At 37.5% G+C, this 144,179-nt stretch overlaps 2 protein-coding genes and 1 long non-coding RNA gene across 7 annotated transcripts in view; 2 read left to right on the forward strand and 1 right to left on the reverse strand.

Moving 5' to 3' along the window:
- Positions 1-1,238: 1,238 nt before the first annotated feature.
- On the reverse strand, positions 1,239-8,546 carry LOC123651660. Its single transcript, XR_006740533.1, has 2 exons — positions 8,189-8,546; positions 1,239-1,483 (listed from the first exon to the last, which is right to left on the reverse strand). It is a non-coding gene; the product is annotated as an uncharacterized LOC123651660 (long non-coding RNA).
- A 254-nt stretch (positions 8,547-8,800) lies between these two features.
- Positions 8,801-101,643, forward strand: SESTD1 (SEC14 and spectrin domain containing 1). 3 transcript variants are annotated; one of them, XM_036421142.2, is made up of 18 exons: positions 8,801-8,897; positions 42,699-42,778; positions 46,334-46,442; positions 51,380-51,470; positions 56,332-56,445; positions 65,497-65,610; positions 66,744-66,838; positions 69,661-69,716; positions 72,417-72,628; positions 83,040-83,162; positions 86,381-86,575; positions 87,098-87,212; positions 88,624-88,783; positions 92,591-92,672; positions 93,338-93,460; positions 94,189-94,380; positions 98,352-98,473; positions 100,923-101,643. In XM_036421142.2, the coding sequence occupies exons 2-18, from the start codon at positions 42,724-42,726 to the stop codon at positions 101,050-101,052; spliced, it is 2,088 nt and encodes a 695-aa protein (XP_036277035.1). In that variant the 5' UTR covers positions 8,801-8,897; positions 42,699-42,723; the 3' UTR covers positions 101,053-101,643. The 3 variants fall into 3 exon arrangements, with proteins under 3 accessions (XP_036277035.1, XP_045431706.1, XP_036277036.1); XM_045575750.1 differs by lacking the exon at positions 8,801-8,897 and adding an exon at positions 40,784-40,831; XM_036421143.2 differs by lacking the exons at positions 8,801-8,897; positions 42,699-42,778 and having other exon boundaries at positions 46,343-46,442; positions 51,364-51,470.
- Positions 101,644-123,005: 21,362 nt separating this feature from the next.
- Positions 123,006-144,179, forward strand: part of CCDC141 (coiled-coil domain containing 141) — a 159,906-nt gene continuing 138,732 nt past the window's right edge. The window contains exons 1-2 of one of the 3 annotated variants that reach the window (XM_036421943.2): positions 123,006-123,381; positions 126,238-126,360. In XM_036421943.2, coding sequence (XP_036277836.1) covers positions 123,280-123,381; positions 126,238-126,360 — 225 coding nt within the window. In that variant the 5' untranslated portion in view covers positions 123,006-123,279. The remainder of the gene's footprint in view (positions 123,382-126,237; positions 126,361-144,179) is intronic. The other 2 variants (XM_036421941.2, XM_036421940.2) reach the window with 2 other exon arrangements.

Here is a 144,179-nt window from a genome sequence, read left to right on the forward strand (position 1 = left end):
AAGAAGCCAGCTCTGCCATTTCGGAGGTAAGCATAATTAGCTGCAATATAGATAGAGGTTCTTACTCCTCCTCACAGCGAATGCATTTGTACTTAGTTCTGCTCAGGCTCACTGGTGCACATTATCTGCCTTCCCTCTTCAGCCTGTTGAATTTTCTGGCCCACAGGTTCTTCTCATTTGGATCCTCCCTTAAAATGCCCCCCTCTATTCTCCTGTACCCACAGCAAGAATACTCAAAATTCTCCTCCAAGTAGCATGTTTTTTAGTGCCTCTTTACCACTGTATACACTTTTTCTTGTTTTGTTTCCCCTCCCCCCCCCCTCCCTTTTTCTAACCTAGATAATCCTCTTTCTTCTGGACTCAGTTCCAGTGGCAAAGCCTCCAGGAAGCCTTCACTAGACAACTAGGCAGTGACTCTTCTCGGGTTCTCAATAGCATTTTGTGTAGAGTTTAATGACAACCCTAGCAGTGGCTTCCATGTGGTACTGGAAAGTTTGATTGGATTCCTGTCCCCCAATTAGACTGAGAGCAAACACAATACCCTTTTCACTGTCCAGGTCTCTAAAGCAGCACCAACACTACATTTTTAGTTGCACGAACAAGTAAGTCACTGAACATCTTTTCCCATGTTTGTGTTCTCTCTCATTTTTTCCAAGTAAAATGCTCAAAAGTTGGTCACATGACAAGAAAATGACACATCTTCCTGTATACACCCAGGAACACAGCATCTCCAAAAACTGTTCCATAGTAAGATATTCTTCCTTGGAAGACGCTAGGCATAATTTTTGTAAAGACAAGACTTCCAGGATTGTTTCTCGAGAAGGTAAGTTGAGCAGCTGCAGGAGTTCTTGTCCCAAATTTGCTGCCATCATTTAAATGGAGATGTCTAGGCTGTAATTTTTCTCATCAGGAATGGTGATAGAATATGTTTCTTGGTTTATTTGCATAATATTTGTACGAAAACTTTTGGAATAAAATGGTCAACTCGGGCTCACTCTGTGGTTGCCTTTCTTCAAGTCCCCAAACAGAGACACACTTTTCTCTCCCTCCCCCCACCCCAATCTAAGATAGTATCAGTGAGGCCTGGACCTAGCTTGTGTCACATGTTTTGAGTACACTGATCCACAGGGCCGGAATCAAGTAACTCCACACCCTGAGAAGTGGCTCTAGCCCAGGATGACACAATCTGTATTTGTCAAATCTCCAGTTGAAATAAGAAAGTAATTGTTTAAAGGCTCTTTGTTGCATAATAATGTTTTATTCAGAAGGAGAGGAAAAGTTAGACTAATACAAAAGGCAATTCTTGCCTTTTTCTCCTTTATCCCACAACCAAATCAATTCTTTGCTTTTGTGTTGCTGATGCCTCCTCCGAGTTCATGCAATGGGGTTTCTCCTGAGTGGCCTGCTGTTTGGCGGCTGGAGTCACAGCTGAATTTCACACACATCTCCAAGCAGCTGGAGAGAGGGACAGAGCGGAAGGAACCTGACAATGGGTGGAGATTATTTTTAAATGTGGTTTGTCTCAAGAACACAGAGCTGTTGTTTTCTTCACATGCAGATAAACAAGAGCGCCATTTCTGACCACGAGAGAAGTGAAGCTAGCAAGGAACGTTTTAGTCTCTGGCCTCAGATTTTAAGTCGAGAGCAGCACGTATCCCTTGATCTCTGAGGTAAATGTTCTTGACCTTTGTGTTCAGGCTGTGACTGGAGCATATTAGAAAAACAAAAGGCAACCTTGTGACTTGGACCAAGCTTGTTTTTCACATTCTTTTCTGTCTTACTAATAACTGGGACCTAGCCCTACACTAAAATACCATGCAACAGGGACGAAAGAACTTTCTCCATAGCTAATGCTTTCTAAGTGAGACCTGAATATTTCACTATGCAGGCTGAATTGGACAATTAAGTGCTTATGCACCTTGAACTTTGAATAACATATTTTTAGATCAAAATTTTTAAAACTATAATGCATGTAATAAGTAAAAATGCTCTGATCAAGCAAAATTGTGCTTTTCTACCATAATCATAAATAAATCGAAGGACTTTTTTGGGGGTAGGGTTTTAAAGGTGCATTAAAATTAGAAAAAAAGATACATGAGTGTAGGGTTTTGATATAAAATGAGACTATAAATAATTTACATTCTAATGTTCATATTTAAGTGGGTAAAAGATATATTTCACAAAAATTTCTTTTTTGTGTGAGGTTTGGTTTTCTAAACCTATCTTGCGATGAGTAGTGTTTTTTGTCGGCCTGATGATACTTTCCCCCCTTTTCTTGCTGTTCCCCTAACTCCTTCAAAGGAAACTTCCTTCCATGATGGAAGCTTCCAGTTATGATACAGAACTCCCCCCCCACACCCGTCTTGTTCTGAGGGCCCAGATGTTCGAACATTCATGTGACCCAATATACCAGACACTCCTGATATTTTTCTGCATGAGCTATCCATAAGCCAGAGATGTACACCCAGTGCTACCCTGAACTTGTCTTCTCTAGTAAAACAGACTGGTTTGCTGCTGTTGGACAGATTGAAGATGAGTCAGAGAGGAATAGGTTTTCAAGAAGGGACTGAGAAAGATGCTGACTTTACTTGGGTCTCTGAAGTTCCCCAAAATGCAATTCTTTCTTCAGTGCTCTTGAGCTTCTTCAGTATGATTCCAGGAAATCCAGAGCACTGTTCCAGAAAAAGCTTTCATCCCTTACTTCAATCCAGTTCAAATTGGCTTTGGTTCTTACAACCAAAGAGTTCTGACACAATACCTATTTGAACATATACTTCAGTATTGACAGATAATGGTACTTTCTGAAATAAAATTTATTGGTGAGAACTATAAAAATTGGAAATACTATACTGTATAATGTAATGTATTATACATTGCCAGAAGTATTTAAAACAATTTTCCTGGATAATTTGCTTTTAACTTGACACCTGTTAAACTCTATTACAAAGCTTATACTAATTAAAAGTGACAGTAAATTAATGCTGAAATTAGGGACCTTTCCTTAGTCTGAAATTTTGTTTCATTTTCTATTATTCAGCATACTTTAAAAAATATACATTTTTATTTAGAGAGAAAGGGAGAGGGAGAGATAGAAACATCAATGATGAGAAAGACCATTGATTGTCTGCCTCCTGCACGCACACCTGCTACTGGGGATCGAGCCCACAACCCTGGCATGTGCCCTCGACCAGAACTGAACCTGGGACCCCTCAGTCTGCAGGCCAACGCTCTATCCACTGAACCAAACCAGCTAGGGTTATTCAGAATACTTTTAAAGTACTATTGATGTTTAAGAGATAATTTTGTACTATGCCTAAATTATCTAACATCTATTTATACACATACAGTTGGTATTGCAAATATTCCAATACTTTCAGCTTATACTAATGAGTAGCCAGGAGGCCTGGATATCATCTCTGATGTTTTGTTAACTAACTCTAGAGTTGGGTGTGTTGCATGGTATCTCAGGGCCACAGGAAAATGAGGATGTTGAAATAGATAGGATATGATCCAGCTTTAAAAATCCATGATTCCACAACTAGAAGTTAGTTTTGTTAGGAAAAGGTTTTGCTGATTTTACAAAAAAAACAAATACAGCTTTTTACTCTTTCCTTTGGCCTGTGTAAAAAAAAAAAAAAAAAAAAAAAAAAAAATTATGATTGAAGGGGAAGGGGGAGAACTAAAACAAAAACACAAACCATATTTTAAAAATATATTAGGTATTTTTAACCACCTCGGTGAAAGAGAAAAAATTTGGAGCTTAGAATTAAAATGTCAAATGGAAAAACTGGCACACTGACTATTAAATGTCATTTTTAAATAAAATTATTAAGCATTCTCTTAAGAAACTGATCATGTATTAAATGTACACTATGAAATGAATCTTATACACCTTTAGATTTTAAAATACAATACTTGCACAACTTTTCAGAGATGGATTTTGAAAGGCTAGAGGAAGAACCACAAATTGCCATTTTTGTTTTGTCCCTAAAGGCAAGAAGCGCAGAGTGAACACCAGCCCAGTGTTGCAGTTCTGGCACCGGCATCTCATAGCGTAGTGCGTGTGGTATGTTAGGCAATTTTGGTTGCAGGAAACTCCAACATGTGTCCTCAGGGAATAGGGTGTCGGGGTTTGGTTCCTGTTTGTTCAGTTTCGAAGTATACATGTGCAAATTAGAAAAACCGAGATCTCAGCCATGATAATAGGCTTCCCAGGAATAACAGACAAGTTGAACAATCAGACCTCCTAGGAGGAGAGAAATGCGAATTGAGTTTGGCTTTCTGGAACCCAGGATTTGAAGGATGTTCTGAACCCAAGGTATCAGAAGGAATTGGTGGACCTTTTCTTTAGTTCAGGGGTTCTCATCCCAGTCAGTTGGGGAATGTTTTAAAAATACAGACTTTGATGCCCCATTAGCAAAGATTCTTATGTAGTGCACCTGGAGAAGTACCGGGACCATTTTGTTTTTAAAATCTCCCAGCTAGATTTTCAATACCCGGCTCTCTGTGTGGCCGATTTTGCTTTTCTCTCTTGGTGTCTGCTTCATGATTAGCCCACTACCCTTTAGCTCCCTTCAGCTTTTACTATTATGTGTCTTTTCTGGACCACAGACTCACTGCCTTACCTCCTTCAAGCCTTAGCTCAGATGCCACCTCAGGGAGGCTTCTGTGTTCCTATTATCAAAAATTGTACCCCATCCCCTTGGCAGTTCTAGTCCTCTTCCCTGCAGTATATTTATTCAACACTTGTCACCTTCTTAAGATTTTGTTTGACCTATTTATTGTTTATTGCCTTTCTCAGCCACCAGAATGCAAGATCCATGTGGCAGAAGTATTGCGTATTTTGCTCATATTGTATTCCCAGCCCCTAAACCAGAGAAGATGCTTAATAAGCATTTACTGAATGAAGGAGTGAATGGATGTGTGAAGGGATGTTTTCTGCTTGCCATTGGCTGGTGTTAACATCTGCTCACTGGTGATGTCACCCGAGGCCACCCCCCTCGGTGCCTCCTTTTGTTTTCAGCTTCCCCAGCTGATTGTCTGAATGGACCAGCTTTTTGGAACTGAGTTCCCCCAGGTCATTTCTGAATACGTATGACTTGACTGTTTATAGGTCAGGTGCCCTCCGGAAGCTGAAGAGTACTGCCTGGGGCCACCAGGGGCTGGGTGGAGGCAGTTTCTCCAAGAAGTAGGTTTTGGTGCAGAGTGAGTGTTCAGTAAATTCCCTAACCCTGCTGAGCTTCAGGAAAATGGCATTGCAATACCTGCTTGTCTCAGCTTAGGGAGTTTTTCAGAAGTTCCAGGAAGCAATGTACACTTATAAAGCAAACTGTGTGTGAGAAGTGACATCATTTTAGATGATATTTAAATGTGGTATTTAATTAAAAGCCTAAGAGAAGTTGTAGGGGAGAAATTAGGAATTGAGGAACTTGTTGCTTCAAGACACTTTGGCCTTCTTCCTCCCTCCCCTGAATATGTTTTAAATGCTATTCTCCTTTCACTGCTTTCCATTGGATAGGGGCTTCTGGCACATACACTTCCATTATATTTTCTTATATTTAAGAAAAGTAAATGCAAAGATCTGCAATCGGTCTCCAAAACTGAACTGTGCAAGTACAGAGGGGATTGAGTTTTATAGCTGTTTGCATGCTAAAGGCTGAACAAATATTTTGGGGATATCTTTGTTTTTAGTTGGCAAAAACAATGTTTATAAAAACAGCATGGGATGGTAAAAACATATTAATCAAACTGAATTTTCAAATATCATTCAAAGAATGCAGAAAATTGTACTTCTCTACTCCTCCCTTTATAGCTGGAATGTTGGAGTCAGTTCTATATGCCACATTTGGAGAGATGTTTAGATGAGAGTGTTTGGAGGAGATAAATGGGATATTTAAGTGAAGGGTAGTTTGAGAAGGCAACATGCTATGGTTGCTGACTTCAAATGTTTATTAAATATATTTTATTGATTTTATACAGAGAGGAAGGGAGAGAGATAGAGAGTTAGAAACATCGATGAGAGAGAGTCATCGATCAGCTGCCTCTTGCACACCCCTTACTGGGGATATGCCCGCAACCAAGGTACATGCCCTTGACCAGAATTGAACCCGGGACCCTTCAGTCCCCAAGCCAACGCTCTATCCATTGAGCCAAACCGGTCTCGGCTGACTTCAAATGTTTAAAGGCTATGTACAGAAGGGGAAATGGGCTGTTCCGGACTCAATACTCATTAGTACTAGCTTCAGATTCACTGGACATCTTACTACACCTTGTATTCATATTTATAACAATGATTTAAAGTCTCATTTCTTTCCCCCTTTTTAGAGTTGAGCAAACTCATACTTGGAGCTGTTTTGCAAGTGTTCAAGGTCATACAGCTAGACAATTATAAACCATACCATTTTGTGTTTAAGTTCAGTGGTGTTTCTACCAATACCATAACCACGTACTAAATGTATAGTGAGACACAGTTCAATGTAGCAACTAGCAGGACTGTTCAAAGATGAATACTATTGTAAGGAGTGGCTCCCTACACTCGGAGTTCAAGCATATGCTGGACAGCTGTTTTGCCAGGCTCTGCTAGTGCCTTTAATTTACACATATATAACGATATGCTTATATTATTAAACAAAATATTAAACATGTTTTCTAATCATAGAGCCAAAGGACCTCCAGGAGTGAGGCCCAGTGAATTTAAGTGATTGAACTATGTGCATTCTCTGTGGCTATTAGAAAATAACTACAGCATCCAAAGTTCATTTTCTGTACTTACAATCTAACGTGTTTTTTTTCTTTTCTTTTTTCTGTCACAGCAGTTATCCTCATCTAATAACTGGGCAATAAAGTGTGGAACTAGAGGGTATGGAAAGAGGAAGGGCAGGAATGTTTTGTGAATTCCTATTATGAGTTATTTGGCATGCTCTTGCTTTATTAAAACAAGCAAAGAATGTGAGTGGCAGTAGGAGAGGGTTTACAGTGATAAGCGGAGAATGCCATCTAGTAAAAGAGGACAGAATACTCTGGAAGGCTAAGGAAGGCAGGGACTATGGATTGCACTGTATCTCCCTCTTGTTGAGTAGATGCCTAACGTGTATTTGTTGAAATGAATAATGACATCAACACTTCAACAAATATTTAAAGAGAACCTTCTTAGAGCTGAGCTGTGTGTTCAGTCTGGGAGCCAAACATGAAGTAAACAGAAAAATCTCTTATCCTTTTAAGGAACTCATGATCTAGTAAGAAAAGACCACCAGACCAAAGGAGAGTGCCAATGATTACCACAAAGAATAGATTAAAAAGTTCTCTGAAAACAGAAAGAATATTTAATTCAGCGTAAGTGTATATAGGGTGAGGATGTGGGTGTGGTGAAAGGAGGGGAAGTCGGGGAAGATTCCAAAGAGGAAATGCTGCAACCCTCCTAAGGATAGTAGGAGGAGGCTCACCTGGTTAAAAGAGGGATGGATTTCAGGTGGGGAAAACTATTGAAATATGTCCGAGGCACAGAGACAGAGCCTGTGGATTTTGTGTGTGACATGTGGTGGGAGTTAGAGCTGGAGTTGGAGAGGTCTAGGGATCAGATCATAAAAGGACTTCTACATCACAGTAATTAACTTGATTCTAATTGAAAGATTTTAAAGACGCAGTCTGTTTTTGGAGCATTCTCTGGCAGGGACATGAGACAGCAGCAGAAGGGAAATTGGAAAGGCTTGACCAACTGAAGAGTGGCAAAGAGGGTAACGTAGTGGAGACAGCTTGTTAGTCACAGAACTAAGAGGAAGAGTCCCTCTGTGGTATTTTAAATGAGAGAACCTTAGTGGAGAGAAATTGAGTGGCCTGGTTGTGGGAATGGCGAGATTTTAGTCATGGAATTAGGTGATAGTGAAGTGAGTAGCAGACTGAGTAATTTGGAATGCCTGGGATTGGGAACACATGGCTGCCCTAGGTTTGTATTAGTGGATGACTCTTTTGAGCCGAATTCAGGAAATGACATAAAAACGACTTGTGCAACACAGTCAGAGGAATAGACACCATGAAGTCAGTACGTTGGAGAGAAATAACCAAAGCTGGTGGACATGGGGAAGTAGCCCGTGTCTGAGGGCCATTTGGGACTGTCCAGTGGAAAGATCCCCAAGGAAAAACAAAGGCCTCCAATCCAGCCCTTGTTGGCTACACCCCATTCTGCGCCAACCTTCCCAGCCAGCTGCCTTCACCCTTCGGCCCATCATAGGCAGGGCTAGGTGGGGGGGACCATCTCCAGGCATTTCCTGGCAGTAGGTACTTGGGAGAAAAGGAATTACTCCTCCCCCCCAAAAAAAGGAGGAGGATGTCCATGTTAGAATTTTGAAAAATTGCACACCACACACTTGAACCTCCAGCACATTTCAGGAGGAGGAGGAGGGAAAACAAATGCCGGGGGGCCAAGGAATCGGGTCCTTCCTGAAGCCCAGGTTTCCTGACTCTCGGTCCAGCGCCCCTTCCACCACCCTCGTGGCCGGCTCGGCAGCTCCCACCTGCAAGCAGGGTCCGGGGTGCAAGGAGGCCCCCTCCTCCCACCGTCCCCGGTCCCCCGCCCCCCGCCGCCGGCCCTCCCGGCCCCGCCCCCTCCCGGCGGGGCGGGGCCTCTGCGCAGCCGCTACCCCGGCGCGTGCGGGGTCGGCGCACGCGGGTGGGACCGCGGGTCTCGGGGTCGCGGGGCCGCCTGCGCCGCCGCCTGACGCACGCCGCGGCCGGACACGCTTCGCCACGAGCGCCCGGAGCCCCGCGCGCGCCGCCGCCGCCCGGGCCCGCCCCGCCCCCAGCCCGCCCCCTCCCGCCTCGCCCTCCTCCCGCGCCCCGTCCGCGTCCCCGCGTCCTCGCCCGCCGCCGGGAGAGCCGGTCCGCAGCGCCGCGCCGGCCAGGTGAGTGCGGCCGCCGTGTGGCCGGGCGGCCCGGGCGGGAGGCGGGTGCAGGCCCGGCGCGGGCGGAGGCGGAGGCGGCTGGCCGGCTTCCCCCACCCCCCCCCCCGCGGGCCGCGCGGCGCAGGGAGGGCGCCCCCGCCCGCAGCCCCCGCCGCCGCCGCCGCAGACAAAGCGCCCGCGGTGGGAAGCCGGCGGCCCCCGCCTCCGCGCCGCTGCCTGCCCGCCCGCCCGCCCGCCCGCCCGCCCGCGGGGTGCGGCTGCGGCCCGCCCAGCCCGGGCCGCCGGCGGGCGTCTTCCCCCCGGAGCGCGCGTCTTCGTGTCTGGGTGGAAAGGGACCCGAACCGTGCAACAGGTTTAGGCGTTAAATCCGGATCTTCCCGGTGTGCGGGGCCCGATGTGGCGCCCGGCTCCGGGGCCGGCTCCTTTGTGTGGCCGGAGACCGGCGCGCCCGGGGGGCGGGGGCCGCCGGCTCAGGCCCCGGGCTGCGGCGGAGGCTCCGGGCGGGACGCCTCCCGGGCGGCGGAGGCTCCGGCTTCCGCGGGCCTGCGGCGCGCTCCCTTCCCTCAGCTTCTGCGGGAGCCACAAAGGGAGGGGGCCGGGGCCCTTCTGGGTCGAGATCTCCCTGGATGTGTTTATTTTCTGTAGGTTAGGGGGGACCCCGGCTAGGACCCCAGTGGGGTCGGCTCTGGAGGATGCGGGTGGGATGTCGCCCTGGGATGCCCGGTGTGCACGGCCCCCGCGGCTCCCTGGGTGCTTTGCTTTGACATCTGGCTCCTGCACAGGCAGACCTCCCCCTGGAAGTTGCAAGTGCTGTGGAGGGAGTCACTTGATAACGGCTCTTAGACAGGTCACCTCTTCCTTCCCATCTTGTCTGTGGCCGACTGTACCCCACCACGCATTCTAGCACAGGGTGGCAAACCTTCCATTGGAACTGCCACTCAGAATGCCCCCCCCCCCCCCCCCCCCCCCATGTTGGAAACTATTAATCCATATGGTTTTCTTTGGCTTTTAACAAACCTTTATTTTCTTAGGCGTGAGAAACTTTTTTTTTTTTTTTTCAACCTCCCAAAGCAGAATACATAATACTGAAGGTTTATCTTTGTTGACATACCTTGGGTCATGCTCTCACCTATCTGGTTTCATTGGTGTGCTATTTTAGTTTTAACAATACTAAATAGAAGGAAGATATCTTCCTTTTGCTCTGAGCAGTAAAATATGTCTTTGTTCTAGAACCAGGAAGCTTTATGTGGACAGAAGTTGGGGACTTGCTTCTTACCCCGTGACCAAATACATTAAAATATTCCCAGAGGGCTTAAAAAAGCATTGCACAACTCTGCAGATTGCTTGTACATCCAAAATGCCAGGAAATAATTTTGCGGAATGTTTATTTTCAAACAATCTAGCCTTAAAAAATGGGCCTACACTGTAAATACCCACACATTAGGGAATGCATTGATTGGATTTAAAGAGTTTACCAAGCACCCCTGTGAATAATAGTTGGAAGCAATAATGGGTGGATGAGATTAGGAGCTGATGATGCATGGACCTGGAAGTCTGACAGCAAAATGCAGAACATGTGAAGTGGTAGAGGTTGCAGAATTCGCCTATTTGGGTTTCTGTTGGACAGGCATATCTGAAAACGAGATGTCTACTAATTTAATAAGCAGAAAATACTACATTTTGAACTGTGTTTTTCATGTGCTTAATAAAGACTCCTTGAAGCTCTTCTCTGCTTCCTAAAAATACACTTGATATTAATAAGGACTTCTGAAGGAATAAAATTATATCAAATTAATATGATCTGTAGAAAGTTTTTCTGGGAAATGTCTTTTGTGTGAAATGTATCATTGGGCATGTGGTGGTATTATTGATATGAGAAAATGCTAAGTAACTGATTTACTATCTGAAAAGGGATTTACTATCGGGGAAAGGGAGGGAGGAAGAGACTGAACATAAACTGCACCTATGGATGAGGACAATGGGGGATAGGGAGGGGGCGGAGGGTGGGATAGGAACCTGGTGGAGGGGGAAGAAATGAGGAACTTTTGTAACAATATGAACAATAAAGATTGATTAAAAAAAAAAAAAAGAAAGTTTTTCTGGCATAATTAATAGTTTAACTTCACTAAGGATACCACTTATCCGTGTAACATTGAACTTCAAGAACTTTCCTAGCTGTTATAAGCAACAGGAACAATCTCTTGAGAAAAGTAGGATATTTACTAATGAAAAGTAGCAGAAACTTAAATTATTTTCTTTTATGAAGATAAAACTTATATAGTTTAGACTCTACCCTTTTAAAGTGTTCAGTGGCATTAATATATACATAAAGTAGGACAAACATTTCACATTCAAGAACATTTTCATCATTCTTGAAAAGACACTCTCAGACCCATTGGCCATTATTCCTATTCTCTCTTCTGCATTTGGCAATCACTTATCTACTTTGTGTATCTATGGATTTGCCTTTTCTGGACATTTCATGTTTTCGGAAGCATAAAGTATGTGGCTTTTTTGTGTCTTTGACTTAGCAAAATATTTTCAGGATTCTTCCATATTCATGTATCAGTACGTCATTCCTTTTATTGGCCGAATAATATTCCATTATATGGATATACCACATTTCCAATTTTTTTTACTATTATGAGTAATACTACTTTGAACACTTATTTACCAGTGTTCGTGTGGACATAGGCTTTCTGTTCGGTTGGATGAATACTTATGTGTGGTATTACTGAGTCATATGGTAGCTCTGTTTTACTTCTTGAGGAACTGCCAAGCTTTTTCATAGCTGCCGCACCATTTTACATTCTCACCAATGAAGTGTGAGGGTTCCATTTTCTCCTGCACTTGTTAAATGTTGTCTAGGATAGTCCTAATGGGAAGGGGTATCTGTGGTTTTCATTTGCATTGCCCTAATGCCCTGATCGCTAATGATGTTGAATATCTGTTCCTATTCTTATTGGCCACTTGTACATCTTCTTTGGAAAAAAATGTCTATTTGATTTATAATCATTTCTGTTTTCCCATTTTCTTAGTCTTTGAAATAATACTGTAAGATAGATTTATTTCCATTTTACTGTTAGGAGAGTAAGTTTCAAAGAGGTTAAGTAATTTGCTCTTTTTTAACCTTGTAAAATTAGTAAGAATAATGGTGTGAATATAAACTTAGGTCTTCTGACTCCACTTCCTGCATTCTTTCCACTTCATGAGGCATACAGAACTCAAATTGTCTTTGCAGATTTGCCTGGCTAATCATTGCCAAAGTGGGAGCATAATAAATCATTCAGTCAAACAACAACAAAAAGCAGGTGTTAGGGCCAGAGTGCCTCAGATTCATCAGATTTTGTTACACTTTCTCAAAAAAAAATTTTTTTTTCTTATCCTAGTAAGGTGGATCTGATTTGCACATTTCCTGTGGGGAAAGAGAGCAGTTAAACTAGTCCCAGCTTCTTAGTGGCACAGCTAATCCTAGAACCCACTGTGCCCTGGGACTTGGGGCTTTCTCTTCCCCTGCAGCTTCCATGTTCTCTATTTTCTCCCTTTAATAGTAAAGTGATAGACAATTACACATTTTTCATAAACATTAACATTTTTTTCTGTATTAAACTGAAATTAACTTATTTTTTAACTAAGTGGCTTGCCAGTTTCACTTTGAAGTGCAGGATTACTAGGGTATATGCTTCAGTTTTTATGAACTAGTTTGGATCAAACATATGCAGAATTCCTAACTCCTAAGGGTAGGTAGAATCCATATGTTATTTATTCATCTTTGCATGCCCATTGTCCAGCATAGTGCCTGTCACATAGCAGGGACTCTAACCTTTGTTTATTTTATTTTTTATTTTTTTTTTAAATATATTTTATTGATTTTGTACAGAGAGGAAGGGAGAGAGAGAGAGTTAGAAACATCGATGAGAGAGAGTCATCGATCAGCTGCCTCTTGCACACCCCCTACTGGGGATATGCCCGCAACCAAGGTACATGCCCTTGACCGGAATCGAACCCGGGACCCTTCAGTCCCCAAGCCGACGCTCTATCCATTGAGCCAAACCGGTCTTGGCTCTAACCTTTGTTTAATGAGTGAATACAAATACATTATTTTTAATTGGAAAAAAATACACAAAGCAATACATATTATCTGGTACACTCTTTTAGAATAAATGTAGTCCAAATTCCAGAAAAAGAAAATATTTCTTAACCCTGGCATATGATCTAAAAACTATTAATGCTAAAAATTAGAACTTGATTTAAAAACTCAACACTGTATGTTATGGAAGGAAGTAAGTGTTCCATCCTGGATTTAAAAAAATAATTTCCTAGACAGTTTGACTCATTGGTTGGAGCGTGGGCCCATGGACTGAAGAGTCCCTGGTTTGATTCTAGTCAATGGCATGTACCTAGGTTGCAGGTTCGATTCCTGGTGCTGATTGGGGCTCATTTGAGAGGCAGCCATTGGATGTGTGTCTCTCATGTCAATCTTTTCTCTGTCTTTCCCCCTCCCTTCTACTCTAAAAATCAATGGAAAAATATCCTTGGGTGAGGATGAACAACAACAACAAAAATAGGTTCTAAGTATCTGCTGGCACAAGTCCTTACTCTAAGCTCAATATTCAAACAAGAGTTGTACTCTGAGTGTTTGTTAAATAAAGGAATGCCCAGTGAGTGAGTAAAATAGTTATTTTTTTCTATAGCAAGTAAAGTAGATAACAGCAAATTAATATTTAGGTCCTGCTATTCACTTGTATTTTAATTGTCAAACATGATATATATATCCTATGGTAATAAAAGCCTCATGCAGCTGAAACCGGTTTGGCTCAGTGGATAGAGCGTCAGCCTGCGGACTGAAAGGTTTCAGCTTTGATTCCGGTCAAGGGCATGTAGTACCTTGGTTGCGGGCACATCCCCAGGAGGGGGTGTGCAAGAGGCAGTTGATCAATGATTCTCTCTCATCCATGTTTCTAACTCTCTATCCCTCTCCCTTCCTCTCTAAAAAATCAATAAAATATTAAAAAAAAAAAAAACCTCATGCAAATTGACCTCACTCCAACACACAAGAGGGCCACACCCATGTGGTCAAAGATGGCTGCCACAAGATGGCCAGCAGGGGAGGGCAGTTAGGGGTCACTGGGCTGGCAGAGAAGGACAATGGGGTGTGACCAGGCCTGCAGGGGAGGGCACTTGGGAGGGACTAGGCCTCCAGGGGAGGGCAGTTAGGGGTGAACGGGCCATCAGAGGAGGACAGTTGTGGGGAACCAGGCCTGCAGGGGAGGGCAGTTAGGGGTGTCCAGGCCTATCGGAAGGACAGTTGGGATGACCAGGCCTGCAGGGGAGGGCAGTTAGGGGTGTCCAGGCTTATAGGAAGGACAGTTGGGATGACCAGGTCTGCAGGGGAGGGCAGTTGGGGGCAACCATGCCGGCAGGGGAGGGAAATTAGGGGCAATTGGGTTAGCAGAGGATCAGTTAGATGTCGATCAGGCTGGCAGAGGAGAGGTTAGGGGATGCCCAGGCTGGCAGGCAGAAGCAGTTAGGGGTAGGCAGGCAGGCAAGCAGTTTGGAGCCAGTAGTCCTGGTTTGGAGATGGTGCAGGCTGGGCTGAGGGACACCGCCCCTCTCTCTCCCCCCCATGCACAAATTTCGTGCACTGGGCCTCTAGTGTTATAAAAATTCAAATACTGTATGTGTATATAGACTTAAAGTTGAAAATCTACCATTTACTACTTTTTGTCCTCTATTTTTTTCACTCCAAAGTAATCATTATTAACAGTTTGAGATTTATATTACAAACCTATATCTTTGCATTTTTGTGTACATAAGTACAAATATACATTTATATATCCAACCATACTCACATATGTGTGTATACACGGTGATTTTTCTTTTACAGATGGGGCCATTCTACATATATTCTTTGTTTTTCACTCAAATATATTAAGACTTTTGCATCTATTATCAGAAAAGATAAACATAATATTTGTTTGCTATTCTTGCCTGGTTTTGGTGTTAAAATTAAGCCAGCTATTAAGAATCAATTGGTAAACTATCCCTATTTTCACTGTGCCTGGAATAGTTGAAAATATCTGCCCTGTAAACATCTTTTAGAAATCACCTGAAAACCTTGATGAAGGAAGAAATCCAAGACAACCTTTCTCATTTTTCCTGTTTTTATTGTTTTATCAAGTTTTAGATCTTATTTTCTGTTACATGTTTGGTGAAGGAATCCTTTCATACACACTTCTCTCAGCTCTGATAAATTGACAAATGCAAATGATTAAATGAATCCATGGATGCAGAAGTATATGTGCTTTTCTCTTAGAAAGATCCAGAGTAAAGTCCTACACTTACTAGTTGTATAACTTTTGGCAAATTACCTTCTTCAAACTTCTGTTTTCTGTTCTGTAAAATGGTAATGGTTCCAGCCTCTCAGGAATCTTGGAAATATTAGAGATGTGAGACAATATAGGAAGTTGCATCTAAAAAAAGTGGAGGAAAAAAACATAACACTAAACTATAAATGTGAATTTGTCACCTTAATTACTATAAATTGTTTCAGCTACCAAGAACAAATTTAAGGAGAAAGAATGGTGGAGCTATAGGGATGGTTTCCACTAATAAATTGGAAGACTATAAACATTTTCAGGCTATTTAAAATTTAATTTTGGAAAAAATGATTTCTAACTACCTGCATGCTTTTGGGGCAGGATAGTGGGGTAAAGTACTGGAGAAAACAGACCTGTTTACATTATCAATTGTAAGCCCTGTGACTTTGGACAAGTTATTTGGGGTAAATGCACTTACTTTAGAGGGTAAGCATGAGGAGAGATATTAGTATAATGCCTGGCATTTAATAGGTATTCAAATTGTTAAAAAACATTTTTGCGTGTGTTGAAGTGCCTAACATTGATGAGCATGAGGTGTTGGGTTCTGCTGTTTGAAGGCTGTGTGGTGTAGTGGAAAGGACATTAGGCCCTAAATCAGAGTTTTAGCCTTGGACAAGTCTCCTGCTCACCTTTTTCTATTTCCTTACCTGTAAAAAGAGAGTAAGAGAACTAACACTGAGATTCTATTTTATATGCATTTATGAGGCAGTTTAACAAATCTTACTTTATTTAATCTTCCCAATAATCCTACCAGGAAAAGATAATTTGTCATTTCCCATTTTAATAGTTGAAGAAACAAAGGTTTTAGATTTTCTGAAGTCCATTGGGTGTCCACCCTCCTCCCCTGCCCCCCAGTCCTGTCCATGTTCTTTTATTCATTACAGCACTCCCTCCTGCGATGATAGGATGTGTCTACATACAGAGAATACCAAATGGAGAGAATACTGCAAACTGAAACACTTAAGTGTATAAAAAAATTAAGCCAATGTATGATTAGGCTACTAATTTATTAATGATTTTCATGAATCAAATATAAAGAGGATTGTTAATGTGTCCTAATGCCTGTGCTTAAGAGTAGTAATTTAAGTTTTTTAATATGTGTGTTTCTTATAACCGCTTTACTTAAATAATTTATGAGTCTTCATTGCATTTCTACTTTGACCAGGTAAAGGAGAGAGAGTAGATAGTTGTCATAAAGGGAAATACAAGCTTGCTTGGTGGGTGTGTGTGAATTAATGTGTGTATGGAAGAGGTGAGAAGTACAGTTCTATGGCAGTTTGGCATTTACTGAAACTATAGACTCTTGGAAAGTGGTAGGAAAAATCTACATTATAATTCATTATCCACTAACAGGCTTGCAGAGTCCTTTAAAAAATGAACCTGCCTTTGTCAGCTGGTTTGTAAAGAGCTATTGATTGTATTCTTGAAAGAGGGTGATATTGTCTTTCCTTCCATAGAGTTTGCCAAAGCTTTTGCTATGGGTTTCATTTTATTTGATCAGATTCTGTGATATTGATTTTGGATAGCTGCAAGCCTTGTGTTAGGGATATGCAAAACAAAACAAAAAATGGCTTGGGGTATTGCAAGATAAATTGTGATTCAGTTGTAGCATAGAAGGTTTAGAAGGTTTAGCAGTTCTGTTGATGTTTAGTTATCATTTTTATTCTGTTGATTGGAAGTGGGAATTCCTATGTTTAGAGTAGAGAATTTTTATCAGAGTGACTGGAATTGCACTGTGGAAATTCTCACTGGTATTGAAGGCCACTTAAATTTTTTTTTTTTTTTTTTTTTTTTTTTTACAGACTACAAAGCATGTGGAGCTATATGTAGAAAACATGGTTCTTCAAAGAGTATATTTTTAGTTTGGGAGGCAATGAAGGAGGAAACCAAGTAAAAGGACACAGGATTTTTAAAACTTGCACTTGCTCTTTGTAAAATCACTTGAACTGCATTGGGCTTTGCTAAGATACCATAGGTCTCCTGTTGGATTCTACCAGAGTAACCCAACCCTTTGAAAACTGGCAGTTGTGTGTCTTGTATATCTTGTTCATTCTATAGTGTTCTCTTTGCTGTACAAAAAGAACTGTTTGGAATAAGTATCAAGATTAGTTCCTCTTTTCAGTACTGTGCTGTTTATCTCCTGGCTTGTGGACTGGGTTCTCCTTTTAGAGAACTGTTAGAACGCCAGAGCCAGGCTGTGGAACACCCCAGCGTGGGCATACAGGTTTTATGCCCTGCATTTTGTTTAGCCTTAGTTTGGCACCATTATTGGTGTCTTCTTTGTTCTTTTGCTTTTATTGTTTAACTTATTAACTTTTACGGTTCATGTAGTTTTATGTCTCATTAATCCTTTCCAGAAGATAGGGGTATACATGAAATCTATAGAGGAAGATATTAAGGCAAACAGATCAATATAGTAGAGACCATATATGGCAGTGATTTATTTCATGGGCCAGCTTTGATTGATAATGGCATCTGAATGGAACACTGTCTTATAAGTAGTTAGAGGCACCATGTGGATTTAGTGGGAAGGGCTATTGTGATCATTGAGCAATGTTTTTGTCATGGGTGTAGGAATATTGCTGGCCAGTGTTTGCCATCTCTATTATAGACAAAATATACAGGATACTGGGTAGTACAATGGGTGAGTGACTTTTTAAGTTTAGAGTTAGGTTTTGCCAGGTGATTGTGGATTTGGGAAACAAGCTGGTTATTTTGGGAGGTTGGCAGTCAGATTGGTTCAACTGCAATGAAATGTCTGCAGTGTGTTAAACAGAGATGAAATTGGTGGGAAAGTGAAGAAGGAGGTGTGGGAAGCCTTCTTCCACAGTCCCATCCAGAATACCACGTTGTGTGTATTTTTATTATTTTTTTACTTTTTATTTTTTAAATCTTTATTCAGATTATTACAATTGTTCCTCTTCCCGCCCAACCCCTCTGTAGCTCCCATCCACCTGGTTCCCACCTCATCCTCTGCCCTCCCTCCCTCCACTGTCCTCATCCATAGGTGTACGATTTTTGTCCAGTCTCTTCCTGCACCCCTCACACTTCCTTCCCCCCGAGAATTGTCAGTCCACTCTCTTTCTATGCCCCTGATTCTATTATATTCACCAATTTATTCTTTTCATCAGAGTTTTTTATTCACTTGATTTTTAGATTCACTTGTTGGTAGATATGTATTTGTTCATAATTTTTTTATCTTTTACCTTCTTCTTCTTCTTCCTCCTCCTCTTCTTATTTCAAAGGACCAGGCCATTCCTATCCAGAAACCTCTACACACAGCTTGGTTGGGGCGGGGTCTCAGAGTGGAGCAAACAGCAATGGCTGACTGTCGGCTCTGCTCTAAGAGGCATCCGGGTCTCGGTGTCCCTCAGTAATCACTGCAAGCACCTCTGAGAGAAAGCCGCCCTCAAGTTTGGCCTGCTGCTAGACCGTCCAGCTTCTCCCCATATGAGTCTGAGTCCCCAGAGTCTCGCCGGGTACTGGAGTGCAGAGCAGTCAGGAGCTTGTGTCTCCCTCTTGCTTGAAAAAGACAGCCATGTACTCAGTTGCCAGCCTTTTATACATGCCTCTGCACCTCTGCACTTTACTTCCGTACCTCCTTTGAGTCTCAGTGTGCTTTTCTCTTTTCCTTCTAGTCTTAGAATTTCCACTTAGCAGGCCTTCTTGTGGTACTGGATGATGTCCGTTTTGTCTTTTAGTTGCAGTTTTGAAGTGGTTGTCCGAGGCAGCAATTTCAGATGTTTACCTATGCCGTCATTTTGGTTTCTCCAGAATACCATGTTGTGTTTAGTTGTCCTGTCTCCTTAGTCTCCTCTGACATTTTCTCAATCTGTTCTAATTTTTTTTTTTTAAATCAGTAAACCTTGACAGTTTTGAGAAGTCCTGATCATATATTCTATAGAACATCTCTCAACTTGGGTTTGTCTGATGATTAGAATGGGGTCATGGATTTTTGGGAATGAGTTGAATTGTCCTTCTCATCATGTCATGTGAGGGAATGCCAGATATATTAATGACATTTCTGGAGATGTTCTCTTAGATTACTTGGTTAAGGTCGTCTTTGTTAGGTTTCTCCACTGTAAGGTTACTATTTTTCCTTTTCCATACTTTATTTTGGGAAATGATTCACTAAGTTCAGCCTGTCCTCACAGTAGAACTTTCTTTTTTTAGGAACTTTCTTTTTTTTTATTTAATATTTTATTGATTTTTTTACAGAGAGGAAGGGAGAGAGTTAGAAACATCAATGAGAGAAAAACATCGATCAGCTGCACCTTGCACACCCCCCACTGGGGATGTGCCCTCAACTAAGGTACATGCCCTTGACCGGAATTGAACCCGGACTTTTTAGTCTGCAGGCTGATACTCTGAGCCAAACCGGTTTCGGCTAAAGGAACTTTCTTTTTAAAAAATGTGATATGCCTTTAGATGGGTTTTCTATATATTTTATTCAATTATTCCCTTATTGATATATATATCTAGATGGTTTAGTACATGCTAACAGGTAAGAAAATAGGCTTTGGAACTACACTACCTAGATTCACATCCTGGCTCCACACTAGTTCTGTGATCTTGGGCTACACTTCCTTGACTTCTTAGTTTCTCTGCCTGTACAATGGGGCTGTTAGTAACTACCTCCTAGGATTGTTTGTTGGGAGGATTAAATGAGATAATATATGTGTAAAGTGCTTAGAACAGTATCACTATACTAAGTGCTTTATTACTATGATTTTGTCTTTACAATGATATTGCAATGAATAACTTTGTATATATTATTCCCCTATTGGTGGGGCAAGTAGATATATAATAAGATTACTAGAAATGGGTATTTGCATTTGTAATTTTGATAGATGTTGTCAATTTCCCTCCCGAAGATGATGTACCATTTTGTATATCATCCAGGGATATGTGATAACATGTGTGTCCTTATATCTGTGTTACCAGATTATTTTTATCTTTGCCATTCAGGTAGTGCATGTCTTTTATTATTAATTAACTTGAGCATCTTTTCATTTAACCATTCAAGAGTTTAGATTTTGATACTGCTTATTGTGAAGCAAGCTGTTCTTCATCAGCTGGCAGTAGTAAGAAATGTTTTGGGGAAATGACTATAGTAACTAGATGAGGAACAATTGCACCAGGAAAAGACTAAAAGTAGTACTGTGGTTGCAGGATGGACAGTCTGAGAAGTGGTGCACTAAGTTCCTGGCCTCTCTTCTGGTGTGGCAGCATGGTGTCTTAGTCATTGTTTTTTAAAAGTCTTAAGAGAGTCTTAGGATATATTCTAGAAGTGGGATCACTGGGTCAAATGGAAGTTCCATTTTTAATTTTTTGAGGAAACTCCATAGTGTTTTCCGTAGTGGTTGTATTCCCACCAACAGTGTACTAGAGTTTTCCCCCCACATCCTCTGTCCTTTGTTGATTTGTTAATGGTAGCCATTATGACAGATGTGAGGTGAAACCTCATTGTCATTTTAGTTTTCATCTCTGATGATGATTAGTAAATTTGAGCATTTTCTTTGGATTATGACCTCCCTGGAGAAGTGTCTATTTAGGTCCTTTGCCCATTTTTTAATTGGATTGTTTGCCTTTTATTAAATTGTGTGAGTTCTTTATATATTTGTATCATTGGCAAATATGTTCTCCCATACAGTGGGCTCCCTTTTTTATTTTATTGATAGTCTCTTTTGCTGTGAAGAAGCATTTTATTTTAATGAAATCCCATTTGCTTATTTTCCTTTGTTTCTTTTGACTGAGGAGATGTATTAGAAAAATATTTCTGAGAGATGTCTGATATTTTGCTGCATAAGGTTTCTTCTAGGATTTTTATGGTTTCATGACTTACATTTAAGTCTTTTACCCATTTTGAGTTTATTCTTGTGTAAAGTGTAAGTTGCTGGTCTAGTTTCAATTTTTTGCACGCACCTATCCAATTTTCACACCTTTTATTGAAGAGACTGTCTTTTCTCCATTGTGTGATCTTGCCTCTTTTGTCAAATATTAATTCGGTGTAATGGCTTGAGTTGATTTCTGGGTTCTCTGTTCTGTTCCATTGATCTACGTGCCTGTTCTTGTGCCATTACCAGGCTGTTTTGATTATAGTGGCTTTGTAATATGACCTAATATCTAGTATTGTGATCCCTCCAACTTTTTTCCTCTTTCTTCAGACTACTGCATCTATTTGGGGTCTCTTTTGGTTCCATAAACTTTGGAGTATTTGTTCTAGATCTGTGAAATGTGCTGCTGGTATTTTAATCTATAGATTGAATCTATAGACTCTATAGATTGCTTTGGATAGTATAGACATTATAATGATGTTTACTCTACCAATCCATAAACACGGTATATTCTTCCACTTATTTATGTCTAATTCTGTCTCTTTTTTCAATGTCCTGTAGCTTTTCTAGTATAGGTTTTTTACATCATAAGAATCCTAAAACATCCATCAGAGAGAATATATGCACCCCGATGTTCATAGCAATGCTATTTACAATAGCTAAGATATGGAAACAGTTCAAGTGCCCACCAATAGATGAGTGGATAAAAAAGATGTGGTACATTTGTACAATGAAATACTATGCAAAAGTAAAAAAAGAAGAATCTATTATCCTTTGAGACAGCATGGAGCAACCTAAAGGGTATTATGCTAAGCAAAATAAGACAGTGAAAGGCAAGTATCACATGATTAGCCAAGGAACTTATATGCATACTAGAGGCCCAGTGCACAAAATTTGTGCAAGGGGGAACGGGGAGAATTCTCTCAGCTTAGCCTGCACTCTCCATTCTGGGTGATTCCTCTCTCAATCCAGGATTTCTGGCTCCTAACTGCTCGCTTGCCTGATTGCCCCTAGTCACTTCTACTTGCCAGCCCGATCGCTCCCTAACTGCTCCCCTGCTGATTGATACCTAACTGCTCTCCTGCCGACCTGATTGCCCACGACTGCCCTCTCCTACCAGCCTGATCGCCCACAACTGCCCTCCCTTGCTGTGACACTCCTCTGTGCGAGGCGGTGGAGATGCCGGGACTGGCCTCTGTGCTGCGCAGAGCCGTAGGACCCTAGTCCTCGCCGTGTAGAGCAGCTGCTGGGCCCTGCCTCCCCTGTGCATGCAGCCATCTTGTGGTGGCCATCTTGTGACGATGTCGCGTGAGAGCGTGACACCACCTAGGCTTTTATATAAGATATGCATAACCCATGGACACAGACAGTAGTGTGGTGAAGGTTTTAGGTGTGTGCGGGATTGAGGGGCTCAATGGAGGGGGAAAGATGGGAACATCTGAAATACAACAATAAAAGCATTTTTTTAAAAAGTTTTAAGAGGATCAGCATCTTATGTTTGCAGACAACAGTGAATGAAATTACAGGGTTGGACTGAAAGAAAGGTTTCAATTGAATTAAAATGAAACAAAGTTAATCTGACCCATTTTTTATGACACATGTTTATTATGGTACATTATAGACAGAAATAAAAAACAGTTCACATATAATTGTAATGAACTTTAACAACCAATTTTATGAGGTTTTTTTTTTCCTATTGCTTTCTCTAGTATGTATAAAATTGCCAGGGGGTAGTATTTTTCTGTTTGCATATTGTTTAATGATTGTTACCTCCTTCCCAGCCACACTGTAAGAAACAAAAATGCTGAATCTTACTTTTACATCAGTTGGATGGGGTGTAGTGGGCATGATGGTCTTTTGTTTGAATTTAACTTTGGAGGAGGAGTCCACGAGCTCAGCCTAACCATTCATGAATTATATGCACCCTGTCCCCTCACATGTCAGAGGCTTCAAGAACTCTGGGGCATGAGAATAGACTGCTGGGGGTTGGAGGGGAGGAGGAGATACAAAATGACCTCATTCTTTTTTTTCTTCTTTTTAAAAAAAATATATTTTATTGATTTTCTTACAGAGAGGAAGGGAGAGAGATAGAGAGCTAGAAACATCGATGAGAGAGAGAAACATTGACCAGCTGCCTCCTGCACACCCCCTACTGGGGATGTGCCCACAACCAATGTACATGCCCTTGACTGGAATTGAACCTGGGACCCTTCAGTCCGCAGACCGACGCTTTACCCCTGAGCCAAACTGGTTTCGGCAATGATCCCATTCTGAAAGAAGGAAGGGGATATTAAACCAGGAGAAGGAAGTTGACACCATGAACATGGAATCTGAATCAGTAGAATATGAGATTCTTTTTTTTTTTTTTTTTTTAATATATTTTATTGATTTTTTTTACAGAGAGGAAGGGAGAGAGATAGAGAGCTAGAAACGTCAATGAGAGAGAAACATCTACCAGCTGCCTCTTGCAAACCTGCTACAGGGGATGTGCCCGCAACCAATGTACATGCCCTTGACTGGAATTGAACCTGGGACCTTTCAGTCCGCAGACCGACGCTCTACCACTGAGCCAAACCGGCTTTGGCAAAATATGAGATTCTTAGCTTCCTAATAATAAAGTTAAGAGAGGAGAAGGCAAAGGAGAGCTCAAGTTACCTCCTATTAGTCAACTCTTTTGACCCAGCTATCCTACTCTTGTCATTACTAAAACAATTTCCTAGTGGACTCAGCAAAATAAAAACATATCTCCTACACCCTCAGTTAAACCAAGTCAACCCAAAAGGTGAACGTTTTTTTCTAGCTGCCTTAAACTACAAAGCAAGTCTGTTAAAAGACTGAGTGCAGTTATGTTTAAGTTATTTTCTGTTTTGATAGGGGAAGCTGGAAGACTGGGGCGTCTGGGGACAGGAGAGTATGAAGGGTAACCTAGGGGTGGTAGAGAACTTAGGAGGCAGCAGAAAGGGAAGCTTAAAGGCAACTAAAATGACATGCAGGTTTTGATAATTTTTACCAGATCATGGATTGTCTTTACTCAAGGATAATTAAAAGCTCTATTTCGAATATTTCCTCCCTTTAGAATAGGCAGCTAACCAGACACATATCTTGAGTTGTGTGAGGTGGAAGATGCTACTACTGCCATAACAACACTTGGATTGCAGTTTAATTCTATCTTAAATATATTATTTCTGTTAAAATGACATTTTTGTTAACCTGCTTTTGTACATTGTTGAAAATATTTAAGCCTATCAATTACGCCTTAAATGTAAATCATTTAAGCAGATAATTATTGATTTTCTCACTACTTGGCTGAGATCAGATACTAAGGAAATAAGAATGTTGGTAGAGGAGAGGTAATTTTATAATTTATAGCTGTTGTGCAGGATCATACTGGACACCATGGTTAACTTGAAGTGACATTTACTAGTAAAAAATGAATCTGGTTTGCAAAGAGAAGACAACATTTTATGAAAATAATATTTCTTTAAGCAATTTAAAATTAGTAAGTCCAAGAATATTCTTACAGAGACTTATTTTAATTATCTATTGATTTTTTTTATAAGATGTTTGCAGGAACAGTGCAGATAATATAGCATTCTATTATACAGTCCGTTTAAACTAGAGTTTTTGAAAATGAATGCTATTTGTCTGGCAGAACATTTGCATTTTGTCAAGCACTGAGGTACATAGTAAGGATATAGTATATCAATTACTTGTGAAAAAAGACTTTGCTACTGTAGCAGAGAAATCAGACATTGGTAGTGATTAGTAAAAACGGTGCTCTTGAATGTTTTATGATAAAACTAGTGCCCCGGTGCTCAGATTTGTGCATATAGAAAGGAAATTAATTAGAAGGTGGCTGGCGGGGCAGGATTGGGGGGAGGGAGACAGGTTAGACATACTCTGGAGCCAACATGTCCCTGCCCGGCTGGTCGCACCTGAGATGGCAATTTGGCTTGAAGCTCATTTGCAGAGTGAGTGAGGTCCCTCTGGCAGGTGGGGTCCCTCAGCCTTGCCTACAGGGATTGGGCCAAAACAGGCTCTCTGACATACCCCAAGGGATCCTGGATAGTGAGAGAGTGATTCTTGGGTGACACACCCCGGAATTGGATTCCCTCTTCTCTGGTTCCAGGGTCCATCACCCAAGATTCGCTGCTGCCAAGTCACTGCAGCTCTCCTGCGTTAGGCATCTGCCCCCTGGTGGTCAGTGCACATCATAGCTACTGGTCTGATGGTCGCTTAGCCTTTTATATATATAGATTGATAGACATTTGGCATCAAGTAGGTAGTGTATTTAACTTAACACATTAAGCACCAAGCCAATTTTGTCTTCCTTCCGTTTAGCCCGTGATATCCGATTTCACCGATACACTGGCGGCAGCCCAGACAGAAAGTATAGTGTCAGTCACCTGGGACTGACATGCGCTTAATGTGTTAAGAGCTTGACAGGACTCTTAGTTTCAATACCAAAAGTTGTTAGGGCTAAGAAAAGAAGGGCAAGTTAGAGGAAGAGGAAAGAAAAAAGAGGTCAGTTAATAGAGAACATAGAGAAAAAAAGGGACCAAAGACAAGAATTCAATTAACTTTTGTGAGATCAAAGCTTTTCCTCTGAGGAAGAAGAAATAAGGTGTTCTAGTTTCTTCTTTATTTTAGGAACACTTCTTCAGTGTGGTTTGTTATATGTGACTTCTATAAGTAAAATACATGAATAATTATAAAATGACACTGACTTTTTTTTCCCCCCTTGCAGTTAGTCATTTGCTAAGTGACAAGTTTCCATTTTCCTATAGAAACTGTCATGTCTGAAACTGTCAAAAGAGCTGATACTTTTAAGTAAACTTTAATGAATGATGGGGAGAGTTAGTGGATTATTATCAAATTGCTTGTCAGATTTTTTCCTCCCTAAATGTAGGATATGCTGTAACTATAATGCTTTATTTAATATCTATTTTTATGGAATCTAAGAATTTTGAAGGAAAGGAATTTAATTAATGGTCATAAAAGCTTAAGGGAGGATAAAGAGAAAGCAATATTTTTCATCATGCCATAGTTTTCTAGGTACTTAGTATCATTATACTTATGGAATATTTAAAAAATATATATTTTTATTAAAAAAAAAAAAAAAGGGAGAGAGAGAGAGATTTAGAAACATCAGAGATGAGAGTCACTGATTGGCTGCCTTCTGCTCACTTCCTGCTGGGGATCCAGCCCGCAACCCAAGCATGTGCCCTTGACCGGAATCAAACCTGGGAGGGACCCTTCTGCAGGCTGAGGCTCTATCCTCTGAGCCAAACAAGCTAGGGCTGGAACAATTTTAAAATTTGTGTGCATGGTTGTCTGCCTTCTGGCAGGGGAGTAAAAGTGTCAACTCCCAGGAACTCTTGTTTCTGGGGAGCAGGGCTTAGAAAGAAGTCTCTGTACCCCCCAGACATGAAAGCAAGTGTAGGACACACACGTCTGATTATCACTGCTTATTCTGGAAAATAATTACCTTTCTTATTGCTAAAGAAAATAAATCCGTATAAAATTTGCCACTTAAAATATCTCTAAACGAACACAGCCATACTTGCACTCACAGGAAAGGGACAGTAAAATTGACTCAGTCCCTGACCTTCCAGAGCATATACTTTTTTTTTTTCTTTTAGTTATTTTTTTAAAATATATTTTATTGATTTTTTTTTTTACAGAGAGGAAGAGAGAAGGATAGAGAGTTAGAAACATCGATGAGAGAGAATCATCGATCAGCTGCCTCCTGCACACCCCCTACCGGGGATGTGCCCGCAACCAAGGTACATGCCCTTGACCTGAATCGAACCCGGGACCTTTCAGTCCCCAAGCCGATGCTCTATCCATTGAGCCAAACCGGTCTCGGCCAGAGCATATACTTTTAACAAATGCTAAAATTTATGCTTAGAAATACAGTCTATGATAATCAAAATTGAAACAGACTCAGACACAGCTAGCCCAGTGGTGGTTGCCAGAGCAGGGGAGGGAATTTGGGAGACTGGGTGAAAGAGGTAAAGGGATTAAGAAGTACAAATTGGTAGTTATAAGATAGTCATGGGAGTTTAAACACAGCATAGGGAATATAGTCAATAATATTGCAATAATTATGTGTGGTGCCAGGTGGTACTGGAAATATCAGGGGGAATACTTTGTAAAGTATATGATTGTCTAACTACTGTGCTGTACACCTGAGACCAGTACAAAATAATGTTGAAAGTAAGCTGTACTTGGGAAAAAAAAGTAATTAACAAATATGTAAAAATAACACAAGTAAATATAACTTGGTTCCTTCTATCAATGAATTCCCACTCAGCTAAGTTATATACTGAGTTATAAGTGTAATAAAGATCGTGTAAGATATAAGAAGGAAGAAAATGGTAACTTGTCCTCACAAAGAGTGTTGTGTCAGGGAAGGTTTCCCGAGAAGGTGAAGCTAATTTACAGTTCAAAGAATAAGGAATTTCTTTGACTAGATAAACAGAGATAGCAGATATGCTAGAACACAAACAATGCCAGAGCATTGTAGGTTGAGAGAACTGCACTTTTATTTTTGCTGATGAGAAGGACATGAAATAGAAAGAGGGGCAGGGGCTTTTTCAGACTTAACTCTTGCAGAACAGATGGCCGTGGAGGACCATTCAGGATTTTAAACTAGTGAGGTAGTTAATTTTGCAAGTATGTGAAAGAGGAGTGTCTGGAATAGGGAAACCTTTCAGAGTTTATACAGCAAGCATATCAAACTCAAAGGCTAACATGAGCCAAATAAACAAGAGGCAATCAGGCAGGCATGCAGGTGAGTGGTTAGGAGCCAGCTGTCCTGGATTGTGAGAGGGATGTCCAACTGCCATTTTAGGCCTGATCCTTGTCTCGGACATTCCCCTGAGGGATAGAGAGGGTGCAGTCTGGGCTGAGGGACCCCTCCCCTCCCCACACCCCAATGCATGAATTACGTGCATTGGGCCACGTAATTAGTCAAAGTATAATAATCAAAGTTAGGGTATTAACATTGATGCAATACTGTATCGCCTTTATCCAAATTTTCTGATTCCTTTTGAGTAAAAGAATCTTTTTTTCCTGGTATAGTATCTAGTCTAGGATCATGTATTACTTTTGTTTGTCTTACTTTTTTATTCTTTAATCTGGAACATGTCCTTTGTCTTTTTATGTTTCATGATATGACATTTTTTAAGAATACAGGTGAGCGGTTTTGTAGAAGTATTGCACCATTTGAGTTTGTCTGGTGTTTCCTCCTGCTTAGATTCAGATTATGCATTTTCGCCTGGAATACCACAGCAGGATATCAGTGAGTCATGTCTGGAGGTTCATGCTGTTGTTGCAATACTAGTGATGTAAATTCTTATCACTTGGTTATGATGGTGTCCTCCAGGTCTCCCTACCATAAAATTACTTATTTTTCTTTTATAATTAATAAAGTGTCTTTTCGGAAGATACATGGAGACTTTTGATATCCTATTTTTCATAAATGTTTTTTATCCACTAGTTTTAACATCTGATGATCTTATATTATTCTGTGTCCTTTTGATATGTACTCACAGATTTTTCAGCATGGACTTATATTCTGGCAAAAGATGGTCAAGAGTTATCTTCTGCTTTCCCCAACTTGGAATACCAGTATTTTAGTCAGCTCTCATTCTTTTTTAGTGGGAATAGTATTTAGAAATATAGATCAAGGCACAGGTGCTCATTGCTGCTAAGAGGTCTTTGAATTTAGGCCCTTTATTAGTCAGGGTTCTCCGGAGAAGTAGAACCAATATGCTCTATTGGGGAGATTCATTAGGAATTGGCTCTTGTGGCTGTGGAGGCTGGCAAGTCTGGTCTGTAGGGTGGACAGGGTGTAGGAGCCCAAGGGTAACCAGGGTTCTAGTTCTCAGAACATCAGCGAAGTCTGCTGGAGAACTCTCTTACCAGGGGAGGGTCAGTCTTTCTGTTCTTCAGCTGGCTGGATAAGGCTCACCCACAGAATGGAGAGTCATCTGCTTTACTCCACTGATTAAAATGTTAATCTCATTCCGAAACACCCTTACAGAAACATCAGAATAATAATCAGTCAGATACATGGCACTCTGGCCTAGTCAAGTTGATATATATAAAGTTAATCATCAGCACAGAGTTTATGCTTGTGTTATTACTTAATGTATTATTTTCCATACGAACAACTGTAACCTACATTTGTCTCATCTTGTATTTGTAACTCCCTTTGACAGAAGTGTGGCTCCCATTATATCCACTTTACTTACTTATTTGCTGAGTAGTAGAATACACAGAAAGTACTTTAATTCAGAAGTGCTAATCCCTTACCACTATTAAAAAACACAAACCCATTTACTGGAATTCTGTATTTATTTATGGTTTTGTTTTTTTTGTTTTTTTTGTTTTTTTTTGCTTACAGCCTGAGAATACGAACTAAAAATACTATGTTCAAAAGCCACTTGGCTTTGTTCTCTCTTCCTGCCTCATCCTTTAGTGTAGTTATGGTTGTCATTTGAAATTCCATTAGAGACATTTCTTTCTGTTTGATTTCTGTTTTTGGGTTTTTAACCCTTTCATTCTTGTTGTAAATCTTTGAGTATGTGAAACATTATCATGGTTACAAAAGTCAACTACACAGAAAGCTATACTCAGCGAAGTGTTAGTCATCACTTCCATCTCTTCCACTCCTTTTCCAAATCCTGATGCTTTTCACCCATTTCCCTATACTTCCTCAAGACAATTAGTCTAGTTTCTTGACTAGACTAATCTTTTGTTTCTCTGCACAGAATGAGCAGATGAATGTATGTGTGTATGTCTCTCTCCCTCCCCCCCTCTACTGCACAGAAAGTAGACCACTGCACATCTTTTGCAGTTTGCTTTTTTCACTTAACAAATCATATTATCTCATAGAGATCTTCATTTTTATAGCTTCATGGTACTCTATTGGGTGGATACACCAATTCTTTATTCATCTACTCTTATCTATGGACATGCAGGTTATTTCCAATTCCTGTTATACCACCATAAATAATCTTTTGTAACAAGTATTTATATGTTGTTGAAAGTGTATTTTCCTCCTTATTCTGTATATTTGTGCTTTCTGCTTTTGTTTTTTTCTTCATTATCCTTGTCTATTTTCTTAATTAAAAAAATCAGATGTTAGTTTATAAATTAGATATACTGTTTTGTTTTATTTTAATTCTCCACCTCAATTTTTTAGATCTATTTTTCCATCCTTCTGTTTTCCTTTGTTCTTTTTGAATTAGGAACTTACTTTTATTACTTACATAAATGTTATAGGTTTTTCCCTTTTTAGTGCATTAAAAATTATTTTAGTATCCCAAATATTTGTTTAAAAATATAAAATTAAGTTTGAATGTTACCTTAAGTTTTTTGATTTGTTGTTTTTTTAGTGGATACTTTTCATTCTTCACTGTTCTGATATCTTTTTTCATACTTTTACATAGATGAAGGTGGCTTATGCCTTTGTAATTCTGTGAGCAGGGCTGATGTATTAGGGAGCTTTGAGGAAATACTAATTTAAGAGTTCCCTCTTTTGTCCCTGTAGCAAAGTCTAGTTTATTTGGTGTCTTTTTCTCTTGTGGGGAAAGGGTTTTGTCGCCTCTCAGTTTTTTTCAGGTGTTGATAGATATCAAGATAGATTCCTGGGAGATAGAGGGATCATAACGAAGGGGTGATTATCTTAGGTCAGGTCCCTTTAACTTTAAGCATTTAGGCTTAAACTAAGAGGGGGATCTAATGAAAGAATGCTGGCATATCACCCCACACAGAATGGCACCTGGGTCCTCTTAAGGCACTGAAATTAGGGTAAGAATTAAAGCAACTTTCTCAAAGTTTCCAGGGACTTCACAAACAGTACAGAAGTCTTTAAAAACAGGAAGTGCTGTTTTGGTGCCTCCTAGCTAACTAGTATACTTTATTCTAGAGGCAGTGGCCACTTCAAGAAAGCCCTTTTAAACTTAAATTATTTTTGTGTAAACAATCACCATTTAAAAATTGACTTTGTATTTCTACAAAATTTCCCCCCCCTAATTGCTGTTGCCACAGTCTTACTTCTAGAATATAGTATTAATTGATAACAGAAATGATATTGCCTCAAGTATGCTAGCAAAAACTTACTTTCAACTGTCCAGAAGAATCCCAGTTTCCTCTCTGGTTCTTTTGTGGGTTCTACAAATCAGATAATGTGCCAAGTAAGATGTGGGTGCTAGAGAGAGGAGCCATCTAACTACTGCAGGAAAGTATTTATAGATACTAAAGTGAGAAAGTGAGATGGAGAAGATGCTGATGGTGAATATTGTGATAAAAGTGAAATTGTAATTTCAGAAAATGGAAAAATGTTCATGCTAAATAGTGACTTTTTTCAAGTGTGGAAATATAGATAATGAAAACTCATTTAGACTGTAAATGTAGTAAGGTTAAATAAACCATTGTAAAAGCCAAAAGTTAGAGTTGGCGGGGTATAAAGAAGGCTTTATAAAGTGCCTCTCCATTCATGATGCTGATGGGCCAGGTCCCAAGATGTTTCAGTAAAGGTCCTTGAACCATGTAATTTAATATTCTGTTCACAGTAATACATACTTTATTCATAGTTCTTTGTCAAGTTTAAAATTATCTAAGTTTTCTTTTTCCTTTTTCTTTTGCTTCATAATTATTCTGCCCAGTGGCACCTAAATGAGAGAGCTGGCAAAATCATAATAAGGGAATTTATTCAACAAATATATACTGTGCATTGGTCATGTGTCAGGTATTGTCCTAGTGAAACAAACAGACATTCAGAGGACTGAGCCAACACCTACATTAATTCCAGAAGTAACTTTTTAATCTATTGATTATATAGGTAAAATAGTTTCAAAATTTGGAATAGCCTCTTTTTTTTTTTTAATTTGAAAAATTTTAAAAATATTTTATTGATTTTTTTACAGAGAGGAAGGGAGAGATAAAGAGCTAGAAACGTCGATGAGAGAGAAACATCAACCAGCTGCCTCTTGCACACCCCCTACTGGGGATTTGCCCCAGGTACATGCCCTTGACCAGAATCGAACCTGGGACCTTTCAGTCTGCAGACCGACACTCTACCACTGAGCCAAACTGGTCTCGGCTGGAATAGCCTCTTAAATGTTAATATGTGTTATAGGCAAAACCTTTGGACTCTGTTCTTTGGGTCAAATAATATGATACTTAATTTATTCTTTACCTAAGAGATCTCCCTGGTTTTCTGACCAACCGCTACATCACAGCGAATGAGTATGGTGGACATAAACTTCATAAACTTTTGCTTGCCTTAGTAATTTAATCACTAAAAGAGTAGAATATTGTGATAGTGATAGTGAGAGGCTGACTGCTGAGAAAATGACTCCAGTCACAAAGTGAAAAGTGCTAAGGAGACAGGGAGTAAAAATGTCTTTTTATCATCTGACTAGTGTTCTGGTGCACAGATTTGTGCACATTGAAAGGAAATTTATTAAAATAAATAGTTTAATATCACTACTCACATCTTGCTAATGAAAATAAAATAGGATTCTGTGTCTCCTATCGACCTACTCCAGGACTTCTGTGACGATCAAATGAGATGAGGTATGGGAAAATGCATCACAGACATTTGGTTAAACTGTAAAATGTTTGCACCTGCTATAAAGCAAGTCAGGTTCCTGGGCTGAAGGAACTTCAAGGGCCTAGTCGTTAGGGAGAGGAAGCTGGGCATTGCTATGTGACGTCATTACCAGTGACTGTTTCTGGGCTGGGCTGAGCTGTGGGCCGCATTTTGTGCCATGGAGTCTTGGCAGCATTGGCTGCGATTTGGTGTGCTGTTGTTCCAGGTTGGTGGTGGGGCCCATGTACCACTTGGGTGAAGCCAAGTGTTGGTTTGTCAGCACCAAGTTCATGGTGCTGTTTAATTTCAAATGGCCACATCATTGGTAACTCCTGCATTGAGTGTCTTTCCCCTGATGGTCAGTGCATGTCATAGCTACCAGTCAGGTAGACACTTAGCCATATATATGTGTGTGTGTGTGTGTGTGTGTGTGTGTGTGTGTGTGTGTGTGTTAGTGTATTTTGTGCACCGAGCCTCTAATATATATATATATATATATATATATATATATATATATATATATATATATATATATATATTTGTGCATGGAGGGGGGTTAGAAGATGGTCCCCTCAGCCCAGCCTGCACCCTCTCCAATCCAGGACATCCCTCTCACAATCCTGGACCGCAGACTCCTAACCACTCACCTGCCTGATTTCCCCTAACTGCTCCCCCTGCCAGCCTGATCACCCCTAACTGCCTCTGTCTGCCTGCCTGATTGCTCCTTACTGCCCTCCCTGCTGGCCTGATCGCCCCCAATTGCCCCCCACCCCCGGCCTGGTCGCCTCACGCAGCCTGCTGTTCGGTCATTTGGTTGCCCTTCACTAACCCCCCAGCCAGCCTGGTCGCCCCCCGCAGCCTGTCCAGTTGTCCTTTCGGTTGTGACAGTTGCTTAGGCTTTTATATATAGATAGATTATTGCTTTTGTCAAAATTGTCCTCCCCTTCTCTGGAGTCTTACATGGGGACCAAATACTCAGATCTCTCTTCACAAAGAATTTTTGAATATGAAGGTGGATATGTGAATTTTAAAAAATGATTTGTAGTCTGTTTCCTCACCTTGATTTTGAAATAAAGAAAATATTGCTAAGTAAGAAAATAAAAGAATTATATAGCTTTCTCTTTTAGAGTATTGGTCTGTTTAAAGATCTAGTCTTAGTTTTACCATGGATGTTTTCAAACATGCAAAAGCAGAGAGAACAGTAAAATGAACCATTGTTTATCTGTCATAAACTTTCAACAATTATCAGCATGTGGCCAATTCAATTCCATGTAAAAGTATATCCCTCTATCCCTTTATTGATATAAATAAATACCAGACATGCTTCACTTGAAAATACTAAAATATATGTCACTAAAAGGTTAGATACTCTTTTTAACAAACAGCTTTAATGTTGTTATATCTAAAAAATGAACAATTCTATTTGAGAGATTTTTAAAAATATATTTTATTGTTTTTTTTTTAAATATATTTTATTGATTTTGTACAGAGAGGAAGGGAGAGAGATGGAGAGTTAGAAACATCGATGAGAGAGAGTCATCGATCAGCTGCCTCTTGCACACCCCCTACTGGGGATATGCCCGCAACCAAGGTACATGCCCTTGACCGGAATCGAACCCGGGACCCTTCAGTCCCCAAGCCGACTCTATCCATTGAGCCAAACCGGTCTCGGTGGCTGTTTTTTTGTTTTTTTTTTTTACAGAGAGGAAAAGAGAGGGAGATAGCGTTAGAAACTTTGATGAGAGAGAATCATCGATCAGCTGCCTCTTGCACACCCCCTACTGGGGATATGCCCGCAACCAAGGTACATGCCCTTGACTGGAATCAAACCTGGGACCTTTTAGTCTGCAGGCCAATGCCCTATCCACTGAGCCACACTGGTTAGGGCTATTCGAGAGATTTTAAAGACCTTTATTATTCATGTTATAATAAATAGGTTATTAAACAAGAGCATGAGGAGTAATATAATTTAAGTCTTGGACTCTGCCTTAGTTAGGACTATGCCAGTTTTGCTATTTAGGAGCTGTATGACCTTGGGCAGGTTAACCTCTCCTCATCTCAGGTACCAGTTTCCTCAGCTGGTAAGTGGTAACAACAATAATTCTAACCGCATGGGATTGTTGTGTTTTATAAATGAAACAATGTACATAAAGTGGTTTATACACAGAACATTCTCAATAATATAGTTATTGCTGTTATTTTTATTTGGAGGTCCAAGTAAATGAACAGATAACTAATTTGAGGTTCCACCTTTTATTCTAGTATAGGTATTGTTTCCAAAGTGATTTACATACAGTGATCCTCTACGCCAGAGGTGGGGAACCTTTTATATGCCAAGGACCATGTGGGTATTTATAAAATCATGCAAGGGCCATACAAAATTATCAACTTAAAAATTAGCGCAGCCGAAACCGGTTTGGCTCAGTGGATAGAACATCGGCCTGTGGACTGAAAGGTCCCAGGTTCGATTCTGGTCAAGGGCGTGTACCTTGGTTGCAGGCGCATCCCCGGTGGGGTGTGTGCAAAAGGCAGCTGATTGATGATTCTCATCGATGTTTCTGACTCTATCATTTTCTCTTCCTCTCTGTAAAAAAATCAATAAAATATATTAAAAAAAATTAGTCTACTAAATTTGGTAACACATTTAACTAACTCACCCCTAATGCCTTGGCAGAGGCAGACCAAATGATTTTGCAGGATTTATGTGGCCCACAGGCTGGACATTCCCCACCCCTGCTTATGCCTTGACTTTTAGGGAATGCAGAACAGTCTTAAGTATTCTCTTAATTCAAAGGCACACTTTCTACTTTTTTCAAAAGCAAACTTGATTTGCCTTAAACATGATACTATTGAAAATAATAAGTATTTAACCTATAATAAGATTTTGGATGTCTGTATGTGTTGGTGTGAAAACTTTGTGATACCCTAAGATACTTATTTATAGACTCTCCATGGGTTAAAAACAAAAAGCAACTCTAAGTTGCCTTTGTAGTAGCAATTTATTTAGTGATAGTATTTGGGCATTTATGATCATAAAAATATTAACATTATTGCTTATATTCTCTTTTCTTCACTCTATTAAAAAAATTATTGTTTTAACCCATCCAGAATGTACAGTGTCAAAAGAAATTTGTCTTTGCAGCTGAAGTTCTTTCATAGCAATGTGTTCTAATTATAGTGGAAGTCAGGGGGATAAATTGCTTAGCATATGCAATTCACTTAACAGACTTTATGGAACATATTGCTTACATATTTTCACTTTTTTGTTTTAAATACTTAAAGCACCCAACATTTTTATTCAGATTTTTCTGATTTATAAAATTGGCTATTCTATTTATTTTTAAAATTATATTCAATAAAATTTATATGCAATAAAAATTATATGCACTCATTTTAATTGTACAGTTCAGTGATTTTTAGATTTATTGAAAGTCACAATTTTATCTCACATTTCCATCACCCCCAAAAAGAAACCTTGTACCCATTACTGTATAATTTTACATATATGGGTGTGTAGAGTGAAGAACCTACTTAGCAACTAGTGATTAACATTGAGTACGTGTGCTCATTTGTTTGTTTTAATCTCTAAAATTGTTCTTTATCACAACAGTTGAATTAAAAGACAGTATTTATTCTGGAATACAAGGTTAAGGAGCCCACAGTCTGATTTTGTTCATTGCTATTATGTGTTCACATGATATAGACTTAGAGATGATTTAGTTAGCCATAGGCTATCGTAATGGGTTTTCACTGTTTGTTATAAATGCTCTTTGAAGAACCTAACTAAATTTTCCAAATAAACTGGCTGATTTATACTTGCTGAGAGAGGAGTTCCAGTGCACCCATTCATATCATCAATTACAGTCTCTTATGGATTGTAATTTGCTCAGTCTTATTAAAAGGCCTGCAATTCTCTTTTCCTGCTCCTCTACACATCCTCTGCTCCTCACCATGTCCTCTGCTGCCCTCTACTGGCAGCCCATTAATAGCATCCATTGATGTCCATCTTACCACCATCCATGGACCTCCCTTTTGCCAGCATCCAGCAGTTAAGTAGCTGTTGGATGTGCGGGAGGCTGTCCCAGTAGAAAGAAGCCGAGAGGAGCTGCTTTTAAGGAAAATCATGTATATGTGATCCTGTGATTACACCACAGATGTTGACATCCAGGTAGTTGTGATAATATTAGGATTTATAGGGTAAGTGTTTTGCTTTACTGTTTGTTTAATATATTTGTTCATTTATCCATTTATCAGATATTTTTTAATGCCTTACCTAACATTGCCTCAGTGTAATAGGTACTTATTATAGATTTGTTAAATGAGTGAACAGGTGATTAAATCTATATATATGAAAGCCTAAGCAACTGAACTACTGGTTGACTGGTTGCTATGACATGCACTGATCACCAGGGGGCAGATGCTTAATGCATAGGATTGGGCTCCCTCCTGTCTGGATCGGGCCTGCGGGGATCAGGCCAAAACCAGCTATCCACCATCCCCCAAGGGGTCCTGGATGGTGAGAGGGCACAGGCCAGGCCAAGGGACCCTAGCAAAGATAACTTAAGACGTGGTCTCTGCCCTTGGGGATTCAGGATGCCAATTTACTTGTTTGCCCCAATTTTCTTCTTTTTAACTCTGCAAGATCTTGGAAAGATGCTTAAAGAAAATGGATACAGGTATCAGTTGAAACTTAGTCTCCCTATATTTCTAGTCTCAGGATTCATTATCCCTAACTTTAGTAAAAGGGCTCTGTTTTGGGTAGGATTTATTTTGTACCTAGGAATGATATTAATTTGCTTCATTGTCTCTTATTTTCGGTTGAAGGTAGCATGCAGTTATGGTTGCACATTTTTCTTTATAGTCACCAGTCTCTAAAGCATCATCTACTATACTCTGACTTTCTGCCTCTCCTTATTTAATAAACGTGACTTAAAATAAGTCATTTTAAATGACCATATATGAAATCTGACATGTTTTTGGTAAACATGTTGTGAATTGTTTAATTTTTTCATTTCTTGGCCTGCTTCACCTGACAATTTTTTTTTTTAAAGAGTGTTTTTCTTGCCACTGTTTATTAATATCAAGTAAATGTCTGCCATTGGCTTCACTTCTTGTTTGTGAATATATTCAATTCAAATATATTTAAGGTTGAATAAGCTTCTTTTTGTGAAAAATAATGACCTGGTACCTTCCTGTTAACATTGTATTTTGGTGATGTTAGTGGATGGTTATATTTTGCAAGATTTTTCTCTTTGTGTGTGTTTTGTACATTATTTTAACTACTGTCAGTTATATAATATCACCAGAGATAGGCAATTTTTTAATGGCTATGTTAAACGTTTGAAAAAAAATCTGAAACAAGTAACTTTTGAAAAACGAAATTTAATTGGAGTTAGTGTTACAGATAATCATTATTTTTCATTATTATTTCTTTTATAGTAACAGTGAAAGAAATCGATGGAATGTAGACTCTGGAAGCAAGGCGATATAAAGAGTAAACATTATAGCTTTCATCTCTTGACTGTTTCACATTTTATCCATCAATTCATTTGATCTTGGCACACACACCCAAAAACCTATATATCTCATTATTTCAAATTACTTTGTCATCACTTGTAAGATGTTCCTTAAAAAACTATTGAACCACATCAATTTAGTATTTTGTCTTTGGAGGTGGTTCTGTAAAGTAATGAGTTTGGATAAAGAATCTATCTCAGGCCGGGACCGGTTTGGCTCAGTGGATAGAGCGTTGGCTTGGGGACTGAAGGGTTCCGGGTTCGATTCCGGTCAAGGGCATGTACCTTGGTTGCAGGCATATCCCCAGTGGGGGGTGTGCAAGAGGCATCTGATTGATGACTCTCTCTCATCGATGTTTCTAACTCTCTGTCTCTCTCTCCCTTCCTCTCTGTATAAAATCAATAAAATATATTTTAAAAAAAAGAATCTATCTCAGATGACATATAAAATGTAAGATATTTTCTGGATATCATAATTAACCAGAATAAGTCTGTAATGAAGACTGAAACCATCTCAATATTTGCTCTAAGTATGTAGAGAACATAATGGTGAAAAATTTGTCACTTGTTGGCATAAAATCAATAACCTGACTTGCAGAGCTTAGATAACACAGATTCCAAGGGTCAGCTGCATCTCTCAATTCTTATGCTTTGTGGCATCAGGAATTCCAGATGTTCTTTTCTCTTGGGTGCTGATTAATTGGGTTTTATGTAGCAAGGCTTAAAACCTCAATATATTGATGAACATTTTATTCAGAATAAATGGAACAGACTTTTTTTTTTTTTTTTTTTTTTTTTTAAAGAAGCATTTATCTTGGCTGATGTGGCTCAATGATTGAATATCGACCTATAAACCAGGAGGTCATAGCTCGATGCCTGGTCAGGGCACATGCCTAAGTTGTGGGCTCAATCCCCAATAGGGGGCATGCAGGAGGCAGTCGATCAAGATTCTCTCTCTTCATTGATGTTTTGATATCTCTTCCTCTTCCCTTTCTCACTGAAATCAATAAAAATATATTTTAAAAAGCATTAAATGACTGCATTCATGACCTACTGAACTCTAAATTGTATTTTTGTTCCCTATACTAATCAACTTTCTCCATTGACTAAAAAAGAACCTGATTATCGGTAACTTAAGCAGAAAAGGGATTTATTTGAAAGATGTTGTATAATTCAGGGTTGATGAGAAAGATGGAAAAGTAGGTTCAGATAATAAGAAGAAACCAAAATTTGTCTGTGTTCATATCATAGGAAAAGACTGGTTAGGAAGCCTGTTCTGTTTCTATGAGTAAGTTGTTCCTGTGTCTGCATTACTGCCTCAAAGTTGAAATTCCTTGGTGGGAGTATCCCATTGACAGCCTAGATAAGCAGTTCCCTTGTTTCTAGATTTCACGGGTCTATGAGTTCAAACTACTTTTATAATATTTTTTAAAAAATATATTTTATTGATTTTTAACAGAGAGAAAGGGAGAGAGATAGCTAGAAACATCGATGAGAGAGAAACATCGACCAGCTGCCTCTTGCACACCCCCTACCGGGGATGTGCCTGCAACCAAGGTACATGCTCTTGACCGGAATCGAACCTGGGACCGACGCTCTACCACTGAGCCAAACCGGTTTTGGCTTTATAATATTTTTTAAGTATTATTTGCCCTTTTCACTGTGTTGGCATTTGCACTTGATGATACAAAGGAAATGGTGGGTAAAAGTGTTGGTGCCTTATCATGAATCAAGGCAGTGCCACATACACACATGCATTCTAAATCACTGGGTATCTTCTGAGCTGTTTTATTGGAAGGCTGATAGCATGATGTGAGAACATTGTTACTGGAACCAGATTGTTTGGGTGTGAATCCTCACTTCCCCACCTACTAGCTGTGAGTTGTTAGGCAGCACTTAATCTCTTTAAGCTCCAGTTAACTCTTCTGTAAAATGAGGATAGTAAGAGTACTTCCTTATAGACATGTGAGGATTGAATAAGTTAATAGAAATAAGTCACTTAGGATAATGCATGCCTTTCAGTAAACAATAAGTGTTAACCTTTACAATCATTATTATCATTATAAACTTTTCATATTTGGTCTCTGACAAGCTGGTCATAGGAGAGGGGCCAATAGATGTAAATCTGAGCTGTCTGTTCTTGTAGAGCTGGATTGCAAACTAATCAGGTCAAGTTATTGATCTGTATGCATGAAATGTTTCTGGTTTTAGATTAATATAAAATATAAGCTTTTCCCTTATACTTTCTACTAATTTTATGTTAGCCTGGGCTGATGTAGAACAAAATAAATGAATAAATTGCAAACAAATATTCAAGGATAAAACTTAATTAAGAATATATTGCATTTAGTTTGATAGTGTATGTTTTTTTGTATATAAGTGCAAACAATGGTCTTTTTGTTGTGTACACAAAAGCTATAAAATAATATACTTCTATAATAGTCTTGTTTATTAGTCATTATCTGACAAATACAGATTACATTGTTTCCATTAATATTTGGGTTGTTTTTTTTCCCCCCAGGGCAGGGCTGTGATATTAGTTTTTTGCTCCAGTTGAAAGCACAGTGCCTAAAATGGCAGAGGCTCATAGCAGGTATTTGCTAGATAAGTAATATGCTTTCATATAGAAGAGTCATATTTTCTACTCTGCTAAAAAATTATTCTTAACAGAGTATGCTTTCTGGTGACTATCCTATATAATATAAGCCTAATATGCTAAGTATTCGGTTGTTTGGACAACCATCAAATCATAATATGCTAATAATATGTTAAGGCCACTCAACCATTCGCTCTAATGTGCACTGACCACTAGGGGACAGACAGTCGACCAGTCGCTGTGATCTGCACTGACCACCAGGAGGCAAATGCTCCAGCTGGTCGTTAGCTTGCTGCTGTGGTTTGGCCAATTGGGACTGAGCAAGATGGGCCGGATACGCCCTGGAGCCCTCCCACCTCCTGCATCCCTCCCTGACCCTGATTGTGCACCGGTAGGGTCCCTTGTCCAGGCCTGCATCCTCTTGCAATCCGGGACCCCTTGGGGGATGTTGGAGAGCTGGTTTCGGCTGATCCCACAGCCAGGCTGAAGTAATAAATTGCAAACAAATTCGTGCACCTGGCCTCTAGTAATTAATAATACTCTTTTGCACATTAGACAGTTGCTAAGAGAGTAAATCTTAAATGTCCTCAATACAGGAAAATAAATTTCTATAGCTCTGTATGTGACAGATGTTAAGTAGACTTATTGTAGTGATCACTTTGCACTATATACAAATATTAAATCAATATATTGTACACCTAAAACTAATATAATGTTATATGTTAATTACATCTCAGTTAAAAAAAGAGGCTGAATTATTTTAAAAAGAGAACATATATTTTTACTAAATAATAAGGCAATTTCATGATCTGTTCCAAAGAACTGTTACTATATGTTATAATGGTGGGTGGGTGTGAGGTGGAAAAGGGAAAGGAGGGATAAAATATGATGGAGAATACTCTCTCAGACATGAAATTAAATTTAGATGGATAATATAGTGGAATGTTTGATTTTCCTATTTTGTTTTAAAGGTCCCGCTCGCCTTAAAATCCTTTTTTGGTAGTAAACAGAGCTGGCCAAGCCTTCAGATGCCTGCCATGCTAAAGCTCCCTTTTAAGGGAAACTGTCTTGTTCCTTAGCTCTTGTTGGATGGATGGCGACTCTTTGTATTTAGCCATAACCCCTGGTTGTGGCCAAGTGGACACTAGAAAACCATACCAAGAACACTGACTTATGACTTGGTACAAAGAGATCTACTAGGCTAATCATATTTTACCCTGGGTTATTAAAAAATACAAAATGTGGAAACCTGGAGATACTTTAGAGTGGAGGGCAAAAATTGAAACAGTGCATTAAGGAATATCTTAAGGTAAACATGAGGGAAAGATTTGTTACTTTGTATTGTAGAGAAACAAAAGATATGAGAAATCCAAGAAAGCCATTTAATAGTGAAACTTAAAGAATTGTGTATTTGGAATTAAGTTATATAATTAATAATGAGACCAGTAGAAAGATGACTACCTATTTGATTGATTCATTTTTTTTTATTTCAACAGATTAGTTTATTGAGTTACTACAATGTACCAGATACTATTTAGTCCAAGAGGTTTGCTCTGAAAAAACAGAGAAGCCAGTGATTCTCAACTGGCTGTAACCTTGCCTGCCAGAGAATGCTCGACAGTGTTTAGAGACATTTTGGTAGTCACAACCTAAAACGGGCAGTGCTCTTGGTATGTTAGTGAATAGAGAATGCTGCTAAATATCATACAATGCACAGGACAGCTTCTTACAGAAAACAATAAATGATCTGACCAAAATACATGTCATGTTGAGATTTGGAAATCCTGGTATAAGCCATCATAAGTATATATTTCATGGAGTAATTACCATCTTGTGATTGATATTTAACTTTCTGTGTTTTTAGACGTGAAGAAGTTTACTGGAGTGCAATGGAGGCCTCAGTAATATTACCCATTCTGAAGAAAAAACTGGCCTTCCTTTCAGGTATGTCTTCCTTCTTTAAAGTTGGAAGTGTTTGATGTATAAACTTGTTTAAACTTTTTTTTTTTTTTTAAGTTTGACAGAAATGCACTTCATTTTCCTGAGATTTTTGTTTCAGAGGTCTTCCTGAGGCATCTTTTAATCAGAAGGGATAGCCATGCAAGCCAAGTCTGTCACTGTTGTTTCTTGGCAGGCCAATTTTTATCTGTTCTGTAATTTGGTAAAATGATCTCCACAGGGTAGATGTCATGATGTCTCACTTCTTACATGAAAATAAAATAATTGATACAGTCTAAGAATAATTGACTAAATACATCTAAATAATTGTTTCTAATACATAGAGTAATTAGTTTTTATGATACCCTGCATTCTAGCTTATCTTCCATCTTTCTGTGAGAAGGTTTCAGTGTGCTGAGAGGATTGTGAAATATCAGTTATACAGCTTTCAGTTTTGGCTGTGTGAACTTGGCTATACAAGCTTGGTTTACCTTCAGTTATTAGTGCAAAGTCTATGTCAGCTAAGAAGAGTCAGAGAGGAACTGCAAGATATTTTATCAGTGTGAGAGCAGTGGTGGGTACATTGGGTGTAGTGATTTTTCTGGAATTCTGGATCACTGAGTAAATTAGCACATGCTTTAGAACAGCTACTGTGGCCAACCTGTTTAGGGTTATTTTATTATGTTATCTCAATTTTTCTTCCTTACTCTTTAGATCACATGTGTCAAACACAAGGCCCGCGGGCCAAATCCGTCCCGCCAGGCCTTGCAATGTGGCCCGCACCGCGCTGTCATCACTGCACTCCGCTGCGTTTCCATCACAATGACAGTTTATGAGTGTTCAGTAAACCATTCGGCCCGCGATTTAGGCTGGATTTTAGATTTTGGCCCCTTCTCTGATTGAGTTCGACACCCCTACTTTAGATCCTATCAGAATTTTCTTGATATTTAGACTATTAATGTCTTTTTCCCCCCCAAAGAATATTGTAGCTCTCTGTATATTGACATGTCTTTCTAGGGTAGTACAATAGACAAAAAAGGTATTGTCTATTAGTGTTACTGTTTGTTTATTGACGTGCATTTCCTTTTTATGAAGAATCCTCTTCCCTTACCAGTTGACACGTTTTTCCATTCTTTTCTGATATGAATGGTGTTGTAGGAGACATTTTTATTCAACGTTTGTGCGTGTTGTACAAGTTCTGTAATATGTATTTCTATAAGTGGGCCTGTAAAAGAAAATTTACTTTTAAATTTGTGTGACGTTTTGTCAGATTGCTCTCTAACAATATTGTTTCAAAATGCCTGTTTGCCTACACCATTGCCAAGAGTAGATATTATTATTCTTTTATAGTCTTTATCTCTGATATTTTGCTTCCTTATGACACTCATCTCTGTGCAGCATTTGACTGTTGACCTTACCTATCTTGAAAGTCTTTTCCTGCCAGCTTCTGCCCTCTTTTGTGTTTGTACCAGTGATTGTTTTATTGTTTGATAGTGCAAGCTGAGGGTGTAAGGTTAACTAGAATGTGAGAGCTATCCCCTGAAGACAATTCCACAGTGGGTCAGCATGCTACAGGCCAGAGGTGATAACCATTTTTTTGATACCCTGCATCCTAACTTGTCTTCCATCTTATTAATGAAGAGATAAAGATTAAAATTTTTTGAGGAGAAAATGAAACGTCTCTTAGGCCACCACTCTTGATTTTTCTCCATTGGCCATTAATTATTTTAACCATTAAATTAACACTTAATTTTCAAACTTGTTTAAAAATAGAGAAAACTTTTTAAACCAAAATCATTCAGAGAACAGAGTTAGAAAACTATGGGTGCAATCTGTTTTTTTTTCATCTTACACTCTAGACAAAACAAACAAACAAACAAACCAAACGTGCAATTGAAAGTCTCAATTGATTATCTGTTAAGTTGAATCACTTGATTACCATTTATTGAGTTTAAATAAAATGGTTGAATATCAATAATTTTTATGATTAATCTAATAAAAGGATCTTCTATGGTTGGTACATCAAGAATTGCATTTATGTTGCCGAAATCGTTTTGGCTCAGTGGATAGAGTGTCAGCCTGCGGGTTGAAGGGCCCAGGGCTTGATTCTGGTCAAGGGCATGTACCTTGGTTGTGGGCACATTGCCAGTAGGGGACATGCAAGAGGCAGCTGATCGATGACTCTATCCCATCGATGTTTCTAACTATCTCTCTCCCTTCCTCTCTGTAAAAAATTAATAAAATATATTTTTTTAAAAAGAAAAAAAATTGCATTTATGCCACTCATAGCAGTCATCTTGTTCACACCTTTTAGATCAGGGGTGGGGAACGTCCAGCTGATGGGCCATATAAGGCCCGTGAAATCATTTGGTTTGGGCCTGCCAAGGCATTGGGGGAGTTAATTAAATGTTTACCAAATATAGCAGGCTAATTTTTAAGTTGATAATTTGGTATGACCCATAATGATGTTATAAATATACAAATTGCCTTTGGCAGAAAAAAGGTTCCCACTCCAGTTTTAGATAATACAGAATCGTTTCCTTTAGAATCTGCTGGTTTTTAGGCTGCTAAAAAGGCCACACAACTGTCACTTGCATCAAAAGATGGGCTTTAGAGTGTGAAGTCAGTCATAAGGGGGACTTTCAAAGGAGCTCTGTGTGTATAAAAGTATTAGTTACATTCTATTAATAATGGAAAATTGATAGGAGCTGAACAAACATGAAATGTAAGTTTCACTACCTGGCTTTCAGCTTCTATATCCAGTTGCCATACACTCTTCTCCGCTGGGCAGGACTTTCTCTTTATTGCCTCATGAACACAGAATGTCTAGCTGACCTTTGTGTTTTAGCTCATATCAGTCCTCATCACAGAATGCTCTTTTGGCTTTGTTTATAAATTCTATCATTTTCTCCATTTTTTTTCTCAATATATTTTTATTGATTTCAGAGGAAGGAAGAGGGAGAGAGAGATAGAAACATCCACGATGAGAGAAAATCATGGATCGGCTCCCTCCTGCAAGTCCACAACCTGGACATGTGCCCTAGACCAGAATCAAACCTGGGACCTTTCAGTTCGCAGGCTGACACTATCCACTGAGCTAAACCAGCTAGGGCTTCTCCATTTCTTTAATTCTTTTTATAACACAACCTAGCAAATAAACTGTCACATTTCATACCATTATTTCTTATGACTCAAAGCTTTTCTTAGGTTGGTTTAATTTTACTTGTAAATGCTTATTATGCTGGGCTCGCAATAGGTGTTTGATGAGTTGATTAAATTAAGAAGCAGACTAGAAAGAAGAAAATTAAACTGATAATTGCTATGTGTAAGTGAAAATTTCATGGGTGAATTTTTTCCTCTTATTTTTTTTTTCTAAATTTTATATAATTTTGCTATACTACTATGGGCATTTACAGTAAATAAAATAAATAGCCACTAGGTAGTTTTTTACCGGTATCTTAAACTTGTAATTATTTTAGTAGCATTGAACCCGAATATATATTACTTGTTCAGTGCTTTAATAGCTACTACATGTTAAATTTACCTTTTTTTCTTTAACAGGAGGAAAGGACAGACGAAGTGGCCTCATTCTGACAATTCCATTATGCTTGGAACAGACAAATATGGATGAGCTGAGTGTCACCTTAGACTATCTACTCAGCATTCCAAGGTGACTCTTAAGGTGTCTTTTCTTAAATCTCAGTATATCTTCATTCAATTACTAATGATTTTTGCTATTGTCAAAATATACTTTGCTAACATCTGCTTTTATTAGCAGTGAAGTTATAATTAAAAACACTAGAATCTGTAATTTATGATACCATAACAGATAAAATACTCTTTTTTATGCTCTTCAGGCACTGAATAATATACAGATTTCCAAAATGTATGTTCTATCAACTTTTAAGGAACATGAAGATGGAGTATTTATTTATCATGCAATTTGAGGAAACTTAGAGGAATGAGTTGAATAGAAAGTATCTTTTATTTAGTTATGTATTTCACTGTATAGATATTAGTACATTTGCATATTTTAATTTATTGAGTGAAGACTATTAGGAGTTTAAAATATTCTTGTTTTAAAAAATGCAAAAAATATTTATATTTTAATCCAAAGGTCTTTGGATTTTTAATTTTTATATTTCTTGAGTGAAGACAAAACATATACTTTTCTTTTTGCTTGGGCCCATTCTTCATTTCAACAACAAGGAAAACAAAAAAGTCCCCAACTTTTTCCCCCCATCAGTGATATTTGGGGGCTGAAGTCTCGTGATTTAGGCCTCCAAAAACAATTGGATCAGAATCTCTGAGGTTGACTCTCAGGCATTAGAATTTGAAAAACGTCTCCAGGTTATTCCTGATTCTGTAGTGCTACAACAGGTATAGAAGTTACCTTTCTATTTTTCTCAAATTTTGCATTTTTTAAAAATCCAAATTTAAGATTTTAAATTGGTTCTTCCTAGTTGTAGAAAACTCATTTATGTTATAGAAGAAACATCAGAGCACAAGGGTTTAATGACTTGCCAAAAATTACACAGACATTAAAGTCATAAGTCTTCAGTCACTCAGTAAATACATGAGGTCCTACATTGAGCTTCTCATTTTTCTAAGTACTGAGGAGATGGGTGAACAAAGCAGACCCAGGCCCCACCCTTATCAGCCTTATGCCTTAACGGTCAAACTAATATTACAAATAGATACATAGCATATTAGATGTTCATGAAGGCTATGAACACTAGAGTTAAGAGAGAGATGGCTTGGGAAGGGTAGGTGAGTCAGTATTTTACAAAATGGTAAGATTTTATCAGATGTAATTGAATTGAGGAAAAGGACCTATAAATGTTTGATGAAAGAGCATTAAGAAAGAACATTTAAGACAGAGGGAACAGTAAGTGCAAAAGCCCTGAGACAGAAGCAGGCTCAGCATGTGAGACCAGTAAGGTGGCTGGAGCAGCTTGAGAGAGGGACAGAGTTCTGGAAGAGTGATTAGAGAGAGAGAGGCTGGAGTCAGAACATAGAGGACCTTGCAGGCCATTAAGTTCTGAATTGGAAGGAAAGCCATTGCTGCATTCTGACTGAGGAGTGATTTGATTGAATCATGTTACATTTTTAAAGGGCCTCTGTATTTAAAGCACTGTGCTGGGAGCTGCCAAGATATCAGTAAGATAATATTCTTGCTTTTTGGGGAGCATGTTATCTAGTGAAGATAAATTATAAACAATAATTATAATAAAAGAATGAGTGAAATTAGTGCCGTTATGTACGTATAAGCAGAGCTCTGTGAGTGGAGAAGAAGGAGCCCTTCATTGTAATCAGAGAAATTATTAAGAGCTATCCAACACTGAGCTCAGGAAACCCTGGCACATAGAGTGAGTGAGCTTGTTGAGGAGTGTCTTCTCTTTTACTGCCTGTTTAAACGGAGTCACCTCGCCCTCGAAAGGCTCTTAACAGAGTAGGAATAAGGAGGCAGGGTTTTAATAGTTTGTTGTTATTGTTCTTAAAATATAAACATGTAAATGGTAGTGTAAGAATTTGTTGGTATAGCACCTCAGCTCCTCCAACATGCCATTTATAAAGTACATAGCATGCTTCTAAATTATGTATGTTGTTAAAAACAGCTTAAACTGTCACTTCACTTGTAGGAATAAGTTAAAAAAACAACCACCAAAAAAAAAATCTCTCCCTTAGATGAAATAGTGTCTTTGGATTATGTGTGTTTTCATTATCTATTTCATTAAAATGTGAGAAAATTATGATTAAGGGTGCTTTTAAGTACCTCAAGAGATTAATTTAGAGTATTTCATCTCCTTAAGATCACTGCAGATGGTATTTGCAAGCTTCATTACTTTCTTTGTCTTAATATACAGATTAATTTAGAATATGCTTTGAAATTTAAAAACCTGTGTAAAACTTCTTAACAAAATAGGTTGTGTAACCTGTTCCTGAGACAAGCAGATGCCAGTGAGGAGAAAATACCAAATTATGGGAGTGGCTCACTTCTCTTGGCTCTGGTACCCATCAGGAAAGGCTCTCTACTAGGCAGTCTGTGTCTTAGCTCTCCCTCCTGCAAGTTCCCATAATGCATTGGAAGTCCCTGACTTGTCATGTATGTAAAAACCACTCAATAGCCAGTTACCCTCTCCAGCTGATCTCTCTTGGGCTTTTGTCCTCTCTGAGTCATAGTGGTCTTCCTAGATGTCTTGTTGGTAGGGAACTCCAGGAATTTCCTCCTTACCTGATCCCACAACCAGCAATTAGATGTCAGATTTGCTTTCCCCAGTTAAGTCTTTATGCATTGTTGCTAATCCAGAAGTGCTTATTATATTGCCTCAACTTCTTGCTACCCAACCCAACAATACTAGTAGGTCCTCTATTTTGTAATACAAAATTCAAAACTAGAACACTTCAGCATTTGAAATATATAATTATTGAGATATAATTCAGATACCATGAAATTCACATAACGTTTAAAAGTGTACCATTCAGCAGGTATATTCACAAGGTGGGTGTGACCATCACACTGTAATTACAGAACATTTTTATCAGCCTAAAAAGAAACCTTATACCCATTAGCAGGAACTCCCCTTTCCCACCTTCCAGCCTCTGATGACCACTAATCTGCTATCTTCTGTCTCTGTGGGTTTACCCATTTTGGATATTTTATATAAATGGAACCTTATTATAACATACGGAGTTTTGTTTCTGTCTTCTTTTCTAGGTTTATCTATGCTATTTAGCATGTTTCAGTACTTTTATTTTTTTTTGGTTGAATATTATTTCATTATATGGATTATCACATTTTGTTTTTCCAATTTATCAATTGAAGGACATTTGGGTTATTTCTGCTTTTAGCTATTTTGAATTATGCTACTATAAACATTTGTGTGCAAGTTTTTTATATGATCACTAGAGGCCTGGTGCACGAATTCGTGCACAGGTGGAGGTCCCTCAGGGTGGCCTCCAAGGATTGGGCCAAAACCCGCAATCCAATGCTGCCTGCAGCTCCTACCTGCCACTCCCGCTCACCCCGGCCCCACTGTGCCTGCTTCAGGCTCATGCCCAATTAGTCCCAATTGGGAGATGCTCGTGCTGCCAGAGCAGTGCTCACCAGTCATGAGCCCTGCATCTGGTGCCCTACAAGGGGAGTGGCCTGCGGGTTTGGGCTAAAACCAGCTCTCCAATATCCCCTGAGGGGTCCTGGATTGCGAGAAGGTGCAGGCCAGGCTGAGGGACTATCTGATCAGGGAGGAACTGCTGGAAGACTCCAGGGCGTGTCCAGCTCACCTCCCTCAGTCCAAGCTAACCCACCAGTCGGAGTATTGGCCCCCTGGTGGTCAGTGCACATCATAGCGAGTGGTTGAGCAGCCTTAGCATATCATTAGTATATTACTCTTTGATTGGTTAGTTGTTCTGCCATTTTGTCTATTTGCATATTAACCTTTTATTATATAGAATATTGTATAAGATATGATTCAATTTGTTTCACCTGTTGCATACTTCTCTTTTTTGGAGGCTTAGGTTCTGTTCCTGCCTTTAACAATATCATTCTTATGATCTTACTGTTTTTCATTAGAATTGGACATCACTTCTCCAAAAACCCTCTTGAAGCTAATGTGAATTCTTAGAGGGATTAAGGGAGGATTAGCAAAATCCCCTCACTGTTGGATTTAAATCTCAAGAAAGGGTCTGTTGTTTACCTTTCCTGTAATATACACAATTGGGAGAACTTTGATTGGAGAGAGGTTTCACTATAAATCCTTGCTTTGCTAAGCAAAGCTGTAGTTTCTTCCATTGTATTGGAGGAAGGGTAATTGAGATCCCTTAATCCAATTGATTTTATAAGTAAAACACCAACAACAACAACAATAATAATAGAGCTATGTGGCTTGGTTTTAGAATGGAGTTTTTTTTTTCATATAGTTGCATTTTACTAGGGTAGGCTTTTGGAAAGTGTTAGTAAGTCCTTGAGTAATAGATAATATATAGCAATAACACATTTTCCAATACACAACATAATATTTTGCTGGTCAATGATGGAGAGTGCAAAAGTGAGAGCAGAGGTGGGTTAGAGATGCTATATTCAAGCTTTGGATTACTGTGCACACTACCTCATCTTATTACTTTTCTCCAAAAGAACACAAAGAGACCCTTTTCCAATGGTTCAGTAATAGTTTACTTTATTTCCTACCTGTTTACAGTATCCCTTTACAAACCTTATACTTCAGACAGAAAGAAGAGATGAAAATTATGTGTTCACTTGGCAGTCATTAGTTACCTACTTCAGTGTGATCCCATTTTATAGATTAAGAAATTAAGAGACCAGTGAGACTATTTGAAGATTACTTTGATTTCTTCTCTTTTTAAGAAAGTGACTTTCCATGCTTTCAAAGTAATTTTCTTGCCAAATTAGCTTGTAAATATTCATTATTTCCTGAAACGAGAAGAACAAATTGCTTGAGAAAACTCAAATGATATACTGTGTTGACAATGTAAACCAAACCACGTGACATTAATGCTGCTCCATATACAATTAAGATGTGAACTTTATTTAGAATTGTGAAGAATAAAATATAAAGTTTAATATTTTGTAGTTTTGTTTCATTTCAGTGAAAAGTGTAAGGCTAGAGGATTTACCGTGATTGTGGATGGCAGAAAATCACAGTGGAATGTGGTGAAAACGGTAGTCTTAATGCTACAGGTAATTTTATTTTTGGCTTTCAAAAAATGGTTTTGTTTTACAGCAACAGATATGGTGATAATGGCCAATGCATTTCATTTATAGGACTACGCCCAGGCTTCTTAGCAGTTACTGAGTTCTGAAATGCACAGCTAACTATTGGTTTGATACATTAAATTCAATTCTTGTAGGTTTGACTTTGAAGAGTAAAATAAATGCCAGCCCTATTCTGAAGGTTTGTAAATGGTCAAAAATAATGTCATGTTTAAGTAATTTAAGAAATAGGCCAGTCAGGGTAAAAGTGTGAGGGGAGACATTATCATATTCACCTGGGAGCCTTTGCAGACTGTAATATCTGCATCATCTCTACTCTACCCCATTCTGATACTAGAGGTAGGGAGTAGGAGTATGTAATTCTATTCTGCAAAAGCTTCTTGGGTGGTTTTGATAAGTGTCTCTTTTCTGTCTTCCCCCCATCCCCTTTTCCTCCACAATGCACCAGGAATCAAGATGGTCTATTCCTTTCTAATCCAGAAGAACTGTACTTAACAGCTGTATCCCCATCGACTCTAGAAGCTCACAAATTAGCATTTGATGAACAGCTGCAATTATACAGGCCCCAATCTGATTCTGGTCTTGTGTTTTATAGTCTTGTGCTCCTCACAGAATACATACATGGCCCCTTGCATATAAGTAGGAACTCAGTAAACATTTGTTGATGTATAAGCGTGTGGAGGATACTATGATCAGAAATGGAAAAATAAAACCTATACTAATAAAAAGCCTATGGCTGTGACACTACATGACCAAATGAGCATCCAAGTGGGCGGGGTGGGGCAGTGAGCTACTAGCGGAGGAGACCTTAGAGCGGTGGAGGGCGGACCAGTGAGCTAGGAGTGGAGGGCCAGGGCCAGGCGTAAGCTACTAGCGAGTCTCCCAGAGGCGAAGGGCGGGTGTGAGCTACAAGCAGTGATGGGTGGGGGGCCAGCTTAGGTAAGTGGAAGTGAACTATGCTGAGCCTCTAGTATTTGAATAATTGAAAGGGCCAGATTGCTCTTACCTGGGTTTCCTCAAAAGGACTTCTAGAGAAGGTAAAAATTGAGTGAAATATAAGAGATTGTATAATTTAAACAAAAGAGAGTGAAAAGAGCATTTTTGGCAGAACACTGACTTTAGAGACAGCTCAAAAATGAAGGGAGTTGAAGGCAGGCCAGTGTGGGGGAAATAAAAGTTGGCCGCTACATGGGATAGTGAACATTCAGTTAGGTAAATATCAGTGATATTTAAAGCCAGATCAAGAATTTTAAATGAACTAGGAAATAATTGGTAGCTGCTTCAGGATTTTGTAGAAAGGAGTATAATTAAAAAAATTAATTAAGGAGAATGACTCAATGTTATATCTTTTATTTGGGATAATTAGGAAAGGGATTCAAGGTATGGAAACTGGTAATTTATTTTTCAGTTTTAGTGCTTAATAGAGTTTGAGTATCGTACTATACTGAACTTGCTATATAAATTATCTCATTGAATTTTATTCTTAGAGCCTTGGGAAGCAGGTTCTATTATCCACAAAAGTGAACTGAGGTTCAAGGATTTTAAATAACTTAGTGAGATTCTTGTAGAGAAAATGGGAAGGAGCCAAGACTGAAATTATCAGGTCTTAACTTTATCCTTTACAAAGTTTATATTTTCTAGGTATAAATCTGAGATGGTCCCCAAATTATCTACCCATTTCTTTATTGTTAACTGTTCGGCCTAAATCTTCATATTAGAATCACTACTTTGGCCCTGGCCAGGTAGCTCAGTTGTATAGAGCATTGTCCTGATAGGCCAAAGTTGTAGTTTCTGTCCCCAGTCAGGGCACATTCAATTATCAAACAATGAATGCATAAGTAAGTGGACCAGTAAAAATTGCTGTTTCTTACTTTTTTCCTTCCTTTCTCTCTAAAATTAATAAATAAAAATTTGGAAAAATAAAGAAGAATCACTCAATTTGATTGAAAAAACAAACAAGCACATAGCCGAAACTGGTTTGGCTCAGTGGATAGAGCATCAAGCCTGCATACTGAGGGGTCCTAGGTTCGATTCTGGTCAAGGGCATGTACCTTAGTTGCGGACACATCCCCAGTGGAGGGTGTGCAAGAGGCAGCTGGTCTATGATTCTCCCTCATTGATGTTTCTAATTCTCTATCCCTCTCTCTTCCTCTCTGTAAAAAAATCAATAAAATATTTTTTAAAAAAGAAAAAAACATATAGCCTCTTGAGGATCAGTTTTCAACAGAGCACAGATTAGTGTTCTGTCATTACTTTTTCTGTCAAATATGTTTCCAGTACTGTTATATTCCAAACACGAAGATTAACTCTTCTCTGTCAAAGTTGTTAAAATAACTATTAAGTGAGAAATCCATTAATTACGACCTGTGTTCTTCCTTTCATCCCATTACTTAACTGTGTCACAAATGCACGGGAACTTGCTGTCTGAAGTGGACTTTGATCAGTGACAGTATTGAAGAACAATCAATGGATGATTTAATCCCTTTTTGTGATTTCTTTTCTGATACGTATTTTAACAACTTTTGGATTTATAAATACTCAACATTTTCAGAAATTGCAGTGGCCTGTTGTTTGCTCCTAGTCAAACATTTTCTACATGCAGTCTCTCATTGCTTTTATTTCAGAAGGTACTGGTATCAGTTGATTGGGAGCCCAGAGCTTAGTGCTGGCTCTGCCAACAGCTAATATTCTCTCAGATGGGTGGCTTGGTTTCTCTTGTTTCTCACAGCTTTAATATTTAATGATTTTGAAATAATACTTTCACAAGTCATATGAATAAGCCTTAATCTACCTTGAACTTCCTTGTCCCTCTGGTAAAAGTTTTGATTTGATTTTTAATAAAATGGAAATTAATAAAATCTTTTACTTAGTTTATTCATAGCCCAGTCATTACAGGGAACAGTAGGTTTGTGATGTGCCCATTGCCATGTTTTAAGTAGGAAGGTCTTCTATCCTACTTAATAATAACATTGTATTATTATGTTATCATCATTCCGTTATACCACTTATGGTATAGAATATAAATTTATGGTTGTTGGTCCCTGGAGTTTGTAAATGAAGTTTTATTGGAACTCAACCACACTCATTTGTTTACATATTTGCTTATGGCTTCTTCTATACTACAGGGACAGAATTTTAAATAATTACAACATAGGCTGTATTGCATGCAAAGCCTAAAATATTTATTATCTGGCCTTTCAGAAAGAATTTACTCTGATCCCTAGTCTAGAACATTTGAAATGGTGTGGTAGAACTTTAGAGTCAGGCAGGCCTAGTTTCCATTACAGCACCATCACTTTTTATTTTGGATAAATTACTTTAGTTCTCTAAAGCTCAATTTATTCTTCTGTAAAGTTGAAGGATGAAAGCCACTTGTTAATGCAAATTCATTTATGCAATAAATATACTGTATATATGGAGTGTCCTCTATATGCCGGGCACATAGGAGTGACATGATAGATAAGGCACCTGCCATTGGCAGCTTATGTTCTACTGGAAGGTTAGGTAATAAAGAGGAAAATTACCAAATAATGAAACATCAGATAGTGGTAAATACTAAGAAGAAAAATACAGTGGTAAAAGGAGACTGAGCCAATGGTGCTATGTTAGGTAGGGTGATTAGTGAAGAGGGAATATTTCAGTAGAACCCTAAATGAACTGAGGGAGCATTCCTGTATGAGACAAAGAACATTCCAGACAGGAAATGTCAAGGCAAAAGCCCTGAGGTGGGAACAGACTTCTTACATTCCAGGAGCAGCAAGGCCATCAATAACTGGCGAAGGAGTGAGCTGAGGAGAAAGGTATGAGATGAGGTCTGAGAGGTCACTGGCCCTGGAGGGCCTTCTAGACCTTGGTAAGGGGTTGAATGTTATTCTGAGTAGAGGAAACATGAAGCAGGGAGGTCTGTTCAGAGAATATTTCAAAAGGCTGACTAGTTTGGGATATTAGCAATGTAGGTCATAAAAACAGGCAAATTTAAGATATGTATAAGGAGCTTGCTGAGCCGAAACTGGTTTGGCTCAGTGGATGGAGCGTCGGCTTGGGGACTGGAGGGTCCCGGGTTCGATTCCAGTCAAGGGCATGTACCTTGGTTGTGGGCATATCCCCAGTGGGGGGGGGGTGCAAGAGGCAGCTGATCGATGATTCTCTCTCATCGATGTTTCTAACTCTCTATCTCTCTCCCTTCCTCTCTGTACAAAATCAATAAAATATATTAAAAAAAAAATAAGGAGCTTGCTGATAAAGTATACATGGGATATTTATACATGGATAAATGTTAATTTCCATTTTTAGGTCATATGAATAACCATATCTATTAAATGTGAAATTGTATTAATCAAAGATTAGCTTTGTCCTCATTAAGTTAATAATCATGCAGAATTTTGGCTTTTTTGTATAGTGACCTATAAGAAACTTATTTTGTGAGAAAATTGATTTTACATTATTTGAAGAATTTCTCCAAGAAAATTGGGTTAGAAAACAGAAATTTTATAATTTTTCAACTAAAATTGTCTTGCAGTTTATATCTATACATATCCCTGTTTGAGAGCTTCAGTAAAACAAAAACAATCAACTTGTACTGTGTGTATTGCTGTTTACCTTCACTATGGAATACTGTAATCTCTTCTGAGTCAGCTTGTCTTTCAAGTATTTCTTTATTGCCATATATGTTTTGAAGTTTGGAGTATTTCTTCTACTTTATTATTTTAATTATTTTCCAAAGGTCTCTTAACTACTCAGCCTAATCATGAATATCTAGTAATTTATAGCTTTAATAAACTATTCATTTTACATATATAATTTATAATTATTTTTTAATATTTTACAGAATGTTGTTCCAGCTGAGGTGTCCCTTGTTTGTGTGGTAAAGCCAGATGAATTCTGGGATAAGAAAGTAACACATTTTTGCTTTTGGAAAGAAAAGGATAGACTTGGCTTTGAGGTAAATATAGAAGTGTGTTTTATCTTTAAAAATAGTGCTTTGCTGGTATTGTTTTGTTTGTGCAGCTTTGGATACTATGCAGTGCTTAAGTAATGCTTCCTCAGTGCCTAAGCAATGATCAGTAAGTATAAAGTCATATTCAGATACTTGTTGAATGAATTATGATGCTTTGTCAAAGACAACAAATGCTTTCTTATTTCCATTTATATCACTCTTTGTTAACTCATTTGAATAAGTAGAAACTTTTTAGTCAAAAACTTTTTAGTCAAAAATAATTACCACAGGACATGTAAATCATACTAGGAAATCATAGACATTTTGTAATTGAGGGCAGCGCATATTTTATGATATGCCAATTTTTTATTTTTTTTTAGTATCTGGATTGGTTTTGATACAATTGGTTTTGATACAATGAACACAATTATCCATCCTTCCCTATTGACATTTCTCTCTCCCTCTCACTTTCCTTGCATGAAAATAAATCTTATTTTAGATCAGGAATAAGTCCAAAGATGAAATATAAATTTAAACAATTCTGTTATATTTTTCCTTTCACAACCTGTTAATCCCAGCTTCCTAGTAGGAGAGTTGATAGATACTAAACTTTACACCAGTTAAATAAAATATGGGAGCTTTGCAAGATGTATAAAGTCCAATCTTTACCTATAGAATATAGAGCCTTCAATGCTTTTGCAAGCCAGAGAATTAAGACTCATTATGGACGTTGCTACACATGTTTATTTTCAATAAAGTCAGTGTCGATGTATTTTTGGTCTGGAGGACAGATTGCTAAAGTGTCTGAGAAAGATTTCAGAAAGCCTGGTTAGTTCTTAAATGAGGTAGCTTTGAAATGTTTTAAAATGAGTGATTTTTTTCTTCACTAAAAGAAAATATTAGGTTATAATTTATTTGCAATAAAATCTATCCATTTTAGTGTACAATTTTGAGAGTTTTGACAAACACAAAGACAAACAGGTATGTAACCACATCACAATCAGGAAAACAGGAAATAGCTCATCATGCTATTTCCATCACACTTCTTTGTAGTCAACTACTTCTTCCATCTCTAGTCCCAGACAACTAGGGAACTGTTTTCTGTCCCTATAGTTTTGCCTTTTCTAGAATGTCATGGAAATGGAATGATACATTATGTAACATTTTTTCACATGCGCATTTGCACTTGAGATTCATCCATGTTATATGTATTGATAGTTCTTATTACTGAGCTACAGTAATCCATCGTGAAGGTATACCACAGTCTGTGTATCCATTCCACAAGTTGTGTTCAGTTATTAGTGATTACAATAAAGTACTATAAACATTCATTATAGGCTTTTATATGAAGTTTTTATCTTGAGGGGTAAAATACTAAGGAATTAGATTGGTGGGTCATATGGTAAGTATATATTTAACTTTATAAAACACTTCCAAAGTAGAATTTGAAAGCAGCCATATAATTTTGCATTCTCACCAGCAAAGTATGCAATTTCCATTCTTGCTAGCACTTGGTATTGTCAGTTTTTGTTTATTGAAATTATAGTTATTCTAGTGGGTGTGTAGAGGTGTATCATTTTGGTTTTAACTTGTATCTCTCAAATGATAATGTTACAAGTTCATTTTCAAATGTTTATATGCCATTATTTATCTTTTTTGGTGGTAAACATTTTTTACCCATTTAAAAAAAAATAAACAAGGCCTTTGTTTTCTTGCTATTAAAATATGAAAGTTCTATACGAATTTGGTTAGAGGTCTTTTAAGAGCTGTGTAATTTGCAAATGTTACGTCTCTGTCATTTGCCTTGCAAGATCTTAACAGCATGTTTCAAGAAGTTTTTAACTTTAATGAAGTGCAGCTTTAAAAAAAATTTTTTTTTATGAACAAGGCTTTTTGTGCTATAGCTGAGAAATTTTTGCCTAACCTAAGGTCACAAAGATTTCTCCTAGCCCTAGCTGGTGTGGCTCACTGGATTGAGTATTGGCCTGCTGACTAAAGGGTCCCCAGGTTTGATTGCTGTCAAGGGTACATGCTTGGATTGGGGGCTTGACCCCCAGTAGGGGGCGTGTAGGAAGCAGCCAATCAATGATTCTCTGTCTTCCCTTTTTTCTCTGAAGTTAATAAAAATACATTAAAAAAAATTTCTTATGTATTTTAGGTTTTATATTTAGATCTATGATCCATTTGAGTTAATAGCTGTGTCTTTTTTTATATATATATATATTTTATTGCTTTTACAAGAGAGGAATTGAGAGGGACAGATAGTTAGAAACATCGATGAGAGAGAATCATTGATCAGCTGCCTCTTGCACACCCCCTACTGGGGATGTGCCCGCAACCAAGGTACATGCCCTTGACCGGAATCGAACCTGGGACTTTTCAGTCCGCAGGCCGACGCTCTATCCACTGAGCCAAACCGGTCTTGGCATAGCTGTGTCTTTTTATTACTGCATCTGATCCTGTTCTTTTTTTGAGGCCATACTAATGTTGGACCCAGGATCAAAGATTGTCTTCATGTTCCTCTGTTTACTTTTCTTTCCAGTTTTTGTAGAAAGTTATTTTCCCTTAGAAAAATATTCTACAGCAAACAAATGCAAGCAAACATGCACCTTGAGATAGTAGTAAGTAGTATATGTATAAACACACATACACATGAGTATGTACTAAGCACGCAAAGACTTAGCAAGACACATTTTAATTCCAAATCTTACACATATATTCTTAACATAAGTAAACTAAAAAGTAAAACATCTGAGTGCTTGGAGAGTAACAAGTTCAATGTTATGTTCTTTAAGAATATTTTATTAGGAAAGGATATGTGTTCTAGTTACAGACAGAAGAGTGGGATTAAGGGAGAGACAAGGTTTAAGTCTTTTCTATAAATTTGATTTCAGATTAAAGAAAACCTTCACAAAAGTTTTGGTTAAAGATAACATGTTAAATATTTTTCAAACTTTTGAACAATGGCATGTGCTATTTAATAAAATATTATGCTTATATTCATTTAATTTGTCTTAACCTCTCAACATAAAATAAAGGAAAAAGTAATGTTTTATGTAGGACTTCACTATAAAACAATTTCATAGTGTTTACTTTCTTTAAAAGGATTTGGCAAAGTGATCTTTTTTTTTTCTTCCTGTAGTATATCCTTAAATATATTTTATGTCATAAAAGAAAGTGAATCTATACTATTTACATTTAAGTTAATTTTAGGAAAATGAGTTTTAAAGGAAATATTCAGATGCAAATAAACCTTTGCCACAAATAACTGAGTAACTGCAGATTTTTCCTTTGGCTTATTAAACTTGAAATCTGTTGCCAATAGTTTTATGGATTTAGGTACTGCAAAATATAAAAACGTGTGTGTGTGTGTGTGTGTGTGTGTGTGTGTGTTTAGTGAGATTAATCAGTGGATGGAAAGTGACAAGTGCTCTTCATTGGGCAAGAACAGGTCATATATTAGAAACAGGGGTCCAAATTAAGTGTATGGGATGACAGCTGATCAGAATTATGTCCTCTGAGAGCTTAAAGAGACCTCATTAATAACAATATAACTTTTTTGGCAGATTGGGGAAATAAGCTAGGAGTGAATTCCTTTAGGTTGACTTTTACAGGGTGAGTTTGTGTCAGAGCTATGGTATAAACCGGGAATGATTGGCTCCTAGCTTAGGATCCTTCTAGTTATTATTTAATGGTGTTTAACTTAAAAAAGAAATTTGGAAATTGGGAGTATTCTAGTAAAGCCTTTGTCTCTCTGCACTATTATGACCAGAGGAGCAACAACATGTAGATTTATTTAGAGTATTGTCAGCAAGGCTTTAGAAACAAACCAGAAATCTTTAATCCACTTTATGAAAGTGTTGTACAGCTGTCTCCGGGTTATTGGAGAAACAGCAATAAAAAAAAGCTATTTCCTTTATAGAACCTTATTTATTTTTATATTTCCAACATTAAAATATATAACATCAAATAAATAATACTTTTAATAAATAAATTTAATTTCCATTAGATAATGATTATTTAGCAAATAAACAGCACATCAATAAAAGCTGTTATGAGGGACATGATAGACAGGTTTTTTAAAAAAGATAGTTCAGTGTTTTAAATAGAATATTGGGCCAAATAAGGTACAGTTGTAGAGCAGAAAGACCATTTTTTATATTTCCCATTCATTGTATTTTCTGTTCAGTCTTTTTTTTTTTTTTTTTTTTTTAGGAGTGTTTTGGAAATATCATCTTTTCAGATATGAATTGATGGTCATTTTAGCAGGTAGTTCATTTCCTTATCAAATAAATAAATTGTTAGTATATACTTAGTTAATAAATAGACATTTTTAGAGAAAAGAGAAGCTCCCCTGGGATCTGATTGTGTTTAATCTTTCTAGAGTGGAAGTGTCTGCCTGAATCCCAAAAGGAGTTCGAGGCAGCATATTTGGCTTAACTCCACTGATTGTTGAATGTTTAACTTCATGTTTGCCTCTAAGAACTAGTCTAAAGAAGCTGCATTGGAGCTAGATGATAAAATAAAGCCCTCTGTGACAGTACTTCTCTGTGTTTCTTTTATTCCATTGTTTATCTTAAATTAGCTCCATTGGTGCCTAAATAGTAAAATATGCTAAACTCCTTATCCTAGAGATAACAGTAAGTTGCTATTTAAAGTTGACAGATATTATACAGTTTGCTGTCATTAAACTAACAAAAAATGTAATCTAATGTTCTGTATCTTATTATTATTTTTTTAATGGAAAAAAGAATCACATGAACTCTCAACTTCCCTGTCATCACACCTCCCTATTTTCCTTGTTCTACCTCTAACCCCCTTGTTTGCTGCCTCTGAAGAGGTACTGTTTCCCCAGTCTGAGGTTGAGATCTCATCTTGTTTCTTCTATAAGTTATTTCCTTCTTTTCTGTTTTTAGTTTTTTAATATGGCATTTGGTACATATATTTAAAAATGTATATAAGAATCTTAATAATAAAACAAACACTTGAGTACCTACCACATAACCTAAGAACTCAAATATCTAAAATTTAAAATAAATCTGAGTGCCCCTCTCTGATCCCATTCACCTATCCCCATCCCTGAACACCTAAATTATTTGTGTTTTTTCATCTTCTGTTTAGCTTTTCTTTCTGTATGTGTGTATTAAAAACATAAATGTGAAAGAAAATCTTTATAAGAAAGTAGAGAATGTTTATTTTTTATATTTATATCTAGAGTTATTTATGGATATTTATTCTAAAAATAATATGTTTAGTATTATTTGTTTTTTTGAGTTTTATAAATAGGGTATCATGATTTTAGTCTTGACTGACTTGCTTTTTCTCACTCTTCATTGCCTGTCTAAGAGTTATGCATATTCTTGCAGTAGATGCAGTTGATGCATGCTCACTGCTGAATGTGTTTCCATTGTGTGAATAAAAACAATATACTTGTTCTGTAGATGGATATTTGGGTTGTTTCCATTCTTTCACCATTATAAATGATGCTCTATAAACATACGCAGGTATATGTCTCCTGATAAACATGTATAAAGTTTTTGTTTGCAGAATATCCAGGCATAGGTTATAGAAATGTTTACAATTTCAAGATAATGCCAAATTATTTTTCCAAAGAGGCATTTTTGTCTATCCACTTGTGGTGTCTAAAAGTTTCTGCTGCTCTATGCCTTGTTACCACTTGATATTGGCTAACGAAAATATTTAAATCATATGGTCTTTTCTCAAGTTATCCTTGGGTATCTGTTAGTTTAGTCTCAAAATAAGTTAAGGGTTTTCCTTTATTTTTATTATCTGAAAGCATTTAATTAAGAAATGGCCTGTTCTTTGAGGTTTTTTTTTTTTAATTTAAATGAAGCTTCTTAGACTGTGAAGCTAAGCAAGTAGCTTATAGGTCATCAGGACAAATGTGCTGATTTTATAGAAGGAGACCACTGAGGGAGGCTTCCAGACTTCACAGGACTTAACTAGAAATCTCAGGGCTAGTACAGAGCAGAGCCAGAATTGAAGCTGGTTCAAGATCTGGTATACTTGCAGCATCACACATAAACTTTCACAACATAGTTAGTTAATAAAATACTTCTTAGCTACTGAAAATTTATTTGATTTTTAAAACTCACTTGTAAACTGGGTAGGCCTGGTATTTTCTTTCTGGGAAGATTGTTTTAAAAGAAAGATTAACACAATTATTTTCGTTTTTAAATAAATAATGAACTCTCTGTATTCCTATGTCTAGTTTCAACAACGATCAATCCATGGTTCTTCCTGCCTCATCCTTACCCTCAGCCACTTTGCTCAGGGAAAACTGAGGGTATTATAATGAATGAAATTGAAGATATTTCAATTAATTTATAAATAAATCCTTTATTATGTGTCTCTAAAACATAAAGACTATAAAAACTATAACCCAATACCCATTATCATGCCTTAAAAAAAAAATCCTTTAATATCTAAGAGCCAATTGGTTTCAAATTTTTCATCATTTGGTAAATGTTATAAAAAGATTTGGTTCTATACAGAATATTATTTATAATTAAAAAAATACATTTTATTGACTTTTTACAGAGAGGAAGAGAGAGGGATAGAGAGTTAGAAACATCGATGAGAGAGAATCATCGATCAGCTGCCTCCTGCACACCCCCCACTAGGGATGCACCCGTAACCAACTTACATGCCCTTGACCAGTATCGAACTCGGGACCCTTCAGTCCGCAGGCTGACGCTCTATCCACTGAGCCAAACCGGTTTCGGCGAATATTATTTATAATTACTATATTTTGAAATTTATATATAAATTAAGGTATATATTGGTTTATTTGTAACAGGAATTAAACAGTGTCCATAAGTTGTGATTGGTTGAGATGCCTTTCCAAGTGGATAAGGTTTTTTAATTTTGTTAATTTCTGATTTGATTGAGTCCTACCTTAATTTCATTGCAGTTTTTTTTTTTTTAATGTACCTAGGCTTTCTTTATGGTGTGATATAGTCATTTTTAAAAACTATTTTATGATTGTTTTAAAGGAATACATAATTCTCTTTATTTGTTGTGGGATTCTGTATTTCTCTTTCTATTTTTTTTTATCATTTTTTTTTTCTCCCTTGAAGTGAACAGGTTGTTTGTCCTATGGAGTTTTTCACTGCCAGGAGTATCTCTGTGGTGTGGATAACATATTCTTTTGCCTTCTCAAATCTTTGTATTTCCATAAATTGATAGTTGGATTTAGACAATTGATTAGATTCAGAATTCATTTCCTTTTCCAAGGCTGTTCATTGATCATGAGTCTCATAATAGTTATCTTCTTTTTTTTTTTCTTTTTTTTTTATGTTCGCAACCATTGATGTTCAGTGCCTAGATCCCTTAATTTATTAAAGATTTAAAAAGACGATGTTCTAGTTCTATTATTATTTCTTTATTTACTAGCTAGAATACTTCTATAATGAGAAACTGAACCTCATTTATTATTTACGCAGTGGTATTGTTGCTATATAAAAGGTTAGATACTTTTTTCCCCTTTATATCCTGATTTTATAAGTATGATCTCATTGAGTTCAACATACTGACATTTTAAAATACCACGTTTATTATTCTTATTGATATGCAAATTATTGTATCTTGACCAGTGGAAACCTTTTCAGGACTTTTTGGCACAACCTGAGTAGTCTTTAATAACCTCAATATCTGGATGAGACATCCCAAGCTCAGCATATGTATTTCCAGATCTGGCATTTCTCCAAGCAAGGAGAGTTGATTCTTTAAAATGGGGAATGGTATTTGGAGACAACATTTGGATGCTAGGAGTGTGTATGTTTACAGAATTGGTCGTGATTTCTAACCTGTCAGTGGACAGAATTAGAAAATTTGTGTATGTAAGTGTATGTTTTTATTTAAGATCAAGTATGTCATGAGTTTAAACTGATGCTTCCAATTCACATTGAAGACCGTAAGGGCAACTTTCCTCTCTCACATCTTCCTTCCCAAGAATTCCATTTTGTTAAGGACAACAGGGATCTGTGACCCCTGTCCTCCCCCCCCCCCCTTTTTTTTTAAGACTAGTTGGTTTCTCTGTGCCCTCTGCCCTCTGAGGAGTTACAGAAAAGCCATAATTTTATATATTATCTGGCTGAGAATGGTATTCCCTCTAGCTTGACACATTGTTTTTATTTTCTTCTTATCAAGTCTTTTTTGTGTGTGTAAATTTAAATTCATGTCTTAATGTCTTATTTTTGCTTTAGTACTACCATTTGAATACCTTTCTCCCATGTATTTTTTTTTTTTTATTCATGTGTATATTCACTGAAAGTTTATTTAGCTCTACAGTGGTCTCTTAGATGATTCCATAATTTGTATTTGAAATCATTTAAAGTTTAGCATGAAAAGATTACCTTTTTAACATGATTTTCAAGTTTATGAACTCTCTGATTGCTCTACATTTTAGTTCTGATTTTCAAACTAAATATTAGTATATCCCAAGTTTTACTCTACCATTATAGGGACATGTATTGTTAATATATAATCAAAAGAATGTTAGAGAAACTTTGTATAATTTTTATATTCATCAAGTTTGATTTTTCTTATTAGCTTTTCACAAATTATAATGAAATGATAGACTTGTTAATTCTTTATTACAGAGTATAAGCCAAGAGTACAATAAAGTGTGCAATTTTTGATTGCCAGGTTTATTATTCATTTGTGCTTATCATTTTAGTGTGCTTAGCTAAGTTTAAGGCCACATGAAAATTCTTTGCTGAAAATATTGTAGTAAAGGAGCTGATTTTTATCACAAAGAAATTATTAATATTGATAAAATTTGAAAATATTTAAACCAAGCTGCTCTAGTGTCCCTTGCTCTTTTAAAATATGATACTATAAACAGTTAATGATCGCATATTTCTTAGTAATGTCCACAATTTATTGAATTGATTTTAAATGTTGTTGTATTAAATAACTGATATATCATGTTGGAAACAATATTGCATAGTTTATCCTAATTTTACTTCCTCATAACTTTCATGGCCATAAAAAGTGGCTTACTAAATGTTTCTTTTCTTTTTACCTTTATAGGTTATTTTAGTGTCTGCTAATAAATTGACGCGTTATATAGAACCATGTCAGTTAACGGAAGATTTTGGTGGAAGTCTCTCTTACGATCACATGGACTGGTTAAATAAGAGGCTGGTTGGTATATTACAATGAGATAAAATGTTAATACATGTAAATAAGATATATTTTGATAACTTCACTGTTTTCATCAACTAAAGTATAATTAATTAAAATGTAGCTTGTTTTCCCTTTTATAAAAATGAAGAAATATAATGTATATCACATGATAGTATAGTATTTGAAGGCTAATACTTTGGAGTCAGATTCACAAACGTTAGCTATTGTTGTTGTCATTGGTAGCAGTATTGCTAGTTAAAGTTGTAAATCTTCTAGGTAGAACAGAAGTAGCATAATTTCTTGGGAAGTAATCTAGTTATATACCTTTCTCAGAGAAAATATTTAAACATCAATTTGAATTGGAGAGCAATTTGACTCTGATTCTGAAAATGTATCTTCTTTGCCAGATTTCTGAAATCTGGTACTCTGTGTAATATAGCATTATTTAACCAAACTGTGGGGGACTAAAATAATAAATATATTAACTCTGTTTAGATTATATGCTGATTTTATTAAAAATAATGAACTTGTGGATATTTCGGAATGGAAAACCAATTCTATTTCTATCATATTTAAACAATGTTTTCAGACAAGTCTACTTTATGTTAACTGGACTTGCCCAAATCCCTTTTAAGAAATATTTTAAGAACTCATGTTAAAATTGTAACTAATTTATTTTTATGCTGTATGCTTGTATGTAAAAATTCTTTAACCATTACATGCAACCAGTATGGATTGATAATAGAATAACAAAGAAATGTTCCATAACTGGAAATAGAGAATTAAAACTTTTCTAAATAACATTCATGCAGTTAAAGCTATTATGGATGTAGATGTTTCTCAAGGAAATATAGGAATACAGATAAACTTGCTGATTGAAGAATGAAAATAATTTCTTAATGTATTTAAGTTTTAAGAATTTCTTATCCATTAAAACTATTCATTTTTTAGGGAGTGGTTGAGTCTTCTCTCCTGTACACTGTTGTGCTCTGATGGTTGAATTGTACTACATGACATCCAGAGGGGGAAGGAGAAACCTTTCTGGCTAATTCTCTTGCTCTTAACTGAAAATCCTTTAGTACATACTAACTTTTAATTAGAATAATACTAACATATTATTCTTAATATGTTAATAACATTTCATATTGTAGGTTTTTGAGAAGTTTACAAAGGAATCTACATCATTATTAGATGAACTTGCTTTGATTAACAATGGAAGTGATAAAGGAAATCAAGAGAAAGAAAGGTAGGTGGCCAGAGTCATGAAATTATACCCTTGCAAAGCTATGATTAACCTGATAAAAGAAACTGTATTGTCAATGCAAGCTAAAAGAACTAAGGTAAGCAAGTCTCCATTCAATAAAAGTTGCATTCAAAAGTTGAATTAAGTTTATTTTTTAAAAATTTTTGAGAAATTGCTTTATATGCAAATTTTACTGATTTGAATAAAAATTTATTTACAAAAGATTTTATTTGATGAATAGTAACAGTTTTATTTTTTTCTGACACAGTGTAAAATATTCATTGGCAAGGAAATGTTTTCCAAATGAAACAATTTTTTACCTTTTTAGAATTCTACTTTGCTTATAAAGAATATGGAAAAGGTTGCAGCTTGAAATAAATGTAATGTGACCTTATTTAAATACATTAGCACTTACATGCCTGGCTAATAGAGCTCCCGTAACCTTATAAAGTATGTGATACTCATGAGTTCAACTTGGAGAATTTACTATTTTATGACACTAGATAAAGTAATTGTTCAGTTGTATTATCTAAATGTATTACTTAGATAAATCATTTTAATGGGTTCCCATTGAGCTTGGGAACCTTTGCAGTTTTCATTTTTCTGTTGGTAGACCAAGTCACTCTCCCAAGGTAGAAAGCATTTCAGGATGCAAATAACTCTTTCTGATCTCTCAATAACAAAGTGGTCACTAGAACAGTAATTTTTCATTAAGACATTTGAAAGAATCAGTACTCTGTCTCTTTTGAATCTAGTCTTACAAATACAATAGAACCTATAAAAAAATCATCTTGATATTCTGTGAATTCAAATATAGTTACATACCAATCAACTGAAATGATAAGAGGGATATGAGAGGGTCATTGTATAACACCAATTCTTAATTAAAACAAAGTAAAAATGTGAAAACAAATGGTTTGAATGTAAATGTCATTAAGGTTAAACATTTAGGAACATTACTATCCTATTGGTGCATTGTAGAAATGTAAAATGTAAATATGTGTCTGTATATATATATGCTATGGCTCAGGTATTGAAAACCTCACACAAGTTATTTGATAAAAATTAGCCAAACTTCTATCTCTCAATAGTATAGCAGAGTAAGTTTGATGTTTCTTAAAGTCCTGTGTCTCAGCATGCTAAAAGAGTGCCTATAGAAATGAGTTTATAGTCAGAAGGTTTAATGCTGAGAAAGCATTGCAGTAAAAACAAAAACAAAGTGTTTGTTTCTCTTGAACTTCTTGTGTTTATGTTCAAGTGTCACCCTTTTTTTCCCCATCTAATAATATCTTGTTCAATTTGGAAATTATTTGGGAAATGTTGATTCGCATGAATATATAAATGTGTTATATAAATCTAGAGGGCCAGTGCATGGCATTCGGGCACTGAGGGAGGAGGCAGTCCCTTACCCAGCCTGCGCCCTCTCACAGTCCGGGAGTCCTCGGGGGATGTCCACTTTCCGGCTTAGCCAGGCACCCCCAAGGGCTCCTTAGCACTGCTGCTGAAGCGGGAGAGGCTCCTGCCACCGCCGTTAAACTCACCAGCCATGAGCCTGGCTTCTGGCTGAGCAGCACTCCCCCTGGGGGGATTGAGCATCTGCCCCCTGGTGGTCAGTGCGCATCATAGAGACTGGTCATTTGGCTATTCGGTCTATTTGCATATTAGGGTTTTATTATATAGGATGTTATATTTGTCAGTCTCTCCTAAAGGAACTCAAAGTGTATTGCTTAGTCACTAAAATCCCAGATAGTAAAGTCATCCCCTTGCAAATTTTTATCACCTTTATGTCAGCCCTCAGAAAGTATTGAGGCCAAATAAAGTCCAAATGCCTAGATCAGTTGACAAAAGTGAGAGATTTAGAGCAAGACTTCCTGGTTACAGCGGCAGGGTCTGAGGCTTTGCTTTGTCATTACACAATCTTTCACTTATCTTCTACTTCCCAAATGTGTTTAATAAAGTCCATAGTCCAACTCATGAAGCATAATTAGTACAGGGAAGAGAATACAATTGCAAGGGACACACACACACCCACAAATATGAGAATATTTGCAGTTCTCCGAGGTTGCTGTGGGTAAGTAAACTTTTGATTGTTGGCAGATGACTACATTGGGTTTTTTAATGTTAACATTTCTGGGTTATTACATAATTAGCAATTTCATTTTGAAACAAATATCCAGTGAAAACTACTAAAATGGATTTCTTTGATATATTTGAAATAACATCATAATCCTATATAATAAAAGGCTAATATGCAAATCAACCAAATGGTGGAATGACCAGTTGCTATGACACACACTGACCACCAGGGGCAGATGCTCAATCCAGGAGCTGCCCCTTGGTGGTAAGTGCGCTCCCACAGGGGGAGCACCACTCAGCCAGAAGCTGGGCTCATGGCTGCGGCAGTGGCAGGAGTCTCTCCCACCTCCGCTGCAGTGCTAAGGATGTCCGACTGACAGCTTAGGCTTGCTCCCCTAAGCCAGAAGTTGGACATCTCCAAAGGGCTCTGGGCTGCAAGAGGGCACAGGCTGGGCTGAGGGACCCCCCTCAAGTCCACGAATTTTGTGCACCAGGCCTCTAGTTAATAATAATAAACTATTTTTCTCAGTAGTATATTTTGTGATTTATCACATAGATATTTTTGTGGGGATGAGTATTTAGTTAACTCTAATGGGTTTCCTAATGCTTTAGAGAAATAATGTAGAACAGTATTCCTTAGATTTTCATACTTTAGCTGTTCTGTTTTAATATGTATATATGAAGGATTTTCTTTAATTATATGGGTAGAAATACAGGTTAAAAAAAAAATTACTCTTGGTGCTTGCCAGGTCTGTGGATTTAAATTTCCTTCCATCAGTTGATCCTGAAACAGTTCTTCAGACAGGTAAGATGAAAAAACATACTGATCAATAATCATAATCCAATAAACTAATCATATATTGATTGAGTCATGAAATAAACATTGGTTGAACATGTGTAGCTGGTCCTTGAATAACATAATTTTGTTATAATGTTAGGAGATGCTGTAGGAACCTAGCTCTTAGTCGATTAACCTATGGTAAAATTGGTTTGTTATATAGTGTTTTGATTAAGTTGGAGAACTATTGATGATTTAAGTGATGAATTACTCTGTATTATGTGGTAGAAACTTACGGGGAAATTTTTCAAACTGATAATTTGACTTAACCGAGCTGTTAATGTTCTCCATAATATTGAAAGTATTAATAAAGATAAATTGTTAAATTAACTCTCCCTTGAAATACTTGGGTTTATTTTCTTATCTGTAAAGTGGAGATAAAATTTCTATTATATGGGGTTGCTATGAGGATTATTAAAAACTTACTCTAACACTGTAATTATTTGTGTGTGTTTTTTTTTTTTTTTTTTTTTTTTTTTTTTTTTTCTTTTTTTTTTTTTTTTTTTTTTTTTTTTTTTTTTTTTTTTTTTTTTTTTTTTGTATTTCATCCTTCTAACAATCGCTTGAGATAATTAGGATTATTTTCTCTATTTTGTACTTAAGGAAGACAAGGCTTAGGGATATTAAAAAACTTGCTCAAGGTCAAGTAACTATTAAGCTTTATTACCATAGCACTAAAAATAGGACTAAATCCAGTGCCACTGCTATACTGTTTTAAAGTCATCTACGTAAAAACACTTGGCACCTTGTAATGGTCTTGAACAGAGTGTGTGTTCATTGTTGCATGGTATGTTCTGTATATGTAAATTCATAAAAGCTATTATGATCAGAATATATTTATCTTTTTACTTTGACAATTCCCTTAATGTTTTCCATTTCTGTTAGAGAAGCAGCACCACATAATGATTTCAAAGGCAATACTTGGAAACCAAACTGCTCAAGTCTCAACTCTAATCTTACTATTCCAATAGCTGTATAACCTACATAATAAGTTACTTAACTTTTTCATGCCTCAGTTTCCCATCTTAACATTGGGATGATAACAGTACCTACACTTGACTGGGTGTGTGTGGTAAAGGATAAATAAGATAACATGTAAAGTGCTATGAGAACAGTGCCTTTAAAAATAAAAAAAAATAAAAAAAAAAAAAATATATATATATATATATATATATATATATATATATATATATATTATTGATATTTCACAGAGAGGAAGGGAGAGAAATAGAGAGCTAGAACGTCAAAGTGAGAGAAACATCGACCAGCTGCCTCTTGCACACCCCCCATCGGGGATGCGCCTGCAACCAATGTACATGCCCTTGACCGGAATCGAACCTGGGACCCTTCAGTCTACAGACTGACGCTCTACCACTGAGCCAAACCGGTTTCGGTGAGAACAGTGCCTTTTTACAAGGCAGAATTAGAATTATGATCTATTATTAGAAAATACATTAGAAATAAAATCAAGGTATTATTTAAAAGAACTTCAGTATGTTCTAGAATCTGAGAAACAACTAGAATAAATTTAGGCTGAAATACAGTATTGCTCTAGATTTGAAACAATTCCTTGTTTATGTGCCATTAAGTCCTTTATTATATGCTGTTTACTTTTAAAACAGGGAGAGTATAAAATAGAGAAGTTTGGAACAATCTTGGATATTTTTTTAGAAATTGTGAATACCTCCAAATTAAATTAGAAGTTTTGTTTCTATATATTAAAAGCCATTTAAATTTAGGACATGTTCCTGAATAAAGGTGAAAACAAAAGAATTTAAATATCCGCATTTTTTTTTTGACCACTAAATAATAGTTGAAATACTGTGTTTCCCCGAAAATAAGACATCCTCCGAAAATAAGACCTAGCGCAACTTTGGGAGAAAAAGTTAATACGGGGAAACAGGGTGGTAGTACCCTGGAAAAACAATTTGTTAATTTATTTACCTGTGAAATTGTTAGGATACTTACAGCTTTACACGTTGCATATTCTGCATTTCTACAATAATTTCTCAGGAATGAGCAGATTTTCTTTATTAGATTGCAGTAATTGAATAACGTTGGATATTCTTTGGCTTCTCATGATTCCCACTAATATATTGTGGGGAATCCCATAAATAAAAGTTGTTTATATATTATTTTCTACCAATAATAAGGACTAGCTATCTTTATTGCAATCGTACATTTGTTACAACATCAACTTTTCTTTTAGGAGCTATAATGAAGGGTATGGATTAATACTAAAATCATACAACATAGTGCTTAGTATTGATTAGTACCATCAGACAGAAATTCCAGAGTGTAATTGTACTCACAGGAAAAGAGGATTGGTTAGTACAGTATTCTGAGCAATGAATCCACCAATAAGATTAATATGATAAATATAGATTAAATATGTAAATATACCATAAAATTACTATACAGTATTGCATATTTAGAATATATATTCATGATATATGAAATAGCATATAAATATACTATGTTGTATATATGTATCGATACATATATGCAGTTTTCTATTTCTATATAAATTTTAAAATTCCATGTGAGAACTTAAGACCTGGTAGGTAGATAGACATAAGGTAGATAGGCTCTAAAAATATGGGACTAGAATTGAGAGAATTGTATTTCTTTATGGATATTAATTATAAGTATCTTTTATCCATAAAGGGCATGAATTGTTATCCGAATTGCAGCAGCGTCGGTTTAATGGCTCAGATGGAGGAGTGTCATGGTCTCCTATGGATGATGAACTGCTCGCACAGCCACAGGTTATGAAGTTATTAGATTCCCTGCGAGAGCAATATACCCGCTACCAGGAAGTTTGTAGACAACGTAGTAAGCGTACACAATTGGAAGAGATTCAACAGAAGGTGATGCAGGTAGGTGTCTGATTTGAATATATTTAACTCTTTTTATTTATCAGTGTTGTGTTTTTTAAACATAATTTCTACTCTGACTGATTTTATGCCAGGCATTATTATACTGTATGGAGAACCTTAGACATCAAATCAAACTTAGTTTTCAAATTATGTATATTTTGCTGAAACTGGTTTGGCTCAGTGGATAGTGCATCAGCCTGCAGATTGAAGGATCCCAGGTTCGATTCCAGTCAAGGGCATGTACCCTGGTTGCAGGTACATCCCCAGTAGGGGTGTGCAGGAGGCAGCTGATCAATGTTTCTCTCTCATCAATGTTTCTAACTGTTTATCCTTCTCCCTTACTCACTGTAAAAAGTCAATAAAATATATTTTAAAAAAAAATAATGTAGCCAAAGTCGGTTTGGCTCAGTGGATAGAGTGTCGGCCTGTGGACTCAGGGGCCCTGGGTTCGATTCCGGTCAAGGGCATGCATGTACCTTAGTTGCGGACACATCCCCAGTGAGGGGTGTGCTGGAGGCAGCTGATTGATGTCTCTCATTGATGTTTCTAACTCTCTATCCCTCTCTCTTCCTCTCTGTAAAAAATCAATAAAATATATATATTTAAAAATGTATATTTTTACAAATAGTATTTATATTAAGAATATATTTTTTCTACAGTGATGGCATTGAGCATTCAGTTCATGCTATCAAAATGAACTTCAAAAATAACTAGGTGGAAACATCTGTGGTCTCTGCATTCTTATAATGATCTAGAGGCCCGGTGCATGAAATTTGTGTGCGCACATGTGTGCACATGAACATGTGTGTCCCTCAGCCCAGCCTGCAACCTCTCCAATCTGGGACCCCTCAAGGGATGTCCAACTGCCTGTTTAGGCCCAATCCTACTTGGCAGTCGGACATCTCTCTCACAATCCAGGATTGCTGGTTCTAAACTGCTCGCCTGCCTGCCTGCCTGCCTGATTGCCCCTCACCACCTCTGCCTGCCAGCCTGATCATCCCCTAACTGCTCCCCTACTAGCCCGATTGCCCTAACTACCCTTCCCTGCAGGCCTGGTCGTCCCTAACTGTCCTCCCCTGCCAGCCTGGTCACCCCTAACTGTCCTCCCCTGCAGTCTTGGTCGCCCCCAACTGCTCTCCCCTGCAGGCCTGTCTGCCCCTAACTGCCCTCCCCTACAGGTCATCGCCCCCAACTGCCCTCCCCTGCTGGCTCAGTCCACCTAACTTCCCTCCCTTGGCAGCCTGGTTGCCCTAACTGCCCTCTCCTGTCGGCATAATTGCCCCTAACAGCCCTCCCCTGCCGGCCTGGTCACCCCCATCTGCCCTCTCCTGCCAGTCTGGTCAACCCTAACTGCCCTTTCCTACTGGCTTGATTGCCCCTAATTCCTCTCCCCTGCAGGCCTGGTCCCCCTCAACTGCCTTCCCCTGCAGGCTTGGTCCCTCCCAACTATCCTTCCCTGCTGGCCTGATTGCCCACAACTGCCCTCCCCTGCAAGCCATCTTGTGGTGGCCATCTTGTGTCCACATGGGGCGGTGATCTTTGACCACATTGGGGTGGCCATCTTGTCTTGGAGTGACAGTCAATTTACATATTACATCTTCATTAGATAGGATAACATATTATTGATATTTGATTTCTTTTTAATAATTTGTTAGTGTTTTGTTAATTTGAGTATTTAGTTTCTCTAACCAAGTGAAGTGATAAAATGTAATATAAACAATTATAATATTAAATTTTATTATATGAAACTGATAGAAATTTTTGTGTATTTAATATTTATAACTTTTTAGTTCCTCTTATAATTAAAAAATCAATGCCAAGGAAGACATTTCTGTTATTTAAACTACATTCTGAATTTTCATGTTGAATTATTAAGAGATAAATCTTAAAATATTTTACTTAAACATTCAGATTAGAAATGTTTTTTATTACATTTACTAGGTAATTATTTATGAAGTGCTTATTATATAGGATATAAAGGTACACTTGCCTTTTGCTGTCATTAAACTTAAGGGGATAGAATGTTAAGTGTCACAGGGGCATGACTGATGTGCTATGGGCATTTATAGGAGGGATGATTCCTCTGGTTGCAAGTAATCTAGGAACATTTAGTGGAGTAGGTGGAATTTGGGCTTGTCCTCCAAGCATGTGTGGACATCTTTTAAACCAGGCATCTCCTTTTGTTTTAAAAGAATTTGGCATTTTGTGAAGGATAAAGAACAGCATGAATAAATAATAGCGGCATGAAAGCCCAAGCTTTATTGAAGAAAAAGGAAGCAGTAAAGCACTGTGGGAAATTTTTGGCTTTTGAATCATAGAGCAAAATAGTTCAGAGAGCATATTCTGAATCCCAATTCTTCTATTTTTTTTTTTTGGTGTGTGATCATGGCTATATTATTTAGCCACCTGCAATTTCATTTAACTTCTTTTTTTTCTTTTTTTCCTTTCTCTATTTTTCTCCCATAGTTTTTTCATTACTGAAACAGGAATAATAAGTCCACTTTTGAAGTGTTTGCTGAAAGAACCCAGTACTCAATTAGTGTCAGCTTTTGTATATATTTCCATTGAATTAGACTCTAGTCTAGAAGTACACTTTAGTTGTTGGCATACTTTTTCTGTAAAAGGCCAAATAGTGAATGTTTTGGCTTTGTTATGGCTATTTAACCTGCCCTTGTAATCCGTAAGCATTATGTAAATGAATGTGTATGTCTATGCTCCAATGAAGTTTTATTTACAGAAACAGTGGTAGGCCACAATTGGAAGGTAGTTGTTGACCTCTGACCAGATTATCAGGATGTCATGGGTACAAAGCTTGAAATGAAGGAAGGAGCTGGGTCATGGAAGATCTTGAATTCTAGGCGAAAAGATTTAGGTTTCATCTCATGATAACCAAACCAAAGATTGCTGAACATAAGTTAATTATACTATTATATAACTTTTTCTGTGTAATATATTTGTAAGTTAAAGATAGCTTGTATTAAATCCAGTTAAAATTAGCCAAGTAGCTTGAGAGTAACATTGTCCCCTATGTCTGTGAGGGGTATAATATTAAGACCCCCATTGGATCCCTGAAATCATGAAGAATACCTAAATGTGCATATGCTATGTTTTTTCTCTATATGTACATATATTTTCACTTAAAGGAACACTTTATGGCTTGGCCTATCCAAATAGCCAGCACTACTACTCTTGCAATTTGTGGCCACAGTTAAGTAAAATAAGGGTTACTTGGACACAGCCCTGTGATACTGTGATAGCCTGATAACTGAGAAGAAGGCTAAGTGATTAATGATAGATAGCATATCTAGTATGGAATTTGTTGAATAGAGGAGTGATTCACTTCCTGACTGGAACAGTGCAGATTTTATCACGCTACTCAGAACAGCATGCAATTTAAGCTTATGAATTGTTTATTTCTGAAATGATTTCATTTAAATGATGGGACTACATTAAGGGGTTATCTTGGAATACTGTAATGATGGAATAACAGTGACATACAAGTCACCCAGGTAATCTGGGTTCACCCTTTCCTACTACTTTCAAGTTGGGAATGAACTGTTACCACTCAATGCTGTAGCTTCCTTCTTAGTAAACTGAGCATAACAATAATAGTAATAATATGACCCACTTAGTACAGTGTCACAAGGATTAAAGAAGTTAATTATAATAATAAAATGTGTAGTGTTTGGCACATGAGTTTTCTATTAATATCAATTATTTGCTCACTCATTCAAATGTGGATGTTTCTATTAGTGTGACATTGTGGTGGTGGAATACAATGGTGAGTAAAATAGACAAAAATCCCCCCTTTACAGAGCCTAATCCTATATCATAAGAGCATAATATGCAAATCAACAGTTACCATGACACACACTGACCACTAGGAAGCAGACGCTCAATGCAGGAGCTGCTCCCTGGTAGTCAGTGCAGACCCCCCTTCCTCTAGTACATGAATCTCTTGCACCAGTTGTAAAATTGCAACTATAAAGGAGAGTGGTGGGAGTATGGCTTGCAAAACTTAATGGATGGTAGTGGTGTCCAATTATGTTTGGATTTAAGTGTAGGTGGAAAAGGGTCTAGAGAATCACTATATTGGGTTTAGATATGTTAAATTTGAGGTGACTTTGAGACATCTAAGCAAAATGTAGAAGGGTATTCCTAAACAGGTCCAGAAATCAGAGAAGTTTGGGCTGGTGACATATTTGTTTGTTATTTGTATATGAATGATAATCAAAGGCAAGGATATGGATGAGAATTGCCCAAGTAAAGAGCTGAGAGAACATGAGAAGTGGGCTTGTTAACTAAGCTAAGAGAAACTCTAGCATGCAATGAGAAGGCAATAAATGATTGGCCAGAAATAAAGAAGAGAAGGGTGAAGAGGAAGCCAAGAAAAAGCACTTCAGGAAAGGATTTGGGAACCCTGACAAATGCTGCTGAAAGACTGAAAAAGAGTAAGACTTCACATGTTGGTTAGAATGTACAAGATGGAGATAATTGGTGAACACAGGGCATGAATGGCACGGCCAGAAGCACATTGACATGAACTCTGGAATGAGCAAGGTGTGATGACAGACACTTGAGTACAGATGACTCTGAGAATTTTGTGTTTGAAGAAAAGATGAGCAATAGCAGTTCCTTAAGTGGTAGAAAAGAGGTTGCATTAGCTTACGAGGGCTGCTGCAATGAAGTGCTGCGTACTGGGCACTTACGAAACAAAAACATGTTCTCACAGTTCTGGAGGCTAACAGTCCAAATCCAGGTGTTAGCAGGGTTGATTCCTTCTGAGGACAGTGAGAGAAGGATCTGTTCTAGGTCTCCCTTGGCTTGTCGATGACCATCTTCTCCCCATAACTTCAAATCATTTTTCTCTTTTATCTGTATCCACATTTCCTCTCCTTTTAAGGACACCTGTCATTAGATTACAACCCATCCTAATAACCTCATTTTAACTTAATTGTTTCTTTAAAGGCCCTATCTTTAAATAAATATGGATACATTCTGAATGATTGAGGGTTAGAACCATACAGATTTTTTTTTTTTTTTGTGGGGGAGGGAGGAGGGCACAATTCAGCTAAATAGAGGTCAAGTGTAGTGTTTTTTTGTTTGTTTGTTTTGTTTTTAAATTAATACTATAGAAACTGTAAGACGTTTAAAGCCTAGTGGGATTTATCAATTTGGAGAGAGGAGTTGAATATACAAAAGAGAAAAAATAATTAATAATATCAAGTTCCTGACAAGATGGAAGTGAATGAACTTGAAAACAGTTGAAGAGATTAGCTTTAGAATAAAGAGGCAGAACTCACCCTTGTAATAGGAGGGATGATGAGTGGGATGAATCTGGAGGTGCTTTCATGTATAAGAAGCATCAGGAAGATGGAGTTCTTGTGTGACGTGTTCTCTTTTTTTTGTAAAGTAAGAGACAAAGATCATCTGCCTAGTGGTGTAGATTGCGGGCAGGGTAGTGGGGGTGTTGAAGAGGAATAGAGGTTTAAATGAAGTGAAGATGATTCAGAAATCTTTTTGTGGGGATTGGAAGAGTAAAATTACTCCAGAAGTGTGGTTCTATTTTCAGATAGTGCTAATATTGAATTTATGGGGGACTGTTTCTAGCCTGCTGTATGACCCTACCTTTGTGTAGCTGGCTACTGAGATAGAGCACAGTGATAGGATTCATCCAGCATTTGTGCTTTGCGACGTGGCAGATCAGTGGGTAGGATAAAAATACAGAGGAGCAGAGGAGTTAATGTATGGCCAAATGCATTTTGAAATATTGGACCAGCTCAAGGGTATAAAAAATAAACTAAAGAAGGGTGATGATAATATTCATAAATGATGGTGATGATGGTAACAAGATTATTGTTAATAATAATCTTCATTATAATTCAGTTTTATGAACATTACATGTAAATTGGTTAGGACATTAATATTCATCCTCTAATGGTCCTGCAGTTTTCCACAGGTCACATTATTGGTCATGTCAGTACACATAGAGCATAAACATAAACATAATGTCTTCTTGCAAATTTGAGGAAATTTGAGGAAATTTTTGTTATATGAAGATAATCATAAAATTGACTATCGGCTTTTAAGTTAAATTAGTGAAAATTGAATTTTTCCAAATTTCTTTGTTGACGTATCCCTGCAAACATAATGAAATAGTAATCAATAGCTCTAATAAAGAGACTACCTAATAGTGTTAACTGTTAAAGTTACCAGTCACTTAATCCCTACCATTCATACGGTAGCATCAGTCTTCATGTGTTATGCGGAGGCTCTCCATTCTGCTACTACATATAAAAATTAGACTGCCCCTACTTCTAGGTAGGAGACTGTACCACGTCACAGAAATATTTATTGCAGCAGTAATTATTGCCAACATTGCGAATGTTATTTCTAGAGTCATCCATGTGCTTTTTCCTGTTTGTAGAAAGGAACCATAGAGGCAAAATATGATATATTCTGAGTTGCATAAGGATATAGCTGGAGCCCATGTACCCAGTTCCTCATATTCTTTCTCCGGGTCAGTTGCTTGACATTTGCTTGATATGCCCTTTGTATGATGTGTCCTCACATACTTCCAGATACTCTCTCATACATTCTTTAGAAATTAGCCTGGTCATGAAAGAATGTGGACACACACATTCATTTTTGACCTTTGCATATATTTGTCATGGAAGATTTTAAGAACACATCTCCAGTCCAAAGTTATTATTTTGCATATACACATAACCATTTGACAAGTCACACTGATATATAGATTGGGCATGGAACTGCTTTTTAGTAAGTTAATATTCAGATTGACTGAGCAAGATGCCCTAATTGAACTTATTTTATAACCTAGTTTGGTAAAGAATGATTGTTAATGCATTTAAATAAATTTGTTTACTGGGTCATCAACCTGAGTTTGCATCATTTTTATTAGAAATAGTCATACAGTTACTGATGTTGCATCCTAAGGGAAATTTTAGTATACATTAAAACTAGTAACTGGCTTGTGGCTTTTTTTTTTTTTCCTAAGATGCCTTTGTGCTTTGAAAGTTCCATGTCAGTGAATTGTTTTCCCTTATTTATCATGATTTATGTATAATAACCTTCTGTTTCTTTTTTTTTTTTATAATATATTTTATTGATTTTGTACAGAGAGGAAGAGAGAGAGATAGAGAGTTAGAAACATGGATGAGAGAGAGTCATCGATCAGCTGCCTCTTGCACACCCCCTACTGGGGATGTGCCCGCAACCAAGGTACATGCCCTTGACCGGAATCAAACCCGACGCTCTATCCATTGAGCCAAACCAGTTTTGGCACCTTCTTTTGTTTCTAGCATATTCTAAAAGCTAAGTTTAAATGTTGAAATAATATCTTCAATTTTTAAAAGTAATGTATAATAATACTTTATTTGTTAAATATTTTTGAGATGCTTTTATCCCATCTTTATTTTTATTTTACTTATTTTTTATTTTTATTTTTTATATATTTTTTATTGATTTTTTACAGAGAGGAAGGGAGAGTTAGAGAAATAGAGAGTTAGAAACTTCGATGAGAGATCAGCTGCCTCTTGCACATCCTCCATCAAGGATGTGCCCGCAACCAAGGTACATGCCCTTGACCAGAATTGAACCTGGGATCTTTCAGTCTGCAGGCCGACGCTCTATCCACTGAGCCAAACCAGTTTTGGCTCCATTTTTATTTTTAGTATTTAGATATTTCTAGTGAAATAATTGATTATATTAATTGCTGAAAGCTATATTATGTCTGTTGCAATATCCCATATTTGTATTAAATAGTAATAAATGAGAACAATACAGATTTAGAAAAAATGTTATATATAACTAGAAAGTGCTGCATATATCCTATATAATAAAAGCCTCATATGCTAAGTGTCTTATCATCTGTTCAACCAATCAAAGTATACTATGCTAATGATATGCTAAGGTCACTCAACTGCTCGCTATGATGTGCACTGATTACCACGGGACAGACAGTTGACCAGTCAACCAGTTGCTATGACATTCACTGACCACCAGGGAGCAGACACTCTGACCAGTAGGTTAGCTTGCTGCTGGGGTCCCGCTGATCAGGAATGAGTGAGATCCCTCCTGCGGTCCCTCCCCAGCTGGCCAACCTCCCGTGTTCCTCCCTGGCCCGATTATGCAAAGCTGGGATCCCTTGGCCTGGCCTGTGACCTCTTGCAACCCCGGACCTGAGGCTGCATGGCACTGGGGTGAGAAACTGAGGCTGTGCCCTCTCTCCCCTCCCGCCCACCCAGTGGGGCTTGAAGGGGGTGAGGCTGGCTGGGTCTGGATCTCACCCAATGAATGTGGGGCTGTCCGGGTCTGGGGCTCATGTGATTTCGAGGTGCACATGGGTGGGCAGGGACTTGACTCTGGATCCTGCTGCGGCATGCCCCAAACTCTGATTAGAGGAAGATTCTCATATATATTTTATTAATTTTCTTTCATCTCTGACACTTCTATAGAGAAAGGGCAAATAGCAATATTAAAATATTTCCTTGAATAAATTTCCTTTTAATGAGCACATATTTTGTGCACCAGGCCACTAGTTATAGTATAATTTAATGTTAAGTGAAAAGCAGGATAGAAATTACTTTGAGAATTAGCTGTGGCTCTTAAATCTGGAGCATCATATGAAAACACTATACATATAAAAATTAATGGAAGGAAATATACTAGTACATGATTTTTTTCTTATAATGTGGCACATTTTTAAAAATCAGAAGGATGAAAGTTTATTTAAAAAATACATGAACTGTTAGATTTTAAAATGAATGTGTTTTAACCTAGTAGTAACAGAAATGCACTATGAGTCTGTGATACTTTGTTATAAAGTTCTAAGGTAAACCTATCTATCAATTGCATCAATAATATCATGCTTCAGAGACACCCTTATTCACTTTTTGGGAGCTGTCCTAAATTTAGATTTAGGGCATAACCGTACATCTATTGTTGAATTCCTTATTCTTATTTAATAACAGATGAATCTTGATAATATCATTTTTTTCTTTAAAATTACTTCACTGTGTCTCTGTGGATTCAGAGTATTTATGTTTGTGGGTAAAGAGTTAACAGAACCCATTTTTCTTTTGCATGAAAATTTTATCTTTGCTTAATTATCTAGCTCTGGTACCCTGAAAACCTGATAAAGACTTGGAATGTCAAGTATGTTACTAGACAACATTGCTTATAATAAAATATTCTGGATGGCCCTGGCCTGGTAGCTCAGTTGATTAGAGTATTGTCCTGATACTTCAAGGTTGTGGGTTCAATCCCCTGTCAGGGTACATATAAGAATCAATCAATGAATTAATGAATAAATGGAACAACAAATTGATGTTTCTTTCTCTCCCTCCTTTTCTGTCTCCCTCTCTCTTAAATCAGTAATTAAAATTTTTTAAAATTTCTGAATCTGGATTGGGAAAGCTACCAGTACTTTATGGAACATTTAATTTTGGGCATCCTTGAGTTCATTGACTTTTATAACAGGCATTACCCTGTGGGGTATGAAGTTTTTCTTCTATATCTGCCCCAGATGTATCTCATCTTCTTACACTTGAACTATTTGACTGCTTCAGGGACTCAGCCGAAGAGAATTGCCCAGTCCTGCTGTTTTGGCAAACTAGTCCTCACCCTATGTATGCCCTTCTGAGTAGATCGGTGTCATTGGAACTTAGGATGACTTTGTATGTCTGAATGATTTGTTAATCCTAAGAAGATCTCTAGAGTGTTTTGTAATGGTATAATTCTACAGCTTGTTTTTTTTATAAGCATATATATATTTTTTTATAGATTTCAGAGAGAGAGAAACATCAATGATGAGAATCAATGATAGGCTGCCTCTTGCATGCCCCACACTGGGGATGGAGCCTACAATCCAGACATATGCCCTGACCGGTATGGCTAGGCTCTACAGTTAGTTTTTAATTTTCTTTTCAAAGTAAGAAAAATAGTATTTTAACTTTATATTAGTTAGTTTCTCCAGTTTTATCAATGTCTTGGGAAGAATATAGCCAAAACACATAGCTTTTAGTCCCAGTTTTTCAATAATGGATTATGTTACCTTGGACAAGTCACTTAGTCTCTCTGAAACACAGTTTTCTTAAAGTGTTAGATAATGTGACCAATATCCTATCTTATTTCCCTTCCAACCCTAAATCTCGTAGTTCTCTGAAGTTCTTATTTTAAGTTAATTTTGAATCCTCTTATTTTTCAGAACCTTCTAGATTTTTTTTGTTCCTGGCAGATGATCAGAATGAATATGAACTGCCTATGCATTAGAATTTAAGGAATTCAGATGAAAAATACTGGAGGAGCTTTGGGAAGGGAAAACCAATTAGAATGAAAGCTTGAAGAGCTTTTAATTACTTTAAAATTTCATCTCAACTCCCTTTTACAGGTGGTGAACTGGCTTGAAGGACCAGGATCAGAACAACTTAGGGCCCAGTGGGGTATTGGAGATTCCATTCGGGCTTCGCAGGCCCTACAGCAGAAGCACGAAGAGATCGAGAGCCAGCACAGCGTGAGTGACTTTCTTCCTCTGCGCATTACAGTGCTATTCTTAGTGTGTTAGTGAGTAGCATGTGTGCTGCTAGGTGATAAGTTGCTATAAACTTTGGTATAGGAGCATAAACATACAGTATGTTTACTGTTTAGAGGCCATAAAGGACATTTTGACCACTTCGTTCATATTCTTTTGAAGTTTGGCTGTGGTTTTTATCTCCAGTACAGTTTAATATATTTTTATAGAGACACAATTCATGTGACAGAAACTATAGTGACAGAAGAAAGAATGATAGTTCAAAAATAGGGCTTTCATCTATAGTCCCTGAGACAGAAACTGATTTTTAAGGTCATGAAGCTGCATGGTGCATGGGTTTCATTGTAGAGTTTATTCTTGAACAGTGAGGGGCTTAGGGGCATGGACCCCCTCCTTTCCCTCCCTTATTATTGCAAATCCGCATGTAACTTTAACCCCACCAAAATTCACTAAAATTTCTGTTGACTGGAAACCTTACCAATTTATATATGTATTAGTATTGTATTACAATAAAGTAAGCTAGAGAAAAAATATTTATTAAGAAAGTCATAAGAGAAAATACACTTACAGTATTTATTGAAAAAAAAAAATCCACGTATAAGTGGACCCATGCAATTCAAACCCTGTGTCGTTGAAGGGCCAACTACTTTCTACTTTTGAATAGATTGGAAGTTTTTCATTCTATAAGGTTTGCAAAAGAGAATTGCACCATTTTCACCAATAGATGGCACTGCATTTCACCTTGAGAATAGGTTGATGTTGGATGAATATATTAGCTTCTGATGAGATAGTCTAATATTTTATTAAAATAAAATTAAAAGCTTTCTTTTCTTTTTGTAAATAAAAGTGAACACTTCAAAATATGTATTGGAATTGTTCAGGTCTTATGAAAGTCAAATTTCTAATATATTGATTGGTTAATAGGAGTAGAATGTGGAGAAACTTTTAACATACCATTTTTGTATTAAAAACACTTTGTCAAGTATTAAGTTTTAGATTCTTCATAAAAGCACAATTCACAAATAAAGCTAAAATAAATTTAGCTGAGAATTGATTTATATTTTTTAAAAGATTATTGGCTATTGTATGGAGAACAGGGAGTAGAGACAAAAAATGAAATAGGAAGGCAGGAGGCTAACAGAATGGAGGCCGTATTAGTAATGAGAAATTGTCAGATTCATGGATTAAGCCAGCAAGACTTGCTCTTGGAAGAAGAATCATGTTTGGGTTTAGCAACTATTAAGTGGGGAAGACTGGGAGAGAAGCAGGTTGGGAGGCTGGAAACCAATATCTTTGGGGACAAGTTAAGTTTTGGATATCCAAAAGTCGCCTGAATGAAGATCATTAGTAGATGGTTGTGTATCAGTGTGTACAGTTCAGGAGTGGGGTCAGGCTTTGGGAGTTGTAAGCCTATTGGAGTTATTTAAAGGCATGTGACTATATATAATCAAACTCGATGAGTATTGATTTAGAAGCAAAAAGCCTTTGGACATTCATGTCACTCCTAAATTTAAAGGGCAAGAGAGGAAGGAGAGCCTGTGGAGGAGGCCAAAAGGAGCTGTGTATCTCAGGAAATGAGAAAAAGGCATTTCAAAGAGGAGGAATTGGTGTCTGTCAAATACAGCTTCTGTCCAGTAAGATAGACTGATAATTTGACAAGAGTGGGAAGTACAAAATTCTGATCAGAATAGATTAAAAGGTGACCAGGAAATGATAAAATAAGTACAGAGAACTTCTTTCAGGTGGATTTGTAAATTTTTTAAATGGAGCTTTCTATATAACAAAATGCACATATTTTGAATGTATGTTTTGTTTTTTAATGTAGGATGTTATTTGTATGTTAATGGAAATAATGTAATTGAAAAAGAAGATGATGATGGGAAAGAGAAAGGATAATTAATTCCAAGAGCAAAACCTTGTAAAGGCAACAGAGGCTAGCACATAGCACACAGTGAAGTGGCTGGTCTTAGGAGCAGAGACAGTTCATTCGGTATTACAGTTGGAAGGGAAAGCATCAGGTTACAGGGAAGGTCATAGATTTGTTGATGAGATGAGAGAGTTCTCATCTGATTGCTGCCTCATGAATTAAGAAGTTAGATTTTTGGTTTAGAGTAAAGAGATGCAAAGGAAGTTGGAGATTTAAGGAATTAAAAAAGTCATGAGAATGTGAAAGTGAATTGACAAGAGAAATGTAATAGAATTGCCACAGGCCCATTTAGTAATAACTTTTAAAAGCTACCTATCCATGTAATTTTTATTTAGCCATATTCAGCTGCTCTCCTGGAGGTATAGTAGTCAAGGACAGTAGGTCTCAGGTTTGACAGGTGAATCTGAGGGAAGAAAGGAGAGCTCTCTGGTCAGAGAGAGAAGTGAGGACACAAGGCTCTTGAGTGCTGGACAGTGAAACATACTGAGGTGAACAGATTCTTAGACCCTGTAGGTTTGTAGGCGTGAGCATTCTAAAGGATGTGAATTGGAGAGTCATTCTCTGGTAGTCAGAGAATGGGATTGATAAATTGAGATTCAGGGAGCTGTTATATAATGATAGGATTTTCTATCCATTTGAGTGGGTAGCTGAGGCCAGATGAGGACAGAATATTGGAAATGAAGGAGGGAGTCAAGAAACGGGGAGTTCAGTGTTGGGTAAATCCCTAAGTGGTGGAAGTCAGTGAGAAAGCTGAGACTGAGAGGAAGGCATTGACCTTTACTAAACTCCCTGGATGAGGGCATGCAACAGAAAGATGTAATCTGACAGCATGCACTTCAAAGGAGATGTGGTTTTTGGGAGAAGAGGGAGAAGAAATGGTCTGGAAATAGTAATGGGGCCTGAGGCAGCCATCCCTCCACTCCACCTTTAGGATTGTGGTAAGTCAACTGTGAAAACAAAAACGGCAATTAGTTAGGAGGGCTGCAGGGCTAACTGCTTTTTCTGAGGGTGGACAGGTGTCATGTAAAGCAAGAAAGGGAAGGAAACAGGCCAGGATGAGGCTATAGGAGATTTTGTTCTTGTCAGGAGTGAGTTCCAGGGATTGCAGTGGAAAGATTTGGGGGCTGGAGGCTTTTCTTCTTAATTTAAATAATTTTGCCTAAGGAAATTCTTTTGTTTATTACTTAGTATATTTGGAGAAATTATAAAATGTCATGTAGGTCTCCATGAACTAATTTTATCCTTAATTTACTTTACAATGTCTCTGTTATAGGAATGGTTCGCAGTGTATGTGGAGCTTAATCAGCAAATTGCAGCACTCTTAAATGCTGGGGATGAGGAAGATCTTGTGGAGCTGAAGTCTCTGCAGCAACAACTTAGTGATGTTTGCTATCGACAGGCCAGTCAACTGGAATTTAGGCAAAATCTCTTACAAGCAGCCCTTGAATTTCATGGGGTTGCCCAAGATGTAAGTATCTACTCTTACCGCTTTTCTTCTCTTCAAATGATCTGAATACTTATCTGCACATAATTTTTGCAGGTTTGCATGTCTCCTAATTATTTTCTTGGAACAGTAAAATAATGTACTGGTGGGGGAAATGAGATAAAATCTTTGATTTTTTTTTTTTTAAAGTCAATCTGCATGTTCCTAAATCTTTTTTGTCTACATAGAGTGTCCCAACTAGTAGATATATTTTGTTTTTATTGTTTCTCAATGTTTATGCTTTATAACATAGAATGAAATGGAAGTTTCAGTACTTCTGTACATTCTGCCGACCTGGGTATATTTCTTTGTCTTCCTAGTGCATGCATCTATGTGTTCTGTCTTCCAGATAACATGTATTCTAATTATTCGTTCTTGTCTTTTAACAGCATAGTCTTTTTTCAAGTATAATTGTGATAACCTCATTAGATATAAACCTCATTAACCATTAAACACTTTAGATGCTGATTACATCAGGGTTATCTCTTTGGTGTCCCTCTGCTTTAGTTGTCTCAGCAGTTGGATGGCTTATTAGGGATGTTGTGCGTAGATGTAGCACCAGCTGATGGAGCATCGATTCAGCAAACTTTAAAACTGCTTGAAGAGAAGCTGAAAAGTGTTGGTAAGCAGATTTTAAAAATGCTGAAACATAAGGGTTCTTTTAAAAAAATATTACCATGTTTACACAAGTCAGCATATATTGAATTAATAATTATTTACAGGAAAAATGGCTATAAAAAAGACTTTCTCTTGAAAGATGTAATTTATGCTAAAAAAATATTTTTTTTTATTGTTGGTCAATCTCTTCCTTCATTGGACCTTTAGCCTTTCTTATTTACCCAGCTATATCTACAGGTGCTATGTCTTGCATTCCTAAGAACAGTTATTTGTAGTGCATGCATAAACTGTAATTAGCTGTGAAGTGTTCTGTGGTAAACCCTGTATGCCCCAAACTGTTGTTTTATGCAATGATTTTTGTTGTTGCTATATCCTAACCTGTAAAAACATACTTGGTTTGGTTCTGTGAATTTGTTTCTCCAAACTGGAAATATTGCCAAGATTACATACTCTCTAAGGGGAGGTTAATCCAACCTCATTAAGCTAGTTTTCTCACTTGTCATTAAGACCTTTAAAAATCTAGTAGAGTGGTACAGTGACTTTCCCCAGAGGTAGACAGTAGATGCAAAAAATGGAAAGTGGGGATGGGTTGAGGGAGACAGGAGGACAAAGATGATATAGGAGAAGCAGCAGAAACTGAGGACAGAGATTTAATAGAAAATGGTAACACGTGATTGGACCAAATTAATTTTTGAAAAGGACTTGAAGGAATGGGTTTGAAAAATCATGTTTGTATTGGCATTTTACTGCCTGAGCCTTTGTTATTTTAGCAAATGATATGCATAATACACATGTAGTATTTAACATGCCAAATGAAATTTATTTGAAAATGTCAGAAAATTTCTTGAGTCACACTTTTTAAAAAAAAATTAAAGAAAAGAAATTCCTGTGTACTTGGAGTATTGCAAACATCCTAAGTGTTGCTTCTTGTTGGGTATAAACTAGGTAATACCTGTACTCAGAACGTTTAGCATTTTTTAAACATTGCTTCAGTGATTTGAAGTCTTGCAACTCATACCTTTTTTTGAACAAAACATTTGCCATGCTCTAAAAAAAACAAATAAATAAAAATAAAAATTGGACTATGTAAGAATAGAAAGGAAAAAATTGAAAACTCTTACTCATCAAAACAGTAATTCTTACATTTACTGCTTTCAGTTTTAAAAATTAATTATTATCTATGAAAATTAGCCCTTTGGAAATTATCTTTGAGGACAATTTGGCATTGGGAGGGTGAGGATTCACATTTAAAAGGATTTTATTGCTCAAAATGTTCAAAGAACTCCATCCAAGGATAGTTTAATATACAAACTTTTACTTGGAATTCATGAGCACTATCTGCTGCAAGGGTTTACTTGAGGGAGGGAAAGCACCTCCTTTGTTTAAGAAATTAAATCTAGCAACTTTTGTTTTAGATGTAGGATTGCAAGGTTTGCGTGAAAAAGGTCAAGGTCTTCTGGATCAAATCTCCAATCAGGCATCCTGGGCATATGGAAAGGACGTAACCATTGAAAATAAAGAAAATGTGGACCACATACAAGGAGTGATGGAAGATATGCAACTTAGGAAACAAAGGCAAAGTTTGACTAATGTTAATTTTTGCTAAGACAACATATTAATTAAAATGAAAAGTGATATAATTTATATTTTTTATTGAAACTCAAGTTTTTACCTGTTTATTTAGTAGACATGTAGTAAGTGTTTTTGTGACTGTAATAATTATTGTATATAATTATACCAACACATAATGGCAATTTGTTCAGTTAACAAATAGGTACTTTTCCCTTTTTACTCAGTAGTAAAAATTTCGATTACACTCTCAATAGTTTTTATTCCTATCCCCAGTGTAGCTTCTGACTCTTTTGTCTTTTAAGAAAACCCTTTCTGGAGAATTTTGCTTTTCAATTTTCATTTGGTTTATTTGGTGTTAAATGTCATCTGAAGTGATATGTTTCTTCATCTAAATTTCTTACTAACAAATTATCATACATCAATTGTTCTCATATTTGCTGTGAAGGGATTAGACTATAGATTAATGTTTGTTGAAGTAAGATGCTAGGTAAGATGGGTAAGGGTAAGATGATGTTTAGTTCCATTTGATACATAATTAGGAATTTAAAGGCTTCTTTGAAAACTCAATTTGCAATAGCAGCTGCAAATTGTAGTTATCCCTGTGCATCCAGGGGGCATTTGTTCCAGGACCCCCACAGATAGGAACATTCACAGATGCTCAAATCCTTTCCTATAAAGTGGTGCGGTATTTGCATATAACCTAAGCACATCCTCCTGTATACTATAAAGCATCTCTGTATTACTTATAATACCTAATGCAATTAAATGGTAGGTAAATAGTTGTTATCCTCTATTTTTTAGGGAATAATAACCAGGAAAAAAATCTGTACATGTACAGTATGGATGCAACTGTCGTAGATCTTACTACATAGTATATATTAGCATCATTGTAAGTTTTTTTTTTTGTTTGAATATTTTCATGTTAAACTCTGCACCTTACACTTCTTTATTTTTTCTGAACCTGTCAAAAAATGACAAATGCTTTTCCATTTACAGAGCACTTCATGAAAACCAATGATTGAGGGCATTAAAATAGGTTCTCCATCCCTAATAAATCACCATAATTTTCACTACATAGTCACATAAGCAACTATATAACTTTTTTTGAATATTTTCAATCCATGATTGGTGAATACATGGATGCAGAACTCCCAGATAATGGAGTGCCAATGTATTTTGAACTATACAAAGATTAATCCATCTAGAAATTTTTGTACACCTAGAAATTTTAAAATCAAGAAAACCTACAGAAACTCTTCCCTTACATCTTAGAGAAAACATTCACCAGGCAGAAATTCCCTCTCCCCTCATATCTGCACATTTATCCGTTTCACTATTCATTCTTCTCCCAAAGGATGACAGCCCTGCTCTTACCAAAGCCGATCCTTCCATGTACCCTCATGTCTCCTCATTCCTTCAACTCCCATTCTTTACTCTGATCCCTGTCCCTCATTTACTTGCTTAAATTTCTCCTATTTAAAAAAATATAAATAATTACACACCCTCCTCTTCAACTTTCTTTGTCTTCTAGCTCTAGAGCACTCCTTTCTGAAAGTGGTCATTTGAGGGTCTAATCTACACTCATTTAATTTCTCACTTTCTCCAATTTACTTTTCAACCCTCCACAGTTAGACTTCTCTCACCATTTCACTAAATCTGCTCTTACTGATGTCTCCAGTGACTTCTTAATTACCATCTGTAATAAAAGTGTAACATGCTCATTAGACCAGACGACCTTCCGGACAAGGCCGTGCTGCAGCAGCAGGATTGAAGCAGCCGCTGCGGCTGCAAAGGCCTATTCCTGCGCAAATTTCGTGCATGGGGCCTCTACTATGTATTAAATGATTGATCTTGCTCAAAATGCAGGAATACTTTTCTAGTCCTGACCTTGCTTACCCACTCTGAATAGCCTTAGACACAGCTGGATTTTTCTTTCTTCTTGAAACTCCCGGACGACCTTGTCTTCTTTGAAAACACCCTCATGGCACTCCTCCTGGCACGTTTCTTTGTCCTCCTGCTAATGTCACTGCTTCCAGGGTTTGTTCTGAGACCAGATTTTCCTCTCCGTTTGTGTTCTCCCTGGACAGTTTCACTGTTTGAATGACCTTTAATATCTTGATCGAGTGGTTATGGCTCTGACACAAACCACTCTCCTGTGCTTTAGACCCATACTTCCACTTGCCTGCTGAGGATCTCCACCTGGATGCCCCATACACGCTTCAAACCTTCAAACCAACGTGTCCAGATTGGAATCATTCTCCCCTCCCAATTGATCCTCTCCTTTAATTTCCTGTCTGGGTTAGAGTTACCAGTGGCCACTTCAGGTGGATTCTAAAATCCTTACTCTTCCTCATCCCTCCAGCCTCATCAAATGTCAACGTTTTGCTGTTTTGGTATCCTAAACATTTCTTTGTTCAGATTTATCTGTTTTCTACCTATAGTTGTACACAGAGTAATGTTTGTTAAGTGCACTTCTAATTACACAATTTCCTTATATAAAATCTCTTAAGTGACTTCCTGTTTTCTCAGATGAAATGCTATCTCCTTGGAATAGTGTAGGAGGTCATAATCCAGTCCTGCATAGTCTCATCTCCTGTAACTTTCCCCAAAATCACATGGTTGTTTTCATTTCCTGAATACCTCATGCTGTTTCATGCGTCTGTGACTCATTTTCTGCCTACTGGGTTTCCTCCTCCTTTTAAGGTGCTTATTTTTGCAATCCTTTCAGATTTCTTGGACAAGTTAATCACTTGTTCCTCCATACTCCCATAAATCCTTTACATGGCTCTACACTAATATTTATCACCTTGCTTATGTAAACATCCAACTCCTCAAATGGGACCATCTTAATACAAGAGACCACGTCTTAATTTTTTCAAGCACATTACTCAATTCCTGACAATGTGTTGAATACTTGTATGACATCATCTTCATCATTAAAGTGTCTTACATTGTATTGTAGCTTCAGATTTTAGAAATAATTCGTATCACTTTCCGTCAGTCCTTTGTAGAATTTTACTTTAACAGCATGCTGTGTGATTTTATTGAAGGCATATTTATAAAAATTGCCTTTTGACAATGACGTCTGCATTGTTATTAAGCCTTCTTTAAGAACATCAACTGTAGTGGCGCCCAGGGCCTCCTGGTTAACTAGTTATTGGTATTTGGGATTTCAGTGAGATTTTTCCTTCCCACCTAAAGGACATAGGATTGCATGAGAATGAAGGGAATGGGTCAGAGCTGAGTTAGGTCAAGTCACCTTAAAAGTTTAGGCTGTATATTATCCAGACCTTAGTAAATTTAAAAATAATCTGTGTTGTGTTTCTCTAACTAGAAAGCTATAGAGGTTTTTCTTCTTCTTAAGAATATAGGTAGAGTTTTTGTGTTTCTTTTATTCAAAATTAGGCATTACTCTGAGTAATATAACACAATAAAAAGTGTTATTGTTTCCTTGAATATCATCTTCTAAATTAATATTTGTGAAACTGCATTTTATATTTGAAGCTAGTTTAATGCTAATTGGCAGTGGAGATTTCTTTGGGTTTTAGTGTGCTTCTGCATTTATGATTTGCTTCAGTACTCTGCAGAATCCGTGCTATTCTCGAGAGTTTGTGATTCAGTATCATTCAGGTATTTTGAGGTTTTGATATGATATACATATAGTTATCTTTAAAATTCTTATAAATCAATACAAAATAGTTATAGTCTCCATAGTGTTGGATTAGGTATTTTAGTATACTATAATACATGTGTGTTATAATAGTTACCAACAAAACCAAAATGTTCTAAATTTATGTTTGGGTTTATTAGATGTGAAGACATGGTAGATGTGCGAAGGTTAAAGATGCTTCAAATGGTGCAGTTGTTTAAATGTGAAGAAGATGCTGCCCAGGTGAGGATCAATTAGCACATTATTTAGTTATTGTTTTTTCTTAGAAGATTGATTTCATCCAACATACACAACTTTTTTATGGTCCTAAGAAGGTAACATGAAGTCAGATTCTAGTTAAAACTGTTGAAATAATAAAGTTTTGTATTCCCAGTTATCTCACTTGATCTCATTTGATTTACCTTCTTAATGAAATCCTTCGTTGAGCTAGAAATTGGGACTAGGTATTATTTATTATTGTTCATCTGTTACCCAGGATATAGGCTAGATAACACAAGAAGGTTTTTCAACTAGATAAACAATTTGCTATCTTTTTGTATTTAGCACCAGAGTACATCATTTCAGGCTTAGAGGACATTTGTGATTTTAAATGGTAACATAAAATCATAATATAATGAGATTTCAACAAGATCTCTATGTATATAATCTATTACAAATCATGTGATAATAATATTAAAAGAGTGCTTCTCTTTAATAGGTATTGTCTTTAGATTTTTAAAAATATTGAGTAGGAGGCAAGGTCATTAATGAACTAAGCTATTAGGAACTTAGATTATAACTAATAGATTAATCAATAACATTATAAGACTTTTCTTATGGATATGATATTTTGATATAATAAGTAAAGACTTATGAATGCAGCTTCACTGATCTTTCTTTTCATTTAGGCAGTAGAATGGCTAAGTGAACTTCTGGATGCTCTGCTTAAGACCCACATCAGATTGGGCGATGATGCCCAGGAAACGAAAGTTTTACTGGAAAAGCATAGAAAATTTGTTGATGTCGCACAGGTACAGAACTGGTTATCTTCCTTTTCTACAAGCTCAGTGTTTGAATAGCTTTCTGCATGATTCTAATGTAATTTAACCCTCCAAGTCCCAGAAGGTTAGTTATGTTATTCCAGAAATATCACCGAACTAAGAAAAGGTCAGCTGGTGCATCCAAACTAGCCTGCACAAACTTGTGAGGGTTTGCATTTCCCTGAATACAGGTTCTGTATGCCTTCTGTGACTTATTGTTCTATATTATAACATTTTTTAGGCAATCCAACTTCATTCATGAAAGTTAATACAAAATACATGTTAATGCTGTATCTCACCAGCATTAACATTACAAACACAGGGTTTTTTGTTGCTATTGACAAATGTGTTTTAATTAATTTCCTTAATGATTGAGTTTACCGTGTAACAGTTGTGGTTTCCTCTGTGGAATACAAAGTGCCTGTTTTTACCCACTTGTTTCAATTAAAGACTGAACAGACATTCTTTTTGGCCTGTGGAATTGAGCCGGTGAGATTGGGGAAACAGAATAAGAAAGAAACTTAATGAAAATGAACTGAAAGTATTGCTTCCCCTGCATTATTTATGCATACTGATAATTTGTAGCAAGTGCCAGTGGAGTCGTTCAGTATTGATTTCCAGGAGTGTCATTCAATGGCAACCACAGTCCTCCTGCATGCTTTCCTATCCCTCTTTTCAAAATTCTTTTATTTTATTTCCATGTTTTCTTTTTTTTTTAGAGCACTTATGACTATGGAAGACAGTTGCTGCAGGCCACCGTTGTGTTGTGCCAGTCTTTGCGCTGCACTTCTCGGTCATCCGGGGATACACTTCCTCGGCTGAACAGAGTGTGGAAACAATTTACGATAGCATCTGAGGAGAGAGTACATAGGCTGGAAATGGCTATTGCATTTCACTCAAATGCTGAAAAGGTTTGCTTTTTTAAAAATGTGGTCACAATAGTATTTATTGTGTATGTTTAAAATGTGTTAATCTTAATATGTGCTTAGTCTGATTTTAAAAATTTGGTGTTAGTCCTATTATTTAAAGTTTGTTTAGATATATTATCTCACAGAGTTGAAATCAAATTCTCTTGGTAATTGGTACCAGTTGTGGAGTAGTGTGGTTGGAGAAATTCAAAACCATTCAGTGGTCTTCTGTCTACAGTGGGCAGTAGATACACTTTTCTCAGAGTACCTACTGCCCATAAGATGCTGTCCATTCTTTAGGAGGTCATGACTCCCATCTCATTCATATGCCAAGAAAGGAAATCTTGCTTTGGTACCTGCTATAAATTATCATAAATTATTTAAAAGGGTACTTTTTAATTTTTTAATGTTTAGAATCTGTCCCAACTAAAATGAGAATAAGGATAAAAATAAAACTTTTATAGAAAAAACATTTTTATTGATTTCAGAGAGGAAGAGAAAAGGGAGAGAAAGAAATATCAGTGATGAGAGAGAATCATTGATCAACTGCCTCCTACACACCCCTCCACTGTGGACCAAACCTGCAACCCAAGAATATGCCCTGACTGATAATGGAACCGTGACCTCCTGATTCATAGGTTAAAGTTCAACCACTTAGCCACACTGGCCAGAAAGAACATATTTTTATGTGTTACCTTTTAAAAAGTAGTTCTAGAATTTATTGTTTACTAAATTATTTAGCCTCTGAAACCATAAATGAATATGCAATGTTATTGGGTAGGGTTTCATAGAACTTTTTTCTTAACTCAGCACAGTGAAAATGTGTGTCACCTGAGCTTTGCATTTTCATTCTGAAGAGGAGCTTTATTATGTAGTTAGCTTAATTATGTAGTTTTCTCTTAAAATGAAAGTTTATATATAGAGGATGCTTAGTACAATTTAAAATAGGAGAAATCAAAGTTTTAAATGTGATAGCCTTGTCTGTTGAACAAAAGAAATGTTTCCAGGAACCTCTGGAACTATGCAGTTTCTTTCTGTGATATGGAGTATATTTGTTGAAAGATGTTTGAGGTAAACTCTTTCTGACCTAGTCACTGAGCTCCACACACACGGCAGTGTTTCAGGGGCCTAATGGTAATGAATGAAAATATGCAAAATGGCTTAACTTGCTTATCTACTGATGATTTTAATGAAAACTTTTTATGAGTATAATCTATATATATAAAGAGCCAGAAAAGCCAGGGTCCTTAAAATCCGAAACAATCGAAGGCTCGACTGAACACCGGAGAAGTCAGTCCTGCAGTCACCTCAGCAACCCAGCACTGACTGCTAAGGGGGGCTGCAGTCAGGTCCGGAGAGAAAAGCAGGGTCTGATCACAGCCTCGTGGCAGTCAGTGCTGGGTCAGCGTGGCGGAAGTCAGTGCTACAGTCAGTGAACACAGGGTCAATTAATATCTCTTTGAGAGGAGTTGAGAATATAAAGTACAGTGTAGAGCAATTACTTATATTATTTCACATAAAACTCTTCAACTAATATATTTTCCTTTATTTAAGTTGTATCTTTATTGTTGAAAGTATAGTTTTACTTTTAGTGTTTTTTCCCCCATTGATGATCTCCTGCACCCGCCCCTTCCAGGCCTTAGCCAGACAATTATTTTTAGTTTTTTTTGTTTGGCTTGTTCTAGTTTTTTTTGTTGTTGTTGAAAGTATAGTTTTGTTTAGTTTTTCCCCCACATGGTTCTAGTTTTTTTTTATTGTTGATGGTCTCCTGCACCTGCCCCTTCTAGGCCTTAGCCAGACTGTCTGTGTCCATGAGCTATTCCTATCTAATACATACAAATCTAGAAAGATTTAGAGAAAAGAAAATAAAGATATGCCAGAAGAGCTGAAGTTGCTTCATGAATACTGGATACAAGCTTAAAGCCAAAAAACAGCTCATGAGAGAGTCATTATAACTTAACAAAAGTTTCCTTTCACTACAGAGATAAGATGATTCCCAATACTTATTCACATAATAGAACAGTTGTGGGGGTTCAGAATGAGTCTCACCAAGATATGTCTCAGTGGTATGCAGATTTTTGAACTAAGGGCAATTTTAGCTTCAGGCTCAAGTGAGAATTCTGCCCCTCCCTTTAATTACCTAAAATAAATTGAATTAGAGGCCTTACCCATAATAAGACGTTATCCTATATAATAAAAGGCTTATATGCTAAGTGACTGAACAGCGGAAGGACTGGTCGCTATGACACACACTGACCACCAGGGGAACAGATGCTCAGTGCTGTCCCCCTGGTGGTCAGTGTGCTCCCACAGGGGAGCACTGCTCAGCCAGAAGCCAAGCTTATGGCTGGCTAGCACAGCAGCAGTGGTGAAGCCCCTCCCGCCCCTGCAGCAGTGCTAAGGATGTCTTACTGATGACTTAGGCCCGCTCCCTATTGGACTGAGGGCCCACCCCCCCTCCAAGTACACACATTTCATGTACCAGGCCTCTAGTATTAACATAATATACAGAACATAAATCGTTAATTTTAACAAGGTGAACACACCTGTCCAAATCTGTGTACTGTTCAAATAGCAGAATGCTACCAGCTCCTCAGAGGCTCCCCACTCCCTTTTAGCCATGCTGCTTTTGCTGCCCTTACCCCTCTCCAAGGTGACCACTGGCTTATTCTAACACTACTGAAAACTTTAGGATACTATTTTTAAAGGTATCAGGCAAAGACATTTTAAAATCTAGACCACTTTAAGAAATCATGTAAGTATATATATATATACACACACACACACACACTGTACACACACACACTAGAGGCCCAGTGCACAAAATTAGTGCACTTGGGCGGAGGGGGGGTGGGTTTGTCCCTCAGCCCAGCCTGCACCCTCTCCAATCTGGGACCCCTTGGGGGATGTCCAACTGCCAGTTTAGGCCCGATCACACAGGGCCTAAACCAACTGCCCTCCCCTGTAGGCCTGGTCGCCCTCAACTGCCCTCCCCTGCTAGCAATCTTGTGACAATGTGGGGGTGGCCATCTTGTGATGTGAGGGTCAGTTTGCAAATTACCTCTATTTTATACGATGGATGGATTGGATTATTTATTTATTTATTCACATTAAATAACCAACTTTATTTTTCATTGACTATAATAGAAAATTAACATTTCTACTTTTTCTACTTCATGGCCTTTATCATACTTATAATAAACTTGACTTAAGGTTATTTTGCTATGCAAACCTATGATGAAATCTTCTGTTATATTTTATTTTCCTTTTGACTGTGTTCTGTTTTATACCAGTAAGCATAAATATAGTAACTATAAGCAAGTTGTATAGTATGATTGGGAAAATATTTAAATTAAATCTAGAATTTTAGAATATAAATATGTTCTTATGAGCTATAATGAAATAAACGTGATTGGATCAAGTGAAGTCTGTTGGAAAAATAAATACCTTTTTCCTTCCTCAAATTTTTCGTTTTTTTGTTGTTGTTTTTTAGTTAAATTTAAATGGTAATAGTTAAGAGGAAACAAGTAATATCTTTACAAAGGCTGTAGAACTTCCCTATATTTGAAGTAAAACCATAGCAGTTTACATCAGTTAAGTCAGCAGATCAGTTTTTAAAATAACTATAAATTGTGTAATTAGGCCATCAAATCAGTTATGTGCTTATACTTGGAGTATATGTTGTTTTGTACTTATATCTTTCTTTTTTTGCACTTACTTTCCAAATAGTTTTCTAGTATTTTCCCCCCCAAGAATCACTATAGACTTTTTTCATATTCTAGTTATGTTAGTAGGGATTATGTATCTTATTTTGTTTGCATTTCTTGAGCCAGTTTTGTAAAAAATGGATCAATTTTTTACAGTTGTGTACATAAAGATGCTAAAATAAAACAAAATATAAACATCTCCAATCTGCTAAATTTGTTTGAGATTTATTTTTCTGTCTCTTGATGTTGCTCTTTTATTTGTTGCAGATTTTGCAAGACTGTCCAGAAGAGCCTGAAGCTATTAATGATGAGGAGCAATTTGATGAAATTGAAGCAGTTGGGAAATCACTTTTGGATAGATTAACTGTTCCTGTAGTTTATCCTGATGGGTATGGTGCATGTTCTTATAATTTTACTAGAGGCCTGGAGCACAAAGTTCATACACCAGGGGTGGGGAGGCCCTCAGCTGGGATTGTAAGGGGCACAGGCCAGGCTGAGGGACCCCACAGGTGCACAATCGGGGCTAGGGAGGGATGTGGGAGGTTGGCCAGTTGAGGAGGGACTGTAGGAGGGTTCCAGGACATGTCCAGCCCATCTTGCTCAGACCTGATTGGCGGGACCCCAGCAGCAAGCTAACCTACTGGTTGAAGGGTCTGACCCCTGGTGGTCAGTGCACGTCATAGTGAGTGGTTCAGCTACCTTAGCATATCATTAGCATATTATACTTTGATTGGTTGAACAGACGACCAGACACTTAGCATATTAGGCTTAGGATCTTTTAATCTGTGAGGCTTTTTATCAGTGAATTCATTAAGAGGAAACCTGTTTGTTTTAAAAGCCAGGTCAATTAGCTTTGGTCCACATTTTCAATTCCTACAATAAACTGGTTTAAAATGAAAAGAAATCCAAACTCGGTTCTTAGCAGCAGTCGCATTTGATACTTGCTGCCATCAAATGTATTGCTTCTTCACAGCTTGTTGTATAAGAAGGATGATTGACTAGGTTGACATCCTGGATTCTAGCCTTGACTATGATGATATGGACTAGGGTGACCTTGGGCATCCTTCAGGGAAAGGGTAGGGACTAATGTTTAGTGAGCTCAGTATATGCCCGGCACGAAGTTAAAACCTTCACCTTCATTACTTTAGACCAAACAGTGCCAAGCTAGTGTGGTTATTTCTGATTTACAGATAGAGAAATGGAGGCTTGGAAAAATGGAATAAGGTGCTCAGCATTTCACTGCTTCTAAGTGGAATTAGGATACAAAGTCAGATCTTCTGACTCCAAACCCATTCTCTTTTCACTGTGCTGTGTGCAGTACCTGATTCCATGATTCTTTTCATTTCAAGCAATCTGTGCATAAAGATATGAAATAACCTCATGCAAATAAATAGGCCAGTAAATGAATCAGAAAGAGTTTTTATCCCTGCGTATTTAGACATTCTCAGTGAAGATGATTTAGAGGAAATCAAGAGGATATTTAATTCAAACAATAAACCAGACGATTGAATACATCTATCCTTACATTATAGAATAGTCTAATGGTTAGAATTGTGGTTTCTAACCAGTTGTCTTGTATTTAAATCTCAGCACACCATTTAGCTGCTGTGATACTTTGGGCTAGCCTTTTAACCTTTCCTGTGCCTCAGTTTTCTCATCTAAAAATAGGATTCATACCTCCTCAAATTATAGGTGCAAGGGAATCATATGAGGTAAATGTATATAAACTACTTAAAACGAACCTGACACATACTGCAACTTCTGCTGTGTCATGCATTTCAAATGCTTGTTTGCAATTGATAGTGAAAATATATTTTATTCTCTTGAACAAATATTATTCATAGTCTAATATATAGATAATTACTAGTTGTACCTAAAGTCATGTGATACATCTGCAATGTATGCAAGAGAGTAAATCTTAAAATTGTAAGTTGAGCTAGTAACAGTATTAGTGTGCTGCTTGGTTGTTTCAGTCCGGGACACCCAGCCCTCCCCAACACCTATGGTTGCATTTCACAGCCAGTTGTCTGCCAGTCTCCCTCCTGTTCTACAAATAGTTGGTGTGTCATTTTCTTATCCTTTTAAGATAAATAAGTTGATATGTATTATTCAAATTTGACAACCACGCCTTTATATTTGGAATTCTTATTCTATTTTATACGATAATTTGTGTCATATAAAATCTGATGATACAATTATTCAGATTTTTCTTTTGTAACATTCTCTTGGGAAAATAAAATATTTTTTAAATGTTTTTTCTGGAGTCATTGCTTAAAGACCCAGTTGCAGATCTTAGTTTTTCCACTGTGTGATCATAGAACTCTTTTACCTCTAAAAGATTCTGGGACTCTGAGAACAGAATCTTTGCAGGTAGGATAAAATTAAATGATTTTTCTATTAATGTCCCAAATGATGCCTTAACATTAAATAGATATTTCATTTGCCAATGAGTGTCAATTAGACAATGAGTGTAAATAGTCCTTAGCACTGAAGTACACAAACTTTGTATTTGTGTGTGCTATGGAACCTAAATTGAAAAATAAAAATATCAGTGTTTCATTGATATTTGCATAGCTTGGTTGTATTATTGAGATTATCCTAAGTGCACTTAATACGACATTTATACCACTAATATATTTGTCTTGACATTTTAAAATATATTTTATGCCATCTAAAAAATGTTTCTCCTACTGAATTACTACTCAAAGATAAACAGTATGATCTACAAATGAACTAAGGCCTTATCACAGAGGTAATTTTTTGCTTCCTTTTGTATTTGCTGTGGACAGTGGATCTGTATTAATGAGAATGGGGTTTTCTCTTTGTTTTGATTTTTAGAACTGAACAATATTTTGGGAGTCCAAGTGACATGGCTTCTACTGCAGAACACATCAGAGACAGGATGAAACTAGTTAGTCTCAAAAGACAGCAGCTGAGACATCCTGAAATGATGACTACAGAGAGCTAATGGCAGCCAGCTTCCCACAGATCTGCGTTCACAATAATCCTGCATGTCATCGGCATACTTCAGCATATTAGCCACAATACATTAAGATACATTTCACAGCCAAGATAAGCCTCATTTCTTTTCATTTCACATTTCTCTCTACATGTTAACACCTTGCAACTACCAAGGCATAATTATTTAACATGCTTTGAGACCATAGACTGCAAGTATCTTAAAAGAAGGAACTGTAAACATTGCACTGAAAACCTGCTTTAAAGCTTTACCTGACCTGTCAGTTTGTAGACGAACAACTGATACTAAGCTTTGAGTGGTGCTAATAAGAGTTTAGGAATTCTCTATATAAAAACAATTGCCCTTCCTCCCCAGGTGATGTAGTAAATTTAGACTATAGTAAAATGGTTATTAGTAAACAGTGGTGTCCTCAAAATTTAATTTTTGACTTTTCTTCAAAATTGATTATTTTTATTGTGTCAGTAAGAAAACATTCAGATCTTTGATATATCATAGTCATTACAAGACATTTTCCTATTTGTATTGATAATGTATTAAAAGTTGTTTGTGCTTAATAAAAGGCTTCTTTTAAACATTGTATTTAATTTGGTGGTTATATCCTATTTCCAAACATGAGTGCCTTATTAAAAAGGGCATTCTTAGGATTGTGAGGATGGTTTAATACTTGTTTTTCAAGTTGGTTGCATGTGTTTTAGCCAGGAGATTCATATGTAAGCATGTATATATAATAAATAAGCATGTTTTATCATGAAAAAATAAATGTGAAGAACAATTTAGATCTTTAAGAACTTACAAATAATGGAATACTGTTTCTAATTTTTCTCTATTTTAACTTGAAAAAATGTTATTCAAACTATTAACTCCCCTGCAGATACTTTGTCTTTGGAGAAGGAGGCTGGGGAAGAAGGCATACACAATTACTTAAGTGTCATCTTTTATATCAGAGTTATCTCTGGAACTAAAGTAGCATTTGTTAAGTATAATTTCTTATGCTAGGCTAGAAGCAAAATTCTAAAGTAGTCTAATAAAAAACTATTAGACCACTTGCAGCTCTTTTAGAAATAAGATTTATAAAATGCTAGTGCTTTTATGTTTATATGGTAAATGCATATAATTTAATTTTTGTTTAAGAAAATGTTTTTTGAAAAATATTAAAAATAATTTTTTAGTGCATAATGTAAAATTATGCAAACAATTGTATGCTGGTTCCTTTTTGTCTTCAAAATGCTCATGTATACTCCAGTGTAAAAAGTTCTCTCTGAACCTGCTGGTTTCCCTCGCCTTTTTCACAATGCCAGACTTCTTGGAGGGATCCTTATCCATTACCCCTACTTCCTCATTACTCAGTGCTCAGCACCTCAGTGTGGTTTACACAGCGCTGCACTGAAACTGTTCTCAGTGGGCCCCAATTAGTGAATTAAATTAGTGCATTCTTATCCTCCTCTGTCTGCAGCCTTTACACCCCTGAGCTTCCTTTCCTGGACAGTGCCCCCACACACACACCTTGAAGATAGTATCCTCTGCCATAACTGAATACAGCCACATCACTCTTATTTAAAATGTTATGTACAAATGTGTTCACTCAGGTTCTATCTTAAGAATGCTTCATAATCTCATCCCTAGGGTTTCTACTTTATCTCAGTGTCCTATTATACATCTGCCCAAAATTCTACATCCTTCAACTACCTACTTGACATTTCACCCTACATCAAGTTATTTATAATAATTTTTACCTTTCTCGGAGCAATTTTGGTTAAAGGTGCCACATTTTTTTCTAGTTGTACATTCCAGAAAATCCGTGGGCAACATTCGAATGCCCCTCTTGTCTTGTGCTATCACTGCTTCTGAGAATATCCAGGAGGTTCTTCCTATATTTGATGATCCTCTCAGTCTTTTAGGGCTTGACTTCTATGAGCATAAACTTTTGTGATTCTTCATTGTAGTCTTCATGATGGTGCTAACCACAGGCTCCAATTGTTACATCTACCTGCGACATTATAAGCTCTTTGGAGAGGGAATCTTGCTCATGCATAATAGTTGCTCAATTTCCCTGTATGTAAGTGTTTTTTTTAGGCATTGGTAATAATCTTTCATGTTGTAGTTTGAGGTGTGTTTCAAACATATTTTCTAACATTAGGACTGAGCTGTGAGTGGATCTGTTCATAAGAAAGTCATTTGGTATTTTAGATACTTCAATATTAACTAATTTAGATATTCGGTTACACCTAATATCCATTCTGAATTTTGGAGTAGTTTGAATGTTTTTATTAAAACTGCTAGATACGGACTGGATTATAAATAATGAGACTCCCAGTTCTCTCAACTCACCTGCTTATCAATGAGTTAATTTTTATATGCCTTAAGCTATCCTGATTACAGCAAAAGTAAAGGAAGGCAGCATATAGAAATGTTATTTGTAATTTGAATATTTCAGATGAAGCTGAATATGCTTATAACATAATAAATATTGTTGCTCTTCATTTGTAAATTTGCTGCTACTTTCTATATATCAATCTGTATATATATATATATATATATATATATATATATATATATATACACACACACACACACACACACATACCGTTATGAGTGAAAACCCAGCAATGCCCTAATGTGATTTTTTTTCATAGTTCATTTAGGGTACATGTGAAGGAAGTAACTGCAGTCTTTGAATTCACAAACTTTTTGTATGTAATAAATTAGCCTTGGCTGGCAAATGGCAAAAGAACCATCGTTTCTAATTGGTGTATGCCCTAACTTCTCATTACTTTAGCCCATCTCAGGGACTTATTGAAGTGTTAATTGGGCTAGTTTTGGTTTGGTTTGATTTGGGGGATTTGCTTTTCCTTCTTACCATGTATTTATTTGCTCCTGTGTAAATTCAGTATTGGTAGTTTGGGCACTTATTTATACATGTCTAACCTAGCAGTGCTATAATGCAAAGATGATTAATTTCATCTCGGATAAAATTGGTTTTGTTCCCAGTCCTCATCGCTGATGACCTTATTCTGCTAGGGTGACATTGGTGACAAATGAAACTGTTCAGCCTGCCAACTAGGATGTTGATTTTAGGTCTAGGATTCATTGCTATGGAGAAGAATGGATACTTCTCTCACTTTATAGGCATTTAAATTGGCCAATGTTGCCAAATATTACCTAGGATTAATGTGTTTGTTGTTTGTTTCATCACCTGATCAGTTGACATATGGTGTGCTATTTAGTTTATTATTTAGTTTGTGGCATACTGCTTAATATGAACGTGACAATTTTCTGGTAGTGCTGAGCAAACCATACTTTCTGATGTAAACTTATTGTAACTAATGGCATGATTATGAGATTAGCCGAACCAATCTCACTATACAGTCTACTTTTGGAGAAAATTCAGAGTTCTTGACTACATTTTAGTAAGTTCCTTGCCAGAGAGATTGGATAGATATTACTATGTACTGTGGTTGTTAAACTCCTCCATATCTTGGACCTATTAAAAATGGTACAGCCCTAGCCAGTTTTCTCAGTGGGTAGTTCTGGCCATTGGACAAAGGGTCTCGGGTCCAATTCCCAGACAAGGGCATATACAGTTGCAGGCTCGATCCCTGGCCCTGGAGGCAAACAATCAATGTGTTTCTCTCACATCAATGTTTTTCTCTCCCCCTCATCCCTCCATTCCACCCTCTCTAGACATTAGTGGAAAAATATCCTCAGATGAGGATTAAGAACAAAAAACAGTACAGGAAATGAACCTCAGTATATTTCATCAGTGACAGTATTAACATGATTGGGGTATCTCTGTTCCTCAAAGGGAAATTTCTCTACGATTAAAAAGGTGGGCTAAACACAGTTAACCTAATTAGCAAGCTCACCAGTGTTAACTTTCAGTTCTAAAAATAAAAAGCTTCAGCTGGGAGTGGAGGTACTCTTCTGTAGGTTTAACGAATACCTTGATAAGCACAAATTTAACAAGACATTTGACTTCAGTATGTGCTACTGGCAAGTAGTTTTTGCTAAGAAGTATAAATGATGGCAAGATCATAAACGCTAAGTAATAATTAGAGTGAATATAATGTAAAGAGTTGAGTTTGACTCCTTAAAAATCTAGCTTTGCCATTTACCAACCTTGGTAAAAACCACTAAATTTCTTCTCTGGATCTGTAAATTACAGTCATCATATCAAATAATAAGAGTGAAATACAGTCATGTTTTAAAAAGTATTTTGAAATTAAAATGTTATCCAAAATGGAAATTATTATTAGTATAATTATCTTTTCAGGATAGAAAGTAGGGCATTCTTTAATTCTGCTCTTGCCTCAAATGACAAGCATGGGGTCATGTGGAAATAGCACATTGTTTATGCTCACTTCCCAAGCTATTTCCCTGACATTCAGAATTGCTTACTGAAAATACTAAGGGTGGATGAGCTCATCGTTAAATAACAAGACTTTTAAATCTGACAGATTAACTCTTTTTATGGCAGGTGGTAGAGCAGCAGATGCAAGACAGGTGAAGGGTATCACCGGCTTTGCAGTTGACAGGACATGTCACAATTCCATTAATAAGTAAAAGAAAATCATACTTGGAGTGGGTCCTACTGAGCCAGCAGCAATCTGTAGAGACAACCCGAGCACAGACCTGTAAATATATTTATCATGTATCCCAAAAATGAGGTAAAAGACATGACGAGACTACCCTTCTGTTACGGTTAGAGAAGAGAAAGCTTGATAAACTTTTGCAGCAGTAACAATAGAAAAAGGCTGTGACAGAGATTGATAGAATGAAGGGGGTCCTCCGTGAGATAGCACAATAGGGAATGTTTAAGAATGAAGAAAGTTCACAGATAGGGTGCTGTAACATAACTAATATTGCATAGTCAAGGTTAGTTTTGTTAGTGGACACTTAGGGAGCAGTACATTTAATACCTGTATATGATGATACAGGAATTCTTAGCAGATAACTAAAAGTAGTTATCAACTTCGAAGTAAGAGTAGTGCTGTTAATGGATTTTTAGTCAGGCCTTTGAAAAACTATTTCTGAAAAAAGACTATTGAAGTCTAAATTCATTTTTAGTGAATTTGAAAGAGGCACCTTAGAAGTATTTACAAGTAAAATGCAACCTCTCTAGGGTGTCCCCCAGTTGTCCCTCAGAGAGGTAGGAGGATGATTCAGATGTCCTTTCACTCAGACCAAGTCTCACATCATGTTTTGGGTCTACATGTCTTTTTTAACAGTTACCCTGGTTTTTTAGTTCAGAAATCATCGTGAAAACAATTTCTAAGCTAGACTTTTCTCTTGAGAAAGATTCTTCTTAGCTTTTATGTTAGTCTACACAGTGAACAAATTTGCTAAGAATGTAAATTATATATATAGTTTTTGACCCAGCATATATTTGAGAACTCATTACTCACACCTCTGGAATGTACTTTCACATGCTGTTAAGTTTCTAAGTTGACACTGATTGGAAGAATTTAATGGTTATATTAACATGGGGTCAATAATGGAATTCTCAGCAGCATTATTTGGTAAGCTTGTACCCTGGATTTTTTTACCAACAATTTTTTTAAAACATATTTTATTGATTTTTTTACAGAGAGGAAGGAAGAGGGATAGAGAGAAACATTGATCAGCTGCCTCCTGCACACCTCCTACTGGGGATGTGCCTGCAACCAAGATATATGCCCTTGACCGGAATCGAATCTGGGACCCTTCAGTCCACAGGCTGACGCTCTATCCACAGCCAAACTGGTTTTGGCTTCACCAACAATTTATTTAAAAAAAATTTCAAACATAAAAGTTAAAATTTTGTAGTGTACTCACCATTTAGATGCTATTGTAGTTCACACTAATTATGTTTGTATTGTCACATCTATCTAATTCATCAGATCACCTTTTGATGCATTATAAATTGCAAACGTGAGTTCAACATTTGCTTATACTTTCTTATGTAAAATTAGGACACAATGAAATGCATAAATCTTAAGTGTGCATCCAGTGTGTTTTAGCAAATGCAATACAGTGCTAATAAAATTAAAATGTTATCAGAAAATTCACACATCGCCCTTTCTACCCCACTCCACAAAGGCACCACTGTTCTTTTTCTCTCACACACCAAATTTGTTTGTTCTAGACTTTGTGTAAATAGAATCACACAGCATGTACTCCTTCTAAAAGTACCATATTTGAGAGGTTTATCCATGTGGTTTGGTGTATTGGTAGTCCTTTTCAGTTTTATTGCTGAGTAGTATTCCATTGAATGACTATAGTGCAGTTTTTCTACTTTCCTATTTATGAATACCAGAGCTGTCTCCAGTAGTGGCAGTTATAAATAAAGCTGCTAAGACATTGTTAACATAAGTCTAATGTGAACCCAAGCTTTCATTTCTCCTGGGTGCATACCCAGGATTAGAATTTCGGTGTCATTGAGTAGCTTAAGAAAGGGCCATACCTTTCCCCAATGTGGTTGTACCGTGTGTTGGATTTCCACTATGTTTTTGGATATGTAGGGAGGTATAAACTTGTGATCCATATTTGAAATACTAGAAGCTGTTTTCAGATAGAACTGACATTGTTCACAGTTTTGCAGTTGGTGTTTTTGAGGGAAGCAAAGACCTGTCTGCCCAAAACAGTCCCCAAGGGTTTCCTGTACCTGAAATGTTAGCATCAGTTTCACTCTTGGAGAGATTAAAGCATTTCCCCAAGTATGGTGCTATGTTAGCAAGAAGAAACAATACTGATTTGTTTGTGCTACTTACTTTTGCCACCCATCTTCAGTAGGTAAAATAAAATTGGTAATTGAACAGAAAATATTATTTCTGTTTAATGGGAGCAGAATAGGTAATAAAAAAACATGTATATTAGTCCCAGGTACAGCAATGTGAGAGAACCAACCATCTGGACCCCAAATGACAGTCAAGAAACACGAAAACTGGCTGGGAAGAATTCTACCTCACGGTTGTGCATATGGGATAGCTATGTTTTTGCAGGGTGTTTTAGCATTTACAAATCCTATTTTCAGTGTTGCCTTTTTATTCAGTACCACCCAGCTACAGTTATTTCACATCCTACTGACTTATCCATTGTGTTTTACCCTCTTTCCTGTTCTATTACATAAAGTAGTTATTTGTATATGCCAATAAAATCATCATCATAATTATGTTTCCAATGCTCATGTTCAAAGATATTTATGTATAGTTCATCCAGTTTTTCCTATTCAGCTTTTAAGGGCTGGGATATTTTGCCTCTACTGTAAATCCTTATAATGTTCTATACATTGTAAATGCAATAAAATGTTAAAATTATAGTAAATGGCAGCAGATTTTTATATGTATTTATTTGATAGTGTTATCACTTTGGATAATAAGTTTGTTTTCTGTTAATAAAGATTGTTCATAAAGTCTAGGGAGAATTAAGTCATACTGGTTTCTTTAACATAACCTAATGAATTCTGCATTTATCCATATTTTTTGTAAAACTAAACTTTTACCAACATTTTCTAAAATCTTTAATTAAACTAAAATGTAACTTTTTTGTTTCCAACAACCTCCATCAGGCTTGGCACAGAAATCCAGGGCTTTCACTAAGTTCTACATTGTCAGAAATTATTAGTTTCTCAATTAATGGGTAGTGGGTAAATTTTGTTTGTTCTTATTAAGAAGTTCATTTTTAAGACCTAGAAAGTCAATGTGTATTTGGGGCTGGGAAAGCATATTATTGTAGAACAAAATTAGCTATGTTTAAAATAACAATTAATTATATTGTGCTATAAATAATAGCAGCTCCAGAATGGCTACAATGAATTTAGAATTTCCAGAATTCGGAAATTAGCAAGCCTTACACCTTTTAGAGTTGGATTTTTTTTTTTTTTTTTTTTTTTTTTTGGGCTATAAGCATAATGATAAGAGGATAGAGAGTAGACAAGACTATAAGTTTGCTTTTTGAGGGCCCACATTCCAAATGTGAAAACCAATCTTGTAAAGACACCCCATCTAGAAGGGGTCATATCTCAACTCCCTGTCAGCTAGCACAGATTATAACACAGCCCCCTAGTGGGGACTGCTTAACAACCACGTAAAGCCACATGTGTCAAACACAAGGCCCGCGGGCCAAATCCGTCCCGCCAGGCCTTGCAATGTGGCCCGCACCGCGCTGTCATCACTGCACTTCGCTGCGTTTCCATCACAATGACAGTTTATGACTGTTCAGTAAACCATTCAGCCCGCGATTTAGGCTGGATTTTAGATTTTGGCCCCTTCTCTGATTGAGTTTGACACCCCTAAGTCGTAAACCATGGAGTGGGTGGTAGTAAGGCAAGGGGCCCATGGCAGGTGGTGTACATCCTGGCAGAGGAGAGCAGGAGGGAACAGAGAGAGGGCACAGAAAGAGACTGATTCTTCATGAGTTGGTCTAACTATAATATTTGCATCTACAAAATTTGCAAATCCAAAAGTAGTTAGGAGATGTGATTCTGAGGACTAGTTTTAAATACTATATATCCTGAATGCACATTCTGAACCAAAAAGCTCCCTTCCAGTTCCTTGATCTCAAGGTTTTGTGTGTGTGTGTGTGTGTGTGTTTTTTTTTGTTTTGTTTTGTTTTTAAGAAGTGAGTTTGATTCTACCATTGGGTTTGATTGAAATGTCCCTTTGCTTCAGCCATGTTACCCAAGCCTAATCAATCTGTAAGGTTGGGAGTATCACACTGCAGTAGTAACTCAAATTTGTTTTACCATATTATTTGTTTATATGTTCTACAACCTGTTTGACCTGGCCTGTTTGGCCCCACTTAGCCAAATCTATCTGTGATCTATGGTGATTGATGATATAGCCAAATTAACCTCCCGTTTTGTCCATGTACCTACCAACTGAGGTGGGTAAATATGATTCCAAAAGTAGGAAGAAGAATCTCCTGAACAACCAATGAGTCAAAGAAGAAATCAAAGGGAAATTAAAAAAAAAAATACCCTAAACTAATGACAATGGAAACACAACATACCAAAATCTATAGTATGCTGCAAGAGCAGTTTTAAAAAAATGTTTTTATTGATTTCAGAGAGGGGAGAGGGATAGAGATAATGATGTGAGAAAATCATTGATTGGCTGCCTCCTGCAAGCCCCATACTTGGGATTGAGCCCACAACCTGGCCATGTGCCCTGACCAGGAATCAAACTGTGATCTAGGTTGACACTCAACCCCTGAACCCCACTGGCTAGTCTGCAAAAGCAGTTTTAAGAGAAATTTATAGAGATAAATGCCTTAAGAAAAATAATCTCAAACAACCTAATTTTATACCTCAAAGAACTAGAAAAAGGAAAAACTAGCAATATTAAAAAAAGGAAATAGCAAAGATCAGAGCAGAAATAAGTGAAATAGAGACCAGAAAAAAAAAAAATAGAAAAGGTTAATAAAATGGGTTTTCTGAAAAAGATAAACCTTTAACTTGACTAAGAAAAGACAGGCTTAAAATCAGAAATGAAAGAGGATACAATGGATACCACAGAAGTAGAATGGATTATAAAGACAATTATGAATACATGCCAACAAACTGGATAATCTAGAATAAACAGATAAATGCCTAGAGACAACCTACCAAGACTGAATGATGAAAAAATAGAAAATTCAAACAGTTCAGTATCAAGGAGGCTAAAACCTCCCAACAAGGAAAAATACAGATGTTTTCACTGGTAAATACTGCTAAACATTTCAAAAGAATTAATACCAATCCTCAAACTCTTCCAAAAAAATTAGAGGAGAGAGCATTTCCAAATTCATTTTACAAGGCTAGCATTACTTTGATAGCACAGTCAGATAAGAACACTATAGGAAAAGAAACCTATAGACCAATATCCTTGATGAGTAACAAAACGTTAGCAAACCAAATTTAATACCACAGTAAAAGGTACATACATCCTAATCAAGCAGGATTTATCTCTTGGATGCAAGGATGGTTCAACACATGCAAATCAATAAATGGGATACACCATATATACCATATTAATAGAGTTATAGGTAAAATCATGATAATCTTAACAGGTACAGAAAAGTTAATTGACAAAATACAACATCCTTTCATGATAAAAACAAATTTAGAAGAAACACACCTCAACATAATAAAGGCCATATATGATAAGCCCACAGCCAACATCATACTCAATGGTGAGAGATTGAAAGCTTTTCCTCTAAGATCAGGAACATGACAAGGATGTCTATCTTACTCAATATCATGCTGGAATCCTAACCAGAGCAATCAATTTCTTCATCCTTTCAAGATAAAAAAATAAAAGGTATCCAAGTCAGAAAGAAGTAAAATTGCCTGTCTTTGTAGATTATATGATCTTCTATAGAGAAAATACAACAAAAAAAAACCTGTTAAACTAATCAACAAATTTAGTAAAGTTATAGGATATTAAATCAGCCTGCAGAAGTGTGTTTTTATACACCAACAAAATAACTAAAAAGTAAAACAATTTTACAATATCAACAATAATAAAACATGGGAATAAATTTAACCAAGGAGGTGAAAGATCAGTACACTGAAGACTATAAGACTTCGTTGAAAGAAACTGGAGAAGACACAAACAAATGGAAAGATATCCTGAGTTCATAGATCAGAAGAAATAATATTGTTAAAATGTTCATACAACCCTAAATCATCTATAGATTCAATGTAATCCCTATCTTAAGTCCCAATGGCATTTTTCACAAAAATACTTTAAAAATTCTAAAATTTGTATAACCCTCAAAGACCCCAAATAGTCAAAGCATTCTTGAGAAAGGACAAAGACAAAGACACATATTTCCTGATATAAAACTAATACAAAGCTGTAGTAAGCAGAACAGTATGGCACTGTCATAAAAATAGACACATAAACCAATGGAATGTCATTGAGATCCCAGAAATAAACAACAAATACATGGCTAAGAAGACTCATTGGGAAGATAAGATGGTAGTCTTTTTAATAAATGGTGCTGGGAAAACAATAATCATAGGCAGAAAAATCAAACCGGATCCTTATCTTACACCACTCATAAAAAGAACTCATCATGGACTAAAAACTTAACCAGATCTGAAACTGCAAAACTAGAAGATATTTAGAGGAAAAGCTCTTTGATGTTGGTTTTGGCAACTTTTTTTTTTTTTTTTTTTTTTTTTTTAATATGTCACCAAAAGCACAAGTAGTGAAAGCAAAAATAAAAAAATAGGACTACATCAAACAAAAGGCTTCAGTCTAGCAAAGGAAATAACAAATGAAAAGGCAATGAGAAAATATTTGCAAAACATATCTGGTAAGCAGTTAATATCTAAATATATAAAAACTCATACAACTCATTAAAAAAAAAAAAAGGCAGAAGAACAGATAGACATTTTTTTCCAAAGAAGACGTTCATATGGTTAACAGGTACATGAAAAGATGCTCGACATCGCTAATCATCAGGACGATGCAAATGAAAACCACAGTGAGATATCACCTCACACCTGCCAGATTTGGCTATCATCAGAAAGACAAAAGATGTAGAGAGAAGGGAATCCTTGTGCACCGTGGCTGGGAATGTAAATTGATGTAGCCACTATGGAAAATGATATGGGAATGTAAATTGATGTAGCCACTATGGAAAGTGATAAGGGAATGTAAATTGATGTAGCCACTATGGAAAGTGATATGGGAATGTAAATTGATGTAGACACTATGGAAAATAATATGGTGGATCCTCAAAAAATTAAAACTAGAACTACCAAATGATCCAGCCTTCACATTTTAGGTATATATCCAAAGGAAAAGAAAGCAGGGTCTGCAAGACATATCTGCACTCCCATATTTATTGCTAAGTGAAATAAATCAGATAGAGAAAGACAAATATGGTATCTCTTATATGTGGAATCTGCAAAAAGCCAAACTTATAGAAACAGTGAATAGAAAGGTGGTTACCAGGGGCTGGGAGATTGGGACAATGGGGAGAGGCTGGCTGCTCAAAGCACACAAATTTCCTGTTAGAATATACATTCTGGGATCTAATACACAACATAGTAACTGAAAGGTTTGGAGGGGGTGGGGTTATACACCTATGACATGAGGCCATAATGTGTCAAAAGAACTTTTATTTCAGGCACCTGGGTGCACCAAAAAAAGAACCAGCAGTGACTGAAGGGAGAGGCAGGTTTTTATCAGCTTCTGCTGGTGCTAAGCAGTTCTGCTGATGTACAGAGCTTGACTGACAGGTCCTGTCTGTTCTTGGTTCCTCCTGGTGCCAGATGTCTAGTGGTTATCTAGGATATAGATAACCACTGAGCTCAGGCTGCAAGCTTTGTGAAGCACAATAAGCTTCCTCTGCCCCCGTTTTATTCTCTTTAACCCTTTCAGTAATAATAAACAATACTGTATTATATACTTGAAAGTTTCTAAAAGTAGATCTTAAATATTCTCACTGCAAAAAAATAAGTGGCCATTGTGTGATGTGATAGAGGTGCCAGCAAATGCTACAGTGATCATCATTTTACAATATTTGCATGTATCAAATCAACACACACATCTTAAATTTACATAGTGGTATATGTCAATTATATCTCAAATAGTGGTGCAGTGCACAGATTCGTGCACATTGAAAGAAAATTAATTAGAAGAAAGATTTCTGTGGTAATTACTGCAAAAAATCACATGTCAAAATAGTATATATAATACAGTATTATAAAATTAAAACGTGTGTGATTGGTGCCAGTGAGAATTTCATATGTATCATGCATGCAGAAGTCAATGTTTATTTTTAAATTGCAAGTGAACATCATATGTACCAGTTGGTCAGTTGGTTGGACATATGGTGAGTCACTTAGCCTATAATTTATATAGATAAGGCTGATAAAAATTAGGAATACTAATATTTTAAGTCTAAAATTTTGCTACCTCAAAGTATTCTCAAACATCTCCATAGAAATTTATTTAAAATATATATATATATATAATTGATTTTTCTTACAGAGAGGAAAGGAGAGAGATAGAGAGCTAGAAACGTCGATGAGAGAGAAACATCTTGCACACCCCCTACTGGGGATGTGCCCGCAACCAATGTACATGCCCTTGACTGGAATCGAACCTGGAACCTTTCAGTTCACAGACTGACGCTCTATCGCTGAGCCAAACCGGTTTTGGCTCCATAGAAATTTAAACATTTTCCAAAAATACCTTAAAAAACCTATTTAATAGTACAACACAATTCAGTCCATGATATACTATTGGCAATTTAATGAAATGGAAAATATAGACTAAAATTCAATATACTCTGAGATTTCAATATGAATGTTAAATATAGCTATTTCCTTTCCCTGTAGAATTTTTTTTTCTTAAATTTACCAGTGAGATATATGGAAATTAAAAATTAAAAAAAAATCACATCTTATTTTAATTATTTATATCTAAACTTACCTCTGCAAAAAATGGGGAAATTATGAAAATAGAATTAGAAATCTGAGAAGTTAAAATTACATAAAATAGGTTTTAAACAGTTATTTGAATGGCAGATGCTTTCATTACATGTTTGAAGTATAGGAAAAACAAATATCAAGGTATAAATCATACACATGGCTATACAAATCACTAAACAATTCTATAGGGAATGTTATTGGAAGGACTGATTTCCATCCTTTTATATGATAAATCCTTAATAATGAGATTTTATTTTAAGCAAAACAAGAAACAGGAGGAAGAGCAATGACAACCCAAAGCAGTTTTATTGTAATATTGATTTATATCCATGCACAAAACTTCTCTATTATGATAGCTGAGATAAGAGATCAACCGAAGGACTTGTATACATGCATATAAGTACAACCAATGGACACAAAACTCTGGGGAGGGAAGGTATGTATGGGGGGGGGCAATGTTAAAATATGTAGACAGATAATAATTTAATAAAAAAAATAAAAAAAGGAAATTCTTTAGTAGGGTTCTTCCCATTTCCATGACAGTTTAGCTCGGTATATTTCCTATGTTATACATTTTCTTGTCAGAGTGTTTCGCGTGTATTTTTTCCTTAGTTTTCTAGTGGGGAAAACTGAGAACAACAACGACTTTTGTACTTCTTTCTGTGGCCTCCGAAGGGTGCTTGGTGTAGTGTTCTGATTCGGCGAGCTTGGTCCAGCAAGCGCCCAACCCCGTGGACTAGCTGCGCGGCAGGTGTGCACAGACATCTGTATAAATATTGATCTAACATGAGGCTGGAAGAACTTCCTCCCTGTGACACTGGAGCAAGAGACCCAGAGGGAAGTGGATGAGTTCTTGGCTCACTTGCTTCATGAACTTGAATAAGCCACTTCATTTCTGTTGTCTCAGTTCTCCAACTCAGATGGCGGCAATAATAGTCCTCCCCTGCCTGCAGTACAAAGCTGCTGAGAGCCCAACCAGATGAAGTGGTTACACGTTTTATAAATCTGAAGAGATGTGGTGAGGACGGTGCTGATAAAATCAGGGCCTGTGCTCAGAGGGAGCTCAGCAAACATTTGGAGAGACGCTATCAGCCGTAGCTTAAGGCAGGACATGCTGGAGTGGAATCTAAACAAAATAAACAGACTGCTTTTGAAGCCCTTCCTTTATGAGGGTGGGTTTGTGATAGGAAACCAGTTTGCTTATGATGGTGGTTTGAGCTGTGTAGGGTGGGGCACAAATGGCCTGCTACTTTTGTTTCCATTTTTTATTTCCAGGTTTCTGTGAGTTTCTCTCATCTTGTTTCCTGTTTTTCCTGAAAGCCCTAGTATATGAATATCTTTTTTCCTGCAGGTGTCGGTAACTTCTTTTATCCTTCCGGACATTCCCAGCAATCATTGTCTTTCATGTGGATCCTATGACTTGGGTGAGTGATGTATTAACAAAAAGGAAGATTCCCAAAGCAAGGGACTTCTGTGTGGGCACTAGCATGAGGCATTCTTACTTGAAATGATGATGTGGGTTTCAAACGCTGGACATTAAATGTTTAGAAGCTCAGTTACATTTTAAAAACTATAATCTGCAGCTGAATTCTGCTAAATCATGGCTTTGTTGTTAAACTGATGCCAATAAACTGTCAGTAAATAATGAAACATCACCCTCAAAAAACTGAGAAAGTGCATGATAGCACTACTTAAAAGAGCTTTATATATTAGAGGCCTGGTGCATGAAATTCATGCATGGGGAGGGGTGTGTCCCTAAACCCAGCCTGTACCCTCTCCAATCTGGGACCTATCAAGGGATGTTCAACTGCCCATTTAGGCCTGGTCCCACCAGGCAGTTTAACATCCCTCTCAGAATCTAGGACTGCTGGCTCCTAACCACTCTCCTGCCAGCCTGATCGATGCTTAACTGCTCCCCTGCCAGCCCGATTGCTAACTGCCCTCCCCTGCAGGCCTGGTCCCTCCAACTGCCCTCGCCTGCAGGCCTGGGTTGCCCCCAACTTTTCTCCTCTGCAGGCCTGGTCCCCCCTCAACTTCCCTCCTCTGCAGACCTGTTCCCCCCAGTAGCCCTCCTCTGCCAGCCTGGTCACCCCTAGCTGCCTTCCCCTGATGGCCATCTTGTGGTGGTCATCTTGTGTCCACATGGGGACAGCCATCTTTGACCACACAGGGACATCCATCTTGTGTGTTGGAAGGGTGGTGAATTTGCATATTACTCTTTTCTTAGATAGTATAACATGAATCTACATGCATATGTATGTTATTATACAAATATATACATATATATTAATTTCTTTATGTCTTTGTGTTTCATTAAAAACACACACCTTTATTTAATTTAGAATTCATGGGTATTACCGTCGTGGATAGCATACCCCAAGTTTATGTCCTTGAGTTTTATAGTATTTTTTTCTTCTGTGACAAAAACTGTAGCTACTTGGAGAAGTGACAGCTCAACCTCAGTGTCCCTGCTGGCTTCCCAGGCACTGGAACTACTGCTGCTCCAGGGCCCTCCCTGGGGACTACTCTGGGATGGAAATTCTCAGCCCCAACGGGAGTGGAGCAACACTAAGGAAAAAGAAAGAAAATGTAATTTTCCAAAGTCAAAGTCAACTTGACTGAGATTCCTGTCTTCTCATAGAATGGCCCTGTTTTCTCAGGGGTAACTCTCAGGACACTTCATAATGTCGAGAGGAGTGATATCAGCAAGAGAACCCTGCTATGTTGGAGCCTAAGCTCAACACAGATACGAAGTCTTGTGAACTATAATTTTTAAAATAACCTTTGTACATGAAAGCTTTTCAGTGATTTAAAAAAATATATATATATATATATTTTTAATATATAGTTCTCCCATTCAGAAAGGACTTTTCCCCAATCAGTAATTGCCATGTTTGCTTTTTTTTCTTTTTTTTAAAACTAAAGTCTACACATATATCTTGTTTTCCAGATCACACATTGCTCTTTAGGGGTGTCGAACTCAATCAGAGAAGGGGCCAAAATCTAAAATCCAGCCTAAATCGCGGGCCGAATGGTTTACTGAACAGTCATAAACTGTCATTGTGATGGAAATGCAGCGGAGTGCAGTGATGACAGCGCGGTGCGGGCCACATTGCAAGGCCTGGCAGGACGGATTTGGCCCGCGGGCCTTGTGTTTGACACATGTGCTCTAAATAGAGAGCCTTCAAGAAAAGATGTTGGTAATAATTGAACAAATATTGATGTAATTTCACACATCATTTTTGGTAAGTCACTGCTTAAAATTATAATAAATCCAGTGATCTTTGATCTTTAGCCAAAGCTAAGTATTCTTTGAGATTGTCTAAGTTTTGTTTTTGTTTTCTTTACCACTTATCAAAGGGAAGTTTGCTGGGTCTATACATTGCTTTTTAGTTATTCTTCCAGAGTTTATGGGGAAACTAAGGATTTTTGTCATTAAACATGTTTATAAGGAAATTTGTGAGATGAAAACTTTACAAGGAGCCATGGTATTTTGGATATGTTATTCTTCTTAAGTAAAGTCTAAGTGTCCATGGAGAAACATTCCAATGAAGCATTGTGTTGGCATTTGTGGTTTGGGTGCGCTTGCATTCCTGCTTTCATTCTTGACTCCTGCAGTCTCTTCTCCACAGAGTTTCTTTAATAACATTAGGTCAAATGATGTCATTCCTTGTATGAAGAACATGCAATGATGACCTGTCTAACTCAGAATGAAATCCAGAGTCCTTACTTTGGCTTACGAACAGGGTTACCACCTAATTTATCATTCAAATTGGACTATTTTGCCAGTGAAAGAGGCCTTAAGAGTAATTACACCAGGACAACAGGTGTAAACCATGGTTATCCCAAGCAATTCAGGACGGAGAGGCCCCTAGAAGGCCCTAGCCAGGATCACCTCAGACTCATGTTCTATCAGTGTCCTCTCTTCTCTCAGTCCTCACTTAGCTCCAGCCACATCGACCTCCTGAATACTTTTAAAATATAACAGCATGCCCCAGCCACTTAGAATGTTTTCCCTGAGATATCGCTGTATCTTGCTCTTTTCAACTTAATCCTAGTCTTTACTCAGATCTCATCTATTCTGAAGACCTTTCCTGACTCCTTCCTAAAATAGTATTCTTCTTCCCTTGTTTACTTACTCTCTTGCCCCGCATTGTTTTTCTTTATAACACTCATTGCATCCTGACATAACTAATTAGAAAACAACAACAACAATATATTGTTGTTGTTGTTGTTTTCTAATTAGTTATGTTTCTGCCACCATAAAACAAGCTCTATCAGTGGATAAACTTTGTTTTGTTTATTGATATGTGCCTGGCATCTAGGACAGTGTCTGACACTTAGTAGGTATTTAATCATACTTGATGAATGAACAAACGAATTCCTGCAATGGAAATAAGTTGTTGGCTAGAATGGGCTGTTTTAAGAGGAAAGAGCAGCTTCAGTTTACTGACAGATGGCAACTGAGAATGCTTGTATTCCACAAGGGCCATGACCCTCACAGGCAAATGAATGTCTTTACTAAGATCAGAGAGGTGCCAGGAGGAATGTTACAAGATATAAAGAATGAGTTAGGGAACATTTTGGCTAAAGTGAATGGTAAAGATGGAACTCTAGAAGAAAATGATGACTTCCAGAGATGTTTTTACCGTCTGATTATTGTGAGATTATCTCTTCTCAGATAATGCATATTTTATGTCTTTCTAATATATTTAATCCATTTAAGTAGCCCACCATGTTTTAGGTCAACTTAACTTTAAAATTGTATTTCAAATTTTTTGATAGTATTAGTTTTAGGAAAACCTGTAATAGATTTATTATCTTATAAATAATAATATTTAACTATCAGAACATCACTTGAATGCCAGGCATTATTTTAAGTGTTTTACAAATATTATCTTACTTAATCCTCACAGAAACCCTATGTGATGTTGGTGTTCTCATTATCCACAATTTGCAATAAAGAAACTGAGGCGCAAAGAGGTTAAGTCAGTCTAACTTCAGAGCCCCTAACCCATTGCCTTTGCCATATTGTGTAATTTATTTGTTGTTATTGTTTTATAATCATCCTTAGTTTATTATGTGTGTTAGCCTCTGTATTCCAATAGATACCCTGAAAGCACCCCCTGATTTCTCTGGCAAATTCTGAATGTAACCTTTTGTGATTCCATCTCCTTAAACCGCCATGAGTTGTTTTTCCCTTAGCTGTTATTACAGTGGATTTTTATCTTGGTTACTTATGTCTTTGTTTGTGGTGTGTCTTTTCTCACTGGAATTGTCATCACCTTTCAAGGATAGGGACCTGTTTTACTCACTGCTGTACTAATATACTGCTGTACTGCATACTGTAATACTAATACACTGCTGTACTACATACTGTAAGTGCCCAGTATATAGCAAATGTTCAATAACTACTAGTTGCATACATAAATACTGAATGGATCAGTTGTACTAAAACTGTATTTTTTTCTGTATGACTAATATGATTCAATCAGCCACCCAATAGTTATAAGCACAAATTCTGCGCTTAGTACCATACTCCAAATATAGCCCTTGCTAAACGCGGGGTCCTTCTCTAAGCACTTTGTGTGAAAGAAGAAACTCTTTTAATCTCTATAATTACCCTGTGAGGCGGTCTGCAAGGATTAAAAAGCAGTATATATTGATACATACAATGGGATGTTATTAAGCCTTGAGAAGGAAAGAAATTTGGACATATGTTACAACATGGATGAACCATGAGGACATTATAGTGAGTGAAAAAAGCCAGCTGCAAAAAAGATACCTACTGTGTGATTCCACTTACATGAAATACTTGAGTAGTCAAAATCATAGAGACAGAAAGTCGAATGGTGGTTGACAGAAATTTGGGAGAGGGAGCCATGGAGAATTACTGTTTCATAGTACAAAGTTTCAGTTTTACAAGATTAAGATTTATGGAGATGGATGTTGGTGATGATTGCACAATGTTATGAGTGTTTTAAACATCGCTGAGCCATACACTTAAAAATAGTTAAGATGGTAAATTTTTTGTTTTGTGTATTTTGCCACAACAAAAAAATGAGGCAAAAAGTGCTATTTGCAACTCAACAGAATCCATTTATAGCTTTTTGATTCCCCATGGAGGATATTTCACTAACATTCAGTGGGTATAAAAGCAGGCATTTCCCAGAGGGATAATCAGAGAAGGCATAATATCCTCTGCAAGATCCTCTATAAACTTCAAAGGATATGAGACCGCCTATAAGGTTTTCTGTTTTGTTTTGTTTTCTGGAGGGTTTTTTTTTTTTTTTTTTTTTTTTTTTTTTAAATGATGATGGGGGAGGAGGCAGAGCATAAACAAACTAACTTAAAAAGCTTTAAAGAAACATCTATTGTGTACTGATTTCTTTAGAACAATATATTTTATACTAACTATTCTCCAATTTGGTTACCGGAGTTAATAATGTAATTTATAGTTCAGTATTATGCCAGATGAAGAACATAGACCAAGGTTCTACATGAGTTAATGTGGATGGAGAGGTCTGCTCAACAGAACTCCAGGAAGGAGGGCAGAGGGGACTAAAACGCTGAAGAGGATAAAAATAGAAAACAAGGGAAGAGAGAAAAACTGATTCCAGCCCTGGCCTATGCGGCTCAGCTGCTTGGAGTGTTGTTCTGTACACCCAATGTTTGCAGGTTCAATTCCCCGTATGGTCTTGGTTGCTCTCTTTTCTCCGCTCTCTAAAAAATCAGAGAACATGTCCTAGGATGAGGATTTAAAAAAACACTCCTGCAAGTCCACGGTGCCCTCCACGCCTTTGACACAATCATCCACCTTAAGTGGGGCTCTGTGGACAGAACCACTCTTTTCCTAGCCAAGCTCTTTGCAGCTCTCTGCCAACATTCCCTTTGCCTCCTGAGGGCCTTTCTGCAACTTACGATACACACTGAGTTTCTAACAATAGGATTAACTTTGGGTGAAAGGAACTCTGTGTATTTTGGGTGTGGGTCACTGTTTGCTCTTCTGATTGGCAATGTACACAGTGCCTTAAGCAACGCCGTGTGGGGCATTTTAGGTTAGGGTGTGGCACAGTCGTCAGCTCCTGGTTTTTCTCCTGAGGGCGATTCGCTGAAAAGTAGTTTCATTCAGTTTGCTTTGGTTTGTTTGGACCAACGATTTGCTCAAGCAGAAGGTGCTTGCCTGCAGCGTGGAGGCAGCCTCAACAGAGAGGTCAGGCTGTTTCCCTGCAGGCCTGCCATCCCTCCCATAAAACAATACCATTGACCATCTTTTCTACACTGTGGCGTCTTGGCATAGGGTCTCAGCTTGCTCCAAATGCTCCCTTCGTGGCATCAGGGAGCATTCAGGGAGTCCAAGACCTGATTTGAGAGCAGGGCTCTGGGTCATGGCTACATAACTGGGACAGCCTTGACATACTCTGGGAAACAAAAACGATTGCTGAACACCGAAACATACTACTTAAGAACACTTTCCCCCCTTAGCTCCATAATATTATCGTGAACCTTAGCAGAACAAAGCCATGGTGCTGACTCAGTCTTCTGAGCATTGGCCCTGAACCTGAATGTGCTTTCAAACAGAGTTAAGGGTTTCAAAGGAGAGTGGACTCCTTTAACTCTGTTTATAGCTCTCTCCTCCGTTCTGGCTCTGTCCCAGAGATTTCCGATGGCTCCGGTAGAGTCAGAATCTCTGATGTGTGTGTAACTGACCTCTAACCCACACGTCAGTGTTATTTTCAGCTGTTCTTTGACGAGGGGTCCAACAGCTGCTGTTTAATACCACCGGCAACTTGTGACACACACAGAGTTTCTAGCAATAGGATTAATCTGCCAGTCTTGGGCTCTGATTCGAAGCTGTCTATAATTCTCCGGCTCACGCAGTGGAGGGAGAATAAAAATAAAACCTGCAGTAGAATGTTATTTTTTTATTTTATTGTAGAAAAATACACATAGTGTTAAACTTTAATTAAACAAAAACATTCTTGCTGCAATTAAAAAGTAACAGCAAAGTGTATTACTTCTTAGTATTTGTGATAACTGAGTTTCAAAGTGCTGTTCAGTGGAGTACAGTAGTCACAAATAAATCCTGAGATGGTGGGTGTCTACTGATAAATGCTTGTTGAAATATTTTTTAAATGCTCCTAACACATCAGAAGCAATGAGAAAATGTAACTACCCCATATAAACTTTATTTGACAAAAGGCAGTAAGTTTTAGAAAAGTAGATTAATCTAAAAAGATTAAGCTAAAAAGATAAATGGCTTGCTTAATCCCAAAACAAATACCAGAACTTATTTTTAAAGTACATTTTAAAAGCTTTTTTTTTTTTTTTTTTGTCTAAAAGAGTCTTCAAAAGTCTTAAAAAGTTTGATATTGCAGTCAATGACTAGCTGGTTTCAAAGTCCACTATAGCTAGACAGATTCAATGGCAAAACTAACTTGGATTGTCAGGATGTAACTTTTTTTCCCCCCCCGTTTGCTATCAAACATCAGCTGATAGGAAGGGAGCTAGAAACTGCCCTCTGCATTTAAGATAATGGCAAAAATAACAGGCGCTTAGTGTTACCATACTAGGGGTGTGGCGATTCTCTCCCCTTCTCTCTCTCTCTTTCTCTCCTCTCTCTCTCTGGTGATAAACTCAATGGGGTTGTCTATTTTTAACCTCCTGTTCTCTGCTTCTGGCAGAGCAATCAGTGGGAGCTGAGCTCTTCCCCTGAATGAATCCAAGTAACCCCAGAGGTTGCCTTCTGAAATGACCAGCAGACGCACATCTGTCCAGAGGCTCGGAGTGTGAGCGGCATCGAGAGGACCATGTCCAGCCCGGGGAGCCCTGGAGTGGAGTTTTCCACCACCACCGTCAGCTCAGTGGCCGTGCAGGCTGGGGACTCTAAAATCGTTATCGCCGTCATAAAGGTAAACTGACAACTTTCTTTTCCCCGTGTGGCTGTGGGCGTCTGGCTGTGTGCTGATAATCCCGAAGAACATTCCACACAATCAGCAGTGCCCGGCACAGAGGAGATAACCCAGCTAGCACATCTTGCTGCTTTCTTAAAGCGGCAGCGAGAGAAACCTCTGTGAAGCTTCAGCCAGGGACCACAGTTTCTCTTTCAGTGAGTGAGGAAGCATGGACAGCAGCTTGGTGCAAAACAAAACAAACCGTCTATTTTCAGTCTGTTTTTTTTTAAAGGCAAGGCATGGGTGATTACAAATTCATGTTAGCCAGGCTGAAGAGGCAAACGGGCCTTTGAAAGGCGGGTGGTTTTTGAGAGGGGTGTGCTGGAGGAGGGAAGGGGAGAGCCTCAAAGATGAGGGGTGGCCCTGTGTTGGGCAGGATGGGACCCAGAGGACTCCACCAAGGGGCTCTGACCCGTGCCCTCCTCAGCTCTGGTGGTGACACGGGAAAGGCACGGGTAGATCCTTGTCACACTGCTGAGGGAGTGGAGACCCTGCCAGGGAAGGTGCAGGGGGCATGCGTCAGATTGGCTCTTGACAGCAGGAAGTTGAAGCCACTGGGGGCTTATGTTTTATGCCAAGCCATTTGTCCATTTGCAAAGATGACAGCACATCTGTAGGTTGAAGAGAATGACTGTGATCTTCTTTCCTATGGAAATGGCCTGCAGAACCCTATGAAGTGGAATACTTGGGTCTAGTCAGTTCACCACCCAAGGAATTCAGTGTTTAATGAAGGGAGTCGGGCAGACAATCTGGCGCTTACCAGCCGGTTACTTTCAGATCCTGTCAAGCTTCATCGAGTGACTTTCTGGCCTTTTGTTAGTGCATGGATGCACAGCAAGCCGGTTAATTTCACTGAATTCTGTGACTTTTATGTTCATGTGGAAGGGATAGCAGGAAGCAGCCCTTGACATTGAGCAGAAGGATGGGCGCTGGGGCACCAAAGGTCACGTGTCCTGGCTGGGCTGTGTCCTGGGCTGCGGAGACGTGGCCCCACATAAGCAGGGCCTCTGCCGCTTCCCTCACCCTCTTGTCTCTTCAAAGGCAATGTGTGGACGTGGGAAAAAGCCTGAAGCATAAATTGATCATTTGCATGTGATTTTGTGATGCTTTGAGTATCTGCAAATTTCAGCAATGAAGGAAAAGAGGCAAACTCACCACTTAAAAGAAAGTTAACATTCCCTCAAATATGAACTATATCTTAGAGCAGGATAAGGAATAATGCACATAGAATAAATTATAGGAGAATCAGAAATAGATTGACAGTAAGAAAAAAAAAGTCTCTAAAATCACTCTGAAAATTCTTAATTTAACCAAACTGTGTTTCTAAGAACATTTGTTTGTCTCCTCTCCTCAGCTCCTTAAGCTCACTGCCATCCCATATAAAACAAACCCCAACTTATTCAAAATGCAAAGTCCATCTTAAAGGAAAGAAGTGCCTACATCTGATCTACACTGAGTGGCCAGATTATTATGATCTCTGAACGCATAATAATCTGGCCACTCAGCGTGTATCCTATATAATAAAAGGCTAATACTCAAATTGTCCCCTTGACCAGGAATTCGACCAGCAGGCAGGCTGGCCAACCGTCCATGCCCCCTCCCCCTGGTCAGGCTGGCTGGACCCCACCCATGCACGAATTCATGCATCAGGCTTCTAATATACACATATATACACTGAGTGGCCAGATTATTACGATATTATATGTTCAGAGATCATAATATTCTGGCCACTCACTGTATTTGGGCCTCTGTTTCTATCTGGTCTCAGGGTACTAATTACCTAGAATAGACATGTGTTTTTCTCATTTCTCTTCAGCAGTTCACCTAGTCACGAGTATGTGACTGCTCATGGTACCTGTTGCTTAATCAGTTGTTGCTCCTTAGAGAAACAGTTCCTCAAGAACTGCAATGAGCAGTTGTGCTTAGAGCAGTGAGAGTCCTGAGTGTGGAAAGCAAGTCGGCTGCTTTCAAATGGCAGTCGTCACATGTGTCTGAGTTGATAGACGTTTTCTTACATACTTTATTGACTACCCAACACCAAAAGTTGGAAAAGATTATGCTTTAACTTTGAAATAAGATGCAAATCAGTTGTTTCATCTGCTGCTTATCTTTCTGGTTAAACCAGTAAGGTCAGTGTAACACTGATCAGCCAAAATTGCATTTACAAAACCTTCCCCTTCTGGTGAAGTTTGCATTTTACTTGCCCGAGTGGAATATCACTATTTCTATGGAAAGCACTTTTGAGAGTGAGAGAATGTACATTGTTTTGTAATTTTGTAATATTCAATAATATACAATCTATTGTATGTGTTCCTCATTTGGGAATGTTAAATTTAAATACAGCATGTCAAGAGGAAATCATTTAAGAATTAAAAAAAGAAAAGGTAAGGCATGGATTTATATTAGACCTGCTATATTTCAATTTATTAATGCCCATCTCTTTGGACCTTGAGAGCTTGTTTGGAGATTCTAGCAGGGGAGCGCAGCTACTTGTATACCCTTGACCGAAGACCGGTCCTCTCCTCTTGGGGGAAAGTCGTCCTCTTCGACCGAGCGCGCAGCTTCGGGAGGGACGCACATGGATCGGTGAGGGAGGAGGGGGACACCCGCCTAGCCAGCCAGATCAGCCAAATCAACCCTGGCGATCAATGGGGTGACAGATGTCGCAGCCAGATCGCCCTCACATCCAATGCCCATCTCTGGAAAGAATAAAGTGTTCATAGAATAACTGGAAACGTAACAGAAAAAGGAGAAGGGTGAAGGGGAAAGAACAAGAGGAACTAAAAGTGCTTTTCATTTCATTTTTATTTTTAGTGTGGCAAATGGGTACAACTTCAGCTTGCTGAGTCACAGCCCAATATTTTAGAAATTGGTAGCAGTCAAGATGAAACCAAAAAACTCCTTCATGATCATGAACTTCTTTTGGCCAAGCTCAAGGTAAGAAAGAGCCTAAGCTGTGACATAGATACACTGTGCACAGCAATAAAAACCCACATCTGATACGTCCTCTGGCTCCCTCTGCCATCACTGTCTGCTTTAACACAGTGCCCTGTAGGTCCTGGAAAACACTCTAGTTACTTATGAGCAAACACCAACAGAGGAGAGAAGTAATGAGATTTTTTAAAGCATTCCCAATGTGATAGAAAATATGAAGAAATAATATTTTTACTGTGGAGAAATAAGTAATTTTTTTCCCCTGGCTGCCTCAGTGAAAAAAAAAATTCCATCACTTTTCCATTTCATACATCAAACTGTCAGGTCACATCAACAGGTCCAGACTTTCTATTGTTAATGACACCTGCTGGCAGGAATAATATAGAGCTTGTTTCCCTTCTGTTGAACTATTAAAAATATCTGATTTAGTGTTTAATATTAAGATTTCTTGATATTAAATAATACTTTTAGTAAAATCAGATACATTATTTCACATGTATTATGGTTATTTAGTTAAGAATCTAAAAGTAATATGGGCTGGTAATGTCCAGATAAGGTATCTAATCAGGGCCAGCTTTATCATCTAGAAGGCCTAGTACAGAATGAAAATTTGGGCTCTCTGTTTAAAAATCAGGGTAAAACTTTTCTTGACTATTAATGGTATTTTTGTTTGTTTGAAAAAAAATATATATATATGCTAATTAATGTCTAGCTTCTTCAGGCATGAGGGTATGTGTGGGATGAGTACAGACTCCCAGGCACAGGGCCCAGGCCCTGGCTCAGTGCACAGGGTGTGGACTTGACCCCTGTTCTTCCGGAGCTGTGTCCTGACCCAGGGTAGATGGCAGAGGTCACTCAGCAGGGGCAGGGAAGCAGGCAGGATAGCATAGAGGCTATCCCCAGGAGGCAGGACCACACGTGCCCCGAGGCTCTGATCCTACACTTCTTCCCCAGTTGTCCCTGTGGACTTTTCTCATAAAACACAAATTCAAAGCTAAAATTATTAAGAATTTTAAGACAGTGACAGGTAAAGCATTAGGCTCCAAGTGGTTTCTGAGGATGGAACTCTGGGATGCAGCCAGCCTTTTGAGTAATAACCATCACAGGCAAGTGAATGCTGTCCCAAGATCAAAGAGGTTTGATTCAGAGGCCCAGGAGGATTAGATGTTCAGTGCTCTTCGTTTTAATGTTTCTGGCTTCTTTGAACATTTTGGCTGGAATTTATACTCACTTCCTAGATTTAGAGGCAGATCTGATTTGCATTTGAATAATTCTAATAGTGGTTTACTGATTGGATGGTTGTAAAAGTAATTGAGTAAACCACACTGAGAAGTTGAAGAAAGCATTAGTGCTGAAGCAGGGGCCAGTGGATTCCAGAATTGATTTTCCTGTTTAGACAGCTCCTAACTCTGGGATCTGGGCTCAGTGCTGCCCTTCAAGGTAGAAATCCTTGGCCACTGGGAAGTCCTTTGTAATTCTACAAAACCACATTGTAATGTGAAAGAGCACTGACCCAGGAATCAAAGCAGCATATGCACCTGTTTCTGAAATTAATCTGGACTTGAAACTACATCTTTCTCCAGGTCCCACTCACAGTCCCAATAACAGCTATCATTTTCAGGTTTGCTGAAGGACTGGGTGGTGGTGGAGTTCATGGCAGGCAGACTCTGTCTCTCAGGCTACTTCTTTCCCCTTCCACTCCATTGCTGTTCAGGCCCGCACCTCCAGGGAGAATGCTTTTGTAGGTGCAGCAATCCAGCTCTACCCAAAACTCTACTCAAATTTGCATACTTAGATCCAGGAGCTCAAGCTGGAAAATGGTTTTTCATTTAACAGGATCCATTGTGAAAAGGTGCTTGGTGTTCCAGATCCTAAAGTTGTGCCATTTTATTCTTTTTTTTTTTGGTATTTATTTATTTATTTATATACAAATAGTAGTACATATGTCCCCTCCCCCCCATGAACCTCCCCTCCTCCCTATCCCCCAGTACATGCCCTCACCTGCTCCACCCCCAATGTCTTGTATCCATTGGTTATGCTTATATGTATGCGTACAAGTCTTTCAGTTGATCTCTTACAGCCTCCTACCACCCCACCAACCTACCCTGCCTTCCCACTGTAGTTTGACAGTCTGTTCAATGCTTCTTTGCCTCGTTATCTATTTTCCACCCCCCCAATTTATTTCCTTTTAAAAAATCTTACCTCTGCAGACTAGAAATAAACATATAATAACAAAAAATGTTTGAGTCCCAATTTCAATGTCCAACAGTTCTGAGTGCCCGTTTCAATGGCAAACAGTTCCTTATGTGTACATGTCAGCAATGATATCTGGATGGTGGAAAGTAAAAAGACAACTTACAGAATGGGGGAAAATACTGGCTAAGTCTACATCTGATGAGAGAATAATATATATATCCAAAGTTATAAAGAACTCTTACAACTCAACAACACAAAAAAGCAGCTGTATCATATTACATTTCTATCAGCAATAATACAAGTGTTTCAATTTATTCATATCCTTTCCAAGACTTATTATATTCTGAGGTTTGTTTGTTTTTATTATAGCCATCCTTCTAGGTGTGAAATAGTATCTCAGGGTGGCAGTGCAGGTCCGGCCTTCTCTGGTTTGGTCCTAGGCAACCTGCAGCGATGCACAGCTGCTGTAAAGTTGTGCCCCTTTAAACCAGTCTTCTGGCAATGGACTAGCCTTCTGGACTTCAAGCTTTTTATCTGTGGGAAGAGGGAAGCTTCATAGTGATTGTATATCTTACCATAACATATCATGGGACTGTTGTACCATAGTCCCTCTTTGCATGTGAAAAAGGTCTTTGATTTCACATGGGCCTTAGCCTATGACCTCTTAAGGTCATCTCACATACCATTGTCTATCCCACATACCACTATCAACCCCACCCCCCATCCCAAATAAATTTTAAATAGTAGCATCATTTTCCAATTTACTGTTTTTAACAAAGTCAAAGATTTGATGACAAAAGATTTTTTTTAAAAACAAAAAATGTGAATTCCATTTTGAAAATGAACTAATCAACCAATTTACTAGTTATTATGCTGCCAGGGTAGGCACAACCTTAACCTATAACAGAAAGTTGTTAGATCGAACTGTTTTAATATGAGCTTTTTAAATGATGGGGACATTAGTAGTTCAATAAGCCAATAATATTTAATGTCTAATGTTCATTCCAGCCTGTTTCTTCCCGCAATTTGTTCTAATTATAAAGAAGTGCAAGGTTATGAGTATTGGGAGGATGTAGGGATTCAGTGCTGAGTCCACTCAGATTTAAGAAAAGCCTCTCTGGATTCAGGTTCTTTATTTGAAAAATTACCATAATAATAGTTATCTTCAAACAACTGAAAAGGAAATTTGGGGCGAGAAATGCAATGATGTATGGAACTGCCTGTTGCCTTTTGAAAAGGTGGTATAATTGCTCTTTAATAATTAATATATTGGTATAATTTGTATGTTCAATTTGATAGAAAAGCTATTTTCTACTTTGCATTGAAAGATCATCTCAGACCCTAGTTATTGAGACTAAAGGGGAAAATTCTGGAAACACGGAATTTTTATGAGTGTTTCTAATGTTGGTAATGTCTGTCTATACCCCACAGATCTTATTTCCCTTCCAGTGGTGTACTTAAATCCAGTGGAGTATTCAGAGAAAAAAATATTCAGTGGGGAAAGTGTAATAACATGCAAAAAGTATTAACTCCCAAGGGTACCTAAATTCCCAAACCATACTTGAGTTATTTATAATGAGAAAGAAGGAATTTGGGAAAGAGAAGAGGGAGAGGTAAGCCAGGTAAAGAAGATCTGCCTGTGGCCACTATGACATCGCATCCTCAGAAGATTCAAGGAGGGAAAGAGGAGTTGGAAATACCTCAGGGATGTTGTTGAGAATGTTCTTCCTCATCAGAGGAATTGCAACTATAATAGAACCAAGAAAGTCTCTGGCACTGGCTCTGTATTTGTAGATATATGAATATGTGTGTATACAGTTATGTGTATTTGTAGATAATGTGACTTTCAGTGAAAAAATGACCCTTTCGAACATAAAACACTAAAATATCTCACCTCTGACTTGACTAACACATCTCTTGGTTCTCTGATTCTGACGAAATCTCTGACCCAATGAATGCTTATTTTTGTCCTATTTCTGGTTACGTAGCTAGAAATGAATAGTCAAACCATATGGTAATAAAGATAAATGTCTTACTAAAACTTGCTTTATATAAGGAATAGTGTTGTTTTCTGTTATAAACTGGAGTTTTTACTAAGAATTCACTGTTTAAAATTTTTACTGTGCTAAAATATAGGATGTCCCTAGAAATGTATATACACTTTAAATGATTATAGGGCCATTGTTTGTTAGCATACAGTTCCTTTTCAAAATTTAAAAGAATCTACAGAGATGAATAATATTTTGGTCAATATCTGTTTTCAAACTGATGGCTATTCTGGTCCAGGTGCTACTGATAATGCAAAGCAATTGAATTAGAAATACCAAGAATCATTTCAATCGGTATTTGTGTGTCCTCAATTCGTCGACTGTTGCTGGTTTTGTACCGTAAACTTTATTTTTATGTACCCCCATCATAAAAGTCTAGTAGATTAACTTTCTTTGTTGAAAGCTTAGTCTGGCTTCACCCATTATATCAAATCAGTTAAACCTAAAAAGGGGTGAAGATTAAGTGGGTTATCAGCTATTAAATTGTGTATACATTTTTGGGGACACACTGTGTTCCCCCCAAAATTATATACACTTTGGATAAATATAAAGGCAGTGTTTATCAACCACTTTTCCAAATTTCCAGTAGCATTTTAGGATGAATTTCCCTGTCCAAAGCTTAGTCTGCTATCAGCTGTTAAAGTGTGTATACATGTTTTTGGGATACCCTGTACATATAATATAAAATTTTCCATTTCAACCATTTTTAAGTGTACAGTGCAGTGGAATTAATTACATTCACAATTGTGTACAAAAATCATTACCACCTATTACCCAAACTTTTTTATTACCTCAAACACTTGGAACTTAATAAGCAATGACTTCCATTCTTCCCTTCCCTAGTAATCTCTAATGTACTTTCTGCCTCTATGACTTTGTTTATTTTATTTATTTATTTTTAAAATATATTTTATTGATTTTTTACAGAGAGGAAGAGAGAGAGAGAACTAGAAACGTTGATGAGAGAGAAACATTGAGCAGCTGCCTCCTGCACCCCCCCCACCGGGGATATGCCTGCAACCAAGGCACATGCCCTTGATCGGAATCGAACCCGGGACTTTTCAGTCCTCAGACTGACGCTCTACCACTGAGCCAAACCGGTTTCAGCAGTTTATGATGTTTTCAAGGTTCATCCATGTTGTAGCATATTTCAGAACTTCATTCCTTTTTAATGAATGAATGACATTCCAAAGTGTGGACATATGCCACAGTTGTTTATCCATCTTTTGCTGATGGACACGTGGGTTGTTTCCACTTTTCAGCTGTTGTAAAATGCTACAGTAAACATTAGCATACAACTATCAGTTTGTGTACCTGTTTTTAATTCTTTGCGTTATATACCTATGAATGGAATTGCAGGGTGATATGACATTTCTCTGCTTACCTATTTGGGAAAACACCAAAATGGTTTTCACAGCAGCTGTATCATATTACATTTCTATCAGCAATAATACAAGTGTTTCAATTTATTCATATCCTTTCCAAGACTTATTATATTCTGAGGTTTGTTTGTTTTTATTATAGCCATCCTTCTAGGTGTGAAATAGTATCTCAGGGTGGTTTGATTTGTATTTCCTTAATGACTAATGATGTTAAGCATATTTTTCTGTGCTTATTGGACAATTGTATATCTTTTTTTGAGAAATGTCTATTTAAGTCCTTTGCACAGTTTTCAATCGGGTTGTTAGTCTTTTTTGTGTTGTTGAGTTGTAAGAGTTCTTTATAACTTTGGATATATATATTATTCTCTCATCAGATGTAGGCTTAACCAGTATTTTCCCCCATTCTGTAAGTTGTCTTTTTACTTTCTCAATAATGTCTTTTAAGAATGTCTTTTAATAAAGTAAAGCTGTATGACTTGAACTTACCTATTAGAGAAAATTGTATGGTATGGGTATTGTGAATATGATAGAACCCCTTAGGACAGTATTAGAAGAGGAATAATCCATTTTTACATTTTCTGTGTCATAACAGTGTTTTACCCTAAATATTTGCTTTATATAGGAGATCCATTTTCTCTCTATCCCTGCTTTCCTATAGATACACAAGTTAAAGATCCTGCTCTCTCAGAAATTTGGGGAAGATGCTTTCACCCATCTTTTCTTCTCCCTTTCTCTTCTTTGAAGGAGTGAGGGGATGTGTTACCTGCTCAGTGAAACCAGGGAAAGAAGTGGCTGCCATGGCAAGCCAGCCTCAGGGCTCAAGCAGACCCTGAACACCCGTGGGCTACAGTTATTTTTTTTCTCTCTCTGCTTCTGCAGAAGCAGTCCACAATTCCACTCACCCAGGACACCTCCGACCCAACACTCTCCACAGGCAGGTCCCAAGCACTAGACTTTAGGGAGGAAGAAGTAGAAAGTAAAAATCAACCCCATCTTCCAAGCCAGCCTTCGTAGTAATAGGAGCAGATATTTTGGGTTAAAAGTTAGGATCCCAAATAGCATTTTTGAGCTCATAGGCCTTTAGCCTCTAAGATATTGTTTATTTAGAAAATATTTTTTCTTTAAATTATAAATTCATAAACCTTTTTTTTTTTTAACTGAAAGTAGAACCCATAAAGCTTACTAGTTATGACAAAAGGTCTTGGTCTGAGATTTGACTTGACAGTTCAAGAAATATAAATGAGGGTGGCTGGGGGAAGGTTACCCAGGACCCACTCACCTTCACTCCCATTCTTTTTTTAAATTGAATTTATTGGTGTGACATTGCTTAATAAAAATATACAGGTTTCAAGAGTACAACTCAATAAAACATCATCTGCAAACTGCATTGTGTGTTCACTATCCAAGGTCAAGTCCGTTTCCATGCCCATTTATCCCTCCTTTATCCTCTTCCCCCTCCCCTTCCCCTATTTTCCCTGTGCCTGTCACCATACTGTTGCCTGTGTCATATATCTTAATCTCTTCACCATTTTTCACCCAGTCCCCCAAGCCCCATGCTGTCTGACAACTGTCAGTCTGTCCTAGGTAGCCATACCTCTGTTTCTGTTTTGTTTGTTAAATTATTTTGTTGATAGCAGTCTTCAAAACTGCTGAGCTAGATTAAATGCTAAGATAAAAATATACCTCTTGCATACTATCCAAAAGGCAATAGTTCTTTCTGCCCCAGAAAAGACATACGTGTGTATTACACTTAAATGGTAGAGAAGCAATTTTTTTTGCTTGGTTCTGTTTGTTTAAAGTATGCTGTGACACCTACCCGATTAGCTTGAGCAGAACCTATCTTTTCCAAACTGTAGACTTTGTCTTAGATATCTTTTAATGGATTAATGTGTCAATCTCAAAAGATTTTCAAGTGACATGGCTATATCATTCTCATGACAAATTCATCTAATTATCAGTCCTCATGAGGATAAGGCAAACATATTTGGGTTCCGTGGTTAGATCTGTCCTCCAAATTACCTAACTCTATTTCCCTCCTACCACATATTGAGGTCTAGGGATTTGAGTGAGATTAGAATTTTTGTCTTTAAAAAAATTGTCTTAAAATTGAATACTGGTTCCAGTTTTAAGCAAGATGGCTTAAAACCTTCTACCCAGTCTCCATTAAATGCAAACATATAAAAACAAACAAAGACCAAAAAAAAAAAAAAAAAAAAAACCCAGGAAAAAAACACACACTAAAATAAATGCCAGTATAAACCCTGACAGAATGTGTTTGCTAAGGACACTGAAAAGTAGAGCCTAGCAAGCAGATTAGGGAGAGAGATCTGAATTCCAGATACCAGCCAACCAGCAGTGTTGTTTTTTTCTCTCTCCAATGTTGCCCAACTTGGATTCAATGGTGAAGGGATTCAATGGCAAGTTGGCCCCCTGAGGAACATACCAGATGTGGACAGAAAAAGCTCCACTAAAGTCTTCTCTTCAGGTCTGGTCAGTAGAAAGAGGAATTCTATGGATTAGAAAGGAAATAGATACCTTGCCTCTGGCTTTGCTTTTTGTGTTTCTATTCTCTTTGCTTCAACCCAGGCAGTCCCCCGAAGGGAGCCATGGTGGTGAAGTGGAGGCAGCTAAGCAGGTGACTAAACCTGAGAGAGGAAAACCTCTATCTGACCAGAGGAGCGATAATGTCAGAGCTTGTGAGGAATTCACATTGCTCTTTTCTCCCCCCTCTTCTCCCACTGCTTGGTCCCACAGATATTGTGGTGGGAGGGCACAGGCGAGTGAGGAACTAAAGCCCCAGGACCCTGTTCCATGGTACACATTATACCGATCAAGCCAGGGAAATGAGAAGACAAGAGCCGGTGAGAGAGCTGTCTTACCCTTCAGCTTCGTAACTTAGATTATACAGATGTGGATCTAATTTTCTTTTAAAAAATCCTAATTATTCAGTATTCTAGGAGCTCAAGAACCACAAACTCTCAAATTTCATTTCATAGGATGTGATCTTTTTAAAATTTAAATGCTCCCCATTGGGTTTGTGTGTTTTAATTTTCTTTATGAAAAAATAGACAAAAAATATAGAGAGTTATGTAGTTAATTGCAATAAACTGGCCCCATGTGGCCTGCCTTTTTTTAAAAAAAGTTTCAGCTCAAAATATATCCCAAGTTTTTTCATAATTAGGACTAGAGAAACCCAAATCACCCAAGGCTAGTGCTGACAGCTTTCTGAGAGCCTGACATTCTTTGATTCACTGAACCCATTTTCTATTAAACATTTATTAATGTGTTGGAAAGAAGATACTTTGCTAATGTATTATACTTCTCAAAGCAGCAATAAATAGAAATATATGCAAACCACAAATGCAAGTCACATGTAATTTTAAATTTTATAATAGCCCCATATAAATTTCAGAGCATTAAGTACTTACATTAGAAAAGCATAACTTCCTCAAGTCAACAATCTAAGTTTCAACCCTAAGCAACTAGAAAAATAAGAAAAAATTAAAACCAAAGCAAGCAGAATGAAGGAAAAAAAAAAAAAGAGAAAAAAGCAGAAATCAATAAAATTGACAACAGAAAAAATGAAAAGATCAATAAAATTGATAAGCCTTTAGTCAAACTGAGATAGGGAAAATGAGAGAAGACAAAAATTGCTAGTATTAGGTATGAAAAATTGGGGCATCACTATATATCCTATTAAAAATATTATATAAACCTCATTAAAAATAGAATATGGGAAACTATTAATAACTCTATACACATAAATTGAACAACTTAGATGAAATGAACCAATTCTTTAAAAGCCACGAAGTACCCAAGCTCATCCAATAGCAAGATTAAAAATAAAAATAAATGAATTAAAATATGTTTAATTTACCCCTAATATACCCAATATATCTAAAATATATCATTTTACATGTAATCATTATAAAAATGATTAAGATATTTTTAATTTTTGTATTAACTCTTTAAAATCCAGTATGTACAATACTTTATAGCATTTTGCAATTTGAACTGGCCACATTTCAAATAGCTAGTGGCTACCATATTGAACATTAGCAGATTTAAAAAAATAAAGAAGACTAAATCTTCAAGAAATAAAATAGAATTTGTTTATTTATTTATTTTTAGCTCAGAAGAAGTCTGCCTATAACCAAGCAAATTTATGTAGGACCTGAAAAGGACAATTATGGATGAGATTCTTTCAGGAATAAGAAATGAAAAAAACTAGGCCAAAATATTTCTAATAGAAAAATTTTGAAGGCAATTAATATGTTAAGTGGTGTTATTAGACACTGTCTCAGGAGTAGAACTATTTTTCCTAGTGTAATATTTATAAAAAATATGTGTGCAAATATATTTGTGCAAGTGTTTGGTATTATTGCAATTAATATTACTTTAAAAAGTAATTTATTAAAAACAAATTAATTACATAAACATTTATAATAATGAAAGAAGACTTTGTATTAATAGAATTTGAAAAGCTGGCAGCAGAAGGTAGTAATTAAATGGTGAGTTGTCTGGTTGTGAATTCTGGAAGTATCATTTCATTAATAACTTTATATGTAATGAATTTGTTGTTCTTTGATCATCCATTCCTCTAATAAATTTGACCGAAGCAAGAGAGTGATGCTAATTGAGAAAGTAGCTTTTGTTAGGATGGGTTAGGGAAAGTGAGCAATTTTCTTTTAAGTAGTGGAGTGTGAGAATTAGTGAAGAGTTTGACTACTATGAATTTGTATTTTCATAAAATACAGTTGTGAAGTTTGGAAGGAAGGGGTGCAGTGAGAGGATTTAAAAGAGGATAGAAGACCTGATGGTCCTACACAAGTGACCAAGGACAAGAGGAGTGTGATGTAGCTTTTAGATCAAGTGACGGCTGTAGAACTGACCTCATTTATTACGGGTAGAGAGTCTGGGATGCTGACTTCCTGCTCCAGGGTTCTCAGGCTGATGCTGCTTCCAGGCCCAGACCTATAGGCAGTTCAGGACCCCAACGAGAGGGAATCATATGAAAATGAACGCGCTCCACTTGGAACACTCAGAGGAAAGAAGGTAGTTCTCCTGGCTGGCCTAGGAATCCCCTGGGAGCTTGAAAAGAAAACACAGGACTCATATATTCAGACCCTAAACCAAAGGGTCAGGGGAAGGCTGGCCATGTGTACATTTTTTAAAGCACTCTGCAGTAATTGTGATGCACAATAAGAAATAAGAAGCTCTGGCCCAAACCAAAAGAAACGATTACCATTAAAGAACCACATAAACTCTAGATGGTTTGCTCCGTGGTTAGAGTGGCAGCCTGCAGACTGAAGGGGCTCAGTTCGATTCCAGTCAAGGGCATGCACCTATACTTCAGTCATAGGCTCAATCCCCAGCCCCAATTGGGGCATGTGTGGGAGGCAACCAATCAATGTGTCTCTTTCACATGTTTCTCTCTCTCCCCCTCCCTTCCACTCTCTCTAAAAATCAGTAGGAAAACATATCCTTGGGGGAGGATTAACAACAACAAAAAACCACATTAAGAGACTTGAACAAAAGGGCCATCATGGATTTGGGAAAGAAAGGGACATGGGAAATTAGAGGCAAAAATATTCAGGGATTCATCACAAAGTTTATAGAAAAGAAAATGCCAAGACATCTAAAGGCAGATTCCTCAAACGCCTTTAGATTTGATGGTGAAGAAGTTACTGTTAGTCTCTGAAGCTTTCTGATGCTCCCCATATATGATACTGCCCAGTCCGCTTCTGAGTTGCCTCTGTAGTGCTTAGCCTATCTCTACCTACTCTATCTGTCTCACAGAAAGCCCATATGTGTTTCATTTTCATCTCCTGCATTAGATTGTGAAGGTAGTTCTCATCTGGCTGGCATAAAAATTATGTCTCTATCCCTAGGGCCTAGCACTGTGCTTGGATTATCCTATATAATAAAAGGCTAATATGCAAATAAACCAAACAGCAGAACAACTGGTCACTATAACGCACACTGAACACCAGGGGGCAGATGCTCAATACAGGAGCTGTGCCCTGGTGGTCAGTGTGCTCCCACAGGGGGAGCACCGCTCAGCAGAAGCTGGGCTCATGGCTGGTGAGCACTGTGGCAGAGGTGGGAGCCTCTCTCACCTCCGCAGCAGCACTAAGGGACACTCAGGGTATGTCCTCCTGCCGGCTTAGGCAGGGGGAAGGGTGGGGAGCAGGCCTAAGCTGGCAGGCGGACATACTCCAAGTGGTCCCGGACTGTGAGAGGGGGCAGGCTGGGCTGGGGGACCCCTCCATCCCCAGTGCACGAATGTCGTACACTGGACCTCTAATCTGTTCAATAAATGTCTGTAGAATGAATGAATAAATGAATGAACGAATTACCACTTATATCCATTACTTAATTGCAGGAATCTTTCATGTCTATGTAGTAACAAAATAAACATGCAAAATAAAAATACAATAGGTTAAAAAAAAATGAACTAGCAATGATTTCATAGTATTAGCTTACCTCACTCTTCTTGCTCACAACAGTTCTGAGGGTTTTAAGAAGACTTAATTATTAATGTATAGAACATTTGGGCTCCTAAGAGAACATGGTGGGACTGGTAAATTATTCATACTATTAGTTTTTCTGATTTATGTCATTATTCTTCTTTTAACTGAGCTGGAGGATACGTTACTGAGTGAATTATTGATGTCTGAGTTTTGGGATGCTGCGTCCCTCTTTTCTGGGAAATGTTCCCTGATCTTTGGCCCCATCTCTCTCCATCTGTCTCCACTGGGCTTCTCAATCAGCACCTCATTATATAAGCACAGTCACACACTCTGATACGGTGCTTATTCAAGTGCAGCATATGGAACTCGTTTAGCTGTGGATTCAAAGAAGCTACCTAGAGCCCTGAGAGATAAGACTCCGGGTAGAGCCAGGACAATCCACGCTTGCCCCTGCAGCTCTAATGGGCTCTTAGTCATCAGTTAGTGCTGCTTTTATAATTGACTTACTTAATATTTTTTTCTCTGTACATATGGTAGTTCTCCTAAGAGTGTAAGCTTCCCTCTGGGCAGAGATTGTGCTGGCACATTTTAAGGTATTACCTGAGTAAATTTTAGTTGTAAGAGTTTTGGAGCCTACATCATGACATACGTATTAACATAATACAATGGACTTTCATTGAGTGATTGCTACATGCCAACCACTTTTTAAAATTTAAATGTGTGAATTTGCTTAATCCTGAAAATAACCATGTCAGGCCAATTTTATGAGAGACAATGCACTGTGGAAGTTGAGCCAGTAAGTTCTGCCTGCCTGGGTATGAATCCCAGTGTTGCTGTTTAGGTGTACAGTTCTAGCAAAGGCACTCCTCCCTCTGTCTCCGTTTCTTCACCTGTAAAATGGGATGATAATAAATGAGTAATAATAAAAATAAAATGGGGTGTGAGGATTCAATGAGTTAGAATACTTAAAAAATTTAGAACTGGGTTTCACACAAAGTGCTGAATGATAGTTAGCTGCTATTATCTTTAATCCCCATTTAACAAATGAGGATTAAGGCACACACATGTCAGGTGCCAGCAGAGGAGCTGGGACCCCAACTCCAGCAGTGTGCCTCTGTGCCATGCCAGTGCTCAGCACACTAAAACGCCCTTCAACTCTTAGCTGTACTGTCACATCCCACTTATTCGTGAGAGTCACAAGAAGGTGAAATCCACTCCTTATCTGATGGGAAGGATCACTCAATGATTTCTGATCAGCATGATAGCCTAGATCTTACAGGATTTCAGGGACCAAGTCATGATGGCTTCAGGGTAACTCTGCTCTCCTCGGCTGGATCTCCTGCCTGCTGTGTTCCTGGTTCCATGCTTGGCACTGGGGAGTGGGAAGACACAAAGCAAATGTAAGAGACATTTTTGGCCTTCAGAAACAACATAGGGGGTAAATGACCCTGGTAGGCCCATGAGGAAATTAAATAACAGTGAAATCACAATAGTAAGCCCTAGATGATTAATTACTAAGTAAGTTCCCAGATGAAAGACATTGGTAGTAAAAGTACTAAGGCAAGTTCAGGGGAAAAGATAAATTAGTTACTGGAGTTGTTTCATGGAGAAGGTGGCATTTAAGGTAACCTTGAACTAGAGGCTGTGGGAGTAAGCGGTGTGGGAAGTCTCTGCGGTCAGGAAGAGTGCAAACTCTTCAAGTCAGAAGTCGCTGGCTTCATCCTGTGAGCAAATGTTAGTTTAATACTCATATTTATTTATCCTTCTGTTTGGTACAAAATTCCCCAGGTGCTTGCTTTTGTCAAGTCTTAGGGAATGTGTCATTTTCTTTGTTGTTCTCTCCCACAACCCCCCTTACCCGGAAGCAGAGTAGCGTTCAAGTTCTCCGGTAAAACACAATGGCATTTTTGATAGGGCTCCAGGACTCTGTTTTCTCAGTCACATAAAAGGCCACAGACATTGAGGAACCTCTATGAGAGGTAGTGAAGTCCGCTAGTAAATAAATTCCAGGGTATAGTCAACTCTCTCAAACAATAGAAAGCACCAAGAAGAATACAATCCCATGTACCTGTAGACTATTTCTAATGGCATTATTTACTTCATTTCAAAGAGCAGACATGGAAGGGTCATTTAAATGCAAACACCCAAGAAGGAAAATTTAAGAAGATACATTTATAAAAAATAAGTTTTGGGAGCTTTTTGGGTGCATTTAAAATCTGTTTTAAAATATTATCATTTATTAGATCCATATAAAAGATTTGTTTGAAACAATTGTTGTTTTGCAGTAAATTGAGGAAAGGAAAATATCTGATTTTATTTACCTTTAATCATAAAGGACTAAGTTGTCTGAGAGGTAAAGGTAATCGCGACATTTCCACAGTGAAAGGATTTTATGGCTCATTAGTAAATGGCTCTGATTTGAAAATTAACCCCCCAAAATGCTTATTTTTCCTTTTAATCAAAATTGAATCAATGCAATGTCAGAGTTTTTCAAGCTGGTTTTCTTAATTTTGTCATTTTCTATCATTGCTTATGCTAATGACATTTTCTAGCGACAACAGACCATCTGATAGTTTACTAACTTGGTTTAGGCACTGGAACCCCTGAATGTTAGAGTTGACAAAAAAATTCTTCATCAGGTGAGGGCTGTGGTCTAGCTCTCAGTGCGAGGCTATTTCCACTCTCAGGACAGCTGTGAGCCTCAGTCTCCAGCAGCCCATTAGCTGAAGCTTGTATTTCAAACTGGAAGCCAACCAGATATCTTGTTCTGTTATTTGTGTGCAAGTTAGGATTAGGGGCAGCCCATGCAAACAGGGCAGGGTGATAACACCATCAAACAGGCATGTGCAGTTCAGTTTTCATAGCCAGAACTAGGTCATGGGTGTTTGTTTCTCTTGCATCAGAAAAAGATTTTAAGCCAGAGAGCCATTTTGCTTCCTTAATGTATACCTGAACTAAAAATTAAATGAAATAGGTATGGTTTACACAAGAGAGAATAACCTATGTTGATAGTGAAATGACATAAAATGCCTGAAAAAGGAAGTATGTAATTTCTTAAGTATTCATTATCTTACTAGAGGCATGGTGCATAAAAATTTGTGCACTTGGTGGGGGTCCTTCAGGCTGGCCTGTGCCCTCTTATAGTCTGGGACCCCTCAGGATGTCCACTTGCGAGCTTAGGCCTGTTCCCCAAGTGATCAGACCTAAGCTGGTAGTCAGACATCCCTCTCACAGCCTGGGAGCCCTCTGATGATATCTGACTGATGATGACTTAGGCCTGCTAAGCCACAGTTGGACATCCTTATCACTGCCGAGGATGTGGGAGAGGCTTTCACCACCACCACCACTGTGCTTGCAGCTATTAGCCCTGCTTGTGGCTGAGTGGAGCTCCCCCTGTGGGAGTACACTGACCACCAGGGGGCAGCTCTTATGTTGAATGTCTGCCCCTGGTGGTCAGTACACATCATAGTGACTGGTTGTTCCACCATTAGGATCAATTTGCATATTACCTTTTTATTATATAGGATATTTTGGTTATCATTACTTTTTGGCTGCAGTGCTAACAGTTGCTAACATTTACAGAAGACGGAATAGGGGTCGGGCAGTGTGCTCAGCATTTTACATCTTCTCACTTCATCCTTATAAAGACAGACTCTTAATATGCCTATTTTCTAGATGTGAAAAACGAGACTCAGAGTTTATACAGTTAGTAAGTGGCAGGGTCCACTGCTGCTGTGATTTGGGTGACACTTGGAGTGTGCTCTTGCCCTCATGTGTCCATGACCTTCCCATTCAGGCAGTTTCTAAGACCATAATTCCACCGTTGGAGAATCATTCATTCAAATTATCAATAAATTGTTCTTCATTCAAATACAAATAGTGAAACAGGCATCTTTCCATCTTGCTACATTTTACTTCATGGGACTTGCTTGGGATTCTTTTGGCCCTAAAAGCTTTCTCATCCTTGATTGACACCTAAGCTACATGCTTTTAAAAAGTGTAGAATGGGGGTAGGCAATAATATGAACATTTTTGTAAAAATAAAGCTTTACATTAAAATAAATATTCTCTGATAATGGAGTTAGTATTAGCCAACATTTGGAGAAGGATTTATCATAAATATCAGGGTTTTCTCACATTCCTGAAATCACACTATGTATTAGCTAATTTGTTTCATCAACATTTATTGCTAACTCTAGCTGCCATCAGGAAACATGGCAGCATTGCATATAACTGGGCTGTACTGCTGAAATATTTCCATAAAACACCAAATGCAACAACTAGGTTAGAATTATGTAGCCTACAGCCTACCTACATATTTACTTTAGAGACTGCTTTCATATACACTGTCTCATTTTTTGCTTAGATAATAAGGACCAGTAGGCTATGGACTCATCTTTTTTTAATTTTTTTATCTTCACCTGAGGATATTGTTATTGATTTCAGAGAGAGGAAAGAAGAGAGAGAAACATTGATGTGAGAAATATTGATTGGCCACCTCCTGCATGTTCCCTAACTGGGGATTGAACATGCAACATAGGTATGTGCCCTGACCAGGAATCAAACACTCAACCTTTTTGGAATATGGGATGACACTCCAACTAATTGAGCCATCTGGCCAGGTATGAATTCCTCTTTATAGGTAAGAAAATTGGGTCTTAAAGAGTTTTTTTGGTTTGTTTTTAAGTTTCCTGACTTACTTATAACTGAAAATTCGTACCATCTGACCCACTCCCTCCACAACCACCTCTGACAACCAATAATAGGTCCTCAGAGAGGTTGGATGTCTTGCTTATAGCTGGTAACTGGCTGATCTGGGACTCCCAATCTGATTAAAATTTAGTTTGTCGTGATCTTTCCTCTATGCTGTCTTCTGTGACCTCCTGGCATAAGCTGAGCACTCAAGCAGGATATACCTGATTCCACAAAAAGTGCTGCCATAGCACAGCCAGCAGTGGGGATGCTCTGGCCCCTGATGGGAGTATGAACCTGAATCCAGTCGATAATTCTGGAGAAAGACCCTTCGGTCCTCTGGCGATGGCAGTGCTCTGGCCACAGGAGTACTGTGGCACCTCCTGGGGGATGTCACATAGCTCATACACAGTGCTCAGGACAAAATTTGGTAAAACTATACTTTTGGATCTTGGCTCTGAAGTTCCTTATGTGATTGAATAGAAGAACAAAATGCATCCTTACTAAAACACGCAAATGAATTCAATGGAACTACTATCCGAATTCTAAGTGATAGTGATAAGAAAGTCTTTATTACTAATGATCACATAGTTATTTTCTCTTGTCTTATTGTTTTACATGATCTTCCTATTACTGTGAATATACTAAGCTATATTGATGAATTTGAACTATAGTTTTCAATTTTTTAAGTCAATATTATTATCTAAAAATTAAATAGCACTTTATACTTTTAAAATTATTTTTTGTGTTTTACATAGTCAAGTTGAATACTTCAAGGCTAACAAGGCATATTTTTGTTTGTTTACTTAGAACTTACAAAAGCAACAGAGTAATTTTGTGCTTACAATTACTTGGGTAAATAAAACTCAGGATTAAGATAAAGAAAAAGGTGTTTTGGTATGATTTTTAGAATTCTCATAATCAGAATTTGAGACTGAGTATAATTCATGTACTATTATAAATTATTGCCTGTACATGGAAAAACAGTGGATCTTTTGCTTTGTCTCATTCACCAGATTTTTATTGAATAC

The sequence above is a fragment of the Pipistrellus kuhlii genome, unplaced genomic scaffold (genome assembly GCF_014108245.1).
Source record: "Pipistrellus kuhlii isolate mPipKuh1 unplaced genomic scaffold, mPipKuh1.p scaffold_m20_p_7, whole genome shotgun sequence".
Classification (NCBI taxonomy): Eukaryota; Metazoa; Chordata; class Mammalia; order Chiroptera; family Vespertilionidae; genus Pipistrellus; species Pipistrellus kuhlii.

Excerpts from the sequence above, each read along its gene's own strand:
- SESTD1 (XM_045575750.1), top strand. The coding sequence starts at position 40,812 with ATGGCAGAGGCTCATAGCAG. Across the intron at positions 56,446-65,496 it reads AGGATAGACTTGGCTTTGAG|GTTATTTTAGTGTCTGCTAA; the intron begins GTAAATATAGAA and ends TTACCTTTATAG. Across the intron at positions 88,784-92,590 it reads ATGCAACTTAGGAAACAAAG|ATGTGAAGACATGGTAGATG; the intron begins GCAAAGTTTGAC and ends TGGGTTTATTAG.